At 31.7% G+C, this 127,663-nt stretch overlaps 6 protein-coding genes and 2 long non-coding RNA genes across 11 annotated transcripts; 1 reads left to right on the top strand and 7 right to left on the bottom strand.

Annotated features, from left to right (window-relative positions):
- Window positions 1–3,373: 3,373 nt before the first annotated feature.
- Window positions 3,374–9,049, top strand: LOC139524349 (GTP-binding protein Rit2-like). The gene is made up of 4 exons (XM_071319114.1): window positions 3,374–4,033; window positions 5,277–5,359; window positions 5,741–5,924; window positions 7,933–9,049. The coding sequence occupies exons 1-4, from the start codon at window positions 3,448–3,450 to the stop codon at window positions 8,202–8,204; spliced, it is 1,125 nt and encodes a 374-aa protein (XP_071175215.1). The 5' UTR covers window positions 3,374–3,447; the 3' UTR covers window positions 8,205–9,049.
- Window positions 9,050–12,992: 3,943 nt separating this feature from the next.
- On the bottom strand, window positions 12,993–23,066 carry LOC139524363 (uncharacterized). The gene is made up of 7 exons (XR_011664781.1): window positions 22,889–23,066; window positions 18,556–18,713; window positions 17,266–17,516; window positions 15,773–16,035; window positions 15,231–15,328; window positions 13,911–14,001; window positions 12,993–13,197 (listed from the first exon to the last, which is right to left on the bottom strand). It is a non-coding gene; the product is annotated as an uncharacterized lncRNA (long non-coding RNA).
- LOC139524362 (uncharacterized) lies at window positions 19,585–22,860 on the bottom strand. Its single transcript, XM_071319124.1, has one exon. The coding sequence runs from the start codon at window positions 22,540–22,542 to the stop codon at window positions 19,666–19,668; it is 2,877 nt and encodes a 958-aa protein (XP_071175225.1). The 5' UTR covers window positions 22,543–22,860; the 3' UTR covers window positions 19,585–19,665.
- Window positions 23,067–41,863: 18,797 nt separating the features above from the next.
- Window positions 41,864–60,987, bottom strand: LOC139524364 (irregular chiasm C-roughest protein-like). 3 transcript variants are annotated; one of them, XM_071319125.1, is made up of 20 exons: window positions 60,836–60,987; window positions 59,532–59,828; window positions 58,586–58,867; window positions 56,649–56,948; window positions 55,704–56,000; window positions 54,459–54,800; window positions 53,728–53,847; window positions 52,971–52,989; window positions 51,886–51,968; window positions 51,301–51,325; window positions 47,963–48,033; window positions 47,444–47,468; window positions 46,436–46,506; window positions 45,806–45,830; window positions 45,435–45,505; window positions 45,147–45,171; window positions 43,974–44,044; window positions 43,666–43,690; window positions 43,358–43,428; window positions 41,864–42,555 (listed from the first exon to the last, which is right to left on the bottom strand). In XM_071319125.1, exons 1-19 carry the CDS (start codon window positions 60,882–60,884, stop codon window positions 43,359–43,361), a joined length of 2,268 nt encoding a protein of 755 aa, XP_071175226.1. In that variant the 5' UTR covers window positions 60,885–60,987; the 3' UTR covers window positions 41,864–42,555; window position 43,358. The 3 variants fall into 3 exon arrangements, with proteins under 3 accessions (XP_071175226.1, XP_071175227.1, XP_071175228.1); XM_071319126.1 differs by having other exon boundaries at window positions 58,586–58,828; window positions 60,836–60,974; XM_071319127.1 differs by having other exon boundaries at window positions 58,586–58,738; window positions 60,836–60,973.
- Window positions 60,988–62,798: 1,811 nt separating this feature from the next.
- LOC139525221 (uncharacterized) lies at window positions 62,799–64,621 on the bottom strand. Its single transcript, XM_071320412.1, has 3 exons — window positions 64,480–64,621; window positions 62,923–63,926; window positions 62,799–62,882 (listed from the first exon to the last, which is right to left on the bottom strand). Exons 1-3 carry the CDS (start codon window positions 64,619–64,621, stop codon window positions 62,799–62,801), a joined length of 1,230 nt encoding a protein of 409 aa, XP_071176513.1.
- A 12,310-nt stretch (window positions 64,622–76,931) lies between these two features.
- LOC139525222 (neural cell adhesion molecule 1-like) lies at window positions 76,932–97,347 on the bottom strand. The gene is made up of 18 exons (XM_071320413.1): window positions 97,227–97,347; window positions 91,621–91,935; window positions 90,552–90,833; window positions 89,121–89,420; window positions 88,156–88,452; window positions 87,121–87,462; window positions 85,369–85,491; window positions 84,479–84,497; window positions 83,968–84,050; window positions 83,378–83,402; window positions 82,832–82,902; window positions 82,331–82,355; window positions 81,756–81,826; window positions 81,083–81,107; window positions 79,289–79,359; window positions 78,933–78,957; window positions 78,610–78,680; window positions 76,932–77,561 (listed from the first exon to the last, which is right to left on the bottom strand). The coding sequence occupies exons 1-18, from the start codon at window positions 97,345–97,347 to the stop codon at window positions 77,506–77,508; spliced, it is 2,322 nt and encodes a 773-aa protein (XP_071176514.1). The 3' UTR covers window positions 76,932–77,505.
- Window positions 97,348–101,668: 4,321 nt separating this feature from the next.
- Window positions 101,669–107,008, bottom strand: LOC139524367 (uncharacterized). Of its 2 annotated transcripts, XR_011664783.1 has the most exons (8): window positions 106,982–107,008; window positions 105,954–106,024; window positions 105,511–105,535; window positions 105,024–105,094; window positions 104,351–104,375; window positions 102,445–102,515; window positions 102,100–102,124; window positions 101,669–101,872 (listed from the first exon to the last, which is right to left on the bottom strand). It is a non-coding gene; the product is annotated as an uncharacterized lncRNA (long non-coding RNA). The 2 variants fall into 2 exon arrangements; XR_011664782.1 differs by lacking the exon at window positions 106,982–107,008 and having other exon boundaries at window positions 105,954–106,122.
- Window positions 107,009–107,939: 931 nt separating this feature from the next.
- LOC139524366 (protein CEPU-1-like) lies at window positions 107,940–121,165 on the bottom strand. The gene is made up of 7 exons (XM_071319128.1): window positions 120,817–121,165; window positions 116,651–116,932; window positions 114,812–115,111; window positions 113,930–114,226; window positions 112,820–113,161; window positions 111,114–111,236; window positions 107,940–108,063 (listed from the first exon to the last, which is right to left on the bottom strand). Exons 2-7 carry the CDS (start codon window positions 116,679–116,681, stop codon window positions 108,041–108,043), a joined length of 1,116 nt encoding a protein of 371 aa, XP_071175229.1. The 5' UTR covers window positions 116,682–116,932; window positions 120,817–121,165; the 3' UTR covers window positions 107,940–108,040.
- Window positions 121,166–127,663: the final 6,498 nt, after the last annotated feature.

The raw sequence follows: 127,663 nt of genomic DNA on the forward strand, positions 1-127,663 counted from the left end.
CAAAACATTTCTTATAGTTAAAAATGTTAATATATCTAATAGGAGATTAACTTATGTATCTTATTATTTATCAAGTTTCTCTAAAAGGAAACTGTTCATTTTGTCTTAGAAGATAAGAAAACTAGAAGGAGTGCTCCATTTAAGAACATCTAATATTCGGATAAAAATCAGGGACATATCGTAATTAAAAATGTGCAGAACTGCATGCACACAGACTTATGGAGGTTAATCACTAATTACTGCAAACAATCCTCATACATTTGTAGTTATTACATTTAATTGCATATAAGAGACGTTTGGTATTTCAGATCTAAAAACAGGTAAATGTACAATCCGTACATGTAACAATTTTCATGCAGTATTTTTATTATTCAAAATTGTATGTCAAAAAGTGTTCAACAATGATCACCAGTCACCATGGTCATTCAGCTTTCATTTGAAACTGAACTTACCAGAATATTCTATTAATTTGGAAAGTTACACCCATGCGTAGGAACTATTATGTTTTCAAAATGTACAACTTTCTTTGAGACCGGGGCCAAATTAGTTGTGATACACTTTAAACTTGTATATAAATAGCATCTTTACATGTATACACATGCATAGACAGCTAAAACTATCCTATCCGTATGGACAGAGTTCAGGAATAAATAATAAGATTCAGCATCTTTCAAATTGTACAATCCCATTACATGGAACTTGCACGACTAAATAAAAAAATGTTTGTTAATATGGAGTAGATCTTTTCTAAATTTGTTCATCCTTGTACATACATGAATAACAAGAATAAAACAATTTAAACAGAAAAAAACAACGGTCTAAAATTTACTAAAAACAAGAAACGACAAACACTTGTGAACCACATCAACAAACGACAACCACTGAATGTATGCACAGAAATCGACCAGACAATCTTTTCAATTCTCAAATACATGTAGCTACATGTACGAACAAAACCCGACCTCATTGTAAATATCATATAATGAAAAATCAAGTAGCATTTTTTTATTTACCTTTTTAGTAGCCATAATTATCGTAAACAATTGGTTCATTCGTTTTTGTTCGTGATAATGATAATGATAGAAGCATTTCACAATCAAAGCTGTTACATGTTCAGGTGATGACGCTGTAATTGTGCGAGCAATCATTGTACATGTACGCCTCCATGAATGGGAAGTACTGTGAATGAATAGGTAAATACTAAAATGATTTCAGCTCAATTAACACAGGTGACCATACTAACGGAGATCACTTATCGGGCAGCAGTCCTTTTGCGCCAATTACTGTTTTTCAGGGGTATTATTTGCGCCAAATTTTGTTTTTCCAAATGTATCATTTGCGCCAATAATCGGAACTCATTTGCGCCAATTTACTGTACATATATCTGTCATAAATATTAATGATTGATATTTAATCTTATGTTTGGCTTAAAAAGTATCATATGTTCGGAGATATTTCACCATGAAGATAAGCATCTGTATAGAGAAATGACTTGAAATGCATTAGACAGTCCATGTACAGAGAGAGAAGATAACTAATTGCTTGCTGAATATTCAATACAAGATATGTCAAAAGAGAAGAAAATATCAGCTTTAAATTGCTGATCATGTTTTAGCCACATATGTTGATGATACAGTGCTTTGTTCCCACGGTCCGTATGGGCTGAAACTCTATCTATCTCAAGACGTACCAGTAAAGGAGCAGAGACAATCCACAGGAACTATTATGAACTGTTTTATGCATTTCATCCTTCAATGATTGTCTTTTTAAACAATAAAGTGAAGTTATAAGCTACTACATACATTAAATTGGGAAATACCCATGCAGCAGCAGTAAGAAGAAAGTATAGTATGTTTCAGAAAAGGAAACATTTCCCGTGTAAGCTGCGGGTTCCAAATCCGAATAAAGGAGGAGGGAAGTAATTTTTCTTCTAATTGGCGCAATCGTATGTTTTATTTTTGGCGCAAATGATACCATGTAATTTTAAAACAGGTGGAGCAAACGTAGCATTGGAGAAAAAAAGTTGTGGCGCAAAAGGACGCATTTTTGGCTCAAACGGATCTCTCCCACTTATCGAAGGGATAGTTTCACATCTGTTGAAATTTTAGTGACTTTTTTGTAAGCCGGAAGTAAAGACGCATGCGCCGAAATACGAAGAGGTGAAATTGCAAATTAGACAACTCTATACCAGCGACCGAGTAACGTATAAAATAAGCGTACTGTCTTCAATAATGATCAGACCCAATACCACATATAGTAATTACAAAAGGCAACGAAAGGACAAAATTAACGTAAAACACTTCAAACGAGAAAATTAACAGCTTGAATTATGAACAAATCAATAAACGAAAATAAATCATGATATACAGTAACAAATGACCACTACTAAATTTCAGATTATGAAATGGGACAGGCAAATGCAGAATGCGGCGGGGTAAGGCATGTTAAGTTTGTTGGCTATAAACGCTTTCCTTAATCTGGGAAAATGGTGTTACAGTACAACATAAGAACAAACTTTTAAGCATGAAAACCAGTTGGAAAGAGCTTAACTCATTAGATCAATATAAAGCCAAAAAATGCACTATTAAAATCACTTAATGTACACAGAGATTTGAGAGTACTTGCAGTTACTTAAATCTACCTCAAAGTCACTGAAATCTACCTCAAAGTCACTGAAATCTACCTCAAAGTCACTGAAATCTAATAAAAAGTCATGTTTCTATAAAAAAAAAAAAGTTATATATATGCCTTGTTTCTATTTCATTTCAACCAATTTGAAGAAAAAAATTTAAAAAAAAACGTAAACATACAGATTTTTTTTTAAAGTTCAATACTTAATTGAAATGATATCTACATACATGTATATAGAAGGTTATTTGCATTTTGCGATTTGCATTTAGAAATGATAATTATCATTGTATAAACATCCCGCTTCAGTATTACAAATTAAGTAGATATTTGTAATACCTCTTTCATTAAAACTTTATATTTTCATAATTGTATAAATACCGTATTGATTTACTATTGCACAAGAGAAAAGTGCATATAAATAAATACATATATACAGGTTGATAAACTGTTACTCAATCTAGCACAAATATAATTTTGCCCTTTAGCAAATAGAGGTTTTATCTCCCCAGCGTACTAAACCAAAAGGCCAATGTACCGTTTTAACTTTGTGATTCCTATTGCAATATCCCGCCGATATTAAATTGTAGTAATAAATTGTTATCGTATACAAGATGTTCGACGTCACTGGAAGCGATTAAACCTTTATATTATTGACATCACTGAAACTGACTCAGGCAACCACGTGGTTCATTAGATATTTACAGAACGAAGTATAAATACAATAAAACTATTGGAAAACATCAGTGAAAATTTAAAACTCTGGAATAACAGCGGAACGGATATTTTATTTTAAATCTTGAAAAGCTAATACAAGTTATGACTAAGCACTCGGAAAAGAAAAGAAGCATGATTCAAAACGAAAATTTTGATATAAATGTTGGAGAGTACATAAAGCCGAAATTTACTTTGTATCCGGAACTTTTAATCCCAGATGGAATTGAGTCTCGCTCGGAGCCGAGTTCTAGAACATGTTCCTTTAAAGACAGGACGAGACATAAAAATTTAATAGAAACGGAGGATTTGAGGCGTAGAAACAGTTTACCTATTTCAACAGAAAATTTACTTTCAGTATCATATAATGACTTAAGAGATGCTTACAAACGGCCTATCAAACGGGTCAGGTCTTTCAAAATGACATCTAAAGGACATACAAATGGACATGAACAGAATAAAAACTCTAGAAGGTCATCTGTAAATCCTTCTTTCGTAGAAAAAGACTTAAAACGGCAAAGATTTCCTAGTGACAATTCAGACGATAGTGCAATCACGTGCAGTTGTTCTTCTTCATGTTCCAGTGGATATTATAGAGTTCTAATAATAGGAGCTAATGGTGTCGGGAAAACAACCCTAGCTAAACGTTTCATGACATCTGAATACATGTCGTCATTTGAAATTGGAAATGGTAAGTTTTACTTAACAATATAGACTAAGTGTCGTTTACCCTTCCGCAGCACCTGATATCACCCCTAGTTTTTGGTGGGGTTCGTGTTGCTTATTCTTTAGTTTTCTTTTGTGTCATGTGTACTATTATTTGTCTGTCTTTTTTTCATTTTTAGCCATGGCGTTGTCAGTTTGACTGTCCCTCTGGTATCTTCGTCCCTCTTTTACATTTTGAATGCATGGAAATAAATTAAAACTACATGTGTTTGTACTGGTTTGTGAAAGTCTTATACAAGCATTTTTATATTGTTTCTTTTATTATGTTCGTGAATTTGAAGCAAAGTTATTGACAAATGTAATGGTACTATTCCGGTTGCAATTAAAAAATATAAACTCCCAGGCATAACATGTTGCATGTCAGAAGCGTGTTATGTCTTCGAAAGACTCGTGAGTGGCGCTCGAATAAAAAAAAGTTAACTATCTTCTTTCGGCCACTCAAATTTATTTTGAGATTGAATTATTTCTTTTAATTAAAGTAAACTGAAAGTTATCAATATATGGTGATATACATTAATCTAACGAGACTTGACACATTCATTTAAACTCAGGTTACCTTTTAATTAAGTATTCAGTTGTTAGGAAGTTATTTTATCTTTTTTTTTAATCAGTCTAGTAAATTATTAATGATCTCAAAGTCATTTAGCTGTAACATTTCTAATTTTTCTGAATCATAGCACTGACGCTGTTTAATTTTGAATGAACACAAAATGATGTAGCAATCTAAAAAAAATTAGATACAGTCATCTGTAAATGATAAAACGAAATAAAAATTAAAATACACTATTTTTTTAATAGTGAAATTAAAGAAATCGATGCAAAGTCGATTTATACATGTTGATAAAACCACTTTAAACAAAATGTAACTAATGCCATTATTATCAATCTTTTAGATTTTTTTGTTCTTCGTGTATAATTGCTTCAGGACTACATGCCCTTACTTAACGCTACACATTGAACTTTATATACAATGTATTCTTAAAATAAGGCCGTACATTGACCTATAATGGTTTACTTTTATAAATTTGTTATTTGGATGGAGAGTTGTCTTATTGGCACTCACACCACATCTTCCTACATCTATAGTATAATCCCTTGTCGAAAATTCTTGATAGAATCATATAAAAATCACACGACGTATAGAATATGAAAATATATAACAAACAAAGAAATATAAGTCAATACAATATTTGTACAATATTTTTCAGATGACGATGATGATAAAATGTTATCAGTATTGGTAGATGATGAAGAATCAACCATGGAATTTATTGACCACTCAGAACACGAGGTCAGTATACATGTTAACATTTTTATTATATTAAACAATATTGAGAGCGGGTTCAAACCCGAACAATCATTATGGCAAAATTACTATTTTACACTTGTTAGAAATTATTAGTATTTTAGAGTGCAAACTGCGGAAAGAGCGTTTATGATCAGTTACGAATTAGAAATGTTATCTATATATATAGCTTAAGTTAAATGTGGTGTTTATCCTATTGTTTTATTCGTTGCTGTCACAAAACAATCTTCTTTCATGGACTTTAAACGAAAAGAAAGGAAATAGACTTATATTTCGTTGAAACCAACATTCAAATTGATAATGGTAATAAGGAAACAGTTTTCATCACATACAAACTTATAATATATAGTTTTTCATATTTAATAGGAAGACCTAGACAGATTTCCTGTAGATGCCTATATAGTAGCCTTCTCCGTCCACGACAGTGATTCCTTTGAAGTCGCCAAACAGTACTTACAAAACATACGATTTGAACTGTTCAGTGACAGACCTATAATACTAGTGGCCAATAAAGTAGATTTGGTACGAAAACGACAGATATCCACTGAAGGTTAGTATTAAATATATACTTTCTATAGCATTTTTCAAAGATGCAAATTTATTTGTATATAACCCGAACGAACTTTCCAAATTTGACCAGCTGCCTTAGTTGTCAGGTCTGACATCAATTAAATAATTCTGCATGTAGGTACATGTAGCACTGTTTGATTCTTAATATGATGTTTTTATTCGGGCGCAACTGACGAGTCTCGTGTAGACGAAACGTTATGAGCCTGGTCCCTTTTATAAGTATTTTGTTATATACGTTTATTTGCCAGGGATTACATTTCGGATGATGTTATTTCATGAGAGTCTTCAAGTTGTATAACCTAGCTAATAGACCGATGTTTTGAACTGACAATTTAAAATATTCGCTATTTAAACGAGCTGACAGCCCATTAACTGTATTGCATATATCATATACACATATAGTCGGCAGAAGTTATTAGAATTTAATGCAACCTTGGGATTTTGGGTGTTTTTCAATTTTTGTGGTGATTAACATGATTACATCTTTTAATTCTACACTTTTACCTTGACATCAAGCTGTTCAGCATGGCCAACTAATTGTAACGTAATCTTGTAGACAAACTTTCTATTAAAAAGTATGGGTGTGGTATTGCAACTTTATCTACCCTATGACTCTTTGAAGTTAATAGAGCAGTAGTGACGTCAACGTCTATGTTTTTATCACACAAAACGTGATAATCCACGTTTTTTATTTAAAATTTGTGTTTTTAATTGTTTAAATATCTATACTCTAAAAAAAGAAAAAAAACGTAATTAAAATCCTCGTGGTTTTAGCTTTCAAAAACAGTTCTTTTCTTAACTAAGATACAAAATTAAACCTTCATGTATAGATTAAATTCTAAATCGTTCAACGATTTTACATTTGTTTACTAATAACGTCCAATTAATCCCTTATCTGTTTTCTAAAAAAAGTAACATGTTAGTTATTTTTACCGATAATCATTCCTATGAGATCAGCAAAGATAAGGCTATATCTAATTGTAGCTCTTTCATGGATCAAGTTACTTTCATTTTTTGTATTCATCAGACAATGAGTCAATTTACTGAGAAAAAGTTATGTTGCGTAAGATTAATGAATCATTAGGAAATATTTTAGAACATTTGATTGATTAATTTTTATTTTTGAAGCATTCAGTGTAGCATATCTTAAGATGTACATGTTTAAGTAACCAATGGTTTAGAAAAATAGAAATAACTTGAAGCATTTAAGTATTAATGTGTATAGACGGAAATGTAGGTATTCGTCATTGGGAACCTTCGCAACCCAACAATAAAAATAATAAAAATTTGTCAATAGATAGTCTTGAAAATGGAGAAGTTGAACTTTAATATTTATTTTTCGTTAGGTAACAACAATTTAACTTCAAGGGGAGGGGGTTGGTGGTATGTTTTATTTTGTCGGAGTCAGAATTCTTTTTAAGCATGTTTTTTTTATCTGCTTGACCATAATATTTTCCCCCATCAAATTGGGGATCAGAATATTTAGAAGAAAAACACATACCCCCCTCTTTTAAGTAAAATAGTCGTTCCCTTAACCCTGAATTAAACATTCCAATTTACCATAACCCCATTTATCATGATGATGATAGTAATTTCTACGCAAACATACGGTTAACATCCTTTAAATTAACTTTCTATTACGTTAACATGATACCATCCAATATCTGATTTGCATCTGAAACTCTTATTTTGAATTATCTATAAAATGATTTGCTCGGTTGCTTATTTCCTTCACGTGAATTCAATTATTGTGCACGAACCTTATAAGGCAATGTCAACGAACTCCCTTATTAAGTAATACAAATGTCAGTATTAAGACTTTCCGTCTACAACCGACGACTATTAGTTCACACTTCAATTTAATTTTCCAATCTTCATGTCACAATAAAACACTTTCTAAGGCTTACATTTTTTTATTAAATTGATTTACTTGTGTACTACGTTGTCATTAAGTGTGCTTTAAACTGACGTGTCTTTTTTCGTTTCAGAAGCCAGACAAATAGCCAAAGACTACGACTGCAAATATATAGAAACGTCAGCAGCTCTTAATCATAAAGTCGATGAACTGTTAGTGGGATTATTGAAACAAATAAAGCTCAAACTTAACCCAGAGGCAATAGAAAAGGCTACTGCTAATATGATTGCTCAAGATCAATTGGAAAAACCTTCTTCGGGAAAGGGACCGAAAAAGTTATTGAGTAAATTGTTTAGAAAAGGCTCAAAGACGAGGTCAACGTGTGACAATTTGTTCGAGCTGTGATGAAACAACTTAACTGATAATGTTCTTAACACATCATACAATCAAAGCAGTGAATCAAAAACATACAATTCTTCGCTATTGAACTGTATTAACCGAACTACTACAGACATACAGAAACAAAAAGCCAGACGTATAATATCTAACAATGGCAATCTTAACTGCTACAATACAATTGAAATGAGCGTTTGAAGCAGAATCAAAAACTAACCAATCAAGATACATTAGTGTACGTATCCATTCAATTTGTTTTAGTAGGGTAAAAACTAAATCTCGTGCTGAGGATCTTGTACCTAATATACTGTTGCCGTTGTCTTAAAATTATGTCTCAAATAAACAAATATCTGAAATATTTGTTAAAAAATGTAAGAATGACGCAAGTCAAGAAATGGTTAATTCTTTAACAAGTAAAGTAATAGTTTATCATACGTTGTGTTTTGTTATTTGCTGCAATTTAAGTGCCAAAGTATGCATTCCACAAGTAATATTGCCAATATTGCAACCCATAAAAATGAAGTGCCTAAAAGTTTTGCAATATTTTATTACATTTCCTTAGTGTCATGAAACTCAATGTTTAATATTTACTTTTAATTCTGTTACAAAAAAAAAATCAAAGAGAAATAGGTTTAAATACATATAATTACAAGTTTAAAACATTAATTTGCTCGCACAAGACTCTTGCTGCAATAAAAAAAAAATGTTTTTTTTTGTTTAAGTATAATTAGATCATATATGAGTTTAACTATTGAACACAATTTTTTTGAGGGAATAGCCAAAGAAAAGCCATGAAATGGGAAAATGGAGGGTCAAAAGAAAGTTATCTAGCTTATACAATTTGTTCAAATACATGTACTTGAAGCACAATAAGATTGTGACCCTAATTAGAAGTGCATAGAGTTATAACATTGATATTGTCACTCAGTAAAATCATGAGCAATAATAGAATTTCGTGCGCAATTTTATAAAAAATATATAGTAAGTGAATTTTATGGGTTTAGAATTCTTGTTATTTTGATGTTGATATATATAACTTCATATTAGATGAAGAGTTCATCAATATTGATTGCTTAACTTTCATCACAGTTGGCATGCATTGAATGATGGTTGTTTATTTGTTGAACATAATTGTGATACCATTCCGTTGAAGATATAATGACTTTTGTATATGTTTTGTATATAAATAAATGTATATATATTTGCATTGATGAAAAACTTTTGTAGAAAAGTAAATAAATATAATGATAGTAAATTATTTTTGTAGCCTTCTTACGCCATTTATGTCAACACAATCTTATAAAGAACATTCCTATTTTTATATATACTGGGTAATTATAAAAAGAAGATGTGGTATGATTGTCAATGAGACAACTCTCCACAAGAAACCAAATAACAAAGAAATTAACAACTATAGATCACAGAACGGCCTTCAACAATGAGCAAAGCCCATACTGCATAGTCGGCTATATATTGCTTGGCACGAAATGGAGAAAACATTCCTCTGCTTTTTGATATCATGTTTTTATGGTAGTTTTGTACATTTTTATACATTTACTTGGCGTATGTCATCCGCCGCCTTTTCTCCGAAGCTGCAAAGTAAAATCATTTAGCGGTAATGGTTTGCGAAGTGATTTCAAATCAGAAAAAACACCTATTTTTTAGTTATAATTTCCCCTGAAAAGTACATTTTAAACAAAATTGATAGTTTTGGCTATAACTATGAAAGCTTTTACAGAGAAGAGAATTTTATTAAACAAAAATAATAGCAAGACACGAGATACACATAAAACGTCATGCATGAACCAATTTTGTCAATCGACAAAATTAAATGAAAATGAAAATGGTGTTTGGTAAAAACTGAAATAGAGAAAAATTAAGTTACAAAAATGTTCAGATAGATCTACATCTATGACCAAAGTTGCGTAACACCTGCTGATAGAAAGAATTGCCCTTCAATGATGATTTCTTGCGAAAACTTTTCATGAGAGATATACAGTTGTAAACATTTTTTAAGGATTTTATCTTTCAAATTATAATGATTGCAATCGTCATCGTTCTCCTTATATAGTAATTGTCTCCCAACAACACATTTTACAAAGTTTTCTTTTTTTCCCTGTTTTTACTTTTCTTTGTATAGCCCGTCGTAGCAAAGGGGGGATTATGTTTTACCTTTGTCCGTACGTCATGGAATTGGTTTCGGTTCTCTAACTTTTTTTTAACCAAATGTAATACAAGCGTATACACAATGCTTATTTCCACAAAACACAGATCAAGTATGAACTTAGGTGGCGTCACTTTTACCATTCGAGAGTTATGCCCCTTTACAAATAGAAAAATGTGTGCCTCAACATAACGTTATCAATTGTATTCACAATGCCTATAACCACAATACACAGATCAAGTTTCAATTTCTGAAGTGTCACTTTTGCTGTTCTAGAGTTATGTCACTTTACAAATGGAAAGATTGCTGAATTTTTCGTTTCCGTTCTCTTGAAAACGATTATATAAGAGGGAAATTGTTTCCTGAAATATTTTAGAATAAGATAAGATAAGTATATACATTTAAGTCATTATGTATGCTGAAAGCTTCAATCAAATACTTGTATGAGTAATATTGCCCTATGATGACATGTTATGTCTATTATACAAAATAGAAGACAACTATGCACATTTCAAATGATCAGAAATGTCAGATTTGCAAATCGTGGACCATAACTAAATTTGTTCAGTGTTATTGCAGTTATTGAAAATAAATGACAATCGATGATTAATTGCAGCGCTTGTTTTGCAATTCCATGAAAAATTATGGATAAAGATCAAGTGTGAAAAGCCTGACAATATTTCCAAGAAAAGAATTATGCAATTTTACTCCTTATTTGGGTTATTGTCCTTAAATGATTTTAACCTCTTTTCGAAATTTCCCACCAAGTGTCACAATTCACTTGATGTGCGAAAGATGGCTTTCACTGTTGAGTTATAATGTTAAAAGTTGAAAGAATAAGAATCCCGGGGTCCTCTGTTTTCTTACGAGTTGTCTTTTTCGAACAAACTTTTTTTCGCTCTTGGCGACAAGTTAAACACAATTTTTTCTTTCAATTTCAGCATTACATATAGTAACAACTGAGGGTGATCAAACAAGAAGTCAAAATCAAATTATGTTTTCTCCAAAAACTGGAAACAAATTGTTTTTCCTAAAAATTCCACAGCCCTTTTAACTTTTCAAATAATATGAAATTCAAATCAGATGCAATGGTATAGATTCGAGAAAAACCGATCGTGCGAGGGCTGTATAGCCAGTCGTTAAAAACTTCCATCATCCTCTTCGAGAAGAAAATAATTGGTATGATTTAAAAGCATCCTGTCATTTATTCAGTAAACATTGATATAATTGTCATGTTCATCCTCTGTCACATGTTATTAGTCTTTCCCTATGGAATATGATGCAATAAAAATGGTTTCGTCATCATTCTGACTTTGTACATGACTTCATTTCTATATAAACTAACTCTTATTCTCATCCTAATTCTTAACCACCGTACGGCGACCTATAGTTGTGAATTTCTGTCTCTTGACGAGAGTTGTCTCATTGGCAATCATACCACATCTTCTTTTTATATCTTGTATTGAATAAACTCATGGTTTATAACATGGTGTGCTTTTCTCTGACTGTAAATGACGTCTTTATCACTTTCCAATTGGATGCGAGTGTACTGACTAATATTTTAGTCTTGAATACATGATTATTTTATTAGTTGCCATTCGCTTTCACTAACTGCGAGCACTCTCACACATCTACTTTGTGTCTTTAGTGTTTTATGATTATTTTTTCAAGATCTGAAGAAAGGCCCTTCTAAACCGGTTAGGAGAAGAAATGTGCCCCCGGAAACACGTTAAACACCGCCACACATATAAAAAAAGAAGATGTGGTATGATGGCAAACAGACAACTCTCCACAAGAGACCAATATGACACAGACGCCTTTCCCAAGTCAAGAGCATGCAGTTCAGTCATTATTTGATGTACAATGTATATCATTTTTGTTTTCGTATATTTTTTTGTAAGCAAACCATGTCATACGTTTTCTCGTGTGAATTGTTTTTTTTTTTTATTTGTTATAATGAACTTGAGTCATATTAGTGAACGTCTAATATGAGAGCCAATGTCTTATTTAATATAGTAAATTGGTGATTGATTGTTTTCTTTTTCAAATGTGGAAGAATTTGACACATACGTCTGTTCATACTTTCTAATGTCGAAATGAACTATTGCGTATCATTGAGACCCAGTATACCAGTTGCTATACATGTATTCAGTTAACTGTGTTCCCCTCTGGCACATCGTACCATTATATTTTAGTTCGTTGATTTTACGATTTTTCCGGAAGACGAACAAGATTTTTAAAATGTTCACTTAGGAATTTGTTAGTGTGTGTAATACGGAACTCGTCTCTAAGTGATTATAAAGTGTGATTACAATTAAAAATTAGGTTTGACATTTTCGTTATCAAATCTGGTTTTCTTTTTCTATTGCCAATGAGACAACTATCATGCAACTCATGGCCAAATACAGCATTCAACAATGGACAAGCTCCGAATCGTTTAGTAAGTTGTGAAAGTTTCCATATCAGTAAGTCAAACGGTACCATGTTGAGTTCATTTTCAAGATCACGTCCAATATCTTTTCGAGACGTTAGCTTACCCCGAGGTTCTGATTGTAGTTATGTGATATGAGCAGGAACAAACAGTTGTGTCGTGATAGGCAGTTGCCTTTCATTCTATTAAGGTTCCGCTAAAGTCAAATTTCAGTAAAACTTTATTGTCAATTTATTAATTATTTGAGGAACAAAGATTACCATATCATATATCAAAATCTTCGTTGTGGTGTGTAGAATACATATATAACAAAATTAAACACTTCAGCATGTATATAAGTCTAATAAGTCATTCAGAATAGAGGCACACTTTGAATAAATCCACAGCATTTCCATGTACACAAAATTCTGAAAAATATGAATAAAACTATAGAGAATAGGAATTTCTAGTACAAGCTATTATTTATTTTGAATAAAATGCAACCATAAAAGCATGTTTGGCCATTAAAACTTTTCTTTCATAAAATAAAATAGTCGGCCATATTTGATAAGGAACTACTTTTTTGTGAAAAGTATGGAGGGCAATATTGTGAAAACTAGTATATATTAATATAAATGTTTTAGAAATAAAATTAACACACTATACAAACATTGATGTAAATAGAAATAGGAAGATGTTTTTTTCAAAATTACATGTTTCAAAGACTTCAGTGCTTTTAAAATTTTAAACCAGGTTTTTGAAAAAAAGGGGGGAGTTATGTTACATATATATATATAAGAACCTGATCTACACAGAATAAAAAAGTTACTTTGTTACCATGGGCACATTAAATTAATTACAGCTTCATAAATTTTAGGAAAGATAGGTATTTTGCTATTTTCCTCATCAGTACTACACTATGTCCACCCTTCGTCCCTTCATGTATTCCAACATTTAAAGTCAGATTGAAGAAATAATTCAGCATATATTCTAGAGTATATTGTTTTGTATGACCTTCTTTTATTTGCTTCAAGGTTTTGTACCTGATATTTAAAGCTTAAATCACAAAAAAAAAAGGTTCAAATGGCTAAAGATATATATTTCCCAGGTTGGTGTTCTTTTTTATAGATTGTATATTTACCTAGTTCTGGGCAGAGTATCTATAAGTGACGTATTGCCTCCAACAAGTGCTACCAAAAAAGAATTTCTTTTCATCTGAGAATTCCAGCTTCCTGAAAGTTTCAAAGACTGTTCAGATTAAGAAACAAAAAAGTTTTAATACATACATGTATATAATTAATTAGCGCGTTTAAGTTATATTCTTAGACATTTATATAATCTTAATTCAGTAACTGTATCAGTTTATTTGCACAATCTGATCCACACCTAAATTGATTGAATGTTGATTGTTGCTTTTTTTATACATTATATATATAAAACAGATATGGGTGAAGGAATCAAGACATTACCAACTCCAAAAATGCAATACAAAAAAGAAATTGAGAGCTAACTTCAACAGAAGATATATTTCTGATCTGTTTAAGTGAGCTACAAGATCACCTCTTCAACATATGGTGCTTGCTTTGGGTATCTTTATACACAATAACCAAGTATAATCAAGTCTTTATGTCAACATCATAATGAAAAGAATGAAACATATGTCTTTGTCAGCTAAATTTTGCCAATACCACGATTTATTCTGTGCCCACAAAAATTGAAGGTACCTTTTTTCTTTTTTTTTTAACAAACTATAAAGGTCATGTGTTTCTCTGACTGTGTGACTGTTTATGATGTGTATTGATTGATAATTGCGTCTAAGATGCACGATTTTGTTTTATTCATTGTCAGTGGCTTGTAACTAGCTGTCAGTAACTGCTTGTACTTTCGGATCAGTATTTAGTGTCTTTTTAGTTGTTGGGATGTACAATTAAACTCCAACATCCTCTCTGTGTTTTTGTTGGATGTATTTCTATTTGTATCCATCTGATGAGCTAAGCATTTTTCTACTGATTTGTATAGTTCATTCTTATGTTGTATTGTTACACTACTGTCTCAGGTTAGGGAGAGTGTTGGGATCCAGCTAACATGTTTAACCCAGCTGCATTCTGTATGTATGTGTCTCCAAAGTCAGAAGCCTGTAATTCAGTGGTTGTCTTTTGTTTTAATGTGTTACATATTTGTTTTTCCTTCAATTTTGTACATAAATAAGGCCATTAGTCTTCTCATTTTATTTGTTTTAAATTTGTCGGTTCAGGGCCTCTTATAGCTGACTATGCAGTATGGGCTTGGCTCATTGTTAAAGGCTGTATGGTCATATATAGTTGTTAATTTTTGTGTCATTTGGTCATTTGTTGAGTGTTGTCTCATTGACAATCATACTACATTTTCTGTTTATACATAACTACAAAGCTAATCATGATCATTGTTCAATAATTGGAACTTTAAAAAATTACAAACTTACTATTTCAAAGTTATCATTTAACAATATCTGTAATAGTTCACAGTCACTTGCTCTTGGACAAAAGACATTATTTTGAAAAGCAGAAAACAAAATGTCAGCTGAAAAACAATAAATAAAAACAGTCATATCTCATAAATACACATTATAAGATAGACAATAGTCCTTTTAAAAAATTATATAAAATGTATATATACATCATTTTGAACATGATAAGCTCTTGATTTCTTTTTTTATTGAATTCTCTTCTTTTTTACATATGTAATTCACAATAACTAATACAGTACCTAAAACAAAGATGACTGTGATTTAACATGAAGATGATTTCCTTACATTATGTTTTGAATTTGCCTATGGACATAACATTATTCAATTTCCAAGGACCATAACTCTGTAGATGGAAATCATTACCCGAAAGTAGGTTTTATTTTATAAAGGAACATAACTCCATGAAAGCAATATTTGTCAACATTTGAAATGGTGTTTGTGTAATTTGCAGCTTGCATTTTTTATTTAATACAATAAAATAAGGTTAATCTACGTACCTCAAATGTGTATAATGATTGATTTTTTTATTGCAATGCAGATCATTGGTCATAAACTGTAAATGAAATTCCTCAGTCAACAATAAGGTGAAACTGATTGTGATACAATAATTGCAATTTTATCACAAGGTCTATAAGAATCCAAGTGTTCATCAAATATAACAGCCTTCATTATACACTTATTTCAGATTCAAAAGTTGAAAACAGATAGGCAAATCCAAATCCATCTCACAGGAAATCATAATCAGTCATGTCAGTACAACCTTCAAATAAAATATTGAAATATATGAAATAATTGCAATGCATTATCAAAAATATATGTTGAAGTTCATTTGAAACATTCAAATTGCAATTTGATGAGACAAAATTTACCATCTATAATAAACAGGTATTGAAATTTTTATCATGGTATCTTCTTTATGATATCCTAAATAAAAGTAACAAATATCTATAATAGTTTATTTAAGAATTGAATGCTTCTTTTTGTAAATTTATTGGGGTGTAAAAGCGTTGACCAAAGTACATTTTGTATGAAGCGCGGAAGCGCTTCATTCTACAAATGTACGCACGGTCAACGCTTTTACAACCCTATAAAGTTACAAAAAGAAGCATTCAATACTTATAATTACATTTTTTAGCTATGGTCATGAAAACACGCAATTTTATATGTTTTATTATTTAATTCACCTGTGTACTTTATTGTTGGAGCACGTGATATCATGAGTGAAAGTTGTATTGAGCAATGCAACTGCTTACGGAATAACACGGGATGTGCAGTTAGCCAATCAGAATAAAATATTATAATGAAACATACATCTAATGTAATTATTTCATAATATAAATGACTGATAATGTAGAACTAGAAAATATATTATGAAAGAATCAAATCTTGCTCTCACAATTTTTGGATGACCATCCGTACTACATGAAATGAAATAAGAATGTGTCTCAATGATTCCAAACCTCCTGCTGTGTTACTTTAAAACTGTTCGTGGGATATTTCTAAAAGTCAAACATGATATGTGTTTTATGGTTATTGTCGCAATTTTTGTAAAATGTTCATAATATTTGGTTCAAACAAAGTAAAGTTTATATACAGCTGAAACTAATTTCAAGTCCTACAAAGTGTGGTACAGACAGACGGACAAAGGTAAAACATAAATCTCTGCAAGCAAAACAGTGGGGCATAGTAAAAACACTTGATGTCAGCAATATGTCATTATTTTAAATCAAAAAGAAGATAAACATCAGGAGGATATAAATCCTCCATTGTGTACATGTAATGTGCATATACAAAGAAGTCATACACTAGTTTTCCAGATATATAACGAAATTTCTTATGTACAGAGTTTTCTCTCAGTTTTCATTACTTTATAATTGGCGGCTTTAAGGCTTAAAAAATTATACTTCCTTAAGAAATTTATAAATGATGTGCTACAAACAGAAAATAGCTCACCCTTATTTCAATAATGGCGAGATAAAAATGTGCATACCTGGCATGTATCATAAGTCACAAAATTGAACAGAACCAGAATGATAATCTGCAACTAAATGGTCAATTTCATAAACATCATCATCTCCATCAAACAACACTTCATAGACTGCATTCAATTTTCCATCTGTCCCTTTAAGTAATGAAACAACTGTTCCTTTGTACCATTCCTTATGGTTTGCATCCTCGTCAATTATCCACTGTTGTTTAATGCTACGTCCAACAAATTTGGTCTGTTTCTGCCTTCCTCTCCTAAATTAAAAATCACTAACTAAATTAAAACAACAAGTTACTTAGATGTTCTTTTAATATATAAAATTGAGATTGGAAATGGGGAATGTGCCAAAGAGACAACAACCCGACCATAGAAAAAACAACAGCAGAAGGTCACCAACAGGTCTTCAATGTAGCGAGAAATTCCCGCACCCGGAGGCGTCCTACAACTGGCCCCTAAACAAATATATACTAGTTCAGTGATAATGAACGCCATACTAATTTCCAAGTTGTACACAAGAAACTAAAATTAAAATAATACAAGACTAACAAAATATCTATTTTTAAAAAAGGTATACATGTACATTGTATGTCTTGTATTAGATATTTAGATGCAATACATATCTCATCTACACAAAAATGTATATAGTAAGAGAGATGTACTATATAGTGTAAACGTACTAATGACTTACATAATACAAAATTGTGTTTTTCGTTTTGTACATACATGTGGTGTACAAGACAATCACATGATCATTTCCCAACATGATTTTGGGTTTTAACTATATATATATATATAATTATGTTTATATTGAAATGGTATAAATTAATTAATATTTATATGAATATGGGTAAATGTACATCTTTAATGTACATTGTACCACTTTTTAATAATGAATATATTGGAAAAAAATTTAATAAAACAACAATTGTCAAATATCTTATTCTTGTCAAAGAAACACACCAATCTTCCGTGATGTGTTGTGTTTGTTTACTTGGGTTTAAGAACAAGAGGTGACCTCTCGATAGCTTGTTATGTTCTCTACTATTGGATCATGTACCTTTTTTAAGAAAAATTTAACTTTTGGATGATGTATTTTTCTCAGTAAAATGTAACCGCTATCTCAAAATTAATCTATATGTATTGTGAACACAAATACTGAAACAGGTTTGACATTTGGTAAGATGTATTGGTATGATATGTAGATGTGCATACTTCAATAACATTTTGAAATCAAAATCATGAAATTTTGTAGGATTATGGGAAACTAGCTAGATATAATATAATATTACATACGTTAGCCTATTTTGTGCAGGTTCTTTAGCTTGAGTGTTGGCTGTTTCAGAGTCTGATGAAGTGTCTGGTCTTGGATTCTGTTTTTTCGTCTTTCTTCTATTCGTTGAAGCTGATGTTATCTTTCTCTTTCTTTTTATACTGGTTTTGGAATCAACAAACTGAAATTATAAAAGTTGTATTATAAGAATATTCCATTAATATACTCAGTGTTTCATACCAGCACCACACACAATGATAATGTCAATATAATTGGTTGTGAATAATGAAAATAAAAGCTGAATGATTGTCAAATTTGGTTTGTTGCATAGTGAAAATCTTTACAATATAATAGACACCCCTTTTGATAAAAAAAAATGTTTCCCTTTCATCCTGAGATCTTGAAAATACAGTGAACTTGTGTGTTTATACCACTATTTTAATTAATAGGCAAACAATGTGATTTTTGGTGAAAAATCTTTTCTAGTAGGCTTTTTTTTGCCGTTAAAACTTTTAGAGTTGTGAGGCAGCTATATTTTTGGGCTCTAGGACATCAAGGTTTATATATATGTTGAAAATAATTAAGGAGTATAGAAAAATTATACAACCTATTTCACCTCCTCTCATAATACATGTAATATGAATTTTTTTTTAAATACAAATAATAATAATATATATATGTTTTCAATTATAATCATGATAATTGAGAGTGTATTGAATTACCTACTATAATGAATATTGGAAGATTGTCCTTCTCAATACATGCAAATGACAGAGGCTGACAATTACAAAGTGAATCAAATACCTGTATAAATATAATTGGAAGATGTTTCTTCTCAATACATGCATGACAGAAAATGACATACATGACATAGGCTGACAATTATATACAATACCTGTATACATGTAAGATAATTGGAAGATGTTTCTTCTCAATACATGCATGACAGAAAATGACATAGGCTGGCAATTATATACAATACCTGTATACATGTAAGATAATTGGAAGATGTTTCTTCTCAATACATACATGACAGAAAATGACATAAGCTGACAATTGTATACAATACCTGTATAAGATAATTGGAAGATGTTTCTTATTAAAAAATACAATACCCTGATAAGTTCATTAAATCAAATGTTGTTCCGTAAACAACTGAATTTTAAACAAGGCTGTTTTTGGATTGATTTCAAACTTAATATTGAACTCACCCATATTCCAGGTTCTCGAATGCCTGGGCTCTTTCCTTCTCGTGGTGAGGCAAGTTCAGGTAAAAGTGCCTTAGTGAAGAAAGCTTTGAGTTTTGGTAGTAGAGTGTTCTCCCAAAGGTCAACATCTCGATAAATTCTCTGTATAAACATCTGATATGGATTCAGTGTACGCACAACAAAGTCTATCCATGGTTTGTGACAAACATTCAGAAGGCCATGGCATTGGAAAAAATAAGGGTGATTTTCCTTCAACTTCAAATTTCCATTGATAGTAATGAGGCAGAAATTGTTTGAATTAGCAGCTTCAAAAAGGTTGATTGGTTTTGAATGCAAAAGGTTTTTTATTTCAATAAGTCCAGTGCCGTCAGTTGATGATGTAACAATCCCGTCTGGACTAGCAGCTAAAAATTTGTTGGTTGGGTGAATAACAAGACCAGTTTTATTCACATAGATATTCTCATTATCTTCTGCTTTCTTAAGCTTATATTCCTCTATGGTGGTATCTTCTTGTAGAATGCCATTTCGTGTATGTCTATTTCCTTTGAATTGGGAGTACAGCAAATTACGGACAAATTTATTTATAGGTAAAGATGGGTTTCGTCTAATGATGGAGCCAAAGTTTGAAGCAGTTATTCTTTTATGACGTTCAGAATGCCAAAGACCAGATTGAGACTGTTGAACTGTTGATAGTGTAATTTGTTTACATTGATCTGCCGAAAGATTGATGTGTGTATCCAAAAAATCATTCTGAAGTTTTTCAAGCGCTGTGGTAGATACATCAGTAGTAACCTCAATGGCATCTGTACCATACGATTGTCTAGCTTTCCTTGTAGTGCAGCCTTTCAGAGATGAGATTTTTCGTTTCCACCTTTTTTGTTTGACATCTGGCTTTGATTTGTGCCGAATGGAATTTTTAAGCATCTGTTCGTTACGTTTGTACCTAGCTGTAAAATGTTTTCCTGGTTCTGTTGCTGTACACGTTTCCCAAGCCTGACATGACCACTGCGGACCTAAATTCATGCGAAGAGCTCCTCCATAGCATCTTGCATGCCATGACCCACGGTTACAAAGGTTATAGACCTTTCCTCCATCAAATTTGGTTCGGATGTGCATCCAACTCTCTGCCAGGTTAGTTGTACTGTTGCTGATAAGGCGGTCAGATTTCTCAGCTATTCTGTTAAGCAAAGTCAAGACATCCTTAATTATATGTTGTTCTACATTACTGTACTGTATGGTTGTACCAAGTCTGGACTCTTCCTGGGATGCCAAGGACGATCCTTCTGACCAGAAATCTATCTGACAATCTAAAAGATCTGGTTCATCAGAGTTTTTTACTATGGTGGGTGAAGATGCTGTTGAATGATCAGAGTTTGATGAAGTACATGTATTAATATCAGATGATGTATCTGTTTGTTGGGTTTTAGCGCGGCAGAAGTCAGAACAGTGATCATGTTGACCAAAAACATGATTGACCGAGTTTATGATGTCATGGCGAAGTCGTTTAATTGCTGTTGATACATCTACTGTTTGTTCTTTTAGTTCTTTTGACCTAAAGCGGATGGCACATCTTAATGCACTAACCAGGCGCACTCGCGTTGTTTTAGACAAATGATGTCTCCCTTTGTACAGTGGGTTTTCAGTAACCATCTTTTCCAAGTTGGAACGATAACATTTACATATATGGTTGGCGCATTCCTCCTTAGTTACCTGTCTTCCCCACCCTGGCACTCCTTCCCTGATAGTTGCAAAAACAGAAGAGTCCCCATCGCCTACCACTCTCATGTACCGCAAACCATGTTTTTCTTCTGCCTGTTTAAACCCTTCTAAAATAATGTCACTTTCCATGGACTGGCTGTCTTTGTCCCAATTCTTAAAGCATGTGTGGGGTTTATTGTCATTCTGACCACAAATATAGCAGTATTTATTCCGAACACCTATGTGTAGCAGTTTCTTAGTTTCTTTCCCAATTATTATAGCAACCCCACCTGCAGCGTTATGGGAATGCTTATGAGTCCTCTTTGACCAACCTCCATCTACTATTACTGTAATAGCAGGAACCTCATGATGGTAATCATTCCTATCAATTGCCAAACGTCTTTCTTCCTGACCCGCTAGCATCATCTCCCGTTCTAATATAGAGTGCCACCATTTCCCAATGTCAGTTTCAATTGATGTAAAAGTTGGCTGAGACAAACCAGGTGAATTCAATGTGGCCATTAGTTCATTCAGATGTGCTGGGCCATTGCCAGTGACCATACTACCCCAAACAGCACGCACATTGACGTCGTAACGTTTTGAACCAGGGACCTTGGGACTCGTATCAAATTTAAATTTCTTGAAACACCCTTGGCACTCTGCCATCATCACACTGGCTAAACCTAACGATCTCACCTCTGTCTGTAGCTTGATAGGAGTTTTTCCTTCAGACGAAACCTTCATTGCCTCTACACATAAACATACATGCATTGTTATTTCAGACACATGTGATTGCAAACAGTCTAAGTTCATCATTCTGTAACCTTTTGGACTGAGGTCTTTAACTTTGAGTATCCTCATTCTGAAGTTATCACCATAGGAAAATGCGGTATAAATAGAGGTGTTTGACATACGTTTTTTCAAAGTAGTGCCATAGAAATTATGTATTTTCTTTATCTTTATCTTCAAAATGTCTTTTTTGATGTTTCTAGATTTTTTTTTAATTCTGTAAATAGGTCTCCCTAAATGCCTCCCTCTCCTTACTCTGCTATGCCTACCCAGACTTCTACCAAACACTCTATTCTTTTTACTTTTACTGCCCATAATAAATTCTTCTTTGATATTGTCAACACATGTAGTGGCTTCCTTTTGTCAACCTTGCTTTCCATACACGTTTTTTAACATTTTTAAATATAACTTTATTTTCACTTACCTTGGTTGCAATGTGTTTCTTACCCATATTTTTACCATTCATATTTCCATGATTTAAATAATTATTTAATTTAAAAGTAATACAAACTCACCAAAATGACACACGTGTAAACATGTCTGTTTGGTCTACATTGTATTTATTTTTCCGTTAAGGACTTAACTGTGATATCTGATGATTGTTTTTTAGAGATATATATGTACTAAACAAGTATTTCAATATGTAGGATCAATTCCTTACCAATCAAAGTTCACCGATTAGACAATAAACTGACATTTTCCCAATGTTTACTTCACTTGATCAAAAGATCAACCGTAGTTCTTCAAACCGGAAGTGATTTCTCTCATATAGTTATTTCTTTCGCATCAAAATTTAATGATTAAATCGATTGTTTAATGTCCAAAAACTTAATTCACCTGAAATATATAATAAAAAATATCAGTACACTCATTCAATTTTAAAAAAATGCTATTTTTGTTATATTCGAAAGTGCGGTGTGATATCAGATCATGAAATTCTACTTTCGTTTTCAGAAGAATCACAGAACACCCAATTCAACAGTTTATTTTATTGTGTAAATGGTAAAAAATGTTTTTAAATTACAGCTAAATATTCTCATACACATATGAATTTGCAAGTCATAAAGTGTCAAGGGAGATCAAGCAAATTAAACAGTTGTAAATAGTAAAAATTCAATCATACAACAACATTGTAAAAATGGCGGCTATCCAACAGCGTGGGACACTCTGTTATTCTTAACTTAATAGAAAGACAGATGACTTTTAGCAAGTTTTAGGTATAGCTCGACCTGCATTGAAACATAAAGAATACTCGGTGCCAATTTTGGGTGATATAACATTGATTTAAGAATGTTCTATTTTTTGAAAAAATGTGTGTTGTGAAGATGCATTTTCAACTTTTAACATTGGAATAGTGTATTTAATTTTAAGGTTTGATACAAGCCCTGCATGGTCCCACAAATAATGGTAAAAATTTTATAATTTGACAAAATTTCAGCCCTCAGTAATTTGTTTAAGGTACAAAACATGTACATTTGGTAATTGCACCACCAGATTGAAATTTTGACTTTAGCGGAACCTTAATGACAGATGAGATTATTTGTCCTTTGCACAGTATATGATACCTCGGGGTCACCTCGATGGTCTATTATATACATGATATAATAAATAAGTACGAAATGCTAATACAACATCCAACGATCGAGTCTTTACATGTTTGACTGTTTCTTTTGAATATTTTGCAATTTTAATAGTGGGTGAACTGCGTTATGAATAAAAATTAAGAATTTGAGTGAAACCGATGAACATGAACCTGACAGCTGATGTTCTTTAAAGTTATACATTATGAATTACTTTGGGTTGAATCATAGATGTAGTATTACATCTATGGTTGAATAAACGTTCTACGACCAAATGGTTCATGACTAGACACACAGGAAGAACATGTTTTATTCGCCTTCTTATACACCATTACGACCAGTGAATTATGTTGAAAACCTACGCTAAACTTTCCATCAAAATAATTGACCATAACAAGGTCAATTTACTCTGTCTTCATAGCTGTGATAATAACTTGTTTCCCCACTGGTGGGTTTTCTTACAAGACAAATCGATTTCAATTAGAGGAATTTTACATTGCTTCTAAAATGTGTCATACTTCTGTCATCTTCGTATTGCCATGTAATTGTATTTCCATTATTGTAAATGTTTGTTGGACACTAATGACCTGGCATATTCAATGTATTAATAGCTATAGACAACCTTTTGGAGAAGCACGCTATTTGTTTCGAGTGTAAATGCAAATAGAAATTTAACAATGTTACAAAAGAAGCTTTTAAACTATAATATCCAGCGATGGCTTCGATAAACTAATAAACTGAAATAACTAAATAAATCCAATTGCAAACAACAGAGTAGAAATAGAAGTTTACACAGATCAAGCGTATTTTGAACTTTTAAGTGGTTGTCCTACCACTTAAACATGGTAAATCACATCCTATGAACGTCAGAAAAACACTAACGCAGATATATCTACTCAAATACTTTTCTGTAGGCAGTTTACTTGAACCTAGTACATTACTTAATCAGATAGAAGAAATGGGCAAAAAAGTCGGCTTAAATGTTGGGTTTTTTTTGCGTGAAAGGATTTTTTGAAAGTTTTGTATTGTGTTTTTTTTTATTATATGTTTTGTTTAAAATTGCACATATTGCTTATTCATAATCACCGTCTGTACCTAACAAGAATGTCTGCTTCATGTGCTGAGGCAATCGCAGTTACTATCTGATAAATAATTTGGCTAAACTGGACCATCTTTTTGACCCAACCTAGCTAAGAAAAATGGAAAATACATAAACCTACTAGCAGTATAAGTTCAACTTGACATGGAAGCTTAATGCCTTCGGAAATACTAACAACTGGGACGTTACTGTAAATACATGTAATGCGAAATCATATAAAAACAAAGCTAATTATTTGAATGAGATTAAATACTTGAAATAGACTTATTTTAAGAAAACAGGCATTCTGTTAGTTGTAAAAAGTCAATTATACCAAATCTTATCAGTATTACAAAGACCTCCCGCGCCGGAGTAAACGGTAATCGATGGTAATTAAAAATTTCTAACGGATATTGACGCAAGCCACAAATCTTCATCCAATAGAACATTTACTTTAAAAGAACAACGCGAAGTATTTCGAGGAAAAGGACAATCCTTTTTTTTCAAGTATCGGATATTCGATCGAACTGGAGGCCAGACTGTATGAAGGTTGAGTGTAGTAATTTTGTGGATATTTTAGTGAAATCAAGATTTTTATCTTTTATCAAGAACACAAATTTAGTAAAGGCTGTCATTAAAAACATGATTACGCAAGACGGGGAGTATTTCATAATATTATAACATCACTTTCATCATCCGGTCGTACTGAAGGTCGGATATAGAAAGTTGTGGATATTTTGCTGAAATCAAATAAGTTATTGCTAAGACTACATTTTGTACACTATCTGTTCATTTTATGATGTCTACGATAAAGACTTTTTTGTTGGTCCTGAAAATGACATTAATTGCTCAAGTAAACAAGCGTCAAGAAATCTTAATTCAAAATATAAAAAACAAGAATGTGTCCAAAGTACACGGATGCCCCACTCGCACTATCATTTTCCATGTTCAATGGACCGTGAAATTGGGTCAAAACTCTAATTTGCCTTTCAAATTAGAAAGATCATATCATAAGCAACAAGTGAACTAAGTTTCAAGTTGATTGGACTTCAGCTTCATCAAAAACTACGTTGACCAAAAAACTTTAACCTGAAATTGGGCGAACGGACGAACGGACGCACGGACGAACGGACGCACGGACGAACGAACGGAGGCACAGACCAGAAAACATCATTCCCAATCTACTATCGTAGGTGGGGCATAAAAATCAATAACTCAGACTATATATATATTTTTTTAATAATTACGTAAGACCAAAAGAACTTCTTCTTCAGAAGCCATCTCAGTGTTGTAAGTACATCGCTCGGCTATTAACCGTGTTTTACAATAATGTTACTCGATCAATTCTACTAACTGAAAATGTCTAAAGTGTCAGTCATGCCAAGACAGATAGACTATCAGGTTAATGATACACATGAGTACTTGTAATTTTAAAGACATGGCATCGACCCAGCTGTAGTAAACAAAAGTGCTTTCGAAAATGTATTTCTCTTCTGCAGAAGAAGCCAATCTATGGAAATTCTGAATATGATAAAAGTTCATGATATGATATGAGTAATAGGCAGAGGTATAGACAAAAGCAACATAAAACCATATTAGGGACAATACATGTAGTATAAGGACATCGAACCATATTAGGGACAATACATGTAGTATAAGGACATCGAACCATATTTGGGACACTTCTGCAAGGAGAGCGTTAACGTTGAATTTGATAAATTTTACAAATTGACGCATACCTTAAATTTAAATAATGAAAAGCTAATTGCATTTTTTTGGGGTAGGGGTTGGGAGAGAGATGTGAATTGTCATCAGTAGTGTCCAGGTGGACAAACACACAGTCAGATCACAAAATTAAGATGGAAATGATTTTTTTTTACATTTTTTACGTTTCAGGACTATGTAAATAAAATACACACACAAAAATTGTACGAGACAATCGTGCTTTAATTAATAAAAGCACTATATGCAACAAGTGAGCAAATTTGAATATTAATGTTTGCGCAATATTTTTTTATATTTCAGACTCCATATTTTTTTTTTATAAATTTTGATAGAAAGTTTAATTAATCTCTGCAAATGAATCATATTTTAACAGATAAATTTCTCGGTGCGTTTTGTTTATACAAACGTGAAAAAACGTATCACGTACAATTTACATGTAAGTCAAATTCAGGCAAACGTAACACATCCCCTTTAAAAAAAAAAACATATTCAATACACTGTCTAACTGCCAGACTCGATTCTGACAGTCAACCATCATCAGAACTTCATTGAAACCAATTGGTGGACTTCGGCTGTCGTCTGCTCTATGGTCGGGTTGTTGTGCTTTGACACATTCCCCATTTCCTTTCTCAATTTTATTCAAAAGATAAATTGTCTTTATCCGAATATCTTTTGAACAAATTCTAAAAACTACAGCTAAATGTTAAATCAGATATAGACAGAAATGAATCAGCTGCATAGCATTAGCAAGCTTTGACATTTTCAACTATGTAATACAACTGTTAAATAGGCATGTATTTACACCGTAGACCAGATCGTGTTATTTCTGGTTTAGAGATTAATCATTTCTAGCTCTATATTTATAAAATTGTCATAAATAAGTTATTTTGAAAAAATGTATAATAGTATTAAAATAGAACGGTTTCTTTGAAACTATAAAAGCAATATAGGACTATAATTCAACTGACAGCTCTGAATTAATCGGGAATCACGCATGATATAGATGGTGAAATAATTATCTTTAATTTAAAATAGTTCAAACAAAAACGACGACCGTTATATAATTTGAGGCAATACATTCGTACTACTTTTAAAGCATTATAACCGTAAAGATAAAATTGATAATTTCTGAGCTTGACGCAAAAAAGTGATATGTCATTTACTTTATAGCATTTAATTTTCCTGTTCGAAAATTGACTGCTTAAGCATAGGCAACCGAATGCAATTTACGAGAATTTTGTAATCAAAATGCCAAGATATGACATTTTATGAACACACTTGTTATTTAATATGCGATTAAACTGCCAATCACATAATACTTTGGGGACATTAAAAGTAGTTCAACATACTGATCCATTTGTAAATCTGTCTAAAAAAATCATTTCGAGTTCCCATGTTTGTTATAACACATTACAAGAAGGCCACATATTTTTTACATTATGCTGAGAATATAATGTGCTGACTTGTGAAGGGATAGATGAATGTTAATGAAAACCTCGCCCTGCCAAGCATTAAATACGTCTGAAAACATACTACGATACGACAGGATATCATATCGAGATGTATATTAGAATAATATAGAAATAAGTATCGGACTGTATCGGACTGGATACTTAAAAGATCTGTATCTCTATCTCTCTGTTGACACGAAGGCTGCATACATAGAAAAAGTCATTATTCGATTCTCTTAGTCCACTCTTTAATTTTTCCACGGACGTGATACATTGTATCTGGTCCTTTTATATATGAAACGAAGAGATATGGTATGACTGTTAAGTGACACCTATTTACCAAAGTTTAAACGATGTGGATGAAAGCAGCTATTGGCAACCGTACGACCTTCTATAACGAGAAACACGATACTGTATAGTCGGCTATACAAGGCACATACTTGAAACATGTGATACAATTTAACAGAGTAAACAACAGTCTCCTGTTTTGAGACAGGCACATACATAATGTGGCGGTGTTAAACATATTTGATGGTGCCAAACCTCCCATGTATCCCCTAACCTAGGACAGTGGTTACACGGCGTAACACGCGAAAAGACTATACAAAACAATAAACGAAAAACACTCAATTGCATGCTCCTGACTTGCGACAAACACATGTAGAATGTGGAAAGTTAAGCTATGTCTGGTATGATATTTGATCACCATGGATAGTTATCAACCTGAAATTTTGTTCTAATGCAATTCTAATTCATCAATTATATATGGCCTCCACCATATGTCTATATTTTAAATAAGAAACACGTTAAATTTTCAACAGATTTTTTGTTTAGAAGTTTTGATATAAAAAAGAAGATGTGGAGTGTTGCAAATGAGACAACTCTTCACAAGAGACAAAATGACAAATTAACAACTATAGGTCACTGTCAGGCCTTCAACAATAAGCAAAGTCATACTTATATAGTGTCCAGTCACTTTATATTATCTCTTCATTTTGGTAGTAAATTTTTTTTATTTCTTCTGAAAACTCTATTTACCGAAAACAACAGTTTTTAAGTGTTTTTACAATGTATCTTATAAATTATTCAATATAATGGAAACGTCGTTCAAACTGGGAGTTATCCGTTTATAAACATGAGTTTTTTGGCTTCCCTTTCATCTTAAATACTTATATTGTACAAAACAAAAGTCATGCAATCTGAAATATCTGTACCTACCATGCGGGTTTGTCACTTACTACATAACTGACACAATGTATCTGAATTACAACTACAAATACATTTATGCAGGTATTATATACATTTGTAGCACCTAATTACATATTGTAACTTGATTACTCTCGAACAAATGATATGATGGTAGGAAGACAAATGTAACGTCGATAATATGCTGGTTTGATCTATTTATCTGAGTTGATAAAAAGAGTGCAACCCTTAAGCACTGCTATTGAATTGAAATGAACAGCGAAAAATCAAGTGTCGCGTAATTAGCTTAATAATCACGTATCTGATGAGATACTAAACAGAGTAACCACACTTTGCCAATAGTTATTTTATAACTTGTGTCTTTCTATTTTGTGATGTTACGCGTTTGTTTCGGGTAAAGGTAAAGATAGGTACCTATTAAAACGTTTAAACCAGCTTCATTTGTTTGCACCTGTCCCTAGTCAGGAACCTGGTGTTTAACAGTTGTCGTTTATTGATGTGGTTCATACGACGTGTTTCTCGTTTCTCGTTTTTATATAGATTTGACCGTTGCATGAGAAGAGCTTTTCTGACTCAAAGCAGAATATCTCTAAACCAAGGATGCATAAGTACGAAAATAGGTGAAGAGCTATTTGACAAAAATAGTTTGTTAATCGTGTATGGATGTTATCAAAATAGCAAATCCGTTGAACAATACGTCTGCGTTAGACTATGGATGTAATTAAATAGTAATATAAGGAAACGTAAAATATATTTTTACAAACGTTCTATTTCAATAAATGTCATATAAAGGCATTGATGTTTGATTTCAAAAATAGCTTACCAGACAATCTACAAATAACACTTCTCTACGGATGAAAACAATATCATTTGCTGTTAGCATGATTTATAGATGAACTACTAATAAGCCGGAAAAATACAATTATTTATAAAATAGGGATCAAAAGTAATCATCAATATTCAAAAAAGAGTGAAGTTACTAAGAAGGCAATATAAAACAATAAAACATATGTAAGATATAAAAAATAAGACTTGACTAGAAAATATGATAAAACAGTCCCAAAAAAAAACCACACTGCACGTGCAGTTAAAGATTTATATAAATAAAGGCAACAGTACGTAGAATACCAGTGTTCAAAAGTCATAAATCTATTAAAAGAAAACATTTCAGTGTTACAAACTTAAACCGAGGGAAAACCATCAACTATTATAGGAAAACAAAGTTTTCAGGAGCCTCTAATTCAGTGGTTTTCGTTTGTTTTTCGTTCAATTGTTTTTAAATAAATAAGGCTGTTAGTTTTCTCGTTTGAATTGTTTTTATATCTGACTATGCAGTATGGGCTTTGCTCATTGTTGAAGGCCATACGGTGGCCTATGGTTGTTAAATTCTGGGTCATTTTGGTCTCTTGAGGAGAGTTTTCTCATTGGCAATCATACCACATCTTCTTTTTTATTTATAACAACAGGAACACTGAAGTGCAACACAAACAAACGCTAACATACATAGAAACGAACTACCTAGTATTAGATAACAACTGTCATATTCAAGACTTGGTACAGGACAATTTAAGAAAAACATGGTAGGTTGAGCCTCGTTTTATGACTGGCCAACCCTCTCGCATATATGAAAATGCTAAAAAAAAACTCTCACTAAAATTACAACACTATGTGACAGAAATTCCGCATATCAACAAAACACGCAAATGAACCCAAATGCTTGAGATACTAGTAAGTCATTTTTAACTGCGCATGTTCCAATAGGAGTTCCATCGTGTTACTCTATATTGACTTGCTATAATTCTGATGAAAACTCGGCATACAATCAAAGATAAATAAATGTATCTTGCATAAGTCTAAGGCATTAGGAAACATATATACCACTGGTAAATTCTACAACCCTTGTTTACAGTGCCAAAAAAGTCACTGAAATTTTATATTGAAATATTCAGTTTAAAAAATTGTTTATGCACTTTTATACAATATGCATTACAAATTACAGAGTGTCCCATGATGATTATATGTGTTTTGTTGTACTTTTAGAGCAATTAAACTACTCAAGGTTTTGAATTCATTAACTGACATTCATTATGACAATTATAAATTGTAAAATAATCTGAATTCCTTAAGGGTTGCAGATCTTTTTACTTTATTGTGTGTTATGAATCTTTGTTCATGGAAAAGCTTCAAAAAGGGAAATTATTTATTGCATAAACAACATTAAATGTATTTCACATCCTGCCTTTGAATGTATTTTTTAAACAGATCTAACACATTGACAAATGATAAATTGAAACTCGTGAAAATTCCTATACTAAGTTCTACGAGTTTATACTAAGGAATTATTAATCACTTACTGGCCTCTTACAAATGCTACATTTTAAACTAAATTCAATGATTAGACTATATAAAGCATGTTGTAAGTCTCGTATTTATCTTTGTGTCCTTTAGTGGAAGAAGTATTCAACCGACAGCAAGTCCAGCTGTAGAAGAATGATGGAATATACAAAAGCAAAGGTTTGAAAAAAATGATAATGCCATGAAAAAAAAACACAATTCAAAGACAAACAAAAGAACACAAAACACAACATAGTAAACTAAAGACTGTACAACATTAATCCCACCAAAACAACGGGGGTTATATCAGGTGCTACGGACGGGTTAGCAGATCATCATTCACATGTGGCCCCGTCATGTTGCTGTAGCTAATAAAGTTTGTACCGGTTTTTTTATCTTTTGTTCAAGTTAGTCGCCATTCAGTTGGTAGCCGCGCCGCAAAGGCTTCATAGTGCTGAGATAGGCAAATTTAGGCAACAGTTGTTAACCGATGTTCAAACCTTAAAAAAATAAACAAACCGCATTCAAAGGAGCGAGACATGGTGCTTCTACAAGGACATCTTATCATGTAAGTGTAGATCCTGTTAAAATGTCACATCAGGAAAAGGTAACTATCAGCAAAATTACAAATAAAACGACTATCCTGGTGTCTACACATCTAAAGCGGACGTCCCATAAACACTTAGTTTTTTAGGATTGTAGTGTTTGAACAACCTATTTTCTTGTATTTTAGGAGATTCCTATTAACCGTGTTCTATATTTGATCTAAAATTCAATAGGCGGTAATTATACAAAGCAAGTCCTTGTCTAAAACTGGTCTATTTGTTTGGGGCAATATATAAAATAATTAAATTGTATAAACATTTTGCAGATAATTATAAAATTATTAACATAACGATCAGCCCTTGGGTTTCACGTTGAAGCTGTATAAAGATTTAAGACTTTCATAAAGCTGTCAATAGCTATCGTCGATTTCATTTTTTTCTCTACATTCCTGACAGTGAAACGCTTAACATGTGTCTTGTATTAATATATTATCTCTTGTTAACTTGTTTGAAATTTTCTCAGTTTATTTATGATCTGGATGAAACATAAATATGAAAGTTGCGTCAGAAGAAGCTAGTATATAAATTTATACTTCACTGTTTGTAATCATAAGGAATATGACGTCATTTCAAACAAACAAGACGCCATAATCGTAACACTTTGACTAAACATACAACGCTTTATATACTACTTGTTATTACAAATCACTTGATATACTTTTAGAAAATAAACAGTTTAGGAGTATTAAAACCCGATCTTGCGTACGTATATTTTTGAGATATTTGAACAGTTTTAATTAATAGACATTAAAACAATCAGGTCGAAAGATTACGTCAAAATTGTTTTCCTCTTGACAATGTGTGTTAATCAGGACGATAAAAGTTGGCGGAAATTAGTCAAAATAATCAAACCCTAGAAAAAAATCTAACACAAATACTCAAGAAGGGTTAATTTCTCTGTTATTGGAATCAGTTAAATCAAAGGTTAATGTGAGCTAAGCACATCAGGATCTTCATGATACACGAATCCAATATATAGGGGATCACTTTATGATGGGTCAAGTGCTTGTTAGAAAACTGTCTGGCAAGAAATATAAAACTAAATATTAAATGACATGACATTTTTTTTTCAGCTTAGCATACACATCTTGCAGACAATACTAGCAGTAGAATTTTAAAAATTACGATCAGTCCTTGAGATTCACGTTGAAGCTGCATGAAGATTTAAGACTTTCATAAAGCTGTCAATAGCTATCGTCGATTTCAGTTTTTTCTACATATTTGACACTGAGACGCTGAACATGTGTCTTGTATTAATATATTATCTCTTGTTAACTTGTTTGAAATTTTCCCAGTTTATTTATGATCTGGATGAAAGATAAATTTGAAAGTTGCGTCAGAAGAAGCTAGTATATAAATTTATACTTCATTGTTTGTAATCATAAAGCATATGACGTCAGTTCAAACAAACAAAACCCTATAACCTCATCACTTTGACTAATCATACAATGCTTTATATACTTCTTGTTATTACAAATGACTTGATATACTTTAAGAAAATAAATAGTTTAGAAGTATGAAAACTCTATCTTGCGTATGTATATTTTTGAGTTTGAACAATTTTAATTGATACCATTAATACCTATCAAGTCAAAAGATAACGCCCCAAAAAATCACATTGGTTGTTAATTTGGACAAGAAACGGTTTTTATAAGATGTTTAGTGGAAAGCAGTCGTAAGAGTCAAACCATACAAAAACAAAAAAAATCAATACTCAAGTAACTTATGAAACTCTACAAAGAAACGAGTGACACTAAATGTTGAGGAAATTTTAAACTTGGAACATTAGATAATTTTTTGTTAAGATAAAAAAATGCGGTTAAAATATTTCTCTACGAATGTTATTCTCTAACAAATTCCAATGAATGCATGGGTTTTATTCGAATACATTTATAACAAGGAAGATTTGGACTATTTGCGATTAGAAATAAATCAAGATCAGACAATATATTTTAAGTGCTAAAGTTTCAATTTGTAAATTTGTCTATCTAACCTTTTACATTCTTTGTGTTAATTAATTCTATTGTTAAAAATATTTTTGTCGTAATTGAAATCACTTTGACGATGACAAGTAAATCCGTTGGACAATAATCCTTTTCGAAAGTAACTGGTTTTTTTATATATATATACTTTTGTATGTTACTTTGTAGCCAGTTTAGGTTTTAGGTCTGGTACTGTCCGGACCTTGCTAATAAAGTTTAAAGTATTGGCATTCCGTCTTTGAATCACTATAACACGGGAAACTCCCGATTATACATTCATAGTCTTTTACATTGTTTGGCTATGTTGCTTATTTCTCATGTCTGAAGTATTGTTCTCATAACGAAACGTGAAGAATTATGACCAGCGACTAATGATAACAATAAATTATAACGGCATTTCGTTTCAAAGATATAGAGACCAATGTGTGGTTATACTCTGTAAGCAACAAGCATGATAAAACGTACAGACTAGTAGACAAAATATTGCAACTGTTGAACAGATAAGAGGACAATTCCCTTAATCAGTATATTGACCATAAGACTGAAGAATATAGATTTGAGGCAACAGTTGTTAACCGCTATTCAAATATCGCAAATACATTTAAACAGTTCAACTAAAATGAATAATGAAAATTTCGGGTAATCATTCAACATCCAAACAAACCTAGACCGCATGTTTTGGATATGGTACGCATTCCTTAAAACAGCTATCACTAATTATGCGAATCCTCACTCAGTGAAAGGTAAGGAACAGAAATTTTGCATAAAAAGATGTCACAAACTGACCACACAAACAAATACTGCTAATAAAGGCCAACGTGGTATAGCAATGTTCAATAGTCATAAATAGATTTTAAAAAAACGGAGTGAAACGCATTAACTAAAAGAGGAAAACAACATAAACACTGTTTAGATCATGCAACTATTCTCGTAAACTTGTGCAGTTTGAAGAGATGACTTCGATAGGACGGATTTTTGAGTCAGTATCACGTATCGAAAAAGATCACCAATGAGAAATAATCAAAAGTATTTGTTTGTATTATTTGCTTCTTTAAATTTACTATATATCATAGCAGGTGATTTAAAATTTTGACTAGTTTCACAAGATATGAAATCGTCTTACAAATACCATGCAGTGCATCTATATGCCAAGTCAATTGCAAACGAAGATGAAAAGATATTATATATATTCGTCGGCAAAATTGAATATATAATTTGATTTATTACAATGCATGATTTAAAAATACATTTTTGTAGACTCTTTAAATATACAGGGCTTATTAGCAGACACTCTCTAAATGTCAATTGAATGATATAGTATGTAGATGTTCATATGACCTTTTGAGAATGTTGCTATACATATTAACTTCATGGCTCCTTTTAAAGAACGCTGCCATATCATGTCTCTAATTTATTAAAACCACGCTTTCTTCAGAGTGATCTTAATTTGTCAATTTCTCTTTGCGTGAATATATGCGATTAACTATTGATTTACTGATGTTGTGCAGACAGATAAAAAATAATTTATATTTTTAAAGTTATTACGATAAGGTCAATAATGAATGCTTTACATTCCTCTTGATGAAATTCTTACAGTGTTTTCGTTTTAAATTTTCAGGACTTAAATGCATATATATATATATTACTAATGATGGTCATATTTTATCAATAAATATCTTTTGTGGTTTTTCTGACATACTCGTCACTAAAGTATTAGGCAAAATGCAAAATTTAATATATCTCCCAATTGATACGATATTCCCGTGCTTGCATTTCCTATCATGATTTTCTTGATAGAGGTTTGCTGCTCACAAGGAAGCTATTAAACCAAGAGTTCCAAATAGTGAAGTTGAAATCATCCCTTCGTAAATTTTACGGACGCCATCACGAGTTGGTTGACCGTTATGGAATAACCGTTTCACAAATGATATCGGATATGTTCCTTACGTCGTAACTACAATCCCCTTCCCTTTCATGAATATGACCTACCGAATAAGACTATTTACCGGATTTGTAATCACATAAGCAACACGACGGGTGCCACATGTGGAGCAGGATCTGCTTACCCTTCCGGAGCACCTGAGATCACCCCTAGTTTTTGGTGGGGTTCGTGTTGTTTATTCTTTAGTTTTCTATGTTGTGTCGTGTGTACTATTGTTTTTCTGTTTGTCTTTTTCATTTTTAGCCATGGAGTTGTCAGTTTGTTTTAGATTTATGAGTTTGACTGTCCCTTTGGTATCTTTCGTCCCTCTTTTAAATCAATAAAGGTTTCTTATCCTGTCTGTGAAAAGCTTTAAGTTTAAATTTCAATTTATACCTTCTTCTCAATTTGTAGACTTTGTTAAGTGGTTTTGTATACATTTGTGTCTGTTGTTAAAGCAGGAATGCACGGTTTTTGTTGTTGATTTGTTTCAAGCCCCGTGGGTTTCAAGAAAAGATAGTAAATATATTTTTGTAGGTTATTTAAGCACGTCATGCTGTATAGTTTGCCGTTTTTTTCTTAATTTAAAATACCAAACATTTATTGTAATATACTTATATAAAATGTATTTGCAAGGGAGTTGAATCATATTCTGACCATAACAAATTTTAATGTTTATGATTGAGATTTTAAGGGGGTTCACGGGTATACATTTTTTTTTTTTTTTTTGAATATATGATTTTGCTATTTTTTCTATAAATAAACTTTATCCTATACTTAATTGAAAAAGAAAATAAAATATAGGGTCACCGTTCTTTTAAGCTTACAATCTACAAGCTACTTTTTTCTGATGAACTAATAGGAGAAAAAAGTCTTATCGAAATAAAAAAGAACCAAATTACAGAAATCTCTAAAATATTACAATAGTTAAGTTTAAGTACAGTTTATTTGAGAGAAAAAAAAAATAAAAAATATAGGTCACCGATGAATTTTAAAGTTATTTAAATTTTAATGCAAAAAATGGCATTTATTTTACCAAAGGGAGATAACTTGTAGCTTTTTCAATGATACAGATATTTTAAAAGTAATCTGTGGCCAAAACGAACTGATGTTTTTGGCTGATTTTTGTACCAGATCATAAAGTAACAACTAATAGTGTAATAAACAAAATTTGTAATGAAAAAAAAAAGTTTTAATGTTAGCTGATTTTTTATTTTGGACAATCAGCCTCCTTAAAATGTTTGCAAATATTTGTTAACAAAAGTATGATTATCAGCCTAATATATCAAAATCATATATGTCTCCTACTATTTCAGTAAAAACTATGTTTATTATCATAATGTAAACTGTAAGTAAGAGTAAATACTTTTTGAAAAATGAGACTTGAGTTTGTTAACTCTGAATGAAAGGAGATGTACTTGGGATTATAATATAGAATAGTCAATAAGACAGCAATACAACGACAAATTTATTTAGAGACATTTAGATGTCAACATATGAATATAATGTAGTTCATAAATGTTTCTCGTTTTCGTTTTCTATATATATTAGACCGTTGGTTTTCCCGTTTGAATGGTTTTACACTAGTAATTTTTTGGGGCCTTTTATAGCGTGCTGTTCGATGTGATCCAATGCTCCGTGTTAAAAACCGTACTTTGACCTCTGATAGTTTTCTTTTATAACTTGTGACTTGGACGGAGAGTTGTCACATTGGCACTAATACAACATTTTCTTATAACTATAAACAATAGGCAGGTTCTGTACAACATGTCTATATCTAAATCGTCACGGGGTTATGGAAATGCTTGAATGATTTAAAAAATGTAGAAACTATCGAAGATCACGTTTTATTTATCGCGTTTCATAGGTTTGATTCTTAACCAATTTATCTAAAGTGTTTTTTTCTCTCGAATAGTACAACATAGATAAAAGAAAAAATGACGAATCCAGGTGTTTTTTTATGAAAAAAGTGCAATGCTTCAATTAATTTTGATAATGCGACATTGGCAGTTTTATCTAACTGCAACTGATTTTCAGGCTATCTTTATCAGACGGCTGTGGTGATGATTGATTGGCGTGTATCCCTTTCATATCAATCTTGCACATTACTTTGAGTAAGTTTTTTCTTTGACTTGAACCTTGACATATTGACTTTCGAAACTATAAGTTAGCCCAAATAACGTTGTTTCGAATCAGTTTGCATGCATTTGTACTCGTTTATTTAAAAAGATGACACACTATATAATCGTATAATATTTCAACAACAAATAAAATGATTGAAAGACAGTCGATTTAGCAATATGGATCAAGAAACGTTCATTTAACATCCAATTAGTATTAATGAAAATACTAATATAAATATGTATGTACATTGGATAAAACATATCTTGATTTTTTGGAAAATACCGAGAAAACCGTTGTCCAATATACTTAATTCATCTATGAATGAACCAAATTGTTATCAAAAGTAGCAGGTTTATAATGTAATACACCAGACGCGCGTTTCGTCTACACAAGACTCATCAGTGACGCTCAGATCAAAAATGTTATAGAGCAAAACAAGTGAAAAGTTGAAGAGCATTGAGGACACAAAATTGCAAAAAGTTGTGCCAAACACGGCTACGGTAATCTTTGTCTGGGATAAGGAAATCCTTAGGATTTTGAAAAAAAATATACTTCTATAAACAGTAAATTTGTGAAAAAAAAAGACCATATAATGATGTGCATGTCAACAACAAAACGTCAACCAGCACTGTCATCTAAAAACAGTTTGAATCATTAGAACAATTGTCATTGTTTTCTGCACATATTAAAATCAATTGCAAAGGCAATTACAAAATGATATGGCTACCGTCGGATTCTTTGCACTTTTTGTTTAAAAGTACAATTACTTTATAAAATGTGTATGAATAAATAGTATCAATGAAAAATTCATAATTAAAAACAAAACTCTCACTCAATTATTGTACATGTTGGACAAAAAACATTCCGAAATTCTTGAAAAATGAAGATTTCATACGACTGATTATCTTCATAATGGAATTTAGCTGACATTAAAGGCATGCACTCACATTTCAAGTACCATCCTTTGATAATGAAAGAGAAACACTGCATATTATTATTATGTAAGGATAGACAATTCCTTTTTTGTAGATACCAATTGAATATATAAAAACAAAGGAAGTTTAACATAACCTTCTGATAGACGATAGGAGGGCGTGATAGTGGCTTTAGAAGGTGACATATATATTCGATGTCATTTGATAAACAGAAAAAGCAGATGACATCGACATTACTTTTGAGCCCTTGGTTTCATAACTAACTTGTAATTAGCAATTCTTTACAGAGAGAAGCATGAAATAAAAGACATGATATGAAATGCAAAAAATACCCTTTGAATTTCGAGCATCAAAAGTACTTTTCTAGATTGAAATTATCAGCAGCCAGGATATAAAAGGACATTAACAGAAACAGCCATATAATCTAGAGTAAACTTCATCTATGAAATGTTAAAATGTGAATGCATTCTTGGAAAACAGATTTCTATATAAAAAGTCATGTCAGATAAATGCAATACTCATTTTGCAAGTAATTTTCTTTGCAATGCTGAAAATTTGTTTGATGGTATATTAGTTGCATTGGTAACAAAAACCAAGTAAACAGAAGGTTTGCAATTTATATATGCAGGAAAGGGATTATAATTGGAAGTGTCGTACTTAAATAAATTCATCGTAGATACCAGTATGTTTTGTTTGTGCCAGACGCGCGTTTCGTTTACAAAAGACTAATCACTGATCAAATCATAATAAGTTGAAAAAGGCCAAATAAAGTACGAAGTTAAAAAGCACTGAGGACCAAAAATTACTTAAAGTTTTGCCGAATACAGCTGATTGTATCTATTCCTGGGGTAAAAAGCCTTAGTATTTCAAAAAATCAATTCGATAAAGTCTTAATTTTAAACCAAGATATATATACCGATATATTACTGTAAAATGGCCTATCGCGTATGTTGGTGATTTAAAGAGATAAATGCTGACATTCCAGGAACTCTTTAGGTTCGTGGTGCTAAATATTTCGTTTTCGTTGTTGTGGTATTATATGTTAGTTGTTCCATTTTTTCCGTTTTGCTATGATGTTTTCAATAGCATCATTGAGCAGATGATACTCAATGATGCTATTGAATGTTATGTCAAAGAACGTCCTGTCCTCTTTCACAAAAAGTTCATTTAAAGTTACCAATACCTTAATGATAAATATTCCGTATTCGATTCACAATGGAAACATGATGGTCTGGAAGTACATATTCTATATACTGACGTGGTTTATCATCTCAATTAACTTGAAGTTACCTTGTTTTGTCTTTGTATAATTTAACCGTTACTGCTCATTTCATTTTTACTATAAACATATCGGACGTGGCTCGGTACTTAAACATCCCGCCATTGTATTATTTGTCTATGGTCAATTTTAAATTGTTGTTTTGCATTTTTGTTAATGCGATTTGTCTTTATGACATTTTATGTATCTTTGTTGAAACAGTTACTGTATTTTGTTTATATAGTGATTTAGATTATATAAAGATTTTGATTGTGTTTGCCTACCATAACCAATAGCAACAACAATGTTGACTGGTTTGTACCTCCCTTTTTGACGTTTTTACCTATTATGTTTGTTTGTTTTGCTCACACATTTCTGTCAATACAATGGAATTTAATGAGACTGTCATACAAATGCAACGTTTTGCTAGCTTTACAGCCAGTTGGTTTTTTTTTGTATCATTTTCTACCTAGTAAGTAAATGCATGTACCAAGTCAGGAATATGGCAATTGTATGGCAAATGTATATGAGCTTTTGGTTTTGCCAGTTATAAAGGATATTCGTTTTGAATTTCTCTTACATTATGTTGCAGTTTGGTATTTTTGTTATTTGATATTTTCTATTTTCAACGATTTGTGGTTTGCGTGGCTTGTATTTTGACTCGGGACATTTTCTATTTGAACGGGTTTTATTCGAAAACAAGGAATTCAGATTATCTGTTTTTGAAGTGTACTGAATGAAATGTTCAAATAATGTGTCCGAATCATGCATTTATTGTATTTTGAAATATCAGTAATTGACGTATGTGTTATTTATTTACTAGAAATATGTTACTATATGATATACGACAAATGTATTACTTCAAAGAAGTTGCCAGTTTGCTATGAATACGTAGACTCTTTAGTAATAATTTCAAAATGTCAGTCTTTTATTGTCTTAAACATTCACTTTTCTTTTTCTCCTATATTGCTCTATATAACTATCAGTTTAATCATCGTGTAAGGTGCTTGCATTGCTTGACGTGATACAGGAATGCTGTTTTATAAATAACTTGTTTAAAATAAGTTTCCTAACATTATTAATCTCTTCTTTAAGTCTTCCCAATTAGAAAGAAACATATTTCGGAAATTTTCCAGAACCTATACCTCACTCTTTTTGAATGGAAACATAGATCAACTGCTAAAAAGCTTTACACAACATATTAAACATTTATTGATAGTTTGAAAACTAATAGGGTTTTGATCAGACACCCTCGACCGCGCTCCCTTCAACTCAGACACCAGGAATCTAGGAAAATTGTAAAAGTCATTTTGCCTCAATAACATAAATATTTAGTATACGTTTTAATGGTATTCGTGATACTAACTTTATAGTTTAATTAAAATGCAGTGTGTTTATAAGATAATATTGCATTGTGGAAAGAATGACAACTCTAAGAACTTTAAAACTATCTTATTATTGTTTTTTCTCATTTCATAACAAATATCCAAACCAATCGAAACACACTGCTGTATTATTTTCTACAAAATATTAAGTGTCTCATGTGCTACAAACTATTTCCAAGAATAGTAAATTTCCAACTTTTAATTCAACAAGTTCTATTTTCTAGCAATATACATTATACATTTGAAACAAAGTTAGCTTTTTATAATATAAGTAACTGTAAAAATATTAATTTCATATATAAAATTGTATATTTACAATTTTCGATTCATATAAAAAATGTTGCCTCATTTTTTTTTCTTTCAGAATGGTGCAGGTTATGTGTATTGATTGTTCAGACACATAAGAGCAATCTACCAAAAATTTCCATCCGTGATTTTTTCAATTATGAAATTTTCCTCAAATATCATTGCGTTTTGTGTTAAAATATCAGAAGATTTCCTGTTCTTTCCATATTAGTTTTTTTTTGTAAAGGATTTCTCAATGTAGTTTTGTTGCTCATTTCATCTGACATCAATGACGAATTTCATGTCATGTGATACGAATCCATTAACTCGTTTTCAATTGACAACATATTCCATTATAACATTGTCAGTAGTCTATTTTCATCTGAACATGATATTCAGTAAATCAGTTTCCCTGTGTCCATTGATTTGAGTCGTTTTTATACACTTTATTTTCAGCGTCTGAAATATATATTATATGTCATATAACAATATTTAACTTTCTTTGTCAAATTTGGAGTCAATTTTAATGGAAAGATGTATTTGCCGTCAACATGACTTGTCGACCTTGTTTTATGTAATTAAATCGATATGATATAATTAAAAAAATAATTATTAGGTAGGTGAAAATTCAAGAGATCCGCCTCAGAGTTTGGAAATGTATATCGATCTCACAAAGATTTGGAACTCGATCAGTTGACAAATCAAACATGACTTGTACTGTGAACAGCGTTGTCTGAGTTAGTTGTATCTGCAGTTTCCAAATATTTAAAAATTTATGAACGGAAAATAAAAAAGGTATGCTATAAATCATTTAAGAAGCTACATGCTGAGCTGATGATACCCTTTTGGAAAAATAACTAATCAACAGCGGCATTGAAATGGTTTGAAATAATAAACAAAATTACAAAAATGATAAGCAAACGATGATTAATTTCTAGTGGCTAAAAATGATAAATCTGCTTTAATTGTAATCCAAAAAATTATTATAAGAATTCCCGCAATTCCGAAAGTGTTTTTTTTTCTTTCTTAATATAACTGCAGACTTTCTTAAATGTCAAATATTAATGTCTTTCTTAATTCTTTACACAATACGTTCTAACAATTACATTATTTGCATATATGTGTTCAATGGGATACAAGGATTATGAGTCTTTGTTGACGAAACGCGCGTCTGGCGTAGATACGAAATTTCAATCCTGGTACATTGTATCTATGATGAGTTTATTTAGAAATAAAAAAAACTTTATCAAAGTTGACTCACCCTAATTTATTAAATCATCATATACAGTTGGGTTGTTTTTCACACCTAGTTCCTCATAATGTATTGTCGGGCTAAAATGTAAAATTAAGATATGTTTACTTTGGTATTAGATATATTATACAATCAAATTTGATCTTTTGAAATGTAATTTTCTTTTGATAAAGACTGGATATATTTTAGGTACCGTAATAGAGGAACAGAAATGTCTGTTTTGAAATGTTGACCATGTCTTTTTTCATCTTGAATGGTATTTTGCAAAATAAACATTAAAATTAGTGTTCTTTCCAAGGTTGAGTTAAAAATATTACCTATTAGCTGTGGCTTCTTTGCAAGCTGTAATAAATAATAATAAAAATGAAGCAACCAATGTTAATTGGAGAAAACAACTAATATAAGACAAGAACCACTTTGGTAACATTTCATAACAATTATATAGTATATTTACAGGACAAATCAATAACAATCCTCTATATGGTGTGCCTTTTTTAACAGCTTCCATTACCAAACATAATTTCAAAATAATATAAAACTCCTAGTTTTCATTTTGCTGCATCAGTGGTGTCAATTTACATCTACCATGACTATATTATTTAAATAATCCTGACAATCGTCCTACCTTCACTCTTCAAATCGTCATACACATAAGCTGCGTTCTTTCGACCAAGATCTTCATAATGTTTTCCAGAGCTGTAAATTAAGGCAAATGCAGCTTAAATCTCATAGATAGATAAGGTGCTGAATCAGGGTAACAAACGAAAATAATGAATAGCATGAACTTTTAAATGACCGTGAGTTCGTCGACTTGATAAGCTTAACCTCCTATTTATTCATCAGTCTATTCAGTCAAAATCACAAGCGGTAATAGGACACACTAAGTAAAAGTACTTGTTAGACGATTTATCTACTATCTAAAGATCTACGAATTCAAATACATGTCGCTAGTAAGGTGAGACACAGACGTAACGTGTAATTCGACCGGTTTTTCTTAACGGAACCGTAAAACTTAGTACTGCCGATGTTAGTAGTTTTTTTTAATAACTGTATTCAAATACAAAGAGTGAAATTGCATGAGCGTATCGTATCATTTCGATCATATGAAGACCATACAATGATATGTTACTGAACTCATCAGGTTTGTTATATATTTAAGTTTGAATAAAATTGAGAATGGAAATGGGAAATGTGTCAAAGAGACAACAACCCGCCCAAATAAAAAACAACAGCAGAGGGTCACCAACAGGTCTTCAATGTAGCGAGAAATTCCCGCACCCTGAGGCGTCCTTCAGCTGGCCCCTAAACAAATATTTACTAGTCCAGTGATAATGAACGCCATACTAATTTCCAAATTGTACACAAGAAACTAAAATTAAAATAATACAAGACTAACAAAGGCCAGAGGCTCCTGACTTGGGACAGGCGCAAAAATGCGGCGGGGTTAAACATGTTTGTGAGATCTCAACCCTCCCCCTATACCTCTAACCAATGTAGTAAAGTCTTTCATATGTATCATTATCGAATAAAAGATCAAGATATGAAGCTGAGTTTGAATTCTGCTTGATAGTTGTACAATAAATAAAACGACTCCTAGGAGGGAAACAATAAGTACCCATTTGAAACGATTGGCTGTTGATATATCAATTCAACAATTCAAATAAATATTTTGATAATCCAGCACTTAAAAGATACTATTGTCTGCGTGTTTGATTTTTATAAATGTATAAAACATACATTGCTAAGTTAATCATCTTTTAAATAAATAAAACATTAGTTCCATATACAATCTAATTACCTTTGAGATCTGTTTTCATAGTGTGCTGTAAATATACAAAATTACTATTTCAGTACAAAATATTACTTCGCTGATATATTATGTTGTTGGACAACAATATTTATGACATATAACCCTGGACTTTTTAAATGACAAATTGACGTTCTACCTTGTTTAAGAAATGCATTTGTGTCTTGTGCCTAGTACGGCTTTTGCTTTCATTTTTTCTTTTTGTTTTACATAACTTTAGTCCAGCTAATAACTTGTTTGAATAATTTTTCAGAAATTGAATCATATATAACACCTTACCTTCATTGGTCAATTCGTTATAAACATTCGGTGCCTCTTTCTGTCCAAGTGCATCATAATGTATTGTTGTGCTGTAACAGCAAAACATTTATTTTGAAATAGATTATAACATAGAGAATTTGTAATAAAGAGTGGAGTATACAAGATATAATTATAATATCTTTCCGGCTGTAAATAATCATATGCTGGTACTTAGTTTATTACAATGATATTTATAACCTAAAGAAATTATGTTTACGTAAAGAGAAAGGATGTAAATTGTAGAAAAAGCATAGGATAAAATATATTCATCTTTATTCTTATAGATTTCAAAGGTTTCAAACCCTGTCCTTTTAATACATTTATCGATAGTTTTAAAATATAGAAATTACCTTTGACCTCCGATTTCATTAGAGTCTGTAAAATGAAAGAAGTTATATCAAATGCAGGTGTAATTAAAACTACATATGCCAATGTTTACAATAAGTCATGTTCGATTAAATCCTATTTAATAATAGAAATATAGCAATTTAAATGCCCGCGGGCAAATTGATTATTCGAAAAGTGCTAGACTGCATAAGAAATTTAAAGGAAATTGGCCTGTGATAGGATTTTTGTCATGTTTCGTTTATTAGTTACCTGACTGGTTCGATGTTTTCGTTGTAGTGTGCTTGCCTCGAATTTTGTGGTGTAGTGGGTTCAATCTTCATTAGACCTTAGAATTGATATTTTATTCATTGGAAAGCACATGGCAATCAGAAGTAAAAACTTCAACTTGTCGCTTGCTGAGGGTGACATTGAACGTAATACGTCCGCCTCAGTGTTTCGGTTTAGAACATAGCCAGATTAATCTTAAATATCACATAATCATGTTCCTGCCCTGCTTTTGCATTATAATTGCCACATGACGTTAAACAGTCATATATCCATCAATCTAACCTCTTTATCGTATATATTTTGTTGTTTTTTGTAAATGATATATTTTGTATTAACAAATTTCATAGTGATACACTTGAAATCACCTTTATCAGTTAAATCTTCATAAACATTAGGGGCATCTTTTAAACCAAGTTTTTCATAATTTCTTGAAGGGCTGTAAAATAAATAAGATAAATATCAACATGTTTGCCTTTCTGTAACACAAATATATACTTCTATATTGACTGAATATCATGAATATGAGAAAACTGAATAGAAATGTAACACATATCTTTAAGCTAACTGTGGGTTCTTAGTATAATTTTTAAATTCAGAATAAGGAGAAAGATGTTCTTCTCATCCAGTGTTTTGTCCTCTAAGTGCTTGCAATCATCTGTTGACTTTAGTTCGATATGTTTTTTATTTCGCCTTGTTACAATTCTTATATTCACATAAATATATAATATTTAGCCGCTTGATATCTTAGTATATATTTTTTTTTATATCAAATGAAGATGAATTTTTCTGGAGACGACCTGAAGGGGGAAGAAAGGTATATAGGGACAGGAAAATTAAAACTCGGCGTTTGGTTTTGTTACAATCAATGTTTTCTGTTGTGTAGTTGTTGCCATCTGTATATAGTCGATACATTTTCGTCGGTTTTAAGTTTGTAACCCGAATTTGTTTTCTCTCAATCTTTCTGTCTTTTGAACATATATAAGTATAAATATAAAGTAAATTCACTCAAATTCGGAACACTGATGAAAATTCAAATTGGAAAGTCCCTAATCAAATGACAAAATCAAAATCTCATACACATCAAACGAATTTATAACAACTGGCATACTCCTGACTATGTACAGGCATTTTCTTTTGTAGTAAATGGTTGATTTTATGGCTAGCTTAATCTAACACTTGTATGACAGTCGTACAATATTCCATTATATTGACAACAATGTGTGAACAAAACAAACAAACACACAAAAAATGTATGTTGCCTTTATTTACAGATTTCAACATATGAACCGTGTTTCAAGTCTTTTCAAATAAACCAAAAAAAAAACCACATACAAATGATCGAAATAACATATTTGAATACGATAGAACCATACCTTAGATCTCTGTTTGCACGTGGTGCTGTAAAATACGAAACAACTATAAAACTGCATTACAAAAATCATACAACAAGTATGGGTGCTTGACGAAAAAAGGTCAACCGTACGTACCCGATAACAAGGAGTTTTAGTATCAAAGCATTTAAACAATCAAATTAAAGCAAACAATCATCAACGAGAAACATCTTATCAATGATATGATGTTTATTGAACTTGCAAAGCAATAAGAGGTAATTAGTGTGTTCAGTAGAGTCCAGTCTTCACTTTTAATCTCAGATATTAAAGTAACAGGAGATACAGGGAAGAACGCGCAGTTCAAAGTATAGCTATCTAATTTGACTTTACCATGCATTTTAAGCATTTGAAATGAGATGGCTGCCTTAATTTTATTTTATAAATGCTGAATTAGATACATTGATTTTGTTACGTTGAACCAAAGTATTACTTCTAAATCAGCAGAGCAAACTTGTTATCAATCATTTGTATCAATAAAAATGCATACAACAATTATCTCACCTTCATTGCTCAAATTGTCATAAGCATTTGGGACATCTTGCAGACCAAGAGCCTCGTAATGTTTAGTCGTGCTGAAACAACAATGAATCCAACATTAAATACAAAATTAAAATGCAAGCCTCACTTTTATGCTTTTTTTCAGATTTCTAAATGTTGTTAAAAGATAATATAAAGATAAACTTAATGTTATTAAATCTTAAAACTGATAGCACATGGGTTTTTTAACATATGATTCAACCATCAAATTTTAATATCTAAACTAGCTACCTATCGTGACTTACTTGACTTAATCCACTTCGTCCCAAGGGACATAGGGCGACTACAGTTTCTCTCCATTTCTTCCTGTCCATGGCTATTCGTTTTGTTTCTTTCCAGGTCATCCCAATTTTACTCAGCTCGGTTGTTAGTCCCCTGCGCCAGGTGTTTTTTGGCCTTCCCCTTTTTCGATGTCCTTGGGGGTTCCATTCTAGGGCTTGCTTGGTAATGTGTGTGTCTTTTTTTCTGAGGGTATGCCCGATCCACTTCCACTTTCTTGCTCTTATTGTCTGGGTTGTTGGCTGTTGTTTGGTTCTTTTCCATAACTCATTGTTGGATATTTTGTTTGGCCATCTGATGTTGAGGATGTTTCTCAAACATTTATTGACAAAAGTCTGGATAGATTTGATGGATGCAGCTGTTTCTCTCCAGGTTTCTGATCCGTATAAGAGTACAGATTTGACATTGGTGGTAAATATCCTTAACTTTGTGCTAGTTCTTAAAGCATTACTCCTCCAAACAGGTTTAAGCATGGAAAATACCTGTTGAGCTTTCTTTTTTCTTGCCGATATGTCTTCATCTGTGCCTCCTGATGTACTGACAATACTTCCAAGATAGGTGAATTGTTGAACATCTTCAACAGTAGAGTCGTCGATCTTAAGACAATCTTGCTGGTTTGTATTTAGCCTCATTGATTTAGTTTTCTGTGCGTTGATGTATAGGCCTGTTTGTTTTGCTACTGTTTCAAGACTTTTGGTCTGATGTTGTGCATCTTGAAAGCGATGGGATAGTGCACAAATGTCATCAGCAAATTCGAGATCTTCAACACGTGTTGTGAGGGTCCATCCGATGCCTTTTGGATCTTTGTAGGCTGATTTACCAACCAAGTCAACTACTATTAGGAAAAGGAGAGGAGAGAGAATACAACCTTGACGTACCCCAGTTGTAACAGGGAATGATTCTGTCATAGTTCCACCATGTATAACTTGACAGAAAAATTGGTCGTAAAGCAGTTTTATCATTTTGATGATCTTTTGCGGGATTCCATAGTGTGCCAGAATGTCCCATAGAACCTGGTTGTCAATGCTATCAAAAGCTCTCTGGAAATCCACAAAATTTAGGTATAGTGTCGTCTGCCATTCTATTGTCTGTTGGCTCAATGTGGCTATTTGGTCTACACATGATCTTTCTTGTCTAAAGCCAGCTTGTTCATCTCTTAGTATCTTGTCGACTTCATTTTTCATTCTGCTAAGGATGGTGCTACAGAGCAGTTTACTAGGTATGGACAATAAAATGATACCTCTCCAGTTTTTGCAAAGCGACTTGTTACCTTTCTTAGGGATTTTTACCAAAAGTCCTTTACTCCGATCATCTGGTATTTCTTCTTCTTCCCAGATCTTATTTAGAAGTTGTAACAGGCTAAGGACAGATGTATCATCCAAGACTTTTATAGCTTCTGGTGGTATGTTATCAATGCCGCCTGCTTTTCCATTTTTTAGACTTTTTGATAGCTTTGGTAAGTTCAGTTTTTGTTATTTTGCTGGTTTTGATGTTTAATATTGGACCATTTTGTAATTCAGGTGGATCTGTAGGTGGGGGCCGGTTAAGAACCTGCTAGAAATATTCTTTCCACCTTTCAAGTTGATCTTCCAGTTTAGTGAGGGTATTGTTGTCTTTATCTTTGATAGGTGTATTTGAAGTTGGTGGTTTACCGCTTAATTGCTTTGTAATGTTGTATAGGGTTTTGGTGTCTCCCTTGCTACAAGCAGCTTCGGCTTCTTTGGCTAGTTGTTCTACGAAGTTCCTTTTATCTTGTTTGCAACTTTTCTTCACCTCTTTATCTTTATTGCTATACTGTTCTTGTGTCTGTTTTTTTTTTTGCTCTCTAGTTATAGCAGTTAGAACTTTTTCTTTCACTTGTCTTCTTTCGTTGACAATTTTCCAGGTATTTTCTGACATCCATTGCTTGCGGTTTTGTTGGAGATAGCCGACAGTTTCTTCACATGCTAGAACAATAGAATCTCTGGTCATTTCCCATGCTGTGTTGATGCTAGTTTCTTCATCATGTAGATTTTCAAGTACACTAAGTTTGTTTTGCAGCAGAATGTGGTAGTCTTGAACAACTTTAGGGTCTTTGAATAGATCAACATTAAATTTCTTTCTTCTAGATTTTGCTTTTTTTGTTGATAGTAGTTTTAGTTGTATCTTTGCAATGATTATGTGGTGATCTGATGCTATATCTGCTCCTCTCTTGTTTCGCACATCTTGAAGAGATGACCTCCAGTTTTGGAATATAGCAATATGGTCTATCTGATTTTCTGTCACTCTATTCGGCGAAACCCAAGTAACCTTGTGGCAGTTTTTATGGGGGAAAAGTGTACCGCCTATTACTAGACTGTTTACAGCACAAAAATCAGCAAAGATTTCACCGTTCTCGTTCATTTCACCAATTCCATTTGGTCCCATTTCTCTTTCTCTCCCTGTCCTGTCCTTACCCACTTTTGCATTGAGGTCTCCTAGTATCATGAGGATGTCTCGTTTTGGCACAGAATTTACAGTGGTTTGCAGAGAGTTGTAAAAGTCGTCTTTCTCTTCTATATCTGCATTATTTGTTGGTGAGTAAACCTGGATTATGGTTGTTTTCTGAAATTTTGTGTCAAACCTGGCAGTGATTATTCTGGAAGACACAGGACCTATCGTAGGAATCACATTTTGTCCAATCCATCCAAATCAATAGCTTTGTATCCTTGCTCAAGGATATGGATGTAATTTGTGTACCTTGGTTGTACAGTTTGTCAATGTATGATATACCTTTTCTTCATATATTTTAGATAGGAAAAATGGAGATTCACAAAACAAATGATTAAACCACACCACGTAGCGCATCAAGACGAAGTCATACTATCTGGACCAAAGTTGTTCGTTATTTAAAGTGTTCGGACGGAAATGAAATTTACTTTTTCGATATCAGTGGTAATTTCTGTTCTCTGTTTTTTTAAGTTATAGGTTTTTTTTAAATTGAGCAACAGGAAAACTATACATTAATTAAAAATAGGGAGGAGATCTAGTTAAATATTTCATACCTTTTATCTCTGTTTTTGTTTGACCCTGTTAAAAGACAAACGCAAAATTTCAATGCAAAGGCATATAATGACAGTAATTCTACATTCAGCCATTATTGTACGCTAAGGATGTCAAAGAGTGGCCACCCACAAAGTTAATAATTTACATAATAGGTTAAATAAATTAGCATCTATATTTTTAATAACAACTTTCATTGCGTAGATGATAAGTTTTCATATAATATTGTAGTTTAAAAGATTATCATGTTATTTCCGACATTTATAAAACAAAGTTCTAGTTCCTCTTATCTTTTGGATGTTTTATTTGCCTATCGTTCTATGTTTCGATGCATGTTGTTTGTTTTGTTCGCGTATTTTCCTCTCTTTTCAATCATTACTACCCTTGTGACTTAATTGAAGACAAAACATATACACTTCACTGTACACAATGAAAACTAATGAGAGTGTGGTATATCACTACATGTGATTCAATGGTTTACTATTTACAGATTTGCTGCTTATGAGCTTTTGTGAATGGAGTGATAATACAATTATAGACATTGGCCAAATTATAAATATTTCATACATTTGTTTATTTATTCATACCTTTTTGTGTACCGCTGCTATTTTGTACTTCTTCATAACTGTGTGTGTGATCATCAGATTCACTCCTTTCAAATTTCACTGTGCTAAATAGGTACAAACATTATGTTAATATAATTTAGTGTTTCTGTTATTTTAACACAACTCAGTAACATGCACGATTCGGCATAGAATAAAATAAACTAATAACATACGATTGATGCGCTTCAACAAACGGTGTATGTGAATCCATTTTTCTTCTTTTTCTATAACGATATGGGGTTACAAAACATAAAAACGTCTTTTATTTCCTGCTGATGTCATAAGTGATATTTATCTATCGAAAATTATAAAATTTCGACTTTCTAAATGTATAATACGTAGCTGTGACGAAATCACTAACAGAAATATCGAACTAAATAAGGCACTCCATGTTTTTAAAACAATTGAAATATTAATGTTTCGGTATATGGGAAAATATCCCTAATGCGCCTCCAATTCAAAATGTGTGTGTAAACAAAACATCGCTGCGTAGTGATATTGGACATGTTTTTAGAAGGTGACTGAGCTTAACCATTTGTGTTGATGTGGAAAGTATAGGACCTACAAAATAAATGTGTAAAAACTATGGAGTTATTATATGTATTCAAAGTATTAAATTTTCAAAGAAAGTATTGTGCGAAAAAAGAGACTTTTTAACATGAAGAGCCGCATCACGAAAGGATTTTCGGGGTATGCTAATTTACGGAAAAATGAGTCACACTTTGTTCCTTGAAAATTTAACCACATATGTGAAAATGTCTCAGCTTTGGAACAATCTATCATACATATACAAGTTTACGATATGGGCTGAGCTACAGAAAAAAAGTTACCATTACCGCAAATGGAGAAACAATTGCGCATATTGCCGCATATGTTTTTAGCGGTTTTAAAATAAAACAGTTAGACTTTTGCCTTATAATTTTATTTTCTATTGATTATCTTTTTGTGTTTCATTTTTACTTACAACCAAATGATAGTAATCGATATGAATGTTTGATATATGTGTAGTTGTAACCAGTGATATGTATATAAATAGTGTGATTATAATAAAAATGATAAAAACTTACGTTTCACCTTGTGGATGCCCTGAAATATGAAAAATATATATTTGTATACTTATTCATAGACCTCTAAAAATATCAGAACGAAACGAGTTTACTTCTTTATTCGAGATATCTGATTCGCGCGTCTTTCAAACAATTAATAGTCAAGATATCTATAATTAGTGTATTTCATATAAAAAAAAAGTACTACATAAGATAGGAGAAAATTGCTTAATAGTCATTCAAACCCGTAAGTCGAAAAAAAAAACTGACAACGTAATGTCAATAAAAAAAAAGATCAACAGATAAAAGCTGTCCGCCCGACGCTTTTTTCTGAATTTATTCATGGGTGCACAGTAACATCAACAACTATAATGCCAATGCTGCAAACATAATTGAGTACATGCGACGCTAGATGGTCTCTTGTAGAGAGTTGTCTCATTGACAATTAAACCACATCGTCTTATTTTTATACTAAAGAGAACAGTACGTAAATCATTAAAGAATGAGCAACACGAACTACAATTAGATTTAGCGCTGGTAGCAGCTTTTTCCGGAAGAGTATGTTTATCTGGATCGTACTAGTACTTTTTTTGGGTTTTTCTGTTACTTGCAATCACTTTGAAGCGTGCCTATTTATTTTTTTTTCTTGTATGTCTAAAATGTGTTAGTATATCAATGCGACCTACGTCACATTGATAAGTTATTGTGACTTTAATTTATTTAAAAAACAAAGAACTGCATGTCAAAGTTTTCAAAAGCGATATTGAACATGACTTACCTTTCCGTTTTTTAAAGAAAACTAAGACCAACACTGCCAGTAAAACAAGGACAGATATCAGACTTCCACACACAGCACCAATAATTACTCCTGATGACAAAGGTTCCGATTTTAGTGGAGCTTAAAAAAATATATAACGTTCTAACAAAACACAACTTCGATGTCTACGAAATGGCATCTATCCTATAACCTAAATTAACGATGATCTGACAATGTGTTGCATTATAAACTATATATTCATAAGAAACATCATATAGAATAAGAAGAAACAAAAGCATAAAATGTGTCATCAACTATCTAAAATTTGTGTTGGATGATAGAACCAGTAAAATAAAGAAAATATGTTTATATAAAGTATAAACCAAGCTTCAACAGATAAGAAGCTACTTTTGTAAGGGTTACGTCCCTTTTATGTATTGTTACGGACTTATTATCGTTAGTTACATTCATTATCATCCATGATTATCACAAAGATGTGAAACCGGTTGGAGAAAAAATTTCGAAAATTGAAGGACTAAGGAGCATTTTGAAACTTAATTTTATTTATATATATATATATATATATATATTTATTTATCAGTCTACATTGAAAACTATATCTATATATATATATACCATTTGTTTTCTGTATTCATTTTGATTATATTTTCCATTATAGTTATTATAATATAAAATGTATGTATCTTTATTCATATAAATCTATTTAATTTCAAAAATTAATAATTTCTTACTTGGTCGTTCTAAAACCACAGTGTGTTCAACAGGTTTTCCAATACCATTCTCTAATATTAACGTATAGTTAGTGAAATCTTCATTTGTTAAACCATTTATTGTAAGAATTGATTTATAGCCATCAACTTTTATACTCTTTCCATGGAAAACATCTTCCACCTTAGAAGGGGAATCAGAAAAAAGAAATTTAGCAGATGCTTGAATCTGTATTCCATTATTGAACCAAGCATTGTAGATGTACTTAGGAACACTATACACATGGACTATTATGTCAACAGTTTTTCCAGTCTCTCCATACTGTATATTTCGACCATCGTTGTCTGCAGTAAAAACTGGTTGTGCTGAATAAAAAAAGGAAATTAAAAATCTCATCAGTGACTATCTAGTAAAATAGGCAAAACAATAATGAAAAATAATGGATCCTCGGAATGATAGCTTATCCCCTAATTGTGTTAGACTTCCTGCATAAAAGTGTTGACAAATAAATGCCACACAGGCGGCTGATTTTGCATTCTGTTCCCCGAAAAAAGGTTATTTCTGGTAAACACTATAATAGTGACTGTAAATGCTACGTTGATCCTAAATTGAAAATTGTAAATCTTCTATTGCAAAGGCAGTTATTTAATGCAAAGACTTAGTATCCTGCTTAAAAGCTTATTGATTAGTTTAATTTCTTTAATGAAATCATGAGATTTGAATGTAAACCAATTTCTACTACCTCTTGTTTTCTGCGAATGACACATTCGTGAACTGCTTTTTGTTAAGATCGGAAAACAATTGCCAGTCCGAAAGCCAAAATATAAAGACAGTTTTCCGATATTCGGTCTATACGTGCAAATTAAAATTCAGGGGAAATGTATGCAGTAATAAATAGTGGAACATATCACTAAATGGACATCAAATGGGTACACACTATTTGCCTTTCATTTGTTCTAAATAACAATTTGAGGTATTAAGACAGATTAAAACTCAATTCATAAACAATCACTGACCTTTCTTATTGTTTAAGAACGTGAACGATGGTTGAATGACATGTAAGTTTTGTATGTTGTTTTGTAGACCGCAACGTTGTTTGTCTTGTACGTTGTCGTTTTTAGATGATCATCAAATTCAAGATATAGAAATAAATTGTTATTCAATTAAGTACAAAAGTACCCATGCAATTATTAGTGAGTAGTTAAAAGCATTTGTAATATCAACTTTATATATCAATATTAATTGTATAACAACTAAGCATAGAATACCATATACAGTAATTTGTGCCGCTCCTTTCCGTTTTTCTACTCCATTCGTTCCTTTTATACCATTACTAACTGTACACACATATTCACCGTTGTCTTGGTATCTAAGTGTTGTAGGAACTAAAGGCAATGTCAAGATAGTGTCCCCCTCCAGTTCCCGAATAATAATCCCATACAAAGACATATGCTGCCACTTATAATAGGTGTATGTATCAGGATAACCATAAGCTGTACAATTTATTGTTCGTGTTGGGTCTGTCATTTCATAGGTGACATTGGAAACTGAAACATCTGGCGGAACTGTAATACATTTTATTCAAATTCAGAGAACTGCCCACAACCCCTTTTAATGTTGTTTGCATGAATCCAATGAAGAGTTTGATGATACAATCGAAGACCATGCTGAAGAAAATATCTTGTCCGTATACTCTATTACATACTCCATAACGCAATTATCAATTAAAGAGTTTTCAGATAAACTAGTTCTTATTTCGAAGGCATTGTTTTAACCGATTTGATCTTGTTACGATTTGAAAAACACTTGTGTCATAAAATTGTTGGACACATATTTAATATCAATGAATGTCGATGTATCAATTTATTCTAAATTCGATACGTTTATTCATAAAACATGCAAATTTATGTGTTGCTGTTTTACGATAATCATTTTTGGAATCACGATAACATGAGCTAGCAAAAAAGTATAATTGATATCATACACAATGTGGGTGAAACCACATACATACAGTATATACTAACGAAATAAGAAGCTGTAATATGATTTACAATCAAAACAACTCTTCACAAGACAGCAAAATGCGCAAGAATAACAACTGCAGGTCGACTTTAATGGCTGTTTTTGTGAGCACAATGTGTTACATTCGTGAATTTTGCTTTTATCAAATATTGAAATAACTCGTCATAATGAATGAAATTTGGATAACTTACATCGTACGAATAGATTTATCTGGTTTGAAAATCCACCAATGGTATTGTTCGCTGTACATTTTATCGATTGCAAGTTGAAATTTCTGTGAACCGTATACGTTAACGTGGAGGTCACCGTAAACGTTTCATCAACACTTTGGGTTTCATGTGATGATGCTGTACTTGTAACATCAGTTTGACCTATCATCCACCAAATGGCGGCAGCAGGGCGGCTTCCAGTTGATGTACAAGATATAGAAAATGGAACCATCTCCAATGAATTTACGAAAGGTGCACCGAACACCGGCATTAAAGGCATTACTGAAATTTAAACATGAGAATAATTATTGACTTTAAAGAAAATTAGATACTCATACCTGTCTGTGCAAGCATGTGATTATTACCGGGTGTTCTGTATATCGGTTGTGTTAAATACGGACTACTAGTCATAATTTGACGCTTTTTGATGTGTGGATAAAGGGAACGAGCTAACAGAAAAGCTTTATATTGTGTCAATTAAACAACTGATATATTAGAGTTTCAGTATGATATGTGCAATGATGTGTCTGATAACTTATTTAAATGCGTGTTATTATGTGTACTTGGAGAGAAAACTATAGCATTTTTAGAAGAATATATAAGGGTTCAGGGGTTCAAAGATCCAACCAACTGTAATATTTTGTAATGGGTTTTTTTTTATCGAAAAGAAAAGTAAGTACTATATATATGTAAAACTTATATGTGCTCGTATGCCTAAAAGTTGAAAGTGTAAAATGTTCAATATAAAGAGAGAAAAAACACTTCCCGAATCTGTAGCATTCTTTATTAGAAGATATTCCATTGTTATTTACCACTGATGGGGAGAGTAATTTAACTTTATTCATGGTAACAAACGAAAAGTAAGAAAAATCTGCTTTTAAATTTGCAAAATGATTGTTAACAAAATATTACAATTTACGGATGTTCTTAGCTGGTGTTTTGGAATAAGTGTCAAATGTTCGGACTCTTCAGTGTTTTTCAATACGATACAAGGTAAAATATTTTGCCCCATAACACCTAATAATCTTTTAACATAAGACTTAATAGCTCATAAAAGGTTATTTGACAAAATTTAAGCAAAATTTAAAAGATTTTTTTTCTTTTGATTTGAGACCCAAATAAAACCTATGCAAATATAAGGTAAAAGTCCGAGTCAGCCTTTTCTCGCCATATTTAATAAATAAAATATCTCGAAAAGGAGCGCCATGACCTATCAACATTTTTAGCTTATTTTGATCCTATACTAGTACTCTTCCCGCTTGAAGTATCAATTTTGAATTCTTGATTTATTTAATTTTACCTTAGCTCAACTAAGGACATCCTTAAAATCGAATACTGTCTCACTAAATATTGTCAATGTCTAAAATAGTTGTATTGAAGGAAAAAACACCTACAAGGTTTTCAATCTTTATAGTGGTTATAACGCATTTGATATATCAAATAGAGTAACCGTTCCCTAAACGTTGGTAGAATATTATAAAAATTCAAACACGTGATTCTCTTTCAAGTATCTTTCGTGGTTCGAATGACTTTTCTAATCTTTGTAAAATAGTTATATCCCTTTAAAGTGTTAAATATCTTAAGTTTATCCTACAATATTACTTTCCTTCAAGCAGCAATCTCAAGGAACTAACCCTTAGGGTTGACAATTTTGTTTGTTTATTACTTCAACGGCCTACCATTGCATACTATTCCTTATTGAATAAGGAACATATCGTAAACGGTGAATTTATCAAAATTAACAAAACAAAAAAGTAATCAAAAGTGTTTGCATTGATAAATCAGCAAAATATTATCAAAAAATGTATACATAAAATTAAGTTAACGACTGCTAGTACTTTGATGTACATGATATTGTGCATCATTTTGTTCGAGATTGATATTCAGAAAGTCTACTATAAAAATATGTTAATACCTACGATTAAGAAATATAAGAGTAGTAGTTGTCATAGGAATATCCAAAGCATCACTGTCTGCTTTACACGAGACATTAGTTGTATCATAAATTCTAGGTATATTTCGCAAAACATATTTCAATTCTTGAACGCCAGTTTGAACAGTTGTCCCAAGTACTACAAGAGATAAAGTAGGAGCAGGTTTTCCGCCAACAGCTATGCATTCAATGAGCAGGTCTTCTCCTTCTGTACCTATAAGTCTATTAACTGTGGAGATATTTGTAAATGCTAATTGTGTGGGCTGCTCTATAAAAGAACAATAAAGCATTATTTCTAATTCTGTTTGCTGTTGCCCCTTATTAAAGATAGCTTTTTTCAAAATCGTCAAACACATGTTTTCAAATACTTTTTAAATAATTTTCTTTTTCCTTTATAGAATTTTAATTTGTCAATGACTCTTATTTTTAATATTGAACATTCCATAATAATATGCATAGATTGTTTCTATGACATCTCAGTACTCTTGAATATATTAATTTCCAAACGTGGGTATATGGCTACCTCTTTGTGCTTTCAAGTTTTGCATAAAACACTTGAAACATCTTATATTTTGTTAAAAAAAAACTTAAATGTGTTTTCGCCTATTAAACCAACGAGATTTGTACAAGATGATCCCCAACAAATGACAATGAATCAATGTATGTTTATGAACATATAAAGTAAATCAGATACTAATATCTATATTATCTAGTTGTGTCTTACATGGTTGGTGTTAAGACTGTCTAAACTGATAGAATGTTTCAATAAATTGGAGAAACGTCAATAAAAAAATCTAATGTCGACTAAGGCCTTGTATTTGATAGAAGAGGCACTCTGTTTAATATTAAAACATACGGAAACGTTAGCTGGTCAAATATTTGACCTTTTTACATAACACTATGGTTAACACGAGTACGTCATTAATACTTACGGAGGAGAGATAAATTGGTATAATGAATTCTTAATGAACCCTTGTAGTTTGTGCTGCACTCATATTTGCCTTCATCTTCCGTTTGTAAATCAGATATACGTAGATCATAGTTATCTATGACAGCCAGACGGTTTTGTGTCTCATTGCGTAAAAACGGATTAATTCTTAAATCACTGGTATACTGTAGTGTATTGAAACTCCATACGATAGGATTACCATCCCTTGTCAGTGTACTATTTAGTATGATAGTTGAGTTTGACTTTCCATAAACTGAAACATAGGTTGACTGTTCTATGCCTGTTAATTAAATACTTTTAATTTGGTATTGTTTGTTGGAGCAAATATACTATTAAATCCAAGCCATACCATATAAAATGAGATCAGAATGGACATAGGTTTAAATTGTCAGTTTTATGACTGAAGATCGCAAATTGAAGGGTTGAGCGTTCACATACATGTTTAATCCGAAACATCCTGTTTTTAAATGTCCCAAGTCAGGATCCTGTAGTTCATTGGTTGTCGTTGGTTCTTATTTGTCATATTTGTTTTTTTATAATCTGTTTTGTTGTTAGTTGGGCCGTTAGTTTTCTCATTTGAATTGTTTCATATTTTTATGTCGGGGCAGACAATAAGGTATGGGTTAACCGTTTTTCTCATCATGAAAGCCTTACAAGTGCCTACGATTGCGAACATCCACTTCATTTTAACTTTGGTGAATATTAAGTTAAATGGCAATAAAACCAAATCTCCTTATTTTTATAATTACTGTGTTTGCCTCGCCATCAAGGTTGTCTTAACAAAATAAGGCTTTTATTCAAGATAAATAAAATTACCCCAAAATATGAAGTAGAAGAACTAAAAGGCCATTACTTTTCATTCCAATTGTTTTCTATTAACAAATTATCTCACCATATCATATTTTTGGTAATATTGTATAACTTCAAAGCACACAAACTTGCTATTGTTTGGAATTTCCTTTGTTCCTTATTGTATGATACAATGGAATTTCAAAACATTTATTGTCATAACTATATATTCATATTGCCGTTACAATAAAAAAAAAGATAAGGAAGTGGTTGATGAAGGGTAACACAATTGTATAAAAAGGCAGTTAAAGACTACTTAAATGGTGAGAACATAACGTATATATAAATGGCAATGTTCTACGCCTTGCATTCAAGCTTTTTTAGCCCTTTTTCCAGCAAACACTGCATTATCAAAAGAATATGTTGCATACGCATACTGAAATATGACCTATGACTTCAGATGCACAAATTATCATATCAGTAATGATGAGTACTTACTGTATAAAGGAAAAACTATAACAACTATGAACCGTAATGCAAAATCCATAGCATGTAAACATTAATTGTCTATCTATGTATAAAATAAGGTTAAACCTAAATGATAATAAAACTTCCTGAATTGATTGAAGTCGATAAAATTTCACATTTAGAATACACTTACAAAACACAACATCGTTGTGTGTATATTTAAATGCTCGTTGTGTAAACATCTATTCAATAAAGTAATATTTTTCTTTGTCCCAGCCAATTATCACGTGTTATTTCTACTGTTTGAATTCCTCGCATAAATAAAATCACTAGTAGTATACTGCTGTTAAAAAGTCCTTAATCGATTGAGGGAAAGTAAATCCGGGTTACAAAACCGAGGAAAACACATCAACTATTAGAGGAAAACAAAGAAACAACAGAACATCGAAGTACAACAAAACCAAACGCCAATGCAATATACATAGAAACAAACAATTAGATAACAAATGCCATATTCCTTACTTGGTAAAGCAAATTGTAAGAAATATTGGTTGGTTGAACCTGTTTGTGTGTCTATCATTACCTCGCGCTTTATGTCAATGTTAATATACCACTAAAAACAAAATATTGCATGACGGAAATACAGTACAATATATATATATATATGTAGAGCCCAGGTGGTCGTGTGGTCTAGCGGGATGGCTGCAGTGCAGGCGATTTGGTGTCACGATATCACAGTAGCATGGGTTCGAATCCCGGCGAGGGAAGAACAAAAAATTTGGGAAAGCTAAATTTACAGATCTAGCATTGTTGGGTTGATGTTTAGACGAGTTATATATATATATACAACTCGTCTAAACATCAACCCAACAATGTTAGATCTATATATATATATATATATATATATGAGTCTGAAAGATTGTGTAACAATACCGATAAATAGATGGAAAACAAAACACTAAAAAGTGTTGAATATCATTGCACAAAGATGGAAAAACTGAACAGATGATATAAATTATACAATAATTGCAAATATTTCGGCTCAACAAATGGCCTTCTTCGGTGACAAAAGTTTTAACAATAATGATATATAATGTATAAGGTGTAAACATAGATCACTAATAATACAGGTAAGTTTTGGTCGATTGATTTTAATCCAAAATCCTGAATATAATAATATAAACACTAGACTGTAAATTTAATTATTTCTTTCTATTGATTCCATCTGGATGGAGGACACCCAGTGTTTTTATCCAAAACCTTTCCCGATTTTCTCTTTGCCTATTTTGCCATGTACAATCCTGTTCGATCACAAGGATCTTCATGTGATCAAAATCTTTCAGATTGTGATCTGGTAACCTGAAATGTTGGCTGACAGGAATATACGGTTTTTTTGTGAGGTCAGATCTGTGGCCATTGAGGCGTTTGTGAAATGGCTGCATAGATTCACCAACATATTGGAGACCACATCTAGGACACTCAAGAACGTAAATCACGTTAGAGCTTTTGCAGTTGACATTGCAAAAGATCTTGTATGTCTTTTCTGTGGTCTTACTGTGAAATGTTGATGAATGCTGCAATTGGTTGCAACATTTGCAGCGCTTGTCCCCACAAGGCTGACAATTACCTACAGTATGGTTAGGTTTGGAAAGGTCAGCACGGACAAGTATATTTCTAAGGCTGTTAGGTTGTTTGAAGGCAATCATGGGAGGCTCAGGAAAGATTTTGGATAACTTCGAATGTTTCTCGATTGCTGTCCAATGATCACGAATGGTCTTGAAACTATTTCTCAGGCATGGATGGTAGGTGAGCACACATGGGATTCTTTTACTTTTCTGTTTATCTTTGTAAGTTAGCAGACTGCTTCTGGGGATGGATTCCGCTTTTCGAAAACTATTTTTGATGTTTTTGTGTTTATATCCCCTTCTTTTTAAATGTCCTTTAAGCTGCCCCAGACGTTGTTTTGCAGTGTCTTCAGAGGAGCAGATTCGCCTTATTCTGAGAGCTTGGCTGTATGGAATGCTCTTCGTGCAGTGTGGAGGATGGCAACTTTCAGGCGACAAGTATTGATGAGTATCTGTAGGTTTAGAGTATATATCTGTGATTATTATACCTACAGAGAGGGTGCTAGATGTATCAAGGAAGTTTATGGTGGAATTAGATGTTTCATGGGTGAATTTGATGGTAGGGTGTTGATTGTTAGCATTTGTTATAAAAGTTTGTAATTTTTGGTCTCCCTTGTCCCATTTCATGTCAACGTCATCAATAAATCGATACCAGGAAAGCGGTTTTTCGATGGAGCACTCCAGCAGTTGCTTTTCAAATTTACCCATGAATATATTGGCATAAGATGGAGCCATTTTTGTACCCATAGCAGTGCCATTTGTCTGTAAATAGTGTTCTCCTTGGAATGTGAAGTTGTTCTTTTTCAAGACCATAGTAAGCATTTCAACTAAGCAATCAGTAGGTGGAATTTTAAGAGATCGAGAGTCCCAAACTTCTCTACATGCTTCAATGCCATCCGCATGGGGAATATTCGTATAGAGAGAGGTGACATCCATAGTGACAAGAGTAGTATTGGCAGGTAGAGGGTTTAAATCCTGCATCTTTAGTAAGTAATCTGTAGAATCTTTAATAAAAGATGGCAAGTTTTCTACATGTGGTCGAAGATAGTAATCAACGAATTCGGATATTTTTTCGGTGGGATGACCATTAGCTGAGACGATTGGTCTACCTGGGTTACCAGGTTTATGAATTTTAGGGAGCAAGTAGAATCGCCCAGGTTTTGAATTTTCAGGTTTTAAATATTTGAAAGTATCTATATCAATGATGTTATTGTCACACATTTCCTTTAAACATTCTGTAATTTCCTCGCTGAATTGGAGGGTGGGGTCCGAATTAAGTTTTTTGTAAAATCGGTCATCATCTAATTGGCGAATGGCCTCTTGGACATAGTTAGATTTGTCCATGACGACAACTGCACTCCCTTTGTCTGCAGGTTTAATAACAATGTCGTCATTATCTCTCAAATTTGTCAAAGCCACACGTTCATCAGGTGTTAAATTATCATAGGTCTGATTGTTTATTTTTACATTTGTAAGTATATCCGTTTTAACATTGTCTATAAATGATTCTAAGGTGGTGTTTTTGCTTGGTTTAGGGACCCAGTTGCTTTTCTTTCTAAATCTATATTCGTTGGAGTCATCAGTGAATGATACTAAATTGTCTGAGGAACTGGACTATTTTGCCAGGAGCCTCCGCATCAAGGAACATTTTGCATCGAAAGAGGACGATAGCACCACCTCAGATAGTGACTCTGATGACTCCAACGATGCGGATGGCATTGAAGCATGTAGAGAAGTTTGGGACTCTCGATCTCTTAAAATTCCACCTACTGATTGCTTAGTTGAAATGCTTACTATGGTCTTGAAAAAGAACAACTTCACATTCCAAGGAGAACACTATTTACAGACAAATGGCACTGCTATGGGTACAAAAATGGCTCCATCTTATGCCAATATATTCATGGGTAAATTTGAAAAGCAACTGCTGGAGTGCTCCATCGAAAAACCGCTTTCCTGGTATCGATTTATTGATGACGTTGACATGAAATGGGACAAGGGAGACCAAAAATTACAAACTTTTATAACAAATGCTAACAATCAACACCCTACCATCAAATTCACCCATGAAACATCTAATTCCACCATAAACTTCCTTGATACATCTAGCACCCTCTCTGTAGGTATAATAAACACAGATATATACTCTAAACCTACAGATACTCATCAATACTTGTCGCCTGAAAGTTGCCATCCTCCACACTGCACGAAGAGCATTCCATACAGCCAAGCTCTCAGAATAAGGCGAATCTGCTCCTCTGAAGACACTGCAAAACAACGTCTGGGGCAGCTTAAAGGACATTTAAAAAGAAGGGGATATAAACACAAAAACATCAAAAATAGTTTTCGAAAAGCGGAATCCATCCCCAGAAGCAGTCTGCTAACTTACAAAGATAAACAGAAAAGTAAAAGAATCCCATGTGTGCTCACCTACCATCCATGCCTGAGAAATAGTTTCAAGACCATTCGTGATCATTGGACAGCAATCGAGAAACATTCGAAGTTATCCAAAATCTTTCCTGAGCCTCCCATGATTGCCTTCAAACAACCTAACAGCCTTAGAAATATACTTGTCCGTGCTGACCTTTCCAAACCTAACCATACTGTAGGTAATTGTCAGCCTTGTGGGGACAAGCGCTGCAAATGTTGCAACCAATTGCAGCATTCATCAACATTTCACAGTAAGACCACAGAAAAGACATACAAGATCTTTTGCAATGTCAACTGCAAAAGCTCTAACGTGATTTACGTTCTTGAGTGTCCTAGATGTGGTCTCCAATATGTTGGTGAATCTATGCAGCCATTTCACAAACGCCTCAATGGCCACAGATCTGACCTCACAAAAAAACCGTATATTCCTGTCAGCCAACATTTCAGGTTACCAGATCACAATCTGAAAGATTTTGATCACATGAAGATCCTTGTGATCGAACAGGATTGTACATGGCAAAATAGGCAAAGAGAAAATCGGGAAAGGTTTTGGATAAAAACACTGGGTGTCCTCCATCCAGATGGAATCAATAGAAAGAAATAATTAAATTTACAGTCTAGTGTTTATATTATTATATTCAGGATTTTGGATTAAAATCAATCGACCAAAACTTACCTGTATTATTAGTGATCTATGTTTACACCTTATACATTATATCTCATTATTGTTAAAACTTTTGTCACCGAAGAAGGCCATTTGTTGAGCCGAAATATTTGCAATTATTGTATAATTTATATCATCTGTTCAGTTTTTCCATCTTTGTGCAATGATATTCAACACTTTTTAGTGTTTTGTTTTCCATCTATTTATCGGTATTGTTACACAATCTTTCAGACTCATATAATTTTTCCTGTTTGTGTAGTATTGTCAATTTTGATGATCCAATACCTATTAAGTTTACTGGTTGGTAGATTCTTATAGAATATATATACAACAGGTCTAAAAGGGTACTATATATATGTTACAGTAAATAGGTGAAATTAGGAATTACATGTAATTACTAAAATTTAGGAATTACATGTAATTCCCGATGCACTTAGTAAATACATGTAATTCCTTAAACGGCCCAGTTATTACCAGTAATTACTCATTTTAAAATGAATTTTTACACCTATTTACTAACTGTTAAAACAATAATGTAATAAGGTCAGCTGATCAAACTTATGGTTATACTAACTAAAAAATCAGTGAGTACTCTGAATAAGTGATCAGCCTAAAGTGTATCTTTTTGTTATAGGTGCATTACCTACGAGATATAAAAAAAAAATACAAAAAAAAGTATGATTCTTTTGTTGTTAAATCTTAATGAAAATAATAGAGTGAAACTATAATTCACTTTTAGCAGCCATTCTGGTTCTATTTTGATAAATAAGCTGTGGCCGATGTACATTTGTATTCAGCTAGTACTGTAAAAAGCTTCTGTCAAAATTTGGTGAAAATCCAGGATGGTTTATGAAATCAAATAAACGTTTTAAAAACTTTTAACTGCAGAGTGTATGTAATGTTAACAGGAAAAAAACTAGTGCATCTATAATTAATATACAGGAAAAGGATTTTTTTTACAAAATTGACTTCTGGATATTATTTTATGATCATAAACATGATAAACAAACTTCTGTCAAAGATTGGTAGAAATCCAGGATATTTTGAGAAAGTTATCTAAATTTTAAAAACTTTACCCACAGTGTGAATGTAATGTAAACTGGCATAAAAACTCAGTCCATTTATAAGTAAAATACGGAAAAACATGATTTTATTTTTACAAAAATTTTCTTCTTGAAATTTGTCTTATGATCATAAACAAGCTTCTGTTCAAGTTTGGTACAAATCCAAGATAATCTAAGAAAATAATTTAAAAAACAAACTTTGACCACAGAGTGAAAAATTCTGGACGCCGCTGACGGAATGTAGGTTGGTTGGCTATATGTCTCGCTTTTGGGACAAATATCGAAGGATCAACAAAAAGGAAAATCATGTCAACATTGAAAGTAAAACAAAAGGGATGGACAATTTATTGGACTTATTCAATCCACAAAAAGATCCTTCTTATCCAGGTAAAAAGATGATAAAATTTTGTTGCAGGTATATGTAAGCTTAAGTTTGGAGGTCTTGAGAAACACAGACACACATATATATGAAAATGACGCCGTCAATTTGTATAAATTTGCTTGTGAAGAATGTCAGCTTCATGGCAAATGTCTGACAAAAGAAGACCTATTTTGTAAAAGGAATTTAACTCATGTCATTGGGCAAGTTATTATGCAAAGTATGTTTGATGGAGATTTTAATTGAACAAAATTATGAGAATTTAAGAATTATCTAAATCTTTTTACATAATTTGGCATAATCGAATGTCTATCACGAAAAAGAGCTGTCGAAGTTGCCTATAAATTTCTCTCAAATGTATTCCTAAACTTTGGATTGATATCATTGTCTTGCATGCTGAAAATGATTTTTAAAGAGTTTCAAAACTTATAGAACAACCATTTTCCAGTTTCAAACACTAAAGAGTATGCACTTTTGATGTGCCTTATGCAACGTTATGTTCCTTAATCCTTAATTAAGCCCTAAAAATCCCTACCCCTTTGCTTTCTTATTTGGTTTCTTGAATTTTGTCTTTTATTTTAAAACAAAAATACCAAGTTAGTAAATAGCTGTAAAAATGACAAAAAAAATCAGTGAATACCAGTAATCACTGACACAACTAGTAAATACATGTAATTACTAAATTGACTAGTAATTACAGGTATTTACTGAAATGTTTAGTAATTACGTGTAATTCCTAATTTCACCTATTTACTGTAACATATATATAATTTGCGAAAGCAAATTTTTGGTTCTTCCCTCGCCGGGATTCGAACCCATGCTACTGTGATATCATTATTATATATATATAACAAGTCTGAAAGGGTACAACCTCACCAAAAACACAATAAAACGAACAATATGTTAGATATTTCGGATGACAGATATCCTTCCTCGGTAATTGCACAATGACAAATGAATCATGTCAATTCAAATTAAGACTCTATCAAAATCTTGAAATTTATACAATTTGAGCGAACGCTGGAACAATTTTTAAAATTTCCAAACACAGCGCAAAGACTACAAAGATATGCCAAAATAAAAATAGTTATTTACGATGTGAACTGGCACAACTCTAAATTCCCAAAGGTGGTTACAGGAACTTCGCGGATTTTTAATCAAACGAGGCTACAAGAAATTGGACATAGATAAGTTTGCGCGTGCTAACAATAACAGCCGCAATGACCTGTTACAGTACAAAAAGAAGAGGCGCAGCAAAATAGTTCCATTTGTTTTAACATACAATCCTGCCTTTACTTACCTTTCACGTTTGATCCGTGCCAATTGGCAAAGTATTGCAAATCACCCAAAATTATCCAAAATCTTTCCCGATCCTCCTGTCTTAGCTTTTCGGAGACCAGCAAGTCTAAAAGACTTATTTGTGAAAGCTGCCGTCTCCTCTAATAAAAACTGTTCAACTACAAGATGGTGCAAGTCATGTGGTAACAAACGATGTCTGACTTGCCAACAAATACTGAATACTCAAACATTTACTTGCCACTACACTGGGTCTGTGTACACAATATTTTGAAATGTAACTTGCAAAACCCAGAATGTTGTATACATTCTTCAGTGTCGATGTGGCATGCAGTATGTTGGCGAGACAGAACAGCCATTCAACAAACGCATGAATGGAACTCATAGACGGATCCAGGGGGGGGGGGGGGGGGGCTGGTGGGAATAGGGAATCATTGAAGCATGACTGGAGCGGGCCCCCTTTTAGGTCAGTCAGCGGGCCCCTCCTTAGGAAAAGTTATGGATCCGCCACTGATGGTCATCGTAGTGACTACACCTGCAAGCCCGACCTCCCCGTAAGTCGTCATTTAAGATCACATGGGTACGCTCAAGCTGATCTTAAAAAACTTACCATCACCATCATAGATCACAACGAGGACTGGTCAAAGGCTGACAGACTTGCTCGGGAAAGTTTTTGGATAAGAAAGCTCAGGACAGTATATCACTATATAGACAAAATTGAAAAGATGGTGGTTAACACCAACAATCAACCATTTAATGTTAGCTCACGATACAATATAATTTTAAGAAGCATAGATATAGTCAGAAAATTAATACAGCATACTTTTCAGAATTAAGAGTATGATTGATCATGATTGGTCATTGTGATCACGTAATATATTATGGGACAATCACTTGATATAGGATTCCTCATCAAGGATTTAAATAATACTAATATTCTAGGTTCTTATGCAGAACTAAATCGAACATTTTGTGGATCAGGTTATTCTTTATTCAAGCTTCTTGTGGTAGGTAGTATTTGTTGTTGCCAGTCGCATAAGCAGGTTATCTATTTCCTTTTTTCAAAATCCCCCTGACCCGATTGGTGGAAACGAAATGGTCGTCGTATTATTCATAATCACTTGGCACTTTGTGGAGTTATTTCATCAATCTAAATGGTTTAGCAACGAAGACGTTTGTCCTATGCTAAACAGAGGCGCAACACGTACGCAAAGTACAGACAAGATGGACATTGCACCACTGGATTACTCAAAAATCTGGGGAGGAACAAAAAAATAATAGTCGATGCTTTACTTATTCTCTTACAGACATATGTTAAGCAAGAGATTAACAACTGAAACAATTTGTTATCACGAAGTCTTAACTAAATTTCATTGAAATTTACAAAAGAAAAATATGTAATGATAATTCTTCTACAGTATATACCTATATTGAGTTATTTTCTTTCAGAACGACAGGTTGGGTTTTTTATTTCAGAATCAACCCGGACGATACCATGTTTCAATGACATATGCTCCAAGGCATGATAAAATAATGACCTGTGTCAGGTCATTATTTTCCTTGATAAAAATGCAATCTATAATTTACTTCAGTTATATTTTATTCGTCCGATAGTTTTTTGTTGCCGATTTGGAAATTTATTTCTTAAAGTTCAATCGATGATAGGTGTAAAAGAAACCGTCATTGTCCGCATTTTAATTTTAGAAACAAATAACATGAAGATTTGTTTATTTATCGCTACAATAAAGAATCATTACCATATATGTGAGATGAATTTTAATGAAGACTTTCATAAGTAAAAAGCCAGATTTAACATATTCGTGTGTAAGATTTTGAAAAATCTTATTGAGTCACACTGAATAGGTTGATTGATTTTTGGTTGCTAGCTTAACGTCCAGTGGCAAATATTTCATGCATGTTCAGGAGGATACACGCTGAATAGGAAATCATACTGTAACCCACATTTATTTATATTCGTCTCCGTGTCAGTTCTTAACTTTTTAAATTTATGTATACCTTTTACTCTATCAAATGATCAACTAATAAGTTAATCTTATATTCTATTGAATAACATTAACGTAACTCACAAAAGGGTCGGGTGCAGAGGGTATATAATTATATCCCGATTATCTGTTAATAAAATGTATTGCTTTTCAAAAGACAATGTTTCTGAATTTTTCATTCGATTCAATTGAAATTGTTAAAAAAAAAAAATAACCACTTTTCCGCGATAGAAATGACATTACAAATAGGAAAAAAACATACCCCCTCCCCCTTTCAATAAACTAAGTGGTACAATAAATTACTTACAATGTGTGTTGTATTTGTAATACATCGTTATCGGATGGTAACAATACATTTGTGTCGTACTTCATGCAGTTACAGTCATATTTGTATTGTGTATGGATAATAATTTTTAAAAGATTTATATCTAAATTAATTAGTGAGTTTTATTTCACATTCTAAATAAGCCAAAGGGCGTTTTAAAACCTGAACGCATTAGAAAGGAATATCCCATTTTAGTGTTGTCGGTAAAATAGGATACTATATTTTGCAAATCTTTATGATTTTTTTTTTACGGTATATAAGTCAGATAATGCCTATTTTAAGGTTTTTCTTGTCGTAGAACACACCGAGGGGTGTCAGAATTGATCAAATGAAAGACCGACCGTAGGTGTATTCTACGACAAGAAAACCCTTAAAATATGCATTATCTATAACGTATTCTCTAAAATCATTTCAAATAAATATTCATTAACCTATCAAGAAATTTTAAAATATATTAAAAAAGGGTTACACATGATAACGCCCCTCTCTATTTTCTGTGTCAATATATTACGTGATGTTGTGACTTCTTTTGAAAAATATATATATCTAAAATTTAAACAAAAAAACAAAGAATTTTGCTAAAAATATGAAATTCTAATTATGCAAAAGAAATACACGAGAAGGAATATGACAATATACCGGCGAAACAGTAGTATGAAAAGTAGTCGATGGATGTTTAAAGCTTTTATAAGTATATAGTTTTTGAATTTTAAATCTCTTAATGAAACACCTATACTTTATCTCCGAGCTAACTAAATTTTTGGTTGTTTGATATATACAACTTTCAAACCCATATCCCATACTCGTATGTCACACATAGCATTGCTGCTCACAAGGAAGCTATTAAACCAAGAATTCTAGATGGGAAAGTTGAAATCATCCCTTTGTTCAATTTTACTGACGCCATCACGAGTTGGTTGACCGTTATGGAACAACCGTTTAACAGTTGTTATCGGAAATGCTTCTTATGTCGCAACTACAATACCCTTCCCTTTTCACGAATGTGACCTACCGAATGAGACTATTTACCAGATTTGTAATAACATAAGCAACACGACGGATGCCACATGTGGAGCAGGATCTGCTTACCCTTCCGGAGCACATGAGATCACCCCAAGTTTTTGTTTGGGTTTGTGTCGATTAGTTTTTTAATTTTCTATGTTGTGCCTTCATGCTGTTATTTGTCTGTTTGTCTTTTTATATTTAGCCATGACGTTGTAAGATTATTTTCTATCTATGAGTTTGTTAGTCGCTCTGGTATCTTTTGTCCCTCTTTCATACCACATAAACAGCAAATGAGCACTTAATTTAATAAGTAAAGTAAACCATACTTGAACCTGAATAACCAAAACTATAATATTGACTAAAATTTCACACATTGTCTGGTTTTAGGGATTTAAATAGGCAATTCAATTTCCGTGCACTTGTAGGTAAAACGAATTTAAAAATGGTTTTATATTTCATATTTTAATTATTTTTTTTAAAACAATTGCCATATTAAGTGAAAGCATGATAAAAACCGTGGTTTATCATATATTTGCAAAGTAAATCAACAAGTAAGTTTTTAGACTTTTGCATTTTATAGAAGATTTACAGAAGTATCTAATTCCTTTTATAATTATCAAATTCGGTTCCTTAACTGGAGGAGGAGGAGAAGAAGAAGAAAGAAAACAAGAAGGGTAAATCATTCCATAAATGTTAAATGATTAGTGCTTATATACAGAAAAGGCCATTCACAGTGGACTTGATCAACATATAATGCTATAATAACATTTTTCGTTCTGACATAATGGAAATTTGTTCAGCTGTTACATAATCAGGTGAAGAAAAAAAATGTATATCCAATCTTTTTGAAGAACAATTGCCATTCCATTCCAAATAAATGTAAAAGGTAAATCAAGTTAGGAGACAATGTTTTTGATGTACGTCTTTGTTTTTGTACTGTATTTCGATCCCTCTTATCATATTTAATCAATAAAAAGTTTGGGCTTCTAAAATCCCAAACAATATATATTTTGCCTCATGCAGACATAGAAAACATGTAAATCCACTATAAATAAATATATTTAAACTAAAACATGTAAAATGATTAACAGTGTACAGTTTTGGGAATTTTTTCTGTCACTACCATCTTTTGTTTTATTCATATTTTGAAACAAAGTTGTATAATGTTATCATATATTTCGTTGTAATTGTAAGGCTAGGACACTTTTTAAATGTACAGTCTCTTGATGTAGTAAATGCACACAATTACTAAAGACTATCCCGGTTTAATACATGACACCACGAATATAGAGATTTCAACAATAAAACGTGTTTGATTGCGTTATACTGCACAAACAAAAGGAAGTTCCTCAACGTATTTATGGATTCCCAACGGATAGACAGACAAACAGGTGAACGGACAAAATGCGGTAACACAAAAAAGCACCGTCATATATGGGACTAAACAAATGGTACATGTTATGTGAAACTACTTGATTTTAACAAATATACAATATTATACTTATATTAACTAAATAGAGTGACCCCGTGTAAGGCATTCAGTTATTGCTACAAGATAAACATACACAATAATTAGGATTATTCAATACTCAAGTAGATTAAAACATTCAAAACATTTGTTTGGAAAAGAATTAAATATGAAATATTGATGAATAACAAACAAACCAATTAGCGATATGGACAATAAAACACAAAATTTCATATAAAAAAATAATACATTGGTTTTATGTGTTCATGTGTGATATAAACTGTTGTGTTGGTCTGAAACCACAGTTATTTCGTAGTGCATCCCTTTAGACAATAAATTAAAATTTTAAAAATTCAACTTGCGCTGTCTGAATAATATTTTTACAGTGTTGTACTACTTTTGGGACAAATTATATCAAAATTATAGAAAACTTCATCAGCTCTAACTCAAAATATGGACAAGTTTATGTTAAGGGGGTCTTGATATCTTTTGACAGCCTCCGAAATGCTAATTTTTTCACCTTTTTAAGCTGGATCAAATCACAACCTTACTTTCAAATATCATGCATCAAGTTTTTTTACAGTGTAATTTTATCCCTCTTCTTGATATTTGAGGCATAAAACATTAAGAAATAAATTTGGTAGGGGTATAGAAAAATATGGCAAGTAACATACTGTCCACACTAGGGACTATATTTGTAGATATCGAAAATAAAGGAACGATAACTGTGTACTCGGACCTGTTACCGGGTTTTGATGTAATTATGTTCTGAGTTCTAACGATCGTATTTTCGCTGAACAACACATTTGGTCCCGTACAAAATAAAGCAATTGTCTGATCATCATTCTTTTATATACTTTAACATAAGATTTTTCCAAATGTATATTGTTACATTGCCCTCGAATCTAATACACTATAATTTAGGTTTTATATTATCTAAATGTTTATTTTTTATGTTTTATAAGTGTCATTCTCATATACTGAAGCACACAAAAGCAAAACACATCTTCACAAATAAACATCCAACTTTCACACAATAAAAAAAAACGAAAAAGATCAACAGAACCTGGTTCGCATCTTGATTCGTCATAAACATTTTCTTTCAATATTAAATATATACTTTTTTTCAAAGTAAATTACATAGAAGGTAGAGGGCGTTCTATTTATTGTATCCCATATATGATTTCGTCATTTGTTTGAATTTTCTATGTTTCAGATCGATTAATTGAAATTAGAAATACATAATATTTTACTTAAAAGGCCCAATATAGTATGTAGTCTTGTTATACATTCATTTACACCTCCAGTAAGATCACCCTTAGGTTTTGATGGGGTTCGCATGTTGCTTAGTCTTTAGTTTTCTATGTTGTGTCTTGTGTACTTTTATTTGTCTGTTTGTCTTTTTCCTTTTAGTCATGGAATTGTCAATTTATTTTAAATCTATGAGTTTGAATGTCCCTCTTGTATTTTTTGTCCCTCTTTAAGTCTGTTTTTTAAGGCAACCCTTCGTGTTACTAAGAATACAATGAAGTTAAAAATTCAAAAATTAAAATATTTGAAACGGGGATGTGACTTCCTTTAAACATAGATCAATTGAGGTTTCAATTTAGGTTATCAAGTAGGTTAAATTCACAATTTTCTACATAGGAAAATATCTGAAACAAGTAATTATATAAGGAATATGACAGTTGTTATCCATTCGATTGGTGTATTTGAACTTTTGATTTTGCCATTTGATAAGGGACTTTCGATTTTGAATTTGTCGCGGAGTTCAGTAATTTTGTGATTTTACTTTTTGTTACCTCTGTCACAATTTGTAACATTAAACCTGCCATGATTTTTATCAGTAAAATTTCAAGAAAGTGACTAATATAATATCACGAACACATGGTACCGCAGATTCCTTGTCCTTTTTTTTATTTTTTATTTCTTAGTAACAAGGATTAGGGTACAAAGTATAACAACCGACTGATTTGTATTGTAAACTACCCTTTTGTCTATCTTTAATCACTTGTAGTCAAAGATTGCTATTTGGCAGTAGATGCATTCTATACGCATTTAATTCTATTTTGTGGTACGGACATTTTTGTTGTTTATTCATACTTTGAACTATGTATCGTATTGCAACTGAGGGGACAAAAGCTTATATTAGATATATATAAATCATTGTTTTCGTTGTTTCAATGGGCATTTTCGTTAAGGAGAGACCATAATAGAAAAGGAAATAGAAAGGGTTAAGATAACAATGGTTTTAACATCGTTTTATAAAAGTTTGAATTACTTAATAGTGTATTTGATAAGGTATTAAAGAGTTTTTATGAGATATCAGGAAGGAAATTTTAACAAGCGTGGGTATAAACAAATGTATTGTCTTCACTTAATATTCGTTATTCTTGTTATATATAGTTTTATCTGATCATACTTCCTGACCTGTGGGATGATAGACAATATTTAAAACTGACGTTGAAGGCCGTGTACTCTAAAATCTTATAACATAAAAGTACAAAGTTGAGCATTTAAGACAAAAGAAACGAAAGAAAATTTGAAACTTATAAGCTAAAGAGAAACTGACTCATAGCATTACAAATATCCAGTCAATTTATGTGTTGAAATATATGTATAATTAATTATAACAAAATCGGCATTTGGTTTGTTTTTTTTTTATTTTGAGAGTGGTAAACATATATTGTATTGTGTCTTTTTTAAACAATAATGTATCGGCACAAAGGAATGAATTGTAAAAGAGGGGCAAAAGATATCAGAGGGACAGTCAAACTCATCAATCGAAAATAAACTGACAACGCCATGGCTAAAAATGAAAAAGACAAACAATAGTACACATGACACAACATAGAAAACTAAAGAAGAAGAAGCAACACGAACCCCACCAAAAACTAGGGTGATCTCAGGTGCTCCGGTAAGCTAATTCTGTTCCACATGTGGCACTCGTCGTGTTGCTTATATTATAACAAACCCGTAAATAGTCTTATTCGGTAGATCACATTCATGAAAGGGAAGGGGGTTGTAGGTACGACGTAAGAAATATATCCGATATCATTTGAGAAACGGTTATTCCATAAAGGTCAACCAACTCGTGATGGCGTCCGTTAAATTTACCAAGGGATGATTTCAACTTCACCATTTGTAAGCTGCCCGACATATCTTACCAATTTAAGTCCGAACCATGTATAAAAAGTTCCCGCGTGTGAAGTAACTACATAACCATTTGCAAAAAACAATATACAATTAAATTGAAAGTAAATTGATGAAAGCATTCTTCAAAAAAAAAGTAAAATCACAATAATACTTTACTCCAAGGAAAATTTAAAACGGAAAGTCCCTTATCAAATGGCAAAATCAAGTGATAAAATACATCAAACGAATTGACAAAAAACGCAAAAATTAAAATTTAATGATGAAATATTAATGCATTAATTTGGTAAAGTATTTTTATTATACTAGATAGATATACCGATATGATTGCGTATGTTGGTTATTGAACAAGATAGACGCGACAGATCATACGAGTGAAACAGGTACTGCTGACCCTTCAGGAGTACGTGAAAACCTCTGAACTCTTTGTTGGGTTCATGGTGCTCAATCTCTCGTTTTCTTTATTATGGTTTTAGATTTTAGTTTCCCCATATTTTTGTTTCTGTTTTCAGACTATAAAAACGTCATTAGTGTCTGAGCAGAAAGTTGGTGAGCAAGGTTAATATGTCAGAGAACGTTCCGTTCTATTCATAGAAAAGTTCTTTGGAGGATTCCAAGACCTTGCTCATAAAAAAATCCGTATCCATTTCACATTTGATGTATGATGGTCTTAGGTACTGACGTTGTTCATCTTAATAAAAGTTTACTTGTTTTGTCTTTGGAAAGCTTAACCTTTACTGCTTAGTCTCTTTTTGATTTTTATATTTCTTTTTCCAAGAATAGTAACTTTCCAACTTTTCATTCAACAAGTTTTATTTTCAAGCACTTTACATTTGACATGTGAAACAAAGTTAGCTTTTTAATATTTTAGTAACCGTATAAATTAAAATTTTATATATATATATAAATATGATTGTATATTTACACTTTTCGATTCATATGAAACATGTAGTGATATTTCTTTCTTTCAGCCTTATTTAATTTGATTATTTTGACACATTCAGAACAATCTACCAAAAGTTATCCTTCAGTGACCTTTTCAATTATGAAATTTTCCGTAAACTTCGATGCGTAGCGTGGAAAACTATCAGTGGTAGTCCAGAACCTTTCGTGTTCTTTCAATATTATTTTTTTTTGTAAAGGATTTCGCAATGTAGTCTTGTTGACCATTTCATCTGACATCAATGAGAAATTTCATGTCAAATGATACGAATCCATTAACTGGTTGACAAAATACTTCATTAGAAAATTGTCAGTATTCTATTTTCATCTGAACATGATATTCAGTAAATCAGTTTTCCTGTGTCCATTGTTTTGAGGAGTTTTCATACACTTTATTTTCAGCGTCTGAAATATATTTAACATGTCATTTAACAATCTGAAATTTTCTTTGCCAAATTATTAGTCAATTTTAACAGAAAGATTAATTCCCCGTTAAAATGATACATACGCGTCTGGTCGACCTTTTTTATGCTTATTACATACAAACATGGATTGTGTAGGTTGGTGGTTTTGCAAGAGATCAGCTTCAGAAAAAAATCTATATTGTTTCCTCCGACGGTTGACTTTTAGGAATTTTGGTCCTCAATGCTCTTAAACTTCGTACTTTATTTGGCCTTTTTAACTTTTTTGGATTCGAGCGTCACTGATGAGTCTTTTGTAGACGAAACGCGCGTCTGGCGTATATACTAAATTTAGTTCTGGTATCTATGATGAGTTTATTTGGAACACCATCAGTTTATAAATTAACGGACACATGAGTTTCACTGTGATCAACTTTGTCTAAGGTCGATGCATTTGTTGTTTCTTATAAATTGATATTTATGAACGGACAGTAAACGAGAGGAATGTTTATTATCATTTCGAAGCCACACACTAATTTCTGAGTTGATGATATCCTCTTTGAAAAAAAATACTACCAGCGGTATTAAAACGGTGTGAAGTAATAAACAAAATAATTCAATTAATTTGAAAAGCAGGATTTATTTCTTGTTGTTAAAAAATAAACATTCTTTATTTGTAATCAACATAAATAATTTATATGAATTCTAGTTATTCATAAAATTTCTTTATTTAATTGCAAACTAACTAAAATGTTATCAATATAACATTGTCAAAAATAAACATCTTTTTTAATTCTTTACATTATACGTTCTGATCATTACATATTACTTTTGAATCTTTTGCTAATGTGTTTTTCATTAACACCTATTGGATACAATGGTTTTAGAAATAGAAAAAATGCGTGTACCAAATGAGGAATATGACAGTTGTTGTCTATTTGTTTGATGTTTTTGAGCTTCGGATTTTGCAATTTGATTAGGGACTTTCTGTTTTGAAATTTCCTAGGAGTTCAGTATACATGATATAGTTGAGAGGTTACTTTTTGACTCACCCTCATTTATTAAATCATCATAAACAGTTGGATTGTTTTTCACACCTAGTTCCTCATAACATTGTGTCGGGCTAGAATGACAAATTAAGATAACTTTGAAATTAGATATAATTATATAATCATACCGTACTAGCTTGGTCAATTGATTCGAAATTTTCCTTTAAAAAAGATTGAATATATTTTGTGGAATCGAACAACAGAAATTTATGTTCTGAAATGTTATCCAAATATTGAGAGCAACAATAATTTGTGTTCATACTGAATTGTATTTTGCAAAAAAAAACATTAAATGTTCTTTCAAAGGAATGAGTTACAAATATTACCTTTTAGATGTGGTTTCTTCGCAAGCTGTAATGAATAAAAATAAGAACGAAGCAACCACAATTTATTGGAGAAACAACGTATACAAGACATACCTTCTCTTGTTCAAAATGCTGTATAAGACTCACTTTGATAACATTCAAAAATAATAATAATTCTTAGTACATTTATAAGACAAGACAAGACCACTTCTCTATTTGTTTTGCCTTTTTTGCTCCATTTTTCCATTGCCAAATTATAACTTCATATTAATATAAAACTTCCTGTTTTCCCTTTTCTGCAATAGCAGTTACAGTTTACGTCTGTCATGGTTATGGTCATGGTTATATAATTTAAATATATCCTACATTGGACCCACCTTCAATGTTCAAATCGTCATAAACATATGCTTCGTTCTTTCGACCAAGATCTTCATAATGTGTTCCAGAGCTGTAGATATAAACAAAAGTAGTTTAACGATTTTCAAATCTCCTAATAGATAAAGATTAACAAAATTAGAGTTACAAAAACAACTAAAGAATTGCATGAACTCTAATAGGACTGATAGTTCGTTGACAGGATAGGCGTAACCTCCTATATAACCATCAATCCACTCTCATTCAAAATCATATTCGAGAATAGGACACACGAGGTAAAAGTACGTATGAGATGACTTTTCTGTTATATAATTAAAAGTCTACGACTGCAAAAACATGTCACATATAAGATCAGCAAAGACTTGGAGTGTCTATCGATTTTGTTTAATAGAAGCGTAAAACGTATGTTGTCGATGTTAGATCCTCAATGCTCTTCAATTTTGTACTTGTTTGTCTTTATATATATAAAAAAAAAAGAAGATGTGGAATGGTTGCCAATGAGAAACTTTCCAAAATGACACAGTAATTAACAACTATAGATCACCGTACGGCCTTCAACAACTATATAACTAATTTGATATGAGCGTCACTGATGAGTCTTATGTAGATGAAACGCGCGTCTGGCGTACTAAATTATAATCCTGGTACCTTTGATAACTTTTTTAGTATTTTTTGCTAAAACAATGTTCCAATATATACTGTGAAAGAGGGACGAAAGATACCAACTGGATAGTCAAACTAATAAATCGAAAGCAAACTGACAACGCGATGGCTAAAAATGAAAAAGACAAACAGACAAACAATAGTACAATAGTGAACATGCACCAGCGTATTGTACCATTTGGAATAAGTGAAGGTCAGACAATTGTCTGTTACTGAAAACATCATGTTTCTCATAGATTATAGTTCTAAGTCTTGCATATGTGTAATGTTTTTAGAAAAACATTAAGATATGAAGTAGACCTTTTTGTTTTAGTAGAACTCTTAATATCACCTTAAAGTACATGGCAAGATATTATATTCTTTTGATATTTGGGAAAGATTTGTTTGAATTTTGCTTAATAGTTGTACAGCAATAAATCGGCTACTAAGGGTGCATAATAAATAACAACCATTGGAATACCGACTGTCTGTGGAAAATATATCCATCATATGCAACAAATATTTTGTTAATAAAAGAAGTCAAGCATTTCAAAAACACCATTGCGATGTGTTTGGTCTTTAGCATCATTCCGGTACTCTTTCAGTGAACCAAATTTCTGTTCTTCTCTTTAAGTGTCAATGTTATTAACTAATTATCAGCATAAAATATAAGTGACCTTGGAAAATTGACACTTTTTTAAAGATGTGTAGGGTACTTAAATACCATGTCGTCAATGAATGGGACTACATGCCCAGTTGTTCAAATAACTTATATTATTGTTTCAACGTCTATGACGTAACACTCTCGTACCATTGAACGACTAGTTTGATTTATGCCAGTTCTATGTCTCTGGATAAGAAACGTCTTTTTTACCAACTGAAGGGATCTACCAAAGATAATACCCTACACATCTTTAAAAAAAGTGTCAATTTTCCAAGGTTACTTATATTATGCTGATAATTAGTTAATAACATTGACACTTAAAGAGAAGAACAGAAATTTGGTTCACTGAAAGAGAAATGGGGGAAACCATTAGGTCTCGGGAAAAATCACAAGATAATTCATATTGAAACTTCATTCACTCAAATTTTAAAATGGTCCAAAGCAGGCCTTTAGATAAATTTATTGATGGTTAAACAAAATTAGAAATTACCTTTGCCCTCCGATTTTCTGTGACTCTGTAAAATAAAAGAAATAACATATGTTATCACATGCAGGTGGTACTAAAACTGGAAATGTCCATATTACTATAAGTCGTATTCCATTTAATCCTATTGAATCGTAACAATATGGCAATTTAATTGGTTACGCGCAGGATAATAATTCGAAAAGTGCTAGATCAGTTCATAAATTCAAGGGAAGTGCCCTGTGGTAAAATTTAAGTAAGTTTCGTCTGTAAGTTACCTACATTGTATCTGCATAGGTAGTCTTGTGATAGCCAGCTCTCTTCACGAGTGTGTGATGAAGAGGTTTAAACTCCGGCCTGCTCTAACCAAAGTCTTTAAAATTGATATTTCCTTCTTTGATTGTACATAGCACGCAGTAATTAGGAGTAAAAGCAAAACATGGTCGGCTCGGTTAAGGTAACATTGAATGTTAAAAATCTGGTTCAGTGTTTTGGTTTAATACATAGCTTGATTTATCTTGGATTTCACATAACCTTTTTCTAGTCCTGAATATGCATTATACTGGAGTAAAACAGTCATCTATCCATTCATCCATCACACTTACCTCTTTATTGTATACATTTTCAACATTAAACGAATTATTTTTGTTTATGATATCTTTCGTTTTAATTAATTTCATAGATACAAATGTGCCATCACCTTTATCAGTTAAATCTTCGTAAACATTAGGGGCATCTTTTAATCCAAGTTTTTCATAATTTCTCGAGGGCCTGTAAAATATATTTATATACATTTTTTTCTGTAGTATAAATATATATGTTTATATATATATATATATGTTGACTGGATATCATGAAAATGATGAAAACTAAAAACTAGTAAATGTAATGCATGTATCTAGGTTAGCGGCTGGTTCCAAGCATAATTATTTCGGAATAGGGAGAAAAATGTCCTTCTTATACACTTATTTTCCTCTGAATAATCAGTTTACTTTGGTTCGAAATATTTTTTGTTCCTCCTCGCTGGTATTGTTCTTATATTCACATAACTTTATAATATTCAACTGTTGCTATCTTAGTATTTTCATGCCTAATGATAAAATACATTTGTCTGTACAATACATAAAGAGAAGAGAACGTTAAAGACAGGAACATATAAGCTATGTCTACAGGTTTCAACATGTGACCTTTTTATCAAGTCTTTAAAAAAAAGAACGGAAACAAAAAAAAGAAAGACATAACAAATGTTGATAGAATAGTAATATAGTAATATACCTTAGATCTCTGTTTGCCTGTAGAGCTGTAAAATTCAAAACAAATATAAAACTGCATTACAAACATCATACAACAGGTATTGGTGCTTGAAAAAAAATATCAGTGGTACGTACCGGATAATCCTGTTTTTTTAGTACAAAAAACAGTTAAACAATCAAATATGAAAAGCAAACCAATCAGTCATCAATGGAACAAGTCAACAAGAACATGATGTAAGAAATATGAGTAAATCAGTGTGTTGAGTAGTCCTATCTTACTTGTATTCTCTGAAAGTAAAGTAACAACAGACACAGAAAAAAACCGCACAATTCAAAGTATAGTTATTCAATTTATCTGAACCATTTTAAGCACTTGGAATTTAGTGTATTTTTTATTTTGAATAAATGCTAAATCATATACATTGATTTTGTTAAGGTGAACCAACATATTACTTCTGAATCGGCAGAGCATTTTGTTTTCAATCATTTTATACAAAATAGATGCATATAACATTGACCTCACCTTCATTGCTCAAATTGTCATAAGCATTTGGGACATCTTGCAGACCAAGTGCATGGTAATGTTTAATCGGGCTGAAACGACAATCAGTACAACAGAAAATATACAATGAAATGTTAATAAAGGCAACAGTAGTATACCAGGGTATACCGTTGCTTACATATTATACAACTGTGATTACCTTAACTAGCTACCTATAGTAGTGATCACGTTTTGACCAATCTTTTAAAAATAATAGCTTTGTATCCTTGGTTGTACAGTGTTTGAATGTGTTATATACTTTATGGTGTCAATAGGACAAAAATGAATTTACAAAACACTTGTTAAACATCACTACGTAGCGCATCTATACTATCTTCACCGAAGTATTTCTTAATTCAGTGTTTTCTGCTAACTATGGAATTTATTTATCAATTTTAGTCACTTTGGTAACCCCGGTAATCTGGTTTAATTATCATGGGTTTTTTTTTGTTTGTTTTTTTAATTTAGCAACTTAGAAAAGAGTTCATCTATTGAAAAAGGGAGGAAATCTACTTTAAAATGTCGTACCTTTGATCCCTGTTTATATTCGACTCTGTTAAAAGACAAATGCAATATTTAAATTAATACAAAGGCATTTATTAGACAAGAAGTCGACATGTAGCTATAATGGTAAGCTTAGGATGTTAAAGAGTGGTCACAAACAAAGATGATAAAGTACATAATAGGTTAGAGAAATATTCATGGTCATCTTTCAATTTTCTTGCATAGATGAAACTAAATAATAAAAAAATAAAAGATTATCTATTCCTCTTCATTGGTAACAACGAAATATAATTTTCGACTTTAATTAGAGTTCTAGTTCCCATAATCATTTATTTGTCATCGTACTCATTTTGTCTGCATGTTGTTTGTCTCGTTTGCACATGTGTTTTTTTTCTTTTTTCTTTTTACTACCATTACGACTTATTTAAAGACTAGACATGTATACTTTAGCGAAAAAAATGAAAATGAATTAGAGGTGTGGTATATGACTACATGTTATTCAATGTTTAAATATTTACATATTTGCTGATAATGAACTTTTTGCATTTATTTATAATACAATTATAGACCATTGCAAAATATTATTTTTTCATAAGTTTGTTATTTATTCATACCATTTTGTGTGCCGCTGCTGTTTTGTACTTCTTCATAGTTGTGTGTGTGATCATCCGAATCAGTCTTTTCAAATTTCACTGTGCTAAATATGTACAAACATTATTCTAATTGACGTTGGTGTTTCTTGTTTTTTACCACAACTTAGTAACATACACGATTCGGCAAAGAATAAAATAGAATAATGACATGCAACTGATGCACCTTCTTTTTACCTTACTATCAGAGGTTTAAAAACACTTTTAAAAATGTATACTTTTTCCTGCGGATATGCATGGAGAGTTGTTATCTTTTATCGAAACTTTCCACTTTATTACTGTTATATAATACATAGCTGTGACACAATCAATCACAGAGATAATGAACTAAATAAGGCAATGCATTGTTTTATACAATTGAACATGAATGTGTCAGTAATTGTTATTTGAGGTTTGAAAATAAAACGGTTAGACTCTTTGCCTACAGAGTTTGATATTTTTATTCATGATTTGTTTTTGATTCATATGTACTTACGTTTCACTTTGTTGATGCCCTGAAATGAATAATAAAATATGTTCATATATTATCGATATCAAGTCCTTAATCATAGATTTCAATTTCTGAAGAATTATTTCAGAACGAAACAAGTTAACTTATTTATTAAAGACACCTGATTCGAGCGTCACTGAAGTATCGTAACAAATTGAAGTCCTGGTATATTTGATTAGTATTATTTATATGAACATAGCTCTCAATAAGATAAGTGAATTATGTTATTCAAGGTAAAAAAAAAACATACAACGCCATGGCAATAACAGACAAAGATCAAAAGAATAAGAAGACATATTTTGCGCACGATGATATTTTCTTAATTGATTCTTGTGTAGACAGAAAAAATTTCAAGCCAAGGATGTATACATTATTGAGTACATGAAACGCTAGACGTCGTTTGGTATCTTTTTGAGAGTTGTTAATTTGGCAATTATATCAAATCTTCCTAATATCATATTAAAGAGACCAGTACGTAAAACACAAAGCAACACAAACTGTACTCAGATACTGCGTTGATCTCAACTTTTCCGGAAAGGTATGTATGTCCTGTCATGTAATAGCAGTACAAATTGCTTCAATTCGGTTATTCTGGGTTTTTTTATTAATTTAAAGCGTGGCAATTTAAATGTCGTCTATTTCCAATATGTGTCAGTATATAATTGCAACCTTCGTCCCTTAAAAAGTTGTTTTGACTTCAATATTTGTTTATGTTAGTCTCGAATAATTGTAGGTGCAAACCATGTAAACAGACCTAAAGTTAAGAAGATAATTGACACGCTATGGAATCATTTGATGAAACATGTACTTTGTTTGATGTATAAAAGATGCACTGTATGTTTAATATCACAAACGCCAAGTTGAACAAGTCTTACCTTTCCGGATCTTAATCATTACAAAGACCACAACCGCAATTAAAACAATTACAGACACCATACTCCCACACACAGCACCAATAATTACACCTGATGACAAAGTTTCTGGTTTTATTGTTGAAGCTTAAACAAATAGAAAGTATCCTTTCAGTGTTAACGTAATGGTATCTATTCTATGACTTCAATTAAAGTAACCATTTGCAAATAATGAACAGTTATACCGACAAAAGAAGTAACATATGGAAAATTCCATTACTATTTTTGGTCGATGCTTATAATCATCAAAGGCCGTAAATTCACCATATACATGACCAGATCAATTCAGCTGAACAAAATGGACATTCCGTTTTAATGAGCCAAATACACATAATCATCAAGAAAGGAAAAATTTACATTCGAAAATGCAAATTCGTTCACTTTGGTACCACGAAAGATTCGTAATATCACTAACACAAATTAAAGGACAAAGATCACTATTTATATTTGATTTCATAACAATGAGATGTGTTATTATGTTGTTATTATTATAAATATTTATGTTGGCCTTATTACTGTTGCTTGGCCTGATAGTTGTTTACAGAATAATATTAGAACTGTGCAGTTTAGAAATTACTGGAACAATCATAGATAGTGATGGAATGATTAGAACTTTCCATTTAACTAACATAATGATTCCAGAATGATCCTAATAAAAGATGCGTTATTCAAACTTATATAAGTTTCTAGAATCTTCCGTTCTAGTTTTCCAGGGCATTCTGTTTCTACAGTGTTCTAGAGATTTCCGTGACAACTATATATATACAGACACTAAAGTAAAACTTTCAGACTAAGACATCGATATACATTAGTATTCACAGCATTTGAATTGACACTTTTATTCTACATTGTGCAAACAACATCATACTATATTGTAACCTTAGTAGAGAACGTAATATTCGGATTGGATTTCCGTGAAGATCTCCGGATACTAATAACGATAAAAGATTGGACTCATATTTTGACAGTTAAGTTGACAGTAATATTTGTGTTATACTTTTTGTAAACTTTTGTATAATAATTAAATTTTCATATCGATTTGTGTCTTTTGTTGGCTACGATTTAAAGGTGATTTCTGACCGTAACAGATGAATAATGTATAAGATGAAAAATATCGGTTGGTCAGTTTATGAACATACAATCGGCCGGTTGTTTATAACAAATAAGCAGCAACCAATTCGTTCTAACCACAATTTGATATATTTTGAACTCATAGTAGTTTTCGCAGTTTGACAAAGGTAAACCGAAATATTTCGTCGTTCTATTCTTTTTCACTTTCTAACTGGATCAGATACAATTTTACTTTATAGACATAAATTATACTTTCTCTTCTGAAGTTATAGTACATATTGTACATGTTAATGATGATGTACTGTGATCTTAGGTTATAACGATTTCGGATGATTAAAATGGCTTTCCAAAATAAACTTATTGTAGAAGGATGTTTTATATTCTTGCATGAACAATCTACCCGAAAATATTACGTTGCAACTATTTATCATGTGAATAAAAAAATAACACAAAACATCGTTTCCTGAAAAATATCTATTTTTTGTTGTTCACTTATGTTCCCAAACAATTCATATGTCAGTTACTAATGTTCATTTTGTTTGATAAAATTATTCTTTTAAAGTTATTATACACGATATACTTTGAACTTTATTAATCTATATCCATATAATATATATTTTATTTTGTAAGTTAGTTATGTCTTACTTGATATTTCCAAAGCCACAGTGTGTTCTACAGATTTTCCAATACCATTTTCTAATATTAACGTATAGTTAGTGAAGTCCTCCTTTGTTAAATCATTAATTGTTAGAATTGATTTATAGCCATCTACTTTGACAGTTTTACCATGGAAAACATCTTCCACCTTGGTAAGGGATTCCGAAAAAAGAAATTTGGTTGATGTTTGAATCTGTTTTCCATTATTGAACCATGCATTGTAAATGAACTTAGGAACACTGAACACGTGAACAACTATATGAACAGTTGTATCAATCTCTCCATACTGTATATTTCTTTCATCGTTGTCTGCAGTAAATACTGGTTGTGCTATATAAAAAAAGTAGGTATCAAAGACTTATCAGTGAGTCTCAAATAAAAAAGAATAACTATTAAAAAATGATTGAGCCTGGGAATGTTAGCTTATCCCCTAATTGTGTTAGCCTTTCTGCAAAATAGTGCTAAAGAATAAATGCAATACAAGTGGGTAACAATTCATTGTTTTGTCCAAAAAACTGAACTTTGAGTATTGTTTATTCTTTAGTTTTCTATGTTGTGTCATGTGTACTATTGTTTGTCTGTTTATCTGTTTCGTTTTTAGCCATGGCGTTGTCAGTTTATTTTCGATTTATGAGTTTGACTGTCCCTCTGGTATCTTTCTTCCCTCTCTTTTTTATATTGTTTTGTATATTGTGTTTTGTAGTCTGTAACGTTGTTTTTTTTTTGTCTTTTTCGTTGTTAGTTTGTCTCTGGTTTACAAGTATTAATATATGTGTATGTTTCGCCTCTTTTTTACACCAAATGAAGAGGCTGTGGACGACTTGAAAACATTGATTGCAAATAATGAATCCTAGCATATTCGTTGTTATAGAGGAACATCGATTTCAAGATAGTGAAAATAATTGTTGTTCTTCATTCAGTACAAGATTAACTAGATGCAATTATTTGCGAGCAGTTTAAAGCATTTGCAATACTAAATTTCATGGAATACAATTAATTGCATAACAACTAATCAAATAATACCATAAACAGTAAATTTTGCCGCTCCTTTGCGTTTTTCTGATCCATCTGTACCTTGAATACCATTACTAACTGTACACACATATTCACCGTTGTCTTGATATCTAAGTGCTGTAGGAACTGCAGGTAAAGTTAAGATAGTGTCCCCCTCTAGTTCCCGAATAGTTTGTCCATACAAAGACCTATGCTGCCATTTATAAAATGTGTATGTATCAGGATAACCATCAGCTGTACAATTTATTGTTCGTGTTGGATCGTTCATTTCATAGGTGACATTAGAAACTGAAACATCTGGTGGAACTGTAAGAAATTCAATTTAAATTCAAGAAATCGCTCACACCTCTTTTAAATGTTCGTATGATAATCTTATGAAAATATGATAACACATTCGAAGACCATTATCAAGGAAATATTTTGTTCCTATAGTCTATAACATACTCAATGAAGCAATTCTCCATTTAAGAGTTTTTGGATAACCTGAATGAATTGCGTCAACCCATTTATTCTTGTAAAGATTTGGATACACTAGTTTCATAGAATTATTTAAAACATTCAATACACAAACTCATAAACATACAAATGTATTTTTTTTCCTGTTTTACGGTTTTCCCTTTACTAATCACGCGTACATGAGCTGGCGTAAAAGTAAAATTAGTTCATAAATACATTGAGTGATAACCCATTCATATCTACTAATACAAAAAGAAGCTGTTTTTGATTGTCAATGAGACAACTCTTCACAAGAGACCAAATGACATAAAAATTGATAACTTTAGATCACCATGTAATAGCTGTTTATTTGCGGAAAAAAAGTAATTTACGTCAATTTTACATTTAAAAATTTTATAATAACTAATCATAATGTATTGAATTTGGATAGTCTGTAAAACATGGTAACATCTTTACATTTTAAAAAATACGGAATTCCTTAAATCAAGGAACTATATTCTATTTGTTAGATAACTTACATCTTACGAATAAATTTATCTGGTTTGAAAATCCACCAATGGTGTTGTTTGCTGTACATTTTATCGACTGTAAGTTGAAATTTCTGTCCACCGTATATGTTAATGTAGATGTCACCGTGAACGTTTCATCGCCCCCTTTTTTTTCTTGTGATGATGCTAAATTTGTTACATCAGTTTGGCCTATCATCCACCAAATGGCGGCAGCAGGACGGCTTCCAGTTGATGTACAAGATATAGAAAATGGAACCATCTCCAACGTATTTACGAGAGGTGCACTGAACACTGGCATTAAAGGCATTACTGAAATGGATAACATATAAGAACGATTATTGAATCTAAACAAAAATCGATACTCATATATGTTTCTGCAAACATGCGCTTATAACTTGGTGTTTTGCATATCGATAAAACAATAAAAAGGTTCAAGGGTTCAAATATCCAACTATCTGTAGTTTTTTGTCATGTTTCATTTAAAAAAAAAAAAATATCAATATTTATGAAAAAAAAAACAATGTGTGGTTGAACATTGAAAGTGTCAAATGTTTTATGTAAGGATAGAAAAACAATATCTGAATATAAAGCATGTTTAGTAACAAGTCAGTCTATAGTAATTTATCACTGCTTTTTTTATTTTATTTTTTTTGGGGGAGGGGGCTAATTTAAATTTATTCATGGAAGGAATTGAACATTTAGAAAATATCTGCTTTTAAATTTGCAAAATGATTGTTAACAGAATATTACTGTTTCGTGTCGATAAATGTTTCCCAAACATATGGCCAATGTCTAAAATAGTTGTATTGAAGAGAAAAACTGCTTGGTGTTCAACCTTTGTAGTAGTAATAAAGCTATTGATATATCAAAAAGAGTAACTTTTTTTCTAAACTTTAGCAGATTGTTCCCCAAAGTGAAAATATTTGGTAAACGGCGTGATTCTCTTACATGTACATATATCTGCCATAATTCATATTACTCTTTTAATCTCTGTTTTTGTATTATCGAATTAGTTGTATCCTTTAAAGTGTTCAGCCTTTATACACGTTATGTATTATCATCAAATACAACTTACATTTAAATATCAAGAATTACCACGAATCCATTTAATACAAAAAACATCTAAAATTAAACTCAAATGCAAAAGTTGTGAAGATTTCAGTAATTTAGCATGACTTAATGATGCTAGTACCCGATAAATGTGCATTATATCGTCAAAAACAGCCCATGATTATGTTGCAGAAGTATTCTACTTTCCAATTAATAGCTAAAAGTTAACATTACAAAAAAAAATGTAAAGTTGATATATTTTGGGGCCAAAAAGGGGTCTTTTTACTGAACCTACTCCTTTGACGAACACATTATTCTTCATCAACCATTCTGTTCGGAATTGATTGGGCAAATCAAGATAACTTGTTATAGAAATCTATTGATACCTACGATTGAGATATATTAGTGCAGTAGTTGTCATTGCAATATCCAAAGCATTACTATTTGCAACACATGAGACATTAGTTTTATCATAAATTCTTGGTATGTTTCGTAAAATGTATCGCAATTCCTGGACGTCAGTTTGAACTGTTGTGTCAAGCACTACAAGGGATAACATTGGAGCAGGAATTCCCTGAACAGCAACACATTCAATAAGCAGATCCTGTCCTTCTATTCCAATCAATATGTTTTCCATAGAGGCATTTTGTATAGTCAAACGCAAAGGCTGCTCTGAAGTAAAAAATAGGATTAATTCAACATTTTTGTTATTTTCTTCTGACTTTATGTTTGTCCACATTGCTTTAAATAAAAATCTTCAATAGTCATAAATCAATTGAACTTAAACAAATCTGGGTCACAAACTAGAAGACACCCTTACTTAAAAGAGTAGAATAGTATCTCAGTATAGAAAATAAACACATTATGAAATATCAAATGAAATGGCTTAACTCAATCAAAAAGTAATAATAACAAAACAAGAAAACATACACTGCACGAATAATTGTATCTGTGACACAAAATAAAATATATAAAACAATGTCAAAAGGACAACTATAAACTAGGACAAGATGGCACTCACATGTAACTATAAATAAAATAACTTTGTTGGTAGGAGTACGATTTTTTTTTTTATTTTGGTGTTCAATGAACGCGAAAAAAGAAATAAAAAAAAATACTGAACTCCAAGGAAAATTCAAAACATAGAGTCCTTAATCAAATGGCAAAATCAAAAGCTGAAACACATCCATTATCACTGAACTAGTATATATATTTGTTTAGGGTCAGCTGAAGGACGCATTCGCGTGCGGGAATTTTCCCTGCATTGAAGATATATTGGTGACCTTCTGCTGTTGTCTATTCTATGGTTGGGTTGTTGTCTCTTTGACACATTCCTCATTTCCATTATCAATTTTACATCAAACGAATAGATAACATTGTCATATTCTTGACCGATAACACAAAATATACCATTTGGTAGATTAATAATACTATTACTTATTAGCATACAACCGCGTACCATATAAAATTAGATGAATGTAGTATGTTTCGCTAAGCCCTCCTCGACATATGTAAGTTCCTTCATCATCGGGTTGAGCGTTCAGTACATGCAATCGGTAGTACAACCCAGTGTTTGTGACTGATATATTGTACTTTGTACCGTCAATAACATTACTCTCACTAGCTATTATGTTATTCCCATTTGAGTACCATTTAAGCCTGCTCCTTTCATATTTACACTGTAAAACTGCTTCATATCCTCGTTTAGCATACGTTTGAAAAGGGTCTGACGCTGTACCTGAACCTGTTGCACCAGCGTATAATACAAGTCTATCTACGAAATGAATGAAAACATCAATTGTTAGATTAGAATGAACAGTAAAAATGAAATGATGAACTATAGGTTCGTTTAAAATATGAAATCATTTGTCAAAACTTCCACCAACATCCTGACAAATCAGCATGACGATTATTTGTTCGTGCCATACTTATAAAAAACTAATATCCAACAGAATCAACAATGTGAGTTCAAACAAATCTTTCTTAAATAGTTCATTTATGTTTTAGATAATGCATATGTTAAGGTTTATCTTATCGTAGAACGCAACCAAACAATCCTGACATCCCGAAGGGTGTCTTTCGACAAGAAAAACCTTAAAATATGCATTGTCTGACTTATCTACCGTCGGAAAATTGAATGTTTTTACGATTTCGCAGAATGTCTATCCTATTTTACCGTTCACTAAAGTGGTTGATTTTGCTCTAGTGAGTCTAGTTATAACCAGGCCCAACAATTAATTAAAATATATATGCAAATAAGGTGAAAAAAAATAACTAAAATATAAAACCAATTAATTAAGATATAAAAGTGTTTAATCAATGTCCAGTTATATTAAAATGAAACCGCATTACGACCATGGATGATATAGATTTTTCGTGTGCAAAATTCGTATTCTAAAGTAAGTGAAGAAAAGTAAAGTGATCTTCTAAGTTTTTTTTTGTATTTAAAACAATTGATATTTATTTGGAAATTACCCTTAATCAATTAGATATGGTCAACCAGAGACAGCCAGGTCAGTTAAAAGCAAGATTGAGGAATCGGTGCCGATAAATTCAGTACAAAATATAAATGGGATTATAATGTTTTTACTAGTTGGCAAGCCGAGGGCCGTTAACGTCGGATATCAGAAAATGTAGAAATGTTTTTGTCAGTCACTATAAATTCGGAATTGTTTCAAAATGATTTTGTTCCCATGGACAAAACAGAACTGTCCACTTCGTTAGAATATTGCATTTGTTTGCTGGGACAAAAAAAAATGGAGGTAAATATATCCGTCAAACAGTATTCCTCAATACAGGGATATATTCGTCATAAAAATCATCAAGTATACACTTCTTAGCAGAAACCGAATTTTCTCGAGCTAGACAAGTGTTAGATGATGTCATGAAATAAAGGACCGGTTATAAGCCTATGTGTCGATCGTTCACGCGAAACGTTAGTGTGTTGAACATATTTCACATGAGATAAAAACTAAACGAATTTAAATGACCTAAGCCGAGATTAAACGAAGCGTTTAAATTAAAATTCATTAATTACAATAAATAAAAGGATTGAGAAAATTATGATTTATTCATGATAATTTATTGTAAAGCAGACGACCTCATCGGAGACCTTCAGAACTTATTTCGTTCCGCGAGTGATTTCATCATTTATAGTGACTGACCTTTGGAAATATATATGTAGAATACTGATTGTAGTTCTTCATCTGTATTTGTCTGTTTAATTATAATAACGGGCAAACAATGATATTGAATACACAATCATAAAGTGAAATATAGTATAAAATCACACTGTTCAAAGTATCCAGTTTACGCAAATCATATATTGTATTTTATGCATTCCGTTTTATGACGACACACACACGCGAGTCGAACGTTAGATGAGTCGAATACTTTGGTATGAACACATCGAATACGACACTACGATATTTGTACAAATAAAGATAATTCACTCTCATGTAAAACCAATGAAACGTCGCTAGCAAAAAAAATCAGCTCATAGAAAAAAAATTACGAAAATAGCTATATTGCTTTGACAACTTATATGTATATACTTTTATACGGAGAAGTATTGCGGTTGAACTGCATACATAGATGTTTTATTCATGACAAAAAAAATCGTACATCTACTGTACACCAGTACATGACCATGTTGTTTTTATATGTAAAAAACCCAGTTACAGTGTAGGTATAAAATATTATAAAGAAAGAAGCAAAGGTACAAACATTCATTCAATGGGCAGTTTGTAATGAACAATTTTGAAGAGGTAGATGAGTTTCTGTTTGGTTTTCAAGAGCATAAAATACACACAAAATTAAATTTGAATAATTGTCCAGGAATAAATTATAAAATTAGGTCTTTGTTTCTCTGGTTAAAAAATGAATTTAGATTAAATAAAGAAAAAGGCTTCAAGTCTTGTCTGTTGAAGTCTTCAAACAAGTGCAAAATCCAAATGGCAATACAAGATCAAAGTAATCTAATAAACCTATATACCGGGTACTAAGTACAAACAGATACAAAGCCTTAGTGTCATGGTAAATGAATCTTAATAACCGATATAACTGTTTATAAGTCAGGTAGATAGCTTTTGAAAATAAAAACATCAAGGTTCATCATAACAATTTTCATGATAGTTGTGTTCACACCTCAAAAAAATCCGTCTTACTACAATCAAACCCATGCAACTAGAAAGGATTAATTACTAGGGTAGGTAAATACTTACTGTATGCAGCAATATGTAAAACGATTATGCAGGAGTAAGCAAAATCCATATGTAGATGTATATTCTTTTTTTCGATGTTGTAATAAAACTTCCTGTTTCAACACATATAAAATATTTGCTATTTAAATTACACACACTAAAGTGTAATTCACAAAAGATTAAGAAAGATATAGTATTGGTATGATCAAAATACTTGCAACAACGCCGAAAGAGATATGTGTATATATACCATAAATGATAGAAATAAAATTGAAAATGGAAACAAATGATATTTTGTTTATACATGTATGTAAAAAAAAAAGCAGTCGTAAATGGTGTTTATGATATGTAAGTTTGTCTGTTTATTTGATATTATATGGTCCTTATGAGGTTGACATCAATCAATTGCATAGGAGAGCATTTTTAGAGAATGTAACAATACGCAACCCACTAGAAGTAGGCTTCCAATATATATCTGTATTAGATAACTGACCAAATGGAATCTTCAAAGTCAACATTTGCTTCAAATGCCATGAACTTATTTTCTCATTGTCAACTTTCAGCTCATTGCTCTATAAATAAAAGACCGGCCAACCCGTTTCATTTAACAGTGTTTAAAACAAGTATCTGATGATATGAAATGTCAGAGCTTTCTTTCCTTTATTGATAGTATACATTTATAATGGTTCAGTATAAATAGATTTTACTTTATGATCATCATTTTTCTGTTTTGTCATTGGCTAAAAGTATGGGAAATCCTTTTTGATAAAACAATATATTTACCATGTTTACCGCTGCAAAAGTCATGAGAGGTTAATATCGGATTTGAAACACCGTCCTTGTAGATATATATAGATTCGCTGGTTTATGGCGTCAAATAAACTCCTGCGTGTTTCTTCTTCTTTTTGTTTTAATTCTCCTTGTCTGTGAACCATTTTCTCTTCTTTTTTGTTGGTTTATTTGTTTTTTAGTAAACTTTATTGAAAATTTCGACTTATGAAAATAAGCAACTGCAGAAGCACCTGCTATATTTTGTATAAAACTGGTAATTATCATAATTCTCTCATAGTGCATAAGATTAATTACTGCTTTAAACATTAATTTGTTTACTTATTATTGTATATTCCCTAGGGTGTTTTCTAGGAAAATTTTACTGTATAGGTAACTACATAAAATATCAATAGCAAATGTTCACCCTTTTTTCCTATTTAAAACTTAAATAACCATGTCACCTCAAGTTCCCAACATGTTTTATAACAGCATCATATATATATATATATGAAATGGTGCTTTGAATCACCCGAAATATACTGTAGAAATTTTACTTACAGTCATATTATTGTTTCGCTCGTTTTCATGTGAAACTGGATGTGACGTAACATATTGTGGTGGTATTATACCTAAGTAGTCTAAATTTCTTATGTCTGATTTATGCTCAAACCAGAAGACATATGGAATACAATAACGTACGACAATCACTCAGTTGCGGCTATATGGATATTATAAGCACATACATGTACAGAATGTTAGGGTAAAACATATTTGCCGGCGCTTAACATATTCTCTCCCAAACATCATTTCGACATATTGTAAATCATTTCGAAAAACTATTCTGATATATTCCTGTTTAATACTTTATTTCAAGCACTTCAATCTATTGTATGTACATGGTAATGTTCAGTTAGAAAATGATAAAAGACTTTTCCTTTAATTTATAAATCATTTTGACATGGAAATAGGTCATACATATGCTTTATGTAACTGCATAGATAACTACCAACAATTTTTTCATCGATTGTGACTTGGTCAACGATTTCAAGAATATACCAACAGACAGAATAGAATCCTCAATTAAAGTAAAAATATTTCCCTTCATTAAAATCCTTGACATTGAATACTAGATTGGAGACCGCATTTGTATTTTTATTAATCTCTTCGTTACTTCGATAGATATTTCGGTCTACATATCATTTGTATATACAATGACAAAGAACAAAATTGTCAAATACATACAACATATACAAAGATTTTCATTAACAAATTTGAATTATGCTTTGAAGAAAAGAAAAAAACGTCATAGAAAGTGAGAAGCTGTCCAATTTACCATGATTGATTAATACATTTGAATAAAGCAAAACAAGGACATCATTCATAGTTAACATTGTATTTAATAAAAGTGCGTTAAGATGAATAGATTTCATCTGTGTATTGTGTACAGGGAAGACAAATGCTGGTTTTATATTTTGGAATAAATATATATATATATCTTCAATTTCGATTAGACTTTTAAAAATGTAAGAAACTACAACTAATGATTTATATATGGTAATACAATAGTATGTATTAAAAGGGGAATAATAAATGGCCATCAAAATTCAAATTACTCTCTATCAAAATTTATCTTCTCAACCAACACGAACATAACTATTATTAAGCAAAAATATTGAAGGAGTTTGAACAAACTGTCGGCATTATCATGGGACCAATTGTTCCCCTCTTCTTGCCCACTTGTTCTTTTATTCTTATTAGGCTGAATTCGTAAGGAACGTCTAAGGAATATTTACCGGGTTTGTATTAACATGAGCAACACGAAGGATGCCTCATGTGGAGCAGGATCTGCTTACCTTTCCGGAGAATCTGAGATAACCAAAGTGTTTGGTTCGTGTTGCTAAGTCTTTAATTTTCTATATTGTTATCCATTCGTTTGGTGTGTTTGAATTTTTCATTTTGTCATTTATTATAGGACTTTCTGTTTTAAGTTTTCCTCAGGGTTTATCTTTTTGCTATCTTTGTTTCAATTGTTACACTTTGTAACGAATTACTCTGATTCAAACCAAAAATTGTCTAAAACTGACGTAATCACTTTGCTTGATTTCTTGATTGACAACATATTTGTTACGTTTGGAGGACTTGTTTTTCAACAGACTGTCGGAATTCCAATGGGAACCAACTGTGCTCCTCTTCTTGCCGACTTCTTTCTTCATTGTTATGAGGCTGACTTCATGCGTGAACTTCTTAGGAAGAAAGATAAAAAAAAAAACCAGCAATATCCTTCAACTTTACGTTCCGCTATATAGATGATGTTCTCTCACTAAAAATGACTATGTTGAACGAATCTATCCCATCAAACTGGAGACAAAGAATATTACAGATACAGCTAAGTCTGCCTCATATCTTGACTTACATCTAGAAATTGGCAATAAGGGTTGGTTGAAAAAAAACGTTACGACAAAAGAGATAATTTTCGCTTCCTAGTTGTGAACTTTCCATTTCTGTGTAGCAACATTCCAGCAACGCCTGCATGCGAAGTATATATCTCCCAAATGATACGATATTCCCGGGCTTGTATTTCCTATCATGATTACCTTGATAGAGGATTGCTAGTCACAAGGAAGCTATTAAACCAAAAGTTTTAAATGGTGAAGTTAAAATCATCCCTTCGTACATTTTACGGACGCTATCACGATTTGGTTGATCGTTATGGAATAACCGTTTCACAGATGATATCGGACATGTTCCTTACGTCGAAACTACAATACCCTTTCCCTTTTCATGAATGTGACCTACCGAATTAGATTATTTACCGGATTTGTAATAACATAAGCAACATGAAGGGTGCCACATGTGGAGCAGGATCTGCTTACCCTTTCGGAGCACATGAGATCACCCCAATTTTTTTGGTGGGGGTTCGTTTGGCTTAGTCTTTAGTTTTCTATGTTGTGTCGTCTGTACTATTATTTGTCTGTTTTTCTTTTTATCTTTTGCCATGCCGTTGTCTGATGTTATCTATGAGTTTGACTCTCCCTCTGGTATCTTTCGTCCCTCTTTTACATTCAACCCTGCCATGATGTTGTTCTTAAGTTTCAAAGAAGTGACTTATATAATATCAAGGACACATGATACCGCAGATTTCTTGTATTTAGCCTTAATTAATAGCGCATACGTTTTAAAGTCGATAAAATCAAATATTTCCTAATGAAAAGACGGTTATCGTATATTCATTTTGTTTCGTAGTAGCAAGGATTAAAGTACAAAATATAACAACGACTGATTCGTATTGTAAACGACCTTTTTGTCTACTTTTAATCACTCGTAGTCTTAGATTGCTATTTTGATTTCTACACGCATTTAATTCTTTTTTGTGATATGGACATTTGTTTTGTTTGAACAGACTTTGGAATATGCATCTCATTGCAAATGAAGGGATAATAGCTTATATTAGATATATGTGAGCTCGTCGTTGAATTGTGCATATTTTACTCATAATGTGGGTTTTAAATATCGTCTCATTTATACATATGTAAATAACATGTATTATGAAGAATTCATATTATTATTGTTGTCGTTGTTTCAATTGACATTTTTCGTAAAGGAAAGACCATAATAGAAATGGAAAAAAGAAAATGTTAGAAATATAAAATAGTCTGTTACATGTGTAACATAGTTTTTTTAAAGTTTAAATTACTTGATATTGTATTGGATAACGTATTAAAGAGTGTCAATGAGATAACAGGAAGGAAATTGTAAGAATCGTTTCAATTTTGAGAAAATTGATATAAACAATCGTATTGTCTTCACTTAATATTTGTTTAACAAATAAATGAATTAAATAATTTCCGTATATGTTGTTATGAATGGTTTTATTTGGTCGTACTTCCTGGCTGGTGGGAGGATAGACAATATTTAAAACTGAGATTGAAAGCGGTTACTGTAAAATCTTCAAACATAAAAGTACAAATTTGAACATTTAAGACAAAAGAAACCAAGGGAAATTCGTAACTTTAATAACCGAAGAGATACTGACAATGCCATGTTATTACAAAAGTCCAGAATTTTTTTGTATGTTGAGATATTTTATAATTAAGACATAATACTTTTATATTACTGCATTAATTATTCAAAACATAATTTGTATATTTTTTCCTCAATTTTGAGAGTAGAAAACATACGTTGTATTGTGTTTTTAGTAAACAATAATGTATCGGAACAAAAGAATGAATTGTAAGCTGCCCGACATATCTAATGAATTTAAGTCCTAACCATGTATAAAAAGTTCGCGCGTGTGAAGTTACTACATAACCATTGCGAAAAACAATCTAACATTAAATTGATAGTAAATTGATAGAAGCATACTCAAAAAAAAGTAAAATCACAAAAATACTTTACTCCAAGGAAAATTCAAAACGGAAAGTTCCTAATATAATGGCAAAATCAAATGAAAAACCACATCAAACGAATGGACAACAACTCCAAGATTTAGAAATTGTTTATGAAATATTATTGCATTAATTTGGTTAAGTCTGTTTGTTATACTAGATAGATCTACTGATATGATTGCGTATGTTGGTTATTGAACAAGATAGACGTGACAGATCATACGAGTGAAACAGGAACTGCTGACCCTTCAGGAGTACGTGAAAACCTCTGACCTCTTTGTAAGGTTCATGGTGCTCAATCTCTCGTTTTCTTTATTATGGTTTTAGATTTTAGTTTCACCATATTTTTGTTTCTGTTTTCAGAATATAAAAACGTCATAAGTGTCTGAGCAGAAGTTGGTGAGCAAGGTTATGTCAGAGAACGTTCCGTTCTATTCATAGAAAAGTTCTTTGGAGGATTCGAAGACCTTGATGATAACAATTCCGTATCCATTTCACATTTGATGCATGATGGTTTTAGGTACTGACGTTTTTTATCTTAATAATAGTTTCCTTGTTTTGTCTTTGTAAAGTTTAACCTTTACTGCTTAGTCTCTTTATTTCTTTTTCCAAGAATAGTAACTTTCCAACTTGTTCATTCAACAAGTTCTATTTTCAAGCAATATACATTTGACATGTGAAACAAAGTTAGCTTTATACTATTTTAGTAACCGTATAAATTAAAATTTTATATATATAATTGTATATTTACACTTTTCGATTCATATGAAACATGTACTGATATTTATTTCTCTCAGCCTTATTTAATGGAACTGGTTGTGTGTATTGATTATTCAGACACATTCAGACCAATTTACTAAAAATGATCCTTCAGTGAACTTTCAATTATGACATTTTCCGTAAATTTCGATGCGTAGTGTGGAAAACTATCAGTTGTAGTCCAGAACCTTTCGTGTTCTTTTCATATAAGTTTTTTTGTAAAGGATTTCGCAATGTAGTCGTATTGCTCATTTCATCTGACATCAATGACGAATTTCATGTCATATGATACGAATCCATTAACTGGTTGTCAATTGACAAAATACTTCATTAGAAAATTGTCAGTATTCTATTTTCATCTGAACATGATATTCAGTAAATCAGTTTTCCTGAGTCCATTGTTTTGAGGCGTTTTCATACACTTTTTCTTACAGAGTCTGAAATATATATATAATAATAATAATAATTTGGTTTATTAAAGCGTCACATACTTGTCTACAGATTTTTATACAGATTATATAATATACATTACACAATAATAAAATAAAACAAATAAAACAAATACCCAGCCTAAATAGGCTTATGAGACACTATATATACAAATATATATCTATTTAACAAATACAAATTTATATATATAACATGTCATTTAACAATCTTAAACTTTCTTTGCCAAATTATGATGCAATTTTAAAAGAAAGATTATTTCGCCGTCAAAATAATACATACGCGTCTGGTCGACCTTGTTTTATGCTAATCAAACAATATCAACGGATTTTGTAGGTCGATGATTTTGCAAGAAATCAGTTTCAGAAAAAATATATATTGTTTCCTCCGACGGTTTGGAACACTATCAGTTTATATATAATTTCAAATTAAAGAACACATGAGTTTCACTGTGAACAACTTTGTCTGAGGTCGTTGCATCTGTAGTTTCTTATAAATTGATATTTATGAACGGACAGTAAACGGGAGGAATGTTAATAATTATTCAGAAGCCACAAACTTATTTCTGAGCTAATATTCTTCTGGAAAAAAAAACCCACCAACAGCGGTATTAAATTGGTGTGAAATAATAAACAAAATAAGTCAAAAAGATTCGCAATTAAAGCATGATTCATTTCTTGTTGTATAAAAAAAAAATCTTTATTTGTACTCCAAATAAATGATTTACATGAATCCTTGTAAATCCAAAAATTTCTTTATTTAATTGCAAACTGACTAAAATGTTATCAATATTATAACATTGTCATCTTTCTTTATTCTTTACATAATACGTTCTTATCATTACATATTACATTTGAATCTTTTGCTTAATATGTGTTTTTCATTAACACCTATTGGATAAAATAGTTTTAAAAATAGAAAAATGCGTGTACCAAGTCAGGAATATGACAGTTGTTGTCTATTTGTTTGATGTTTTTGAGCTTCGGATTTTGCAATTTTATTAGGGACTCTCTCTTTTGAATTTTCCTCGGAGTTCAGTATAGTTGTGATGTTACTTTTTGTCATAGTTGACTCACCCTCATTTATTAATTCATCATATAAATTTGGATTGTTTTTCACACCAAGTTCCTCATAATATTGTGTCGGGCTAGAATGAAAAATTAAGATATGCTAACTTTGAAATTAGATATAAGTATATAATCACACTGTACTAGTTTGGTCAATTGAATCGAAAGATTGAATATATTTTGTGTAATCGAGAAACAGAAATTTATGTTCTTAAATGTTATCCAAATCTTGAGAGCAAAACTCATTTTTGTTTATACTGAATTGTATTTTACATTAAATGTTCTTTCAATGAATTACAAATATTACCTTTTAGCTGTGGTTTCTTCGCAAGCTGTAATGAATAAAAATAAGAATGAAGCAACCTCAATTTATTGGAGAAAACAACGTAAACAAGACATGCATTCTCCTGTTCAAAATGCTTTCTTAAACTCACTTTGATAACATTTAAAAATAATAATAATACGTAGTACATTTATAAGACAAGACAAGACAAATTCTGAATTTGTTTTGCCTTTTTTGTTACATTTTGCCATTGCCAAATTATAACTTCATATTAATATAAAACGTCCAGTTTTCCTTCTGCTGCATCAGCAGTTACAATTTACGTCTGTCATGGTTATATAATTTAAATATATTCTACATTTGACCCACCTTCAATGTTCAAATCGTCATAAACATATGCTTCGTTCTTTCGACCAAGATCTTCATAATGTGTTCCAGAGCTGTAAATATAAGCAAAAGTAGTTTATCGATTTTCAAGTCTCCTAATAGATAAAGATTAACAAAATCAGAGTTACAAAAACAACTAAGAAAGTCTAATAGGACCGATAGTTCGTCGAAATGATAACCTCCTATATAACCATCAATCTACTCTCAGTCAAAATCATATTCGAGAATAGGACACACGAGGTAAAAGTACGTATGAGATGACTTTTTTACTACATAATTAAAAATCTACGACTGCAAAAACATGTCACTAATAAGGTCAGCAAAGACTAAGAGTGTCTATCGATTTTTTTAATGGAAGCGTAAAACGTATGTTGTCGATGTAAGATCCTCAATGCTCTTCAACTTTGTACTTCTCTGGCTTTATATATATATAAAAAAAAAGGAGATGTGGAATGATTGCCAATGAGACAACTTTCCACAAGAGACCAAAATGACACAGTAATTAACAACTATAGGTCACCGTACGGCCTTCAACAACTATATAACTAATTTTATATGAGCGTCGCTAATGCGTCTTATGTAGACGAAACGCGTGTCTGACGTACTAAATTATAATCCTGGTACCTGTGATAACTTTTTTAGTATTTTTTGCTAAAACAATATTGCAATATATACTGTGAACATGCACCAGCGTATTGTACCATTTGGAATAAGTGAAGGTCAAACAATTGTCTGTTACTGAGAACATCATGTTTCTCATAGATTATAGTTCTAAGTCTTTCATATATGTAATTTTTTTAGAAAAAAATTAAGGTATGAAGCAGGCCTTCTTGTTTTAGTAGAATTCCTAATTTCACGTAAAAGTACATTGTAAGATATTTTATTCTTTAGATATTTGGGAATGATTTGTTTAAATTTTCCATAATAGTTGTACAACAATAAATCGGCTACTAAGGGTGCACAATAAATAATCATAGGAATACCGACTGTCTGTGTGGAATATATATCCATCAACTGCAACAAATATTTTGTTGATAAGAAAATTCAAGCAGTTAAACATACCATTGTCGATGTGTTTGGTCTTTAGCATCATTCCGGTACTTAAAAGTAATATTTTTAAAACCTTAACACGAAATATGCGGGTACGGTTCTATTTTTTTAAAAGCTGTTCAGAGTTACAATGTATTAGATCTTTCAACTAGTCATCGGGAAAAGGGTGCAAACCAGCAAAAAAACAATAATATTATGATATCAATGCAAAATGTAAAATTATTCATGATTTTAAATTTTTCATTAAATATTAAGGGTTTGAATATAACTCGTCATAATATCTAATGTTGGACATCTTGAAGACCTTGAAATATATCGTTCGTTGTATGGATTTTCGTGAAGTAATGTAATCTACTATCAGGACGGGAGATTTTCATCTTGAATAATACTTAGATACCATGTCGTCAATGAATGGGACTACATGCCCAGCTATACAAATAACTCATATTATTGTTTCACCTTCACCGTCTATGACGTAACACTCTCGCAACATTTAATTACTAGTTTGATTTATGCCAGTCTCTATGTCTCTGGATAAGAAACGTCTTTTTTTACTAACTGTAGGGAACTACCAAAGATAGTAACCTACATATCTTTAAAAAAAAGTGTCAAATTTCCAAGGTCACTAATATTATGCTGGTACTTAGTTGATAACATTGACACTTTTAGAAAAGAACAGAAATTTAATTTACTGAAAGAGAAATAGGGGAAACCGTGTTGGTCTCGGGGAAAAAGCACAAGATAATTCATATTGAAACTTCATTCACTCAAATTTTAAAATGGTTCAAAGCAGGCCTTTAGATAAATTTATTGATGGTTAAACAAAATTAGAAATTACCTTTGCCCTCCGATTTTCTGTGACTCTGCAAAATAAAAGAAATAACATATGTTATCACATCATGCAGGTGGTACTAAAACTGGAAATGTCCATATTACAATTATTATATTTATTGTATCGTAGAAATAAAGCAATTTAATTGCACACGCGCAAGATATTTATTCGAAAAGTGCTAGATCACGTCAGAAATTCAAAGAAATTGCCCTGTGAAAAAATTTAAGTTAAGTTTCGTCTCTAATTTACCTACATTGTATCTGGCTAGGTGGTTTCATGGCAGTCAGCTCTCGTCCAAGAGTGTGATGTAGAGGTTCAAATCGCAGGCCAGCTCAAACCAAAGACTTTAAAAATTATATATCCTTCTTTGATTATACATAGCGCGCGGTTATTAGGAGGAAGAGCAAAACATGGTCAGCTCAGTTAGGTGACATTGAATGTTAAAAATCTGGTTCAGTGTTTCGGTTTATTACAAAGCTTGGTTTAACTTAGATATCACATAATCTTTATATAATCCTTAATATGCATTGTATCTGCCACTGGACGTTAAACAGTCATCTTTCCATCCATCCTTCAAGCTTACCTCTTTATTGTATACATTTTCAACATTAAATGAAACATTTTTTTTTCATGATATCTCTTGTTTTAATAAATTTCATAGAGATAAATGTGACATCACCTTTTTTAGTTAAATCTTCATAAACATTAGGGACATCTTTTAATCCAAGTTTTTCATAATTTCTTGAGGACCTGTAAAATAAATTTATACACATATTTGTTTTTCTGTAGTATAAATATATGCTTATATATATGTTGACTGAATATCATGAAAATGATACAAACTAAATAGAAATTTAACACATGTATCGAGGTTCCGGTTCCAAGAATGATGCATTCGGAATAGGGACAAAAATGTTCTTCTTATACACTTTTGTTTTCTCTGAAAAAATCTGTTGACTTTGGTTCGAAACATGTTTTGTTCCGCCTCACTTGTATTCTTATATTTCTATAACTATATAACATGAAGGGAAGAGCACGATAATGACAGAAAAGTATAAGCTCTGTCTACAGATTTTAACATGTGACCTTTATTTCAAGTCTTTAAATAAAACTGAAAACGCAAAAAAATGAAAGAGATAATATATTTTGATTGTATAATAATATACCTTAGATCTCTGTTTGTCTGTAGAGCTGTAAGTTACAAAATAAATATAAAACTGCATTACAAAAATCATACAACAGGCATTGGTGTTTGTATAAAAGATGTCAGTGGCATGTACCGGATAACCCTTTTGTTTAAGTACAAAAGCATTTGAACAATTAAATAAAAAAACCAATCATTCATCAATGAAACAAGTAAAATCTTCACTTTTATTCTTTGATATTAAAGTAACGACAGATACAGAGAAGAACGCACAATTCAAACTATATAATTTAATTTATCTTTACCAGTTTAAGCACTTGGAATGTATTTCATTTTTTATTTTAAATAAATGCCAAACCATTCACATCGATTTTGTTACGGGAACCAACATATTACTCCTGAATCAGCAGAGCATATTGTTTTCAATCATTTTATGAAATATAAATTCAAATAACCTGACCTCACCTTCATTGCTCAAATTGTCATAAACATTTGGGACATCTTGCAGACCAAGTGCCTCGTAATGTTTAGTCGGACTGAAACAACAATGAATACAACAGAAAATATAAAATCAGATATGTAAATAAAGGCAACAGTAGTATACAGGTGTTCAAAAGTCATAAATTGACTGAGGAAAAAAACAAATACGTGTAAAACTATAAAAGGGGAAAATGGAACAACATGAACACTTAAGTGCAACATCAACAAACACCAATATATATAAAAACGAAAACAACTGTAATATTCATGACTTTGTACCGGACATTTTCATGATTTTAAGCTGGTTCGAGACACATTCTTATGCTGTTTCAGGTCACTAATTCTTTGAAAAGGTTACATAAAAATAAATTTTAATGTTATCAAATTAAAAGACTTTGGTTACGTAGTATACAACCAATAAATGCGACTATCTTAACTAACTACCTATAGTAGTGATCACATTTTGACCGATCTATAAAAATTATAGCTTTGTATCCTTGCTCAAGTACTTTTAGTATACGGACATAATGTGTACTTAGTTGTGCAGTGTTTGAATGTGCTAAATACTTTTCTTTAAATGGTGTTGGTATGACTAAATAGTTTCACAAAACACTGGTTAAACTACACCATGTAACGCATCTATACTATCGGGACCACAGTTGCTCGTTATTCAGTGTGGTCGGCTAAATTAGTATGGCGTTCATTATCACTGAACTAGTATATATTTGTTTAGGGGCCAGCTTAAGGACGCCTCCGGGTGCGGAAATTTTTCGCTACATTGAAGACCTGTTGGTGACCTTCTGCTGTTGTTTTTTTCTATGGTCGGGTTGTTGTCTCTTTGGCACATTCCCCATTTCCATTCTCAATTTTATAAATGTAATAGATTTTTCTATATAAGTTGTAATTCTGGTTAACTGGTTTAATCATCGTGTTTTGTTTTGTTTTAATTTTGTCACTTGAAAATAATTCATCTATTGAACAAAAGGAAGAAAATCTAGTTAAAAATGTCGTACCTTTGATCCCTGTTTTTGCTTGACGCTGTCAAAAGACAAATGCAATATGTCAATGCACAGGCATATCTAATTGACAGTTAATCTACATATAGCTATTACTGAAAGCTACGGATGTTAAAGATTGGTCACCAAAAACAATGATAAAATACATAATAGGTTTGAGAAATAATCTATTCATCTTCGATGATTACAACGACAAGTGATTTTCTAAAAAAGTTCTAGACCCCATTATCATTCATTTGTCTATCGTAGTCTGTTTTGCTGCATGTTGTTTGTCTCATTCGTGTATGTTTATCTCTTTTTAGATTTTACTCCCCTTGCGACATATTTATATATAAGACTTATATATACTTCAGTGTATACAATGAAAATGAATTAGAGGTGGGGTCTATGACTACATGTGATTCACTGAGAAAATAATTTACTGCATGGTTATGCGATTTTCTGCATTTATTGATAATACAATTATAAACAATTGCAAAATTGTAAACATTTCATAAATTTGTCATCTATTCATACCATTTTGTGCACCGCTGCTTTTTTGAACTTCTTCATAGTTGTGTGTGTGATCCTCAGTATCAGTCTTTTCGAATTTGACTGTGCTAAATATGTACAAACATTATTGTAATTTAGTTTTATGTTTCTTGTTTATTACCACAACTTAGTAACATGTACGATTCGGCAAAGAATAAAATAAACTAGTGACAACTGATGCGCTTTAAGAAAAAAGTATGTGCATTCGTTCTTCTTTTTCTGAGGCGATATGAGGATTCCAAACACATAAAAAACAGATGAATCTTATTGAATGCTGATGTTCTTGGTGAGTATGTATACTAAATAATAAAATTTCTAGCTGGTAAATGTTCTATAATACGTACTAGCTGTGAAGAAATAGTTCACAAAAATATTGAACTAAATTTTGCAATACTATTTTTAACAATTATATGACTGTGTCAGTATATGTTATTTGCGGTTTGAAAATAAAACTATTAGACTTTTCTTGTCTACAGATCTTGATATTTATATTCATCAATTGTCTTTGTTAAATTGCAAACGCACTTACGCTTCACATCGTTGATGCCCTGAAAAAAATATGTTCGTATAAGATGGATGTCAAATCCTTAGTAATATATTTTAATTTCTTAAGCCATCAGGACGAAAAAGGTTAACTTCTTATTCGTGACATTTGATTCGAGCGTCACTGATGAATCGTTAGTAAACGAAACGCTCGTCTTGAATAACAAATCGTAGTCTTCGTATCTATGGTCAATGTATACACCTTATCGCTACTGTAAATTCAGAAATTATTGCGAGGTTTTTATTATTGCGAATAATGCGACTGAGTTGTAAACGCATTAATTCAAACTCGCATTTTGTAATATTTTAACTGAATTAAGCATGACTTTTCTCAAAATTGTAAAAATTAAAATCGCATTCAAGTGTAAAATGACAAAATCGCAATAATTAATGCACGCAATAATTTCTGAATTTACAGTATTTAGTCCATTCCTGGAAAAACAGTTATTTATACAACTTCCTGTTTAGGTCACCGGCCGAAACATGGAGGTCATCAGTAGTGAGCTGAGGGAGAAAAAACTTTAGAAAGTGATCATCAAGAAACTTTGATATAGTATGATCCACTTTTTTCGAAATTAAAATTGAAGTAAAAAAATATTTTGTTTGAAGTATTTACGGTAGTTTAAACAGGTCTCATTAAAAAGTATCATGCATAGTGAATTGTTTCAACAGGGTCCCAGATAGCTTCAACTGGATGAAAAAGTTGTGTAATTTTAGAACTTATCCGGAATGGAATAAATAGCGATTAGGTGTATTGTATATGAATATAACACTATACAAGATATGTAAAAGAAGCCAAAGAGTCATTCAAACTCATCAGTCGGAAATAATTGTCAACGCTATGAAAATAAAAGACAAAGATCAAATGAAAAAGAAAGATGTTGTGCGTCCGACGCCATTTTTTAAAATTAATTGATGGGTAAACAGACAAATTCTAAACCAAAGGATATATACATTATTGAGTACATGAGACGCTAGACGTCGTTTAGTCGTTGTTTAATTTTAGATTGTTGTTTGTCATTATGTCGTCTAATCTTTTAATTACCAAACGTGACTTATTCCCGATTGTGACTGTTTTGCTGAGTGTGAATTCGCATTACTATAAGACGTGTTACGGTACTTGTCTATCCCAAATTCATGTATTTAGTTTAAATGTTTAATGTTGTATTTAATTCTCATCGGATTTTGTCGAATGTGTTGACTTCTTTTCTATTATATTTATGTGTTATGGTAAATAATATTAATCACCGCATTCATTTATTAGATTTCAATTTGTTCAACGTAATCAGTGCGATATTTTACGTTTGAAGTGAGATTCAAAACAAACCGGACATAGCTTTATAATATAGTTAATTGCTGCCTTAGTTTGCTATAAATAAATATTGAAATGTGCATTGTTATTAAGTGCATTATCAGTATTTAGTTCAAATGTAATCTTGGGTCAGTCCTAGTTCTATCTTATTCATTCAAATAACGTCATTTTCTATTTTTTGATGATCTGTTTTACAAATTCAAATGACGTCATAATTTTTTTGTCATTTTTTCCAATTTCAAATATGACGTCACTTGGCGTTTAGGTTTAAACATATTCGGATGTGTCTACATATTGTGTTGCAAATGTCTGGTTATGTACTGTATTTCAGTTGTTTCATGTAATTAGTCAATATTTCAGTTCTATCATGTACAGCTTTTGTTTATTAATTTTATAAATTTACTGTTTGCAAAAGTATAAATTATTCTAAATGATAAGGATGTTCTGGTAACTAACGGAAAACCCTGGCCGTTTTTGGCACAACTTTTTTGATCTTTTGGTCCTCGATGCTGTTCAACTTTGTGCTTGTTTCGGCTTTCAAACTTTTGTATCTGGGCATCACTAGTAGATCTTGTGTGGATAAAATGCACTTCTGGCGTATTAAAATTTTCAACTTGTTGCCTTTTGTTGGCTGTTGTTCGTGTGTTTCTTTGTCAATTGTATTCTCCAATGTATTTATATTGTAGTCCTGTAGTGTTGAGTTGTCATCTTAATGTTATATTTCACATGGCTATAAAAGGGGAGGTTTGGCATGCCACAAAACCAGGTTCAACCCGCCATTTTTTTCTTTAAAAATGTCCTGTACCAAGTCAGGAATATGGCCATTGTTATATTATAGTTCGTTTCTGTATGTGTTACATTTTAACGTTGCGTCGTTTGTTTTCTCTTATTTTTGAGTGTAAATTCACATTGCGATAAGACGTGTCACGGTACTTGTTTTAATTTTTTATTTTTAAGAGCCCAGGACGTAAAACATGAAAGAGTGAGTAACTCGAACTACGTTTAGATACTGCGCTGATCTTAACATTATTCGGAAGGGTAATTAAATCCTGTTATGTTCTAGCGATACCAATAGACAACTTTCGAGTTCGATGCATTTCCGTCAAAAACTTTGGTATTAGTGCACGTCATTTGTGTGTTTAGGAGCATCGTCTTTTCCGTTCCAATGTTGAGCGAGTGGTTGGAAAACTATAATGTTATATTGTACAAATTCTTCTGCAAATTGAATTCTTATAATCAACAATCAGCACTGCTGTCATTAGGAAATAGTGATTAGTACCTACAGAACAATTATTATTTCTAGTTTATACTGCACAATGACGATCATTGAGACGCTTGATGAACGTTAATAGTGCAGGGATACAGGTGATCCCCTCTATCTTGCAAATGACGTCATAAAGGCGCGCATATTGACAAGTTCTGGTGACGGATGAACTCGAAAGTGGTCTATTTGTTTATTTTTTCTCTGTTATTTTTTGTAACTTTAAAGCGTGCCGATTTAAATTTCGTCTATATCTAAATTTATTAGTATATCATAACGACCTTCGTCCCTTTAAAACTCTTTTGACTTCTTTATTTTATTATGTAAATCTCGATTTAGTGTATATGCAAAACATGTAGACAGAACTAAAGTTAAAATGATGGTTGACAAGCTTTCTCGTTTGATAAAACATGTACTTTGTTTGATGTATAAAAAAGCACTGCATGTTAAATATCACAAAACCCAAGTTCAATATGTCTTACCTTTTCGTATCCTAATGATAAGACAAACCAAAAGCACCATTAAAACAATTAAAGCCACCAGGCTCCCACACACAGCACCAATAATTACACCTGATGACAAAGTTGCTGGTTTTGTTGTTGAAGCTTAAACAAATAGAAAGCATCCGTTCAGTGTTTACCTAATGGTATATATTCTATGACTTCAATTAAAGAAACTATTAGCAAATAATGAACAGTTATAAGAACAAAAGAAGTAACATATTGAATTTTCCATTAATATTTTTGGTCGATGTTTATAATTATCGAATGCCGTAAATTCACCATATATATGACCAGAACAATTCATCTGAACCGAATGGACATTCCGTTACAATGAGCTAAATACATATAATCATCAAGAAATGAACAATTTACATTCGCAAATGCAAATTCGTTCACTTTGGTACCACGAAAGATTTGTATATCACTGACACAAATTAAAGGACAAAGATCACTATTTATATTTGATTTCAGTACAATGAGATGTGTTATTGTATTGTAATTATTATAATTATTTATGTTGGCCTGATTACTGTTGTTTGGCCTGATAGTTGTTTACAGAATAATCTTAGAACTGTGCAGTTTAGAAATTACTGGAACAATCATAGATACTGATGGAATGAGTAGAACTTTTCATTTAACTTACATAATGCTCCCAGAATGATCCTTATAAAAGATGCGTTATTCAAACTTCTAAAAGTTTCTAGAATCTTCCGTTCTAGTTTTCCAGAGCATTCTGTTTCTACAGTGTTCTAGAGATTTCCGTTACAACTATATATATACAGACGCTAAAGTAAAACTTTCAGACTAAGACATCGATAGACATTAGTATTCACAGCATTTGAATTGACACTTTCATTCTACATTGTACAAACAACATCATACTAGATTGTGACCTTAGTAGTGGACGTAATAGTCTGATTGGATTCCCGAGAAGATTTCCGGATACCGATAAAGATTGGACTCATATTTTGACAGTTAAGTTGACAGTTATATTTGTGTTATACTTCTTATAAACTTTTGTATAATAAAACTTGTTAAATTTTATTATCGATTTGTGTCTTTTGTTGGCTGAAATTTAAAGGTGATTTCTGACCGTAACATATGAAATAATGTATAACAGAAAATATATCAAATTGATAACTATCGGCTGGTCAATTTTTGGGCATACAATCGGCCGGTTGTTTATAACAAATAAGCAGCAACCAATTCGTTTAAACCACAATTTGATATATTTGGAACTCATAGCAGTTTTCGCAGTTTGACAAAGTTTGACCGAAATATTTCGTTGTTCTATGCCTTTTCACTTTCTAACTGGATTAGATACAGTATCACTTTATAGACTTAACTCATACTTTCTCTTCTGAAGTTATAGTAGTTATTGTTTCGAAAATATACCTTTTGTAGAAAAGTGTTTTACATTCTTGTATGAACAAACTACCTAATAATTATACGTTGAAACTATTAATCATGTGAATAGAAAAATAAAAAACAAAACATCATTTTTGAAAAAACAATGTCTATTTTTTGTCGTTCTCTCATGTTCCCAAACAATTCATATGTCAGTTAATGATGTTCATTTTGTAAAATACAAGTAGTCTTTTTAAAGTTATAATACACGATATACTTTGAACTTTATTAATCTATAATCATATATGGGGTTTTTTTGTAAGTTAGTTATGTCTTACTTGATAGTTCCAAAACCACAGTGTGTTCTACAGATTTTCCAATACCATTTTCTAATATTAAGGTATAATTAGTGAAGTCCTCCTTTGTTAAATCATTAATTGTTAGAATTGATTTATAGCCATCTACTTTGACAGTTTTTCCATGGACAACATCTTCCACCTCGGTAAGGGATTCCGAAAAAAGAAATTTGGTTGATGTTTGAATCTGTTTTCCTTTATTGAACCATGCATTGTAAATGAACTTAGGAACACTGAACACGTGAACAACTATATGAACAGTTGTACCAATATCTCCATACTGTATATTTCTTGCATCGTTGTCTGAAGTAAATACTGGTTGTGCTACATAAAAAAAGTAAGTATCACAGACTCATCAGTGAGTCTCAAATAAAAAAAAATAACTCTAAAAAATGAAGGAGCCTCGGAATGTAAGCTTATCCCCTAATTGTGTAAGCCTTTCTGTAAAAAAGTGCTGAAGAATAAATGCAATACAAGTGGGTAAAAATTCATCCGAAAAACTGAACTTTGACAACATTACATGTAGCTAATTCGACGTCAAATCCGATTTAAATGGTAAAGCTAAGATTTGAAAATACATGTACAGTAATGATGTAGGTTCAACATTGTTCAATCTATCCATGCGATTCAAGTGAACTGGCTCAAATCTTTCAGATAGAGTAAACCTCAACTCAGCATAAAAACAATCACTTTCCTTTCTTATTGTTTAAGAACGTGAACGATAATTATATGCAAATGCTATGTTAGTTTTGTATATTGTGTTTTGTAGTCTGTTACGTTTTTTTTGTGTGTCTTTTTCGTTGTTAGTTTGTCACTGTTTTACAACTTTTGATATCTTCAATGTATGTGTTGCCTCTCTTTTACATCAGCTGAAGAGGTTACGGAAAACTTGAGAACATTGGTTGCAATTAATGAATCCTAGCACAACCGTTGATATAGATGAACATCGATTTCAAGATAGTGACATGAATTGTTGTTCTTCAATTGAGTACAAGATCAAATAGATGCAATCATTGGCGAGCAGTTTAAAGCATTTGCAATACTTTATTTCATGAAATACAAATAATTGTATAACAACTAATCAGAGAATACCATAAACAGTCATTTTTGCCGCCCCTTGCCGCTTCTCTACTCCATCCGGTCCTTGAATACCATTACTAACTGTACACACATATTCACCGTTGTCTTGATATCTGAGTGTTGTTGGAACTAAAGGCAGTGTAAGGATAGTGTCCCCGTCCAGTTCTCGAATTATGTGTCCGTACAAAGACCTATGCTGCCACTTATAAAAGGTGTATGTATCAGGATAACCATCAGCTGTACAATTTATTATTCGTGTTGGATCAGTCATTTCATAGGTGACATTATAAACTGAAACATCTGGCGGAACTGTAAGAAATTCAATTCAAATTCAAGTAATCGCTTACACCTCTTTTAAATGTTCATATGATAATCTGATGAAAATATGATAACACATTTGAAGACCATTATCAAGGAAATATTTTGTTCCTATATTCTATAAAATACTCAATAACGCAATTTTCGATTTAAGAGTTTTTGGATAAACTGAATGAATTGCGTCAATCCATTAATTCTTGTAAAGATTTGACAACACTTGTTTCATAGAATTATTTGAAACATTCAATACACAAACTGATAAAACATGCAAATGTAAATGTTTTCTGTTTTACGGTTTTCCCTTTACTGATCACGCTAACATATGCTGGCACAAAAGTAAAATTGTTATCATAAGTTCATTGAGTGATAAAACATTCATTTATACTAATACAAAAAAGAAGCTGTAATATGATTTTCAATGAGAAAACTCTTCAAAAGATACCAAAAAACTAAAAATATTATAATAACTAATCATAATGTATTAAATTGGATGGTCTGTAAAACATGGTAAAGTCTTAACATTTAAAAAAATACGAAACACCTAAAATCAAGAAACCATATTGTTAGATAACTTACATCTTACGAATAAATTTATCTGGTTTAAAAATCCACCAATGGTGTTGTTTGCTATACATTTTATCGACTGTAAGTTGAAATTTCTGTCCACCGTATATGTTAATGTAGATGTCACCGTGAACGTTTCATCGACCCCTTGTTTTTCTTTGGATAATGCTAAATTTGTTACATCAGTTTGGCCTATTATCCACCAAATGGCGGCAACAGGACGGCTCCCGGTTGATGTACAAGATATAGAAAATGGAACCATCTCAAATGTATTTACGAGCGATGCACTGAACACTGGCATTAAAGGCATTACTGAAATTAATTACGTATTAGAATGATTATTGACATTTAATTAACATTGATATCCGTCTGTACAGGTGTGTGCTTATACCTTGGTGGCATTCGTCAGTTTTCTGCTCTTTATTCGGGTGTTGTCTCTTTAACACATTCTCTTTTTTTTATTTTCAATTCTATTATCTGCATATTGATAGTGCATAATATGGACTGCAAGTCAAAATTTGACGTTTTTTGATGTGTGGATGAAGTGAACTAGTTAACAGAAATACTTCATATGTGTCAAGTTTCAGTATGATAAGTATCTAACAATCTATTTAAAGGATTGAAGTCATGGTATTGCCAATGTTATTTCAACTGATCGGGCGGAGCTTACGTTTTAATTTGTATAAGGACAGTCTATTTGACGATGTGTGTGATTAGGATGATTGCCGTTATAATTATTACTGATTTCTTATCACCTATCAGTGCCATCAAAGGAATTAACAAAAGAATAACTGGACACTTCATTGATGAGTTATCCTAAAACACATATCTATAGATGGAATGGTTTATTATGAGCGAAACGGTTAAACTCCGCCCAGTCAAGTGAAATAAATTGAGTAATAGTTGTGTGTAGGTTTTTTAAGATAAAACAATAGAACTTTTTAGGAGAAATATATAAGGGTAAAGGGGTTCAAAGATCCAACCAGCTGTTGTGTGATGGGTTTTTTTTTAAGTAAAATAAAAATAACATTATTGATGGGGGAAAATGCCGGGTAATTGAAAGTATCAACAATTCTTTGTTGTTGAGAGGCGAAAAGACTATCCGAATATTTAGCATGCTTTATGACATGGTAGTCTATAGTTAGTTATCACTGATTGAGGAGTAATTAAAATTCATTCATGGAACAAATGTCTGCTTTTAAATTGCAAAATTATTGTTTTAACAGAACATTACAGTTTAATATGGAATGATGTTTCCAAAAATGTGGCCAATGTCTGAAATATTTGTATTTTTTTTATGTTTTTTAACCTTTGTAGTAATAATAAAGCTCTTAATATATCCAAAAGAGAAAAAAAAATCTAAACTTTAGCAGAAAATTCCCCAATGTCAAACTTATGCTTGTTACAAGATGTGGTTCTCTTATATATATCTTTCATAGTTTATATGTCTCTTTTAATCTTTGTTTCATTATTATAAAAATAGTCGTATCATTTAAAATATTAAATATTCATAGCTTATCCTATAATATAACTTTCCGTCGAGCAGCACCCTGAAGGAAATTAGGCTGACAATTTTGTAACGGGCCATAATGTTATATTAATCCATATTGAAAAAAATGGCACATTTCATAAATGATCAAATTATGAAAGTTTACAAAGTGTACACAAGAAACAAGCTATTAGAAGTTCTTAAAATAGTTATCAATAAACCTATATAACAAGTAACCCGTTTCTAGTACTTTGTGCTAAGTATTTAAATTTGATGACCATGATATTCCTCATCAATCATTCTGTGCGACTATAATTGGGCATATTCAGTTATCTTATTATAGAAATAAATTTGATACTTACGATGAAGATATATTAAAGCAGTAGTTGTCATTGGAATATTCAAAGCAGCACTAATTGCTATACATGAAACATTTGTTGTATCATAAATTCTAGGTATGTTTCGTAAAACGTATCGCAATTCCTGGAAGCCAGTTTGAACAGTTGTACCAAGTACTACAAGGGATAATATAGGAACAGGAACTCCCTGAACAGCAATACATTCAATAAGCAGATCGTGTCCTTCTGTTCCAATCAAGGTGTTATCTGTAGAGGCATTTTGAATAGTCAAACGCAAAGGCTGCTCTAAAGAAAAAAAAATATTGATTTATTTGTTTTAACTATATTTTTTGTCTGCATTGCTTTTTTAATTATGTTTTTAAAATTTTTTGGAAGATAGCCAGAAAGATTGTTTCGCTAAAGTGTGATCAACTTGAGTGGTTTGATTCAATTTTTTTTAATTCAAAACAAGTTTGCGGTTACTATTATCATAGCAAATGGTAATTTGTATGGGATTCGAAAAATGTGTCCGGGAAGGTAATATCTCTTACTGTGGATTATTATTTGTTGCAATAATGCCTACGGTATTGATTACTCAATGTGTTAGTCTAGAACTAACATATCTCAATGATATGTACCGACCTGCAAATATATATTATATTTCTCAAACTGTCACCAATAGCTAATTTGTCAAAGCGGGTATATGTTACAAGCATTTTCTCAATTTAGGCATTATGTCAAATTACTGACATGTTTATGCATATTTTAAAATGCCTTAAAAAGTCATTTTGTAAAATGCCTGAGATTTTAAATATTTTATTTTAAAACATAATTGTTTACTTCAGTGTTCATGTAAAGAATTTAATAACAAGTACAAACTTCAAACTTTTAAACTGCATGCTATATTTAATGATAGAATAAATTGGTATATGTGATATTTCCAGTGGTTAAATTTTGGGAAATTCTATTCAGTTTTAGGCTTTTAGGCATTTTAGGCATTTACAATTTTGTCAGGTATTTTATAAAATGCCTGGACAAAATAGTCAATTTATAAAATGCCTAAATCAGGAAGGCAGTTTACAAAATGCTTTCAAATTTCAGTCATTTTACATAATGTCTAAATTTAGAAAATGCATGTTACATATATGAAAAGAGGGGCAAAAGATACAAAAAAACAGTCAAACTCATAGATTGAAAATAACTGACAACGCCATGGCTAAAATCAAGACGACAAACAGACAAATAATTGTACAGAAGAAACAAAATAGCAAACTAAAGATTGAGCAACACGAACCCCACCAAAAACTAGGGGTACTCGCAGGTGCTCCGTTAGGGTACACAGATCATGCTCCTCATGTGGCACCCGTCGTGTTGCTTATGTTATTAAAAGGGTATTGTAGTAACGACATAAGGAACATTTCCAATATCCTCTGTGAAACGATTATTTCATAAAGCACACAATTCAAGTTTAAGCTGAGAAATCGAACAAATCGTTCATTTTTTTTACCAATTATGGTTATTGTTGTCATTATTATTTAGATATAAGAAGATGTGGTATAAGTGTCAATGGGACACTTATCCATCGAAGTCACAATTTATAAAAGTAAACCATTGTAGGTCAAAGTACGGTCTTCAACAGGAAGCCTTGGTTTACACAAAACAGCCAGCCATAAAGGGCCTAAAAAAATGACAAGTGTAAATCCATCCAAACGGGAATGCAAATAGTCTTATTTATATAAAATAAAAACAAGAAACGAGAAACACTTATGAACCACGCCAACAAATGACAACCAGTGAACATTAGTTTCCTGACTTTGAACAGGTGCAAAGAATTGCAGCGGGTTAAAACGTGTAGATGAATACCAACCTTCACCCTTCTCTGAAACTATAGTGTAACATTACAAAATAGAAAGACACACAATAGAATGTCAATTAAAATGGCTAAACTCAATCAATAGACATATTAACACAAGTGAACATACACTGAACGAATAAATTTGATATATGATACAATGTGCGTACACAATCAATAAAATAACAGAAAAGTTATTAAATGAACAGTAATATACCGCTGTTAGATGTTACACAATTTCAGAAAAATAACAATAACCTTGAACAAACATCTGCCATTTACAATAATCTTACACACAGGTGAATGACAATAATTCTGTTGTTAGGTATACAGTTTAAATACTGTCTATATTGATGAAAACGTTGTCATGAATTTTATTGTTTAATTCAATGACAAGATGAAGTATTTTTCAAAATCATAATTTCACATTTTGAAATTATATATATACAAATAAAAGTTGAAAATGGAAATACACATTGTAATATAATATACAACTGTGCTTAGCTTTTGCTCAGGCAAAGTTATATTTACAATATTACTAAAGGAATCTGATATGCATCAATTTTGGGAATTTAGTGCTTTGTATTGATTCTTATACGTAAGACACAAGTTTATGAATATTGTAATCTGCCAGATTAAAAGTCTAATTTTGGCTTTAATATTGATTCTAATATGACGTGCTTCTTTCTCTTTGTAAACAACACCGTGATAAAATTCTCGATATATCTAGACTTAGCGCAGACTCAAAGATGTACACAAATGGCTGTTTAAATATGCCTCCCTCGTAAATCCACATGTATCGTAACCTATAACGGTTGTGGATTTCGCTGTGTTAACAATTACAATTGAATAAAACCCTACAGAACATTTATTCTGATTCTGATGCATAACAAAAAGAATTAACACATTAGAGAACGGAAAAATGGACAAAAACAAAACAAATTCAAATTCCGCGAAATTCCAGTAATGATTTTTGCGCATTAACATCATTTCAAAACATGACGTCATACAAATGAAAACGTCAAAGCTGAAGGTTTTTCTATTGCGTTTACCTTCTAAACTCGGATACAATTGCATTAAAATAAAGTATTGAGGTAGGTGTTGCTTGTTTTCTGTTCTATTGCAATATTCGCACATTTACTGATTTCAGCAAGTCAACATGGCGGCTCCTTGGTTACAACATGTCAACAGTGAATTTGACGGTAGCTTACGATAAAAAAGGCAAATCTAAAATTGCAAATGTTGGGTTTACTAAGAAGTAAAAAAAGTAATCACATTTTTTTCTAGCGGTTAGTTAAGAAATCATTCATGCAGGTTTATTAGTTTTGTTTTACATTTATCGAACAGTGGGTAAAATAGAACAGCCACACACACGGTATACCCATCATCGCTTCAGTTTTTTTCATGATCGTATTTGTCCTATTAGAATCGAAATAATTCATGGAAGCCATAGATTTGTTGGAAATTTACACATGGCCTGGGCCGTGATATTCGTTAATTTTATCCCTCGCTAACGCTCAGGATAAAATTCGAATATCACGGCCCAGGCCATGTGTAAATTTCCAACAAATCTATGGCTTCCATGAATTATTTCTTAATTCACTTATAGGGTCTTTGCATCGGAACGAAACACATGTATTTAAAAAAAAAACAGTTATTGGCATGACACGGGTTATGTTCTTCTCATATATCTTATGATAGTATGATACTAAACCCCTAACGGGAGGGATTGTGCCTGATATTCATATGATGAAGACATAATCTTTCAATCAGTTTAATTTAGGTCTGGAGCTGGCATGTCAGTTAACTGCTAGTAGTCTGTTGTTATTTATGTATTGTTGTCATTTTATTTATTTTCTTTGTTACATCTTTTGACATCGGACTCGGACTTCTCTTGAACTGAATTTTAATGTGCGTATTGTTATGCGTTTACTTTTCTACATTGGCCAGAGTTATAGGGGGAGGGTTGAGATCTCATAAACATGTTGAACCCCGCCGCAATTTTGCGCCTGTCCCAAGTCAGAAGCCTCTGGCCTTTGTTCGTCTTGTATGATTTTTAATTTTAGTTTCTTGTGTATAATTCGGAGTTTAGTATGACGTCCATTATCACTGTACTAGTATACATATTTTTAGGGGCCAACTGAAGGACACCTACGGGCGCTGGAATTCTCGCTACATTGAAGACCCCTTGGTGGACTTCGGCTGTTGTCTGCTCTATGGTCGGGTTGTTGTCCCTTTGACACTTTCCCCATTTCCTTTCTCAATTTTATTATGTATGAACATATGAAAACTCTCATTAGATTTATAATACTATTTTTAATAACATACATCTTCCTACCGTATAAAATCAGATGAATGTAGTATGATTCAGTAATCCCTCCTCGACATATGTAAATCCCCTCATCATTGGGTTGAGCGTTCAGTACATGTAATCGGTAGTACAAACCAGTGCTTGTGACTGATACTTTGTACTTTGTAGGATCAATAACAGAATTCTTATTAGATATAATGGTAATATTTTTGTACCATTTCAGGTTCTCCCTTTCATATCTACACTGAAGAACTGCTTCATGTCCTTGTTTAACATACGTTCGAAAAGGATCTGACGCTGTACCTGAACCTGTTGCATCAACGTCTAATACAAATATATCTGCAAAATGAATGAAAACATCAATAATCACATTAGAATGAACAGTTGAATTTTTAAACAAATAATGAACAATAGATTGGTTTAAGGTATGGACCCTTATTCCAATGAATAATATTCAGCATGATAATTCTTTGTAAGTGACATAATTATAATCAGTTTTATACTTTACAAAGATATAGATATATTTTTTTTAAGTTTGCGAGAACAACAATCCCAAACTAAATCAAGAAAGTGAGTTTAAAACATGTTTTTTTTTTTAAATATTCCGTTTATAACTAATTAACTTATCAAGAAACTGTGGTGCAATTGATCTTAGAAGGATTTGACTATTATTTTTAGTTCCCATTCGGACAATGAAATCTATATGCAAAATTAAACTTAAATGTGTAATACTGCGACCAGGTTCAATCAACTCTTTTTTCTTAAAATGTCCGTTTATGAAATACTTCGTATTTATGTATGTTGGCATTTGTTTGTGTTGTTATTCAGTATTTTTATTGTTCTGTTGTTTCTCTCTTATAGTTGATGTGTTTCCCTCGGTTTTAATTTGTATCTCGGATTTGTATTCGCTACATCGATTTATTACTGTTGAAAACCGTATACTACTGTTGCTTTTATATATAGTCGATTTCTGTTACTTCAGCTTATAAGAAAGAACTTTTTGTGTACATTTCTTGCTGATTTTAAATAATTTTCATACTTCAAAGCGCTTACTAAGTTAACCATCACCAGAAAGCATAGTTGCAACATAAATGATGAGTCTGCTCAAAGTATACTTTGCCATTTACTACCTTTCTGGACAATTCTTCTTAACCATGATAGTTTTAGTGCCATAGTGAAATTCTATTTATAAAGGTCTTACATTTTTAAAAACCCCGCCGAATATGCTATAATCCACACATCAGTGTTTCGTCGATGTGTAGGTAGATATATATAGGAAGATGTGGTATAAGTGCCAATTATACAACTCTCAATCAAAATCACAATTTATAAAAGTAAACCATTACAGGTCAATGTACGGCCTTCAACACGGAGCATTGCCTCACACCGAACAGCAAGCTTTAAAGGGCCCCAACAATTAGTTAGTATGTAAAACCATTCAAACGGGAATGTCTATGATATGTCATATATTTATTCTTTTGAATTGTCCGAAGTATTTCGCAAAATTAAATTAAAAACCACTTTTAACATCTTGTATGTGGAAGCTATCAAACAAATTCCAAATCCAAAAAGCAATACAGGCCGAAATAATCAACTAGAGCCATAAATCGGGTACTTAGTACAAACATATAGAAAGACTTAATGTGATGATAAATACATTCAAATATTGTTTTAACTTATTCATAAGTAGAATAGACCTTGGCTTTTCAACATAAAAACATCAAGGTTCATCATAACAACTGGACAAAAAATATGTATTTTTCACCTCAAAAATCACTCTGAGTAGGAAAAAAACATGCAACTTGAAATTATTAATTACAATGGTATGTAAATACTTACTGTATGCAGAAATATGTAAAACGATTAAGCAGGATTGAATTAAATCCATTTTTAAATGTATTTTCTTTTTCAATGTTGTGATAAAACTTCCTGTTACAACACCTATAAAATGTCTGTCATTTAAGGTAAGTGATACACAGTAAAGTGTAATTCACAAAATAATTAAAACCCGTCTGGCGTAAATATAAAATTTTGATCCTGGTATCTATGATCATGATGATGAGTTTATTTATAAAAGGATTACAAAAGATATGATATTGGTACGATAAAATTACTTGCAACAACGCACAAAACAATTATGAAAACATACCATAAATGACAGTAATAAAATGGAAAATGAAAACAAATGATATTTTGTTTATACGTGTTTATAAAAAAGAATGGTCGTAAATCCTGATTATCATATGGAAGTTTGTCTATTTTTTTTAAGTTTTGTGGTCCTTATAATTATAATTGGACATCAATTAATAGTAAAGGAGAGGAATTTCAGTGAGTACAATTATACTACAAGCACTAGAAGTATTCTTCCTATATTGATATGTTGAAGACAACTGACACCAGCTGACTGACACACATTGAATTCTCAAAGCTGATAATTATGACAAATGCCATGATTTCAATTTCTTATTTTCAACTTTTACTCATAATTATATATGTATAAGTCCTAACAATCCTTTCCAGTTTACGATCGTAACATTTATCTGCTGTTATAAAATGCAGCTCTTTCTTTCTTTCACTAATATTATATATTTATTACGGTTCAGAATCAAAGGATTAATACTGAAAAGCGACTTAACCCTAAATCACTGGGGGATAATACATAAGTGTTTTCCTGTTTACAAATATATAAGTGATGCAATTACAGATTTTGTTTATGTACTAGTTCAAATATATGATCTTTATGTTTCATCGTATAGAGTTAAAACTTGGGAATGTTACCACTCTTAAAATAAAAGGTACCGGTGGACAATGAATTCTGAGGCAGACCAATGCTAGGGGTAGTACAGAGTTTAATACTACTAGTAGTTTAAACTCTTAAACGCTTAGAAGTTCGGGCCATTGAAATGTTGATAATATGCCGCACAGCCCTATGATTATAACACTTGAAAAATAAAAAAGAAGTGCATATCAACTTTCCGTTCTAGAATATATTTTTGTTAAGAAATTTATAGTAATAGTTGCACAATCTAAGCCATGTTAGCCGCAAAGGGAGTTTCTATTGGAAATTACATCGTTTATACTTGCAGAAGTGAAATCTACAAACGACAATCATATAATTGCAGCCTATAGGATTAGGACAGGCACATACATGTACACAATGTGGTAGGGTTTAACATGTTTGCAGGCACCTTACGTCTTCTCTCCCAATCATATTTTCCACATATTATCAATCAGGTTACACATACAGTTCTGTCATATTCTTGTTTAATATTCAATTTCGATCAATGTCCAGTGTCGTACGTGGTCTTGTTTTGTGGGAAGTTAATATAATGCTTGTTGTTTTCATTTAAAACCTAATTTGACACGAAAAGACGTCATCCGTGTGCTCAATGTAACTGCACAGATAGGATAACTACATAAATTCTTCATTGATCATGAATTTGTAAACTGCTACAAGAATAACACAAAAAACTAAACGAAAATCATCAATTTTAGTAGAAAAATATTACCCTAAAATTCCAAAATTTGGATGCAAGATTTGAAATCGAAATTAAATTTTTATTAATCTGATCAATACTTTTATAGATTTCTCGGTCTGCATATCGTTTTGCATATTATAACTAAGAATAAAATCTGCAAATATATACAATATTTTCAAAAACGAACATATTTGAGGAAAAGGAAAATAAATCATAGGAAGAGAGAAACTGGACATCGGTCACTGTAAACGTCACATATTATAAGGGTGAATTCAGATGGATAGATTTGTTCTTTAAATTCTGTACAGGGAACACGACGTCCAGATACCTGTTAGTTTTGTTACGAAAAAAGCAGAATATAGAATCATATTCCGTTTCGTTGAGGCTAAATAAAATTAAGAAATTACAACAAGTGATTCACAAAGGGTAATACAATTATATGCAAAAAGTGGTTCAAATAATGCCCATTGAAATATCGATTCCTTACTGATAAAGTTCATCTCCACAAACAACACGAACATAAATATTATTAAGAAAAAAAATGAAGGCATTTAGTCTGTTTTTAAAAGCAGTCTTTTGTATTACTTTTAATACATACAATGAAAGCAAAAATCCGAAAGAGCGGAATTAGAAAATTTAAGACAGGTTTGTGACTTCGTTTGAATATAGATCAATTGAGGTTTACTTTAAGGTTATCAAAAAGGTTAAATCCACCCTTTTTAACATATGAAAATATCTGTACCAAATCAGTAATATGACATTTGGTATTCATTCGTTTGATTTTGGTATTTGATTAGGGACTTTTCATTTTGAATTTTCCTTGAGTTCAGTGTTTTTACATTCCCATCGTCGTCACAAATTGTTATATTCTACCCTGTTATGATTGTTTCAGTTAATTTTCAATGAAGTGACTTGAATAATATCAAGGAGACATGGTACCGCAGATGCCTTGTACTTGGCCTCAGGTAATAGCATAATATGTTTAAAAGTAAAAAAAAATAAAATAAATAAAGGCTATATAAAAAGACAATAATTGTATATACATGTATCTCTATTTTGAAGTAACAATTATTAGGGTAAAAAGCATAACAACCGACTGATTCATATTGTAAATAAAGGCAACAGTAGTATACCGCTGTTCAAACTCATAAATCCATGGACAAAAAACAAAATCGGGCTAACAAACTAAAACTGAGGGAAACGCATTAAATATAAGAGAAGAACAACGACACAACACTACAATGTAACACACACAGAAACGGACCAGGCATCATACAAAATCCCACGAGAATAACAAATATAACATCAAAACCAAATACATGAATTTTGGATAGACAAGTACCGTGACACGTCTTATCGCAATGTGAATTTACACTATAATACACACTTTAATACACACGTTTTGCTGTTCTAAAAGAACCACTCTAAATGATAGAATGATAGACAAATACTTTTTGAATACAAGATGAAAAGTGACTTGAAAAGTAGATTTTGAAAAATAAACGTCTCTTTTTTCTCTCTTTAATTACTCGTAGTCAAAAATCACTTTTGAGAGTAGATGCATTCTATACGCATTTAATTCTAGTTTGTGGCATGGACATTTGTGTTGTTTAAACAGACTATTGCAACTGAAGGGACAATAGCTTATCGTCGCTGTTATGCAAAAACCTCGTATCTCAATTTTTTGCGGAAATCTTTTTATCGATTATTTTGGATTAAGTATGTATGTTCCATTGTATGCGAAAATATCTGATCTTCTAACCAATCATTAATCCGAATTCTGACATATGACGAAAAAGTGTAGTCGGATTGGTGAGACATTATGTTGTGCGAAAATATCGTATTTCAAAACCGGCAGCTGACATTATAACAGGAAGAGTTTAATCAATTTCAGGTTCTCAACGCTAATATATTAGCTTAAGAATAAGGAAAAGCTTTGAAAATACAATATAGTAGCAGAAAGTTTTGCTAGTCTTGGTAATTGATTGGTTAAAAGATCAGATATTTTGGCATACAAAGGAACATACATATTTAATTCTAAAAAAGCGATAAAAGATTTCAGTTTTTACTGCCTGGTGTAAAATTATCAAAACCTTAGATACGAGGTTTTTGCATAACAGCGACGTTATATTAGATATATGTGAGCTCGTCGTTGCATTGTGCATATTTTACTCATACTGTGGGTATTAAAGGTCGTCTCATTTATATAAATATATATATAAATCATATGTATAAGGACGATTTCATATGATCATTAGTTTATGTTGTTTCAATTGACAGTTTCGTTAAGGAAAAACCATTATAGAAAAGAGAATAGAAGAGGGTAAAATAACAATAGTTTTAACATCATTTGTAAAAGTTTGAATTACTTAATATTGTATTTGTTATAACAGGAAAGATATTTTGACAATCGTTTGTGTTTAGAGAGATGGATATAAAACAAATGTATTGTCTTCACTTAATATTCGTTTATCAAAGTAATGACACTTCATGTCATCTTGTTATGAATGGTTTTATCTCGTCGTACTTCCTGACACGTGGGAGGAGGGACAATATTTAAAACTGAGATGGATGGCAGTTACTCTAAACTCGTAAAACAGAAAAGTACAAGTTTGAGCATTTAAGACAAAAGATACCAATGGAAATTTGTAACTTATAAGCCATAGCTAAAGAGAAACAGACTCATAGTATTACAAATGTCCAGAAAATGTATGTTGAGATATGTGTATAATTAAGACAGATTACTAGTATTTCAATTAGTTTTGAACTATTCTCTTGATCCAATATCATACACTCAGGTTTTGTGTATATCCGTCTGGTGACACTGATAGATAATTCGAAGTCAATAATATTTATAACGGCATTCATCTTATCACACACATCTCCAAAAAGACTGCCATCATGCAAATTAAAACGTTAACTCCGCTCGATCAGTTGAAATAACATTGGTATTACAATCTTAATTGCAAGTATTCCAGCATAATAATATAAAAAGATTTGATGCTTGTCGTACACACTTTTTGCTGTTTTAAAAGAACCACTCTAAATGACAGAATGATCGACAAAATTAATACTTTTTGAATACAAGATGAAAAGTGACTTGAAAAGTAGATTTTGAAAAAAAATATTTGAAAATAAAAAGTATGATTGTAATACAATTTTGTATGGCGAATTAAAAAAAATCCAGCCTTACTGGTTGAGTGATCTGAGTAATTCATCTAAACTGATCAACACTGAGATTGACAGTTCGAATCCCGCTTATGGCATGTATAGCCGACTCCAATCCCAATTGTATACGACTTCCATTTTTCCTGTCAAAGGCTAATAGATATCACAAGACAAAACATTATCCTCAATTTATACAATCCCAGCACCCCTTTAATGACAAAAGTGCG

This window comes from Mytilus edulis, chromosome 5, assembly GCF_963676685.1.
Source record: "Mytilus edulis chromosome 5, xbMytEdul2.2, whole genome shotgun sequence".
NCBI classification, from domain to species: Eukaryota; Metazoa; Mollusca; class Bivalvia; order Mytilida; family Mytilidae; genus Mytilus; species Mytilus edulis.

Excerpts from the sequence above, each read along its gene's own strand:
- LOC139524349 (XM_071319114.1), top strand. The coding sequence starts at position 3,448 with ATGACTAAGCACTCGGAAAAGAAAAGAAGCATGATTCAAAACGAAAAT. Across the intron at positions 5,360-5,740 it reads TTGACCACTCAGAACACGAG|GAAGACCTAGACAGATTTCC; the intron begins GTCAGTATACAT and ends CATATTTAATAG. Across the intron at positions 5,925-7,932 it reads ACGACAGATATCCACTGAAG|AAGCCAGACAAATAGCCAAA; the intron begins GTTAGTATTAAA and ends TTTTCGTTTCAG.
- LOC139524362 (XM_071319124.1), bottom strand. The coding sequence starts at position 22,542 with ATGGGCAGTAAAAGTAAAAAGAATAGAGTGTTTGGTAGAAGTCTGGGT.
- LOC139524364 (XM_071319125.1), bottom strand. The coding sequence starts at position 60,884 with ATGGATTTTGCATTACGGTTCATAGTTGTTATAGTTTTTCCTTTATAC. Across the intron at positions 53,848-54,458 it reads TGTGGTTTTAGAACGACCAA|CTCCACTAAAATCGGAACCT; the intron begins GTAAGAAATTAT and ends TATTTTTTTAAG. Across the intron at positions 48,034-51,300 it reads AACAAAAACAGAGATAAAAG|CACGACTAAACATTACGAGG; the intron begins GTATGAAATATT and ends TTGTTGTTTCAG.
- LOC139525221 (XM_071320412.1), bottom strand. The coding sequence starts at position 64,621 with ATGGCAACTTTCAGGCGACAAGTATTGATGAGTATCTGTAGGTTTAGA. Across the intron at positions 63,927-64,479 it reads TTTCATGGGTGAATTTGATG|ACAATGTTAAAACGGATATA; the intron begins GTAGGGTGTTGA and ends AATCATTTATAG. Across the intron at positions 62,883-62,922 it reads ATACATCTAGCACCCTCTCT|ATACTCATCAATACTTGTCG; the intron begins GTAGGTATAATA and ends CTAAACCTACAG.
- LOC139525222 (XM_071320413.1), bottom strand. The coding sequence starts at position 97,347 with ATGAAGAAAGAAGTCGGCAAGAAGAGGAGCACAGTTGGTTCCCATTGG. Across the intron at positions 90,834-91,620 it reads CATTCATCTAATTTTATATG|AGCAGCCTTTGCGTTTGACT; the intron begins GTACGCGGTTGT and ends TTTTTACTTCAG. Across the intron at positions 78,958-79,288 it reads TGACGATTTGAACATTGAAG|CTTGCGAAGAAACCACATCT; the intron begins GTGGGTCCAATG and ends TATTCATTACAG.
- LOC139524366 (XM_071319128.1), bottom strand. The coding sequence starts at position 116,681 with ATGACAACTACTGCTTTAATATATCTTCATC. Across the intron at positions 115,112-116,650 it reads TGCTTTAATATATCTTCATC|TAATGCCTTTAATGCCAGTG; the intron begins GTAAGTATCAAA and ends AATTAATTTCAG. Across the intron at positions 108,064-111,113 it reads TATCATTAGGATACGAAAAG|GGCATCAACGATGTGAAGCG; the intron begins GTAAGACATATT and ends TATTTTTTTCAG.